The sequence below is a fragment of the Adiantum capillus-veneris genome, chromosome 21 (genome assembly GCF_014529385.1).
Source record: "Adiantum capillus-veneris isolate H3 chromosome 21, ASM1452938v2, whole genome shotgun sequence".
In the NCBI taxonomy this organism is placed as follows: Eukaryota; Viridiplantae; Streptophyta; class Polypodiopsida; order Polypodiales; family Pteridaceae; genus Adiantum; species Adiantum capillus-veneris.
In genome coordinates this window covers 92,330,180-92,469,901 of record NC_140951.1, presented here as the reverse complement: position 1 = coordinate 92,469,901, position 139,722 = coordinate 92,330,180, and the positions used below count along the sequence as shown (strand labels likewise).

At 41.3% G+C, this 139,722-nt stretch overlaps 3 protein-coding genes across 5 annotated transcripts; 1 reads left to right on the top strand and 2 right to left on the bottom strand.

Annotated features, from left to right (window-relative positions):
- The first annotated feature begins 34,117 nt into the window (after positions 1-34,117).
- Positions 34,118-37,583, top strand: LOC147431360 (serine/threonine-protein kinase AFC3-like). The gene is made up of 11 exons (XM_086493963.1): positions 34,118-34,345; positions 34,701-34,890; positions 35,000-35,180; positions 35,266-35,317; positions 35,436-35,550; positions 35,682-35,773; positions 35,887-36,034; positions 36,135-36,199; positions 36,315-36,412; positions 36,776-36,881; positions 36,965-37,583. Exons 1-11 carry the CDS (start codon positions 34,211-34,213, stop codon positions 37,100-37,102), a joined length of 1,320 nt encoding a protein of 439 aa, XP_086350089.1. The 5' UTR covers positions 34,118-34,210; the 3' UTR covers positions 37,103-37,583.
- Positions 37,584-50,730: 13,147 nt separating this feature from the next.
- Positions 50,731-95,397, bottom strand: LOC147431359 (uncharacterized). 3 transcript variants are annotated; one of them, XM_086493960.1, is made up of 2 exons: positions 94,853-95,397; positions 50,731-51,064 (listed from the first exon to the last, which is right to left on the bottom strand). In XM_086493960.1, the coding sequence occupies exons 1-2, from the start codon at positions 95,303-95,305 to the stop codon at positions 51,011-51,013; spliced, it is 507 nt and encodes a 168-aa protein (XP_086350086.1). In that variant the 5' UTR covers positions 95,306-95,397; the 3' UTR covers positions 50,731-51,010. The 3 variants fall into 3 exon arrangements, with proteins under 3 accessions (XP_086350086.1, XP_086350088.1, XP_086350087.1); XM_086493962.1 differs by having other exon boundaries at positions 50,731-51,078; positions 94,853-95,396; XM_086493961.1 differs by lacking the exon at positions 50,731-51,064 and adding an exon at positions 94,438-94,704 and having other exon boundaries at positions 94,853-95,396.
- A 24,114-nt stretch (positions 95,398-119,511) lies between these two features.
- LOC147431358 (uncharacterized) lies at positions 119,512-121,047 on the bottom strand. Its single transcript, XM_086494571.1, has 5 exons — positions 120,979-121,047; positions 120,749-120,836; positions 120,516-120,542; positions 120,321-120,400; positions 119,512-119,875 (listed from the first exon to the last, which is right to left on the bottom strand). Exons 1-5 carry the CDS (start codon positions 121,045-121,047, stop codon positions 119,771-119,773), a joined length of 369 nt encoding a protein of 122 aa, XP_086350697.1. The 3' UTR covers positions 119,512-119,770.
- Between the last annotated feature and the right edge of the window lie 18,675 nt (positions 121,048-139,722).

Here is a 139,722-nt window from a genome sequence, read left to right as displayed (position 1 = left end):
TCAAGAGGGACTGCGTTATGGCCTTTGGGTCAGTTGAGCCAATGGAAGCATGTATCCCTATCTGGGCAAGCACTTTACCACGAAAGCCAGTGCCAAACGCTTTGCATACAAGGGATCTACGCACTAGGAACACTTGATGTGCAGTTTGAGCAATGGTGCTCAAACACAAAAACTTGCTCAAAGCTTTTAACAACCAAGTCATAAAATGGGCTTGGGGAGTAAATTCATTATGGATAATGGCCACATCGCCAGGGGGGAGTTGTCTTAGGTAATGCGCAAGGGAAGCTTGAGGTCCAAAGCCCGTCTGCTTGCCACCCGTCCTTGCAGCAAAATCATCGACCTCCACGACATCCTGTCATAAACCGATGAAGGTTGAGAAAAAAGACAATGAAGGATAAAATAGTAACATAAAATTTAGGATATAGTTTACCTCCTGCTCCTTGTCATCCTCCTCCCTGTTGCCCTTTGGATCCAAGTCAATGCTCCCATGCACCACAGATACGACCTTTGGATCATCAGATGGGAGGTTGCATAATGGCATAGGCATCCTAGTAGCCTCAACCTTGGCTTGCATGGCTTGGAATTCTTCATCAGCCACGTGCAACTGCTCTGCTGCTAGGACCTCCGCACATACAAGTGCAATAGTGTCAGCAACAGAGTCCCCATTTGGCAAGAGCTTGCTTTCTAGAGCATCTGGCGTATTGTCTAAGGGACATTTGGTGTTGTTGCATAGCACGCTCAAGCATTCATCCATGCGCAGGCCAAATGCTTTCTCCAAATCATGTAGGAACACATACTCCTCCCTATCCACTAACATTGAGGAGAAGCGGCCGATTTCTACCTCTGGGATAGCCACATCCGTCAGTGGTAGTGGCACTGGAGTGTCACTAGGGCCAGCCGCAACTATGGATTTCTCAACCACTTCCTCAAGACCCCTAGGGTACTCGAGCCGGTGTGCCTTTCCTTCCGCTGCAGGGTTCATGGGGATAACCTGCTGCTCCTTGGTGTCGTTGATAAAGGACCCAACCTGAAGGTGTGGTAAGCGAAGCTCCTCCAAATCAGGTTCCTCGCTCACCAAGAAGATCAATGTTGCAAGCCGAGAAAGGTACTCCACCCCCAACTTGCGCTTCTTGAGCGCTGACACCCCTGGGGCTTGCTCGTCCAAGTAATGGCCTGCATCGGTTGCAATTTCTTGGAATCGTTGCACCCGCTTGGAGAATGGGTGATCACCTTTGTCTATATAGCGCAAAAGATCGCAAGGCACCCAGATCCCTACATGTGGGGGGATAGATACAGAATATTTTATGATGTGCTCCTCCATGAACGCAAAAATCTCGACAAATGCATCCATGTGAAGGGCAACTGTGGCATCAAGGTCAGGGAGACGAGTAAAAAAGGTGTGGAGGTCCAACTTCCCTTTGTATTTGGTGTCCTCGAGGAAGAGGATGAAGCGTGACAAAGGGGTGGATGTGGCTGCAGATGCAGAGGCTGTGGAAGCATCCATGTCTAGCTTGGGGTGTAGATAGGGAGTGGAGGAGCTCAAGAGTTGCAAAAGTGAAAATAGTGAATGAGTTAGGTGGCCCCCCTTTTATAATGGACCCTTTTTTTAAGACATTAAAAAAAAAATGCAGTTTCACCAAAAAATGATTTCTCATCCCAATGCAAAAAGTTATATTCAAAGGCATGATTTGCCGAAGCAAATCATGTTGATTACAGCGGGGATCAATTTGAAAATTGCAAGAGTTACAAAGTTATAAGATCGATAGCATAGTTCCATCCATCCCCCCGTCCTCCTCGACCTTCAATTTGTTTTCCATTCTCTTCCCAATCTGCGGACATTCATTACAATAAGCATCCAATGATCGACAAACCATGATGTATTGAAAATGTGGTGGAAGGATTCTCACCTTGTGACCTTGTAAACGAAATTGTGCTTGTTGAAGGGCCTCAAAACCCATAATAACCAAATGTTCTCGAACATTACTGAGAGTCCTATGCTTGTTCACTTGGACTGCCTCCAAAGCATCGTTGGGCATCTTCACTGCAATGTCAAAGCTTGCAATAGCGCCGTCTACACTCTGTAAGGGATTCCACGCTCCAAGCTTGCACATCCAACGATCATAGTGAAATCGTATGTACAAGGAGGTGCGGGATTTCAAATAGCGCATTCCAATACCTGAAGCTCCAACCTTACAACGGTACCGGTCCCCGTAGTACATGCCCTCCACAAAACCCCAGTCCTCTTCTAAAAGCCTTCCTAATTCCTCATAATGCGCATCTTTACATACAAGCATTGTGGTAGTCTCCACAAATCCAAACTCTTTAAAAATGTGCACAAAACAATGAATAGGCAAACACCAACTCAAGCCCACAGACCTAGAAGCTTTAGAGTATTTCAAAGAGTTTTGGACATCCATTACCATCTTTTGCTTGAAAGATGCTACCGACCACAAATCTAGCATCAGCCACTCCATACTTGATAAGGAAGTTACTTTGATGGGTTCAAGCGTTCCAAACACATTGTAAGTACATGTTTTGAGAAGGTGGATAACCCTTGCTTGGTGTGGCAATGGGAGGAGAAGGTGGATAACCTTTGCTTGGTGTGGCAATGGAAGGTGGTAGGGGAGGAGAGAGGAGCTTCCTTGCTGCAGCAATGGAGATGGTGTAGAGAGAGAGTGTGTTGGAGTAGAGGATGAGTGTGATGGTTGCAACTAAGGAGGGGTTGGAAAAGGGGTTCTAGAGAGAGAAAATCACTTTTTGCCTAAGAACTACTTTTGGGGGAGCTCTGGATAGCAAAAAAAGGATTTTCAAAAGTTTTTTAAAAATTTTGAATTTTAGGGTTTTTGGGTGCACGTATTGACTTTTGAGGTCAAAAAATGCTTTTTTGACCATAAAATAGTTTTAGGGGGGTTTTAAGAAGATGAAATTTGAGTTTTGAAAATTTTCAAATTTTTGGGATTTTTTCAAAACCGGATCAAACCCAAACCCCCCCACCCCACCCCACCTTCTCACTAGGTAAGAGCCCATTTAAAAAGTGTAAGATTACTTTGTCCCCCTACATTTTTGAGGGCATAGAGTGTGTCCACCACCCTCTTCTCATTGGCTGACTTCCAATTAACCTTAATCCCAAAGGGCCCCTAGAGGGTTCATATTTTTCCTAATAACATCACCAAGGTCACAAGGAACACAAAGAATGTATTGTAACAAAGTTTCTCTTGATGGGAGAATCTATAATACAAACGCCTTTTGGAGGGGGGGGCGGCTCCAAGTAAATCCGGTCCTCATCTATTGTCATGATCTCTAATACTCTCTCTCTTGCAAAAGTATTATTCATGCCAAGTTAATTAAGTACCATGTTTATGTTGCTACTATCAATTAAGTTTACCCTCCAAGTTCTCAAAGTAATCTCATAAAAATGCTCACTCTAATTCTCTTGATTCTGCTTTCTTAAAATTCATAGGTCATTTACATTACATTGGTATCAGAGCATTTGGTTTCTCTTTTCTTGCTTAAGAAGAGAAGTCCTTAAGTAACCTATTAATGGTTGATTTTGTTAATTATATTAGCATAAGTGGGACTGGGATCTATTATCGATTTTGTTGAGCCCACTATGTGAGATATGGTGCCTATCTCGGGAGATTTGGTCTTAATAATGGAGTCTTCTTAGACTTGCCTACGGCTTTACCATTATTGAACCATAAGAAGTCCAAAAGGAGCTATCCCTTGGCAACTTCGCTATGTTAGACCAACTCCACTACTCTCTATAATTAACCAATTTGAGCCGTGGGTGTAGATACTTAAGTGCTTATTTTCAAAGGCTAAGAGGAGTAGTAACTAAGGTTTTGAATTGCCAAAGTATACACTAAGTAAACACATAAGTTTAATTAACATGGCTGACAATAACCAAGAGAGTAGAATGAACATTGATAACTTTGATTTTTCACGTGAAGGTGCTAATGATGATGTCCCCCATGTTTGTTAATTATCTTGTTAATAGGTTGCAACAAGCTATGGGCAACCCCGCTTTGCAAGCCGAAGTTACTCAACAACTTCGTGCTTATGGGATTTCCTTTCCTCTCCAAGAGGAGAGAGAGCTTAGGAGGCCTCTTGATGAGACCCCCAAAAGAAGTCTCTCTCCCATACGAGAGGAAGAATCCAAAGATCAAGAAAGTAATGAATCCCTAAGTTCCTCCAAAGATGTTGCTCCATGAAGAAGGCGGACTAAACGATCGCCAACTTCTCCCAAGAGGAAACGGTTAACCCATAGTCCTTCTCCTCGTCACTCCAAAAGGGAAGAGAGGAAACAAAGGAAGAAAAGGGCAAGAAAGAGGTCACCCTCTTCTCCTTCTTCTTCACCTTCCTTCCCTACTGATGAAAGCTATGGCTATTCTCCTAGAGAATACAAGAGGGAAGGACATCGCAAATCTTACCCTGCATGGTGAAGGTCACAAAAGCTAAAGAAGTTCAAAGAGGGAGGAAAGAGTATCTCTTTTCTCACCTATGATGGCACCTTTGGTGCTACCGACAAAGTATTGGCCTTCATCCAACAATTTGATGCGGCCTTTGGAGACGAGGGCTTCACGGAGTCCTCCAAGCTACACCATGTAGCTATACACTTCCAAAAATCTACTCGTCAATGGTGGGCTAGCCTTCGTGGCAATGACGAGACCCCAAAGACATGGAAAACTCTACGAGTTTCCATCATGAAGCAATTCCTTGCAAGCCTTCGTGGCAATGGCAAGACCCCAAAGACATGGAATACTCTACGAGTTTCCATCATGAAGCAATTCCTTGCAAGCGATGCCAAGGGCAAAGGGCTCACCGAATGGCGAAGTTCGAAGCTGCTCTTCAACGAGTCTATCCACAAATATGTAGACAAGTTTTGGGATTTACATCTCAAAGGTACAGTCTTTCAAAGGATAGACTTCGTCAAATAAAAGCAACAATTTTGTGTGGTATTACCTAAAGAAATGGCCGAGTATGTCAACTCACAATGGCCTAGCACTATTGCTGAAGTCATTCGCCACACTATGGTTGCTTCAAGGATCAATTTCCAACAAGGGGCGATAAAAAATTTCAAGCCCATGGAAAACAAGGATCGAAATGAAGCTAAAGGGAGGAGCAACGCTCACAACTCTTCCCAAGGCAACACCAACACCAACAACAACAAGGCCAAGCAGAAAGGAGCTTACAAAGGTAAAAATAACCTCTCTCTCTCTCTCAAAGAATTAGAAGTTTTTTTTGTAAAGACTATAAATGCTTTAAGTGTGGGGAGCAAGGACCATTAAATTCTGGCGATAAGGGGAAAAAAAAGATGCGTTGCTATTATTGTAAAGCTAATGATCACTTGATCAAGCAGTGTCCTAAGTTGAAGGCCAAAGAGGCTAAGAAGAAAGAGGGTGGTTCCACTACAAATGCTGGTTCCACTACAAATGCAGCCATTGTTGAGTCTTCTGTGAAAAGAGACTGTGATACTGATGTTAATGCAGAATGGGATTTTAGTGCAGACTGCACTTACAATCCTATTGTTCATGATGCATGCATGTCAATTGCTACAGATTCACATGTGTGGTATTTCGACAGTGGTGCTACAAAGCACATTACCTCACATCGTGAATTGTTCATCTCTCTCGAGTTTGTCCCTCATGGGAATTCAGTCACTTGTGCCAACAATGCCTCTTATCAAGTTCAAGGAGTTGGAAAAAATGTGCTTATTGCTGCAAATGGCAGTTCTTTTATACTTGTTGATGCACTTTATGTACCTGGGATCAAGAAGAATCTTTTGTCTGTATCTCCACTTGCTAGACTTGGACTTGTAGTCAAATTTGTGGACGACAGATGTACCGTCCATGATCTTAGTTTTGGTGATAAAATTGTTGCATCTGGCCATTTCTGTCGTGGGCTGTATAAGCTCACTTTGTATGACAAGTGTGGACAAAATTTTGCAAATGCAGTTGCAGATTCAAGGGCTATTTTAGATGTAAAAATGTGGCATGTACTGGGCATCTAAATTTTTCCACTTTGCTGCGTTTGCAAAAATCTGATATGGTTGCTTCTTTGCCGCCTCTTGGAGCACCTGTCAGACATGTTTGTGAAGGCTATATTTTGGGTAAAATGCAGCGTTCTAAGTTTCCAAAGGATGGTTCAGTTAGGGCCACATGCAGGTTGCGGCCCTTGCATAGTGATGTTTGTGGGCCCATGCAAACTCTGTCCTTGGGCAATCACCTACTTCGTGACTTTCATTGATGATTACTCCAGGCATGCATGGGTATTTCCACTTAAAGCGAAGTCCGAAGTTTTTATGTGCTTTAACAATTTCTGGCTATGGCTGAAAATGTCTCAAAATGCACTATGGGCACCCTTCGTTCCAATCGAGGGGGGGGAGTATATGTCTCATGACTTTAATGCATTTCTGGCTAGTCGTGGATAAAACACCAATGTACAGTGCCTTATACACCTCAGCAAATGGTGTTGTTGAGAGGAAAAACAGGTCACTTACGGAAATGGCACGATGTATGGTCAAAAGTCAAGCTTTGCCGCATTCTTTTTGGCTTGAGGCCATCATGTGTGCCACTTATGTACTTAACAGGTGTCCTACGAAAGCTTTGCAGTCTATTACTCCATATAAAGCATGACATGATAGAAAGGCTTCTATTATGCACATACGTGTTTTTGGTTGTTTGGCATATGCTTTGGTGCCACAAACACGGCGCAAAAACTTGGATGATAAGGCTATCAAATGTATTTTTGTTGGTTATAGTGCTGAAAGCAAAGGTTACAGGTGTATCATCTGCAAACAAAGCGTATTTTGGTTTCACAGGATGTAGTGTTTGTGGAAGATTCAGTTCAGCACTTGCTGTCATGTACTAGAGACAATAATGTAAGCTCACATGACATTTATGACACTTTGTTGCCTCTTTTAGTGGTGGAAGTTCAAATGTAAATTCCAATGAGGCAAATGTACAGCCTATGGGGGTTTTTGAAAATGTTACAAATCAGCCTATTACTGATGCAGATGTACATGATGTACTTGATGAGGAAAGGGCTGAAAATGAGAAGGCTAGAGGTATGCCAAAATGGTTGGTGCATACATTGCGTGACAATAAATTGGATGCACCTTTCTCTAGTCGTACTCGTTCAGGCTCTGGCCATGCATCTTATGCATCAGATTGTTATGCTTTGGCTGTGTCTAGCTTACATAATGTTGAGGAACCTCTGTCTTTTGATGAAGCAGAGAATTCAGAAAATTGGATGGCTACCATGCAATCAGAATATGATGCACTTATAGAAAATGAAACATGGACTTTATGTAATTTGCCTCCAGGCAAAAAGGCCATTAGTACGAAGTGGGTTTACAAGTTGAAACGCAAGCCGGATGGAGAGATCAATCGCCATAAGGCTCGACTTGTTGTAAAGGGTTATGCACAACAAAAAGGCATAGATATGAAAAAACTTTTGCTCCCACTTGTCGTATGACTACCGTTCATTTTCTATGTGCATTGGCAGCTCATATTGGTTGGGATGTACATCAATCACACATTGTTACTGCTTTCTTGAATGATGACATATTTAAGGAAGCTTATGTAACACAGCCTCGCGATTTTGTCAAGAGAGGACAAGAGGACAAAGTGTGCAGACTTTGTATAGGTTGAAGCAATCTCCTCGTGCTTGGTATGAGAAAGTTGACACTCATTTGGTCAAACAAGGCTTTTATAACAGTCCAACAGAAAGCACATTGTATGTAAAGCGTGAGGGTGATGTACTTCTCATTATGGTTCTTTATATAGATGATTTGCTGATCACTGGACCAAATGAGAGACATATTGCTGAATTTAAGGTTGATTTGAATTCTGCTTTCAAGATGAAAGATTTGGGGATGTTGCATCATTACTTGGGCATACAGTTTAAGCAGTGTGATGGTGGTATTGCCTTGTGTTAGAAAAGTTACATAGAGACAGTGCTATGTAAGTTTGGACTTGAGGATTGCAAACCTTTTGCCACTTCCATGGAAACAGGTTTGAAATTGAATCTTCATTACACTGATGAACATGCTGATGTCACTGTTTACCAAACTGTTGTTGGATGCCTCATTTATGTATGCAACACGAGGCCGAATATTCAGTTTGCAGTCTCATAGAACAGATTTATGCATAGCCCAGGGTCTAAGCATTGGCAGGCTGTCAAGAGGATTTTCCGCTACCTTAGTGGCACTTTATATCTTGGCTTGTTTTATCCCAAGGGGAGATCATTGCCGCCATACTTACATGCTTTTTCGGACTCAGATTGTGCTGGTTGTTTTGACACGCGAGTGTCCACAAGTGATTTTTGTTTCATGCTTGGCAGTTCATGTATATCATGGTTGAGCAAGAAGCAACCTACTATGGCCACTTCGAGTTGTAAGGCTGAGTACAGGGCAGTCTTCACAGCTACGGTTGAGTGTGTATGGCTCAGACGCCTTATGGCTGATTTGGGTGTTGGATAGGACACTGCCAACACTATCTACATTGACAGTCAGAGCGCATTGGCAGTTGCGAGGAACTCTGTCTTTCATGCTCGCACAAAGCACATTGAGGTGCATTACCACTATGTCAAGGAGAGGCTCTCAGCAGGAGAGATCAGCTTGGCTTATGTGCCAACACAGGACAACCTTGCAGATCTTTTCACAAAGGCATTGTCTCGTGAGAAGTTCAAAGCTTTCTACAAAGCTTTGGGCTTACTCCCCTTTGTGGACAGGTCATGTCCTCAGGGCATGGCACTTCCCTTTACTCATGTGCCACCTCTCATTCACCGTATCACTCTCAGGGGGATTTGTTACCATATACATGTGGTAGTGATGTGTGTTCACACACTAGGACTGTTGGGGCATTTTTTCCCTCTTTAGGAGGTTTTTTCCCCCGTGCATTGTATATACGCCCATCACCCTAGGACTATCTATCTTTCCATTGCACACTAAGTAACATACTCTTAGTTGTGTGCCTTGAGCTTCCTTTGTCTTCTCCAAGCTGTGTGCGTTTCTCTCCAACCCTAATTCCAATAGTATCGGGCAATTCATCATCGACTCCACCATTGGGTATGCGAGACAAATGATCAGCCATGACGTCTTTTACCAGGTCTCACCACAACGGTAAACCCAAACTCAAGGAGAATTAACAACCATCTTGTAATTCTTCCCGTGGAACAAGGTTTATTTACTGGATACAACAAGGCTTGATGATCCACATAGAAAACAAACTTGTTGGCAAGAAGGTAGTAGCGAAATTTCTTCATTGCGTAAATCATTGCTAAACCTTCTCGCTCTATAGTGGTGTAGTTCTCTTGGCATCATTCAATTGACAACTTGCAAAGCTAATGGGGTAGTCCAATTTATGTTTTCTTGGCTGAGCTAAAACACACCTAATAGCAAAGTTTGATGCATCAATATGCACATGGAAAATTATATTTCAATCAGGCACTCGTAAATGGGAGCGTGTGTCAAGGTCTTTTTTAACGACTCATAAGCATGGTCACACTCCACGGTCCAGTGGAACTCAATAAGAAGCTTGTACAAAGGACAAGCTATCTCAACAAAGTTTAAAATAAACCGCTGGTAATAATCAACATGGCCCATGAATCTTTGAACTCCCTTATAGTTCGTAGGCGGTGGCATTTCAGCAATGGCTTTAATTTTGCTCTCATCTATGGAAATCCCATTTTTGGACACTATATGCCCTAAAATGATTCCATGTTTAACCCAAAATTGGCATTTGAAAGGGTTTAAGGAGATGCGATACAATCTGCACTTCTCAAACACTTTTCATAAACATGATAGATGTTCTTTCCAAGAGGAATAAGCACAAAGGTCATCTAAGAAAGCAGTGTTTATTAATCTTTGGAAGGTAGCAGGAGAATTGGTTAAGCCAAAAGCCATAACACGAAATGCGAACACTCCAAATTCGGTTATAAAAGTCGTTTTAGCTTGGTCCTCTAGTGCAATTGTGATTTGATTGTATCTAGAGTACCCATCTAAAAAGCTATAAGCTTTCTTTCTTGCAACTCTTTCAAGCACATGTTCTGAATATGGAAAGGGGTAATGGTCCCTCCTAGTGACGGCATTGACCTTCTTGAGATCCATGCACACTCTGAGTTTCCTATCTTTTTCGGCACAATAACTATTGGAGACACCCATTCTGAGTGCTCAATAGGGTATATGAATCCGCATTTCATAAGATTTTCAGTATCTTCTTGAACAATCTTTGCATACTTAGGATTCATTGGGTAAGGTCGTTGCTGAATTGGTTTAGCCATGCTATTCATGGGGATTGTGTGTTGCACGACGGAAGGAACACCTTTCATATAATGTCCAAGCAAATCCTTGAACTCCTTGAGAAGTTCTTTAAGTATATACTCCTCAGTCTCTGTCAGATCTTGGGCAATGAAAATAGGTTTGGACTCTTCTCCTGGGTCTGCTAACTCTATCTCCATAACTATCGTTGGACCGTCATAAACTCCATTGCTTCCATCAATAGGTTTTCTTTGAGCCTTTGTATACCCAACCTTACGTTCCTCTGTGGTGTAGGATTTGAAATGTTCAGGTGCAGGGTGTAAGTCTGTGGCGTCTTGTTGTTCTATGGATTGTGATCTCTTCCGCTTCCTTTTGTTGTTGAGCTAACTCTCGATTTTGTCATCTCCTTATGGTATGGCTCAACTTTGGCTTCTCTATAGCCTCTAGCTGTGCGATGTTAATGGGTTGTGGACTACACCACATAACTCTTTGAAGGTATTCACCCCAATTATCTACCAACTTCTCATGAGCATCACATGCCCCTATATAATTAATCCATTCCATGGTAGATTTCCTTTCATTTGTTCTAGCACGCACATTTGATCGATATCGTCGCCTCTTATATCTCTTACTCTTCTTGTCTAATTTTCGATTACGGCCGATCTCTAGTGAAGAGTCACTAGATGAATCGCTACTTGTGTCTTCTACTCTCCTGGATAGATTGTCATCTAGGGTACCAATGGGCCTTGAATGGTTTGTCCCCGCATTTGCACTAAGATTTAACTCAGATTCTTTGTCCTCTTAGTCAATTTCAATTGATGATTCTGAATTTGAATCCTGTAGGCTATAGTTGTGTGAAATGCTACTCGTTCCAATGCCAGTCAAACCTTTGTCTTGTAGGTCATCAGAAGATATATGCATTGCTTCTAGCATATTTAAGGGTACGAGTTGTGGCATTTCATCTCCCTTAGGTGTTACCCGAGTCGTCCCCCTATTTCCCCAAGTGTCTATGGTTGCTGCTAGGTGGACCCAATCCACATTGTCCGACTCAGTCATCCCGGGTAGTACATCCATATAAGGAGAATCTTCCCCAACATCAGTGTCCACTTTACATGTGTAAAAATACTGTAATGGGACCGAGTGAACTGTAATTTCAAATCTATGATCAATTATAAACCTATTTCCTAGAGGATGTGCTCGATCAGTTACAAGATCCACTCGAATGATAGAATCTTGGAACTGCAAGTAGGCATGGTTTTTAGACTAGTCATGCACCATTTTTGCTTCCTCATGAAAGGACGTCCTAAGATCATCTCCGATGGCATAGTGTGCTTGGAGAAATCCATAACAATGAAGGTATTTCTTTTTTGTGTCCAAAGACCTTGATCTTGAGATCTTCTAGCATCCCAATAGGTTTAACAATAGACCCATTGGCCATCTTCACTACTATGGTTGTGGTCCCAAGGTGAGGTCTTTCCATAGTTTCCCATCAATTTTTAGTCACAATGCTAACCCCAATGCTACCATCAAGGATTCCTTTCACAGTTAATTCCTTGGTAGTGATTGGTCTGGTCGCATTGGATTCATCGCCCTCAAAGTATTGTCCCAACTTGTTAACATGCATTTCTACAACAGAGTTCTCATTTAGGTTGGGTTGTGGATCTAAGTGTTCCTCCTCTATTGGAATCTCCCTAGCTCCTTCCATCTGTGCAAATTGTGGTAGCCCGACTCTCAGTTCTCCATTGAGGAAAGCTCAAAGAGCTAAGAATAGCTCGGGGTCTCCATATAGTTCGGGCATGAAGGTGCTTCTAACTTCTAAAGCCATGAAATCCATCAATTTGGCAATATTTAATGGCACCTTTTGGGCTTCAGTCCCTTGATGTGGGGAAGACGGGATCTCCATTTCTTCGATAGGGTAAGGTAGTCCCTCTGTAAACATTCTTTCCAACAAGAAGTGAGTACGTCCACTTTCCCATGAATTTAAGTCACTTTCTTCTAGGATGACACTAGGGATGGCCAGGGGTCTATGGACTTTGTGAGGTTTTTGTTGCGTAGGGAACATTGTGTCTGTAATTTGGATCTGCTTAGGTGCTCTCTCTAGATCCCTTTGGGTATCTTCTACCAAACTCCTTAATTGCTTGACTCGCTTGATCTCCTCTGTAGGGTTTGGGTAAGTTCCTTTCTTCTTGGGTCCTGGCCATTGTGGCTCATGACGATCTTCCTTGTTGGTTTCTTTCCTAGTGGTCGTTTTGGTCTCCATGGTTTCACCTAATCAGAATCCTCTTTAGCGTCGTTCATATATACGGGGTCATCACCAGTCCCTATGTTGGTCTTTGAACTGGGGTCTGACTTTGCTACTTTCTGCGATCTCTTCCTTCGTGTTTTGTTCTTCTTCTGAGATTGGGTAATTGATGCCGTGTCTCTTTCTTCAAGAATATAATTTTGTTTTTGGAGCATCGATCGTATGAGTACATTTACTAGTACCACAAGCGTACTTTGTGTTGGCTCTTCCGTAACCTCAATTAAATTCAATGGCGTTATCTTTGGCGCATTTGGATTATTAGGACATTGGGCAATCAAATGATCTCTGCCACATCGATTACACATGAGTATCGGCATTGTAGACGTACTCGCTTGATTGGTTTGCATTAGTGTAGCATTCTTTTGTATCTTAATAGGACAATCGGCTACACGATCTGGACCTCCATACTCATAGCATTGAACAGGTGGTCTCTTGGCAGTGTAGTTGATATTTTGGCCTCTTGCAGCAAGAGCAGCTACTTGATAGATAGGTTTGACTTATCCCCAATAGTCCTCCATGTAGTATTGTGGAATTTCTTCAAGCGCATCAATACCATAGGCAATATTAGGGTCTATATCTTCCTCACAGCCTTCCAAACAAGCAATAGATGACTCACAACCCACTTGATTCACAGAAGTGATTCTTGGATGTGGTGGTTGCGGTCCTAGCACTAGAGGTGGTAAGGGTGTTGTTTGAACAACATTTTGGGCCCTAGGGACCATGTGTTGTGATGTTTGTTCAAGAGGTGGGACAAGAATCAATGCTGGCACTCGAGGTGTGTCCATCCATGCTAAGGTTGGTCATTGGTCATCATGCGCTTAAATACTATGCAATCCTTAGCTTGATGACCATACCTCCCATAGGCATTGCAATTCCCATTGAATTTTACTCTAAAAGTAGGGCATTCATTGGTACTATGCAGACCATAGCATACTGAGCACCATTGTTGCTCCCTCCTTGGATACATATGATTGTTTTGTTGAGCATGATTATCTCTAAGACTCTCTTGAATGGCCTTGGTGAGATCTTCTAAAGTCATCTCAGATATCTTTGGCTCCTTGGCAATAGGCTTTAGGGTCCCTGGCTAATGCCCCGATGTTTTCAAGCTAGTAGATTTAGGCTCAACAGACACTTTTCTCCTTGAATCCTTAAATTATCCTCCAACTGGATCGCAAGTTGGTGGTGACTGCTTCCCAAGTTGTGATACCTCTAATGACTAGGCCATTGTAGATATCCTCATGTCGTAATCCCCTAATGAATCTATCTAGCAATTGATTATTATTGAAGCGCTCATTTGGATTATAACAAGAATTCAAATGCTTCAAGCGACTAATAAAGCCTCTCACCGACTCTCCTTCCTCTTGTTGGGCTTTCTGGAGCTGAGATGCTACACCCCAAAGTACTCCCTCTCGTATGTATTCTTCAAGAATAGTCTCCTAAGAGTAGGGTAAACCGTTTTTTCTTCCACCCTTAGGGTTCTATACCAAAATCCCCAGCCTTCCCACTTACGGTAGGCTTAAAGCATTACTCTTATGCAGGTCATTGTGTTCTCCTAGAGAATCGCATATTTGTTCAAACACTTCGATATGATTTCTCACATCCCCATTACACTCAGTGAGAGTTTGCCTCTTTTTTAAATAATATCCATAGTTTCCTTGTGAAATTTTCATTTAAATATGCCAAGAACTTCATCCAAGGTAAACTTAACTTTGCTATTCAAAGTACTTTTCTCCAATACCTGCTTTAAATGTGTGGTAGCTTCAATGTTAGATATTAATTTTTTGTGTGAGCTTGGCTATTTGTACTACCTTACTTCTAGGCTCTCTATCAGGCTGTTACGCATATTCTCACCAATAGATCGACCGATAGCTTGAGAAAATGTTGCCAAGTCACCTAAGTGAGCAGGCACCATGGGCGAAGGCGCTCCAGAGACTACATGTAAAGTAGGTATTGGCATTGGGCTTGGCGCATAGGAAGCCCTTGGGTTCCAAGTTTGGTGCGGTGTTGTGCCATGTGGCAGTCCAAAGTTCATGTGTGTGGTCCTAGGCATAGCAAGCGTCGGATGTGACATGCTAATGCTAGTCGGTATTGTCCCATTGAAATAAGAGCTTGGGTGTTGTGGTTGTGGAGCATAGGTTGTTGAAACAATGGGAGGGGTAGGAGCTACATGAGTACGAGAACCCATAGGTGTATACTATTGGTACACACTCGTAGGTAATGTTGCAGGCATTGAGCTACCATGTAGAGGTGGTTTACTAACAAATGAGGTCCATGGCGTGTTTCTTGGCATGCCCATCATATTGGGGTAGGCATGGTAGCCTGGTGTCATCAAGAGAAAGATGAGCTAGACTTGGAAAAGTAAAGCTATCACTTGTGGGCTCAGATTGCACTGAGACCCCTGGCAAAACCAACATATAGAGGATCAATTGGACTTACCGAGGGAGTCTCCATTTGCGATAAGGTTGGTTGTTTAACCTTCTTTGTATCCAAGAATCTCATGAAACCCGTTGAAGGCATGTGGATCCCCTTGTTTTGTCTCTCTAGCTCAATAACCCTATGGATGACCTCACAAAATCTTTGTTGTTGATCCTCTACACTAGTAGCACCCGTTCTGGATTGTAGGACATCTAACCAACCCACGTGATATGTGTGACCTGTGTATAGGTCAGTTAGAGTTTCCGTTCGTAGTTCGTACTCCCAGTTCTCATTTAGGAACGCTCCATCTAGGATTGAGGTGCTAGGAGTGTCCTTTGAAGTAGATACCATGTGGCTCTCTATGGGTTGACCCTTAGTGGTCGCGAATTCAAGAGCACTCGATTGCTCTCCTAGTAAGGTTATTAACATAGGGGCTTTTGCTTTTAACTCTCTTCATTGCACCGCCTTGCGTAAGCTCTCGATTTTCTTTTCCCTAGTCGCAATGATAAACCGCTCAACCTCTTGCACTTCGGCAAGGCTTCTACCATCAGGTAATATAACCTCGGAGGGGAATAGCTCTGAAGAGTCAGGTGGTGCAAGTGAATGGAGTATTCACGTGCACACTCTCTAGGTTGGTCATGAATGGTGAATTTACTTTCCCACCCCCTTCATTTACATCGTTAGCTCCATGTTCAGAGCGAGTGGCTCTATTAAAGGTTTCCTTCAAGCCGCTAAGCACGCTCAGTCCAGACCGAGGGTCCATGTCATGCATGTCTTGGCTTGAGCTATCAGGATTAGGCATCGGAGAGCTTGTAAAGCACAAGGGGATCCATATGGTTTTCCACCTTGTAAATGAAACCATCTCTAAATATATAATTAGATTTACCTTTCTTATTATTTATCTTTGAAAGCAATTAAGTTGGGTGACATCTATAACATGTGGGATACCCATGCATCACGTGCATATGGTGCCAATGCTAACTGAAAGTTGTGTTGTTTCCATGGATGCAGGTGAGGGTTACCTTCTCAACTATGGTTTTCAAAAGTTCCCTAACTTGGAGAGCGGACGTCTATATCTTTAGGCTCTTGATTCTCTTGTACTTGTGTATAAAGTCTGTTTTGTATTATGAATGGGAATTATACCACCTTTTCATTCACATAGTTTCTAGTGTCTTTTGTAATTTCTCCTCTCCATGCCAAAAGCCATTTTTCTACTTATGAATATAAGTGTGAACACTCGTTAAAACCACATGCTAGTGCTCTTATTTGCACGTCTCTTTCTAAGGTAATTACATAATATGGAGTGGCTTGATAGCTCTTGGCATTGCTTGCAACATCATTATTGGAACATTTCTTTGCAAGGCTCACACTGTAAGGTGTTGGTAACAATCTAAATAGTCCCTTTGCCTTGTGTCCTAGTGTGAAAATTTTGTACAAGGTTTTGTAAGCCTTGAATTTTTTTTTTTCACTGTCACATACCTCCATCATCTCCTGAGGAGACACAAAATCGTTCCAATTTCCCGTTCCACTGACACGCTCCTTTGACATTTGTGACCAATTCAATTGTATCCAAATCTTTAGATAAAGAGACTTCCAAGGAAAAGAAGAAGGATAGAAGCTGGTTCAAAAGAAGAAGTTCACAATCCTTCAAATGCCTGCTAAGTGATAAGCAAGGAAAGTGTTATGGGTGGGGGCGAAGTAGAGCACATTTAGGCAAAGTGTCTTAAGGAGGAGGAAAATCCAGGAAGACGACGCAATATGTGGGTCCTGAGTGGTACTACCTTAGGTTCCCGCTAAGGGCGTAGAGCCTAAGGTAGAGGAATAATGAGTGTCCGCGTAAACTGAGACGCTTTCGATGTGCTCATCCTCTAGCACACGACCAGAGTATAGGTGCATGTGACCTCAACACTCTAGAGGTGTTGGTGAGTGCCCGTGAAAGCCGCTCACCTAGTTTTTTAGGTGTTTACAACCCTTTTTTTTGGGTATTTTTGGTCCCTTTCTTTAACCAAGCCACGGAATATGGCATATGATAGCTCAAAACGAGCTCTTAGCTAGAGGGATGGGCCGTGCTTTACAACTCCAGATTCGGTTATGTACAGCCCTCAAAATCCTAAAACTGGTCTTTTCCTAGGTAGGAAGAGAGCTAAAATTAGTAAGTCCAAAGGGTGAGTGTGAAGGGGATGTGCAGGACTTGAGGAACTTGTCCCACATGCCCTCCCTTCACTTGAGATCCTAGTCTTTATATATAAGGTAGTGTGAGTAGTATATCATAAGACTGAGGATTGAGGCTTGGGCTTGGGGAAAGGTCCCAATCCCTTCCTTTTAGAATAATATTTTTAATTTTTAATTTTAGTCCCAAATATCCCGAGCATTTTTTTTAAAGATTTTTTTCTAAAAATACTTTTTCTGAGGATAATGTGGCCACGTGGACGCCGAGCTCCCACACACACACAGCAGCTCCTAGGAGCTCTGTCTAACCTCCTTGCAACTAATTAACAGCTAATTAACTGTCTAACTCAGAATTGTACACTCACACATGGTCAACTCTGCTGCTCATTGTCTACAGTCACTAACAGCTCTACTAACACCTGCACAATACAGATCTTGCAAAACTAACAAAAACCAATAAATGCAGCACTAACAGAGCTTACAATTACTAATAGAGCTTACAATCTGACGAAAACCTGCTAATCTGTCCTTTACAATCACTTAATAGTTCTCACAGAACTCAGCAACAAACAGAAAACAGATGGAAGAAAAGCTTCCAGAGGTAGCAATGAGTGCTCCTCAAGCTTAATGCAAGGCTTTCCCCGAAAACAGTGCCAAAAATGTACGCTTTGCCGTACGTGTCAAAGGTTGGGAACTTGCCTATGCACTGTGTGCGAGCCTCAAAAGGCTGCAAACATACAGCTAGAGAGTCCTAGCAAGCTCAAAGAACAATGGTGTGTCACTCACCTTTCAATGCTTCCATCGTGAAGGATCCTGTGCTGCAAAGAAGAAGGAGCTGTCGTTGATGTCGTGCTCTACCGCCTCGCTACCACAATGCTCTCTCTCTCTCTCTCTCTCTCTCTCTCTCTCTCTCTCTCTCTCTCTCTCTCTCTCTCTCTCTCTCTCTCTCTCTCTAGCACACACACACACACAGAGAAGGAGAAGGAGACAGAGATGGAGCAAGAGCACTTCTTAGCTTACACCTCAGTGAATGAGGATTTTTAGGTCAAATGGACCTTTTATAAGAGGGACCATTCACACATGGACACCCACAATGGCCGATCGTTGCAAAACTGTTGTAAAAATAAGATAAGGTGTGCCTCTCATCGATGATCACCTACACACCTATTGGACTGACAAGCCCGGTCCATGACTCTACCAAATAAATAATACGACGTCCGTCGTAGGTGATAGGGTGTCTGTGAGGGTTAACACATGTTGATCTCTAAAGGGGTGTCTCGATGCACTAAGATCACATACCTAAGCAATCTCGCCCAATTTGGAGCATTTATGATTGACACATCACGATGCAACACAAATGACTATAGATGTAGTCATAAGACATAAAATCCACCATGAATACTCCCCATGAGAACTAGAGTCCCACTTAATTGTTCTATGATGCTCAAAGTATGGTTGTTGAGATATTATTTTTAGCAAGTGCATGGTCATGGTTGTTGTATTCTTATTCTTTTCCAATAAGGGTGGCTAAGAGTGGCCATACACTACTCCCACTTGGTCCTTGATGTGAATCCATGCCATAGAGAGGGGCTGCAGGTAGGTTGTTAATGCTTACATATGGATGACCTTGCAAACATCATGGAGGCTATGCGTAAGAGAGTAGGAGCTATAGATGTAGCTAATGACAACAAGGCTAGCTCTAGCATTGACAGTTGGGATGATGCGACCCAGTAAAATACCAAGTATACTTTCATGTCTTCCATTCCACATGAATGATCCCCCTTGTCTCTTGAATTAGCAGTCCCTTTTTACCTTTTATGTTGTAATGTCTGTATGTTTTGTTATTCTAACACCATTGACTATGATAGAACAATCTTGTTTGTTCCATAGCCACATTTCTATCATGGGCGTATACTGTTTGATTACATCAATAATACAAATCTTACATTGTACTTTTTTGTCTCATATTCCCTGTGCAAGCCCAAAAGAGGGTGGCTACATAATTTTTGGAAATGGGCCCCTCATAACTTTATCGAATGGTTTTTTAAAATGTATGCTCATGATCAGTGGATAGTGTGAAGTGTCAACCAAGTGTTTCGAAAGCCATAAATTCCCCGTGGAAGCCCGCATGAGGGTGGCCATTTTTCTTATCCGACAAAAGTATCCTTGGTACAAAGGGGCCATGATCAATTTTTTTGTAGGAAAAGTATGATCATATGAGGTGAATGCGTATTAATATTTGCTTGTTTAAGTATGTAAAATGCCTTAAATTCACCATGGAAACCCACATGAGGATGGTCGTTTAGTTTTTGAAATCAAACCCTTGATACAAAATAGACTACTAAATTTTTTGAGTCGCGGGTCGAAAGAAATTGTGGTTTAAGTAAGTGTCCCTTACTGTGTGTGTAGATGGACAAAAGGTTATCTAGAAGAAGCAAAGATTGATATTGTTCCTTCAGCCACGTGTTTAGGAAGATAAATTAGTGTATGAACTTATTTTGTTCTAAAAAACAATGCTATATTATTATCAATCCTTTCTTTATTTTTTCAGGTTCTTGATCTCTAGTTGTGTCTATGGCATTGCGCAAGCCATACTGCATTCACATAGGAGAGATGGGGGAGGCAATTACGTTTGTTTTGTTTCTAGACAATCACAGCTATGTTTTGAACGGCTAAGTCCACCTAATTAAGATTGATGGAGTCCTTATAAGAGGCAATGAAAAACGCTCCATGTGATTCTTAAAGTGAGATGGATAGCTCTTGCATGTCTACCACATATGCATGTGAAGTGTTAAACTTAGAGAAATACTATTATTGGTACTTGAGTATTTTGTGGCATGTACAATGAATAGGTGTTTACTTGTTAAATTCACAGAGTGGCACAATTGCAATATTGAATGGATGTGCAAAGTGCAATGTATTGGGATAGGGGAGCATAGAGGAGGGTCGCCATTGCATGTGTATATAGACTAAAAACATACTCCATGTATAATGTTTCTCCACCATTGCTTGTGGATAATTGCCATGCACATATGGCGCTTAGCTCAAGAAAATATTGTATGGACATTGAAATTTAAAATTTCCCTCTTGTTAGATGTATGCTTTGAGGTTCATACATTGCCAGATCTTCAAGCTTAAAGTTGAGACTTTGTGAAACTTATGTATGTTTTTTAATGTCTATTGTATGTAAAATGTGTGATTTTTGGTTTAGTATTTTGTGCCATTAAAAAAGGCTATAGATTAAATGTCAAAAAGCTTGCCAAAAATGTTTTGATTGTAAAATCTCGAAATCAAAAGCTCGCTAAAAGAACACACTCTTAAGTACATAAGTAGGATACATGACAATTTCAAGACAAAATGAATGTGGTAAAGCTGGATTCTTGACCATACGTCATGTCATCTTCGTAAGCAATCCGTTTTTTCTTTCAACAACACCATTTTGTTGAGGTGTATATGGCATTGTACATTTGGTGTTTTATCCCACGACTAGCTAGAAATGCATTAAACTCATGAGACATATACTCCCCTTCTTTATTTGAACGGAGGGTTCCCATAATACATTTAGAGACATTTTCAGCCATAAGTAAAAATTGCTTGAAACACATGAACTCTTCACACTTAGCTTTAAGTGGATACACTCATGCATGTTCGGAGTAATCATCAATGAAAGTCATGAAGTATAGGTAATTACCCAATGATGGAGTTTGCATAGGCCCACAAACATCACTATGCACAAGTTGCAACCTGCATGTAATCCTTGTTGAACCATCCTTTGGAAACTTTGAATGCTGCATCTTACTCAAAATACAACCTTCACAAACATGCTTAGAAGGTGCTTCAAGAGGTGGCAAAGAAGCAACCGTATCATATATTTGCAAACACAATAAACTGGAAAATTTTAGATGCCCAAAACGTGCATACCAAAGTTTGGCATCTGAAACAACCTTTGAATCCACAACTCCATTTGAGAAATTTTGCCCACACTTGTCATACAAAGTGATCTTATATAGCCCACAAAACAAAATGCCAGATGCAACAATTTCATCATCAAAACTGAGATCTCAAACTATACATCTATCATCCACAAATTTGACAATAAGGCCAAGTCTTGCAAGTGCATATACATACAAAAGGTTCTTTTTAATCCCCGGTACATAGAGTGCATCAATAATTGTGAAACAACTGCCATTCACAACAAATAGCACAATCTTACTCCCTTGACCATATAAGAGGCATTGTTGGCACAAGTGATCATATTCCCGTGAGGGACAACATTGAGAGAGGCAAACAAATCACGATGTGAAGTAATATGCTTTGTAGCACCATTATCAAAGTACCAAACATGTGACTTTGCAATAAGTGACATTGAGGCATCATGGATAGAAGGATCATAAGTATACTCTGCATCTACATCACCATCACAATCTCCATTAACAAAAAATTCTACAAATATAGTTATACTGGTGGTAGATTGAGCCTCTTTCTTCTTGGCTTCTTTTTCCTTCAACTTAGGACATTGCTTTATCAAGTGATCATTAGCCTTGCAATAATGGCAATGCATCTTCTTCTTGCCTTTTTCACCAAAATTCCCTGACGAGGTGCTGCCAGTAGAAGCACTAGACACGTGTGATTTTCCACTTAGAGAAGAACCACGAGAAGTGGTTGCATTGCTATTACCACCTCTTCTTTGAGCAGCAACAAAAGCCTGTTCACCTGCATGTTGTTAGCCCTTTTCTTTCTTGAAAGTGATTCTTGTAACATCTATGTGCATAATTCATCAAACTTGATAGAAGGAGTGTTTCCTTGGGTCATAAGTCTCGAAGTACTAGCAAAAGTTTGGTAAGAGTTTGGCAAAGTATCGACAACAGTCTGCACAAGTGAACTCTAAAAAATAACTTCACCTGGAGAAATGAGCTACTCATTGATATCCTTGATACTAGCAATAAAAGTGTCCATGCCATCTTTCACTTGCATACTCTTTGACTCCAGGTCATTACATAGCAATGCAATTTTTTCCTCATTATGACTTGCATAAAGACCAGCCAGAGCATCCCAAGCCTATTTTGATGATTTTGTTAAGCAAATGTGAGAAGTAAATGCATGAGCATGGGCATCTCTAACATCCAAACAAGATTGCTCAGCTATAGGCCAAACAACTCCAGTAGCAATCACGCAGCAATATACCTGCTATAACCTGCACACTACAAGAGGTTCTTCATATTAGTGACGTTAGCAGTGCGACGCTTAAATGTGAAAATCCACAGCGTCGCTATGAACGTCACTATATTATTTTTTGCGTAGCGATGCTCATAGCGACGCCGACAGAGTAAAAAAATAAACCAAGAGCGCCAAAAAATCAGATCTCAGATCTGAGTTTCAACACTCTAGTGAAACAGGTATACTCGTGCCGCTCTCTCTCTCTCTCTCTCTCTCTCTCTCTCTCTCTCTCTCTCTCTCCCCCCCCACATACACACACACACACACACTAGGAGAGGAAGGAGAGCCAGGGATGCTCCTTCCCTCTCCTCCCTCTCATGTTCCCTTCCCCTCTTTCTCTCTCTCCCTCTCTCCCACAAACATGCACACACACACACATTGTGTATGAGAGAGAGAGAGAGAGAGAGAGAGAGAGAGAGAGAGAGAGAGAGAATGTACACACATGCATAAAGAGAAAACACATACACACATCACACATTGAGAGAGAGAGAGAGTGAGAGATAAAAATAGAGAAAAGGAGAGAAAATATGAAATGAATGTTATATTAAACGTCTTCAAAATTTCAAAATGATTTATGAGACCAATCGATAAACTCTTTGTGGATTCAATATATTGTCTGCGTTGTCTAAGAAAATAGTGCATTGGTCGATGAAGAGCTTCATCAATGTCTGTCTTTGTAAATAGACGTACTATGACATATATAGATAAAGAGAGAGGGAAAGAAAGATAAAGAGAGAGAGTTGACATAGGTTTAAGATTTAATTTTTAGATTTAAGTTAGAGTTTAGGTTTATATTTAATATTAGAGCTTTGGGGTTAGGTTTAGGATTTAACTCAAGATTTATTATCGAGCATCGCTATAGGCGTCTTTATATAAGGTTTTGCAGCGAAACTGTATACATCGCTATGAGCGTTGCTATTTAGAGATGCACATAGCAATGCCAATAGCGATGTTTTCATTGGACACTTTTAGCGACATCGAGGGTAAAAAAAACCCATTGTATTTTCGTCGCTCCAACGGTCACAAGTGCACATAACCTCTTATAGTGGCAACATCCTCAATAGAGCCTGCATCCATAGAAGGTGGATGTACGTCAATTCCCTACACAACATTCCAAACACCCTTTGAGACAAGAACATGTGTCATCATGTAAGCTCACATTGGGTAGCTATCGCCATCCAATTTTTCCTCATCATAGCAAACGCCCTTTGAGACAAGAACATGTGTCATCATGTAAGCTCACATTGGGTAGCTATCCCCATCCAATTTTTCCTCATCATAGCAAACATCTTGAAAAAATTCGTATTGTTGTCAATCATGGCGAGCAACTGCACCCGATGTGAAAACTGCTCCAAAAGAAGAAAAAGGAAGTAGGAATAACACGTGCTATGCAACACAACATGAATAATACTATAAGAGATCTGTTCTGCAAAAAATGGAACTGACAAAAAAAGAGCACAAAAGGATGAAATTGCCTACATAATGTTTCCTGTAGTGAAAATGGAGGCCGATGAGCTTGAATCAAAATTTTGAGCACACCAAGCTCTACAAGATGTCCTGAAGGATTACTCGACTTGCTAATACTCACCAAAGCTCACCCAATTAGGAGAAAGTGAGCAAGGGGGTACTGATGATGTTGTGACGACTATGCCCAAGAGGATGCAATCTGCTCTGATACCAATTGTTGGAACTAGGGTTGTGGGGATACATACACAACTTGGAGAAGATGAATAAGTTCAAGGCATGCGATAGAGAGTATATTGATTAGTTCTCAAATAGAAAGATAAGTTAGCCTTAAGGTGATGGGTGTATATACAATGCATGAGGGAAAAAACCTCCTAGTGAGGGAAAAAGTGTCCCGACGATCCTAAGTGTGTTCACACACATCACTACCACATATATGGTAATGCGATAGGTTATTGCATTACGAATACTAACAATATATCATTGTTATCTCCTAATTTACACCCCAAATTTCAAGAAAAGCCAATAAATTGAAAAAAAAATTATTTTATGATCTAATTAGTTAGACGCTTACTTTAGCTTGTTTATTTATCTTTTATATTATAAGACCTTACTATGTTATATATTTTGTAAAGGTTCTTGTGTGATGGTAAAAGGAACTGGATAACTATATAGCGACGGAAATCAAATTGACAATTCATGTTTTTTGAAGCACATTTTGTGGTGCCGATATGATTTTGCCTCATAAATTTGGTGTTACCAACAAAAAAATAGTGTTGGTATGTTTTATTAATAGTATTTAATTTCTTCATTCTAGTTCTTTCATAAATATTTATATATATATATATACATATATGCACTTTCTATTTACAATAAGTTGTTTTCATGTTGGCTTCCATGGATTTGGAACTTAGTGAAATAAATTAGTCTTTAAGCTCTCCATGTACATATGTATCCTTTGTTCGCATTAGAGTAATTTTAAGTAAATGCGAGATGTTGTTATATGAACAGTGCAGATTGATCACATATAAACGAAGCTTTTGGATAAGAATAGTGAGAATTTTCTTGGTTTTATAATATATATTTCAAAATTTTAAATCGTGTTTTTTCCATCCCTTTCCTCTCTCTCATACATTGAAACCACTTTCTCACACTTTTTGAGGTCATTAAAGAAAGCACTTGTCAGCTCTCCCCGCCTCTGCATGTAAGTTGGCAGTGGCATACATATCGTTCGTGCCCTCGAGCACACTCACTAGTTCATGTGCTCAATGTGCAAAGCCAACCTTTTCCAGTTGTGCGAGGAATGCGTCACATGACGTTACCATGGGTTCATTCGTGAGGAAGATGGCAAGAGAGATTAGAGCTAGAGTTTTATGAATGTGAAAAATGAAGTTTAAAGACCTAGAAAGTGATTTATATATCCGAAGTCACTTTAAAAACTTTTAAAGTGACCCTTAAAGGTAACTTAAAATTATAGATTTCAAACAAAACACGCGACAAGACATCAAGACTAAGGGCATTGGCATTCCCAATCAACCAAACTGAACATTTTGATCGAAAAATTGACAAAAAATAATATAAAACAACTTGAAAATAAAAAAATATGCTAAAAGATGAGATTCAAAACACCATATTTATAATGGGAGCAAAATTCGCATCAACTACAAGCTTTTACAAAAATACATTGCTGGAATGCAATGTACTCACAAAGAAAGCTCTTTTCTTTTCAAAACACCATATATATTAATGGGAGAAAAAGTCGCATCAATTACAAGATTTTACAGAATTACATCCTGGGAAGGCAATGTCCTCACAAAGAAAACTCTAAGCCAAACAACCTTATTATTGGCAATAAAGAGGCATTTCTTGGGAAATGTATATCTTAGATTGAGATACTCACAAACATGGATGAGGTGCCATTTGTTATTCACAAAGATGTCGTGCACCGCATCATCATGGAAACATTTTTTAAGGTCGACAACTTTTCTAGCAACAACATCAAAGTCGATTGCATGCCATTTTTCCATCGTTAGCTTCCACCTTCTATAGGAGAAGACCATTGATAGGCTTTGCTTTGCAATATGGTATCTGAACACCAATTTCTCCCCAATTACAAAGCACTCAATGTTATCTCTCTGGTGGTTGACCACCTTGGTCTCCCATCCAACTGCAAGGAACTCCGTTCATCGCACTATCCCCTTTGTAAATCCACATTGTTGGTATCCTGTGGACACTATGTAATTGAAAGATATACACAAACACATGAAGAGACATAAACCATGTTACCGTTGCTTTGTGGGACCCATAGTTGCGCATCCACCTTGATTCTCCTTTTGGTTGCTGCTATTAATGTGTTGTCTAGAGTAGGCCATTACAAACTCTGCAGTGAGTGAACGGAGATAAATTACCATACCCATTTCACCTAGGCGTGATGTAATGGAATTGGACTTGTAAGATAAAAAGTAGCGAAATTAAAATAACTACAGTGATAATTTTTAAGAGAATTCTTCAAGAGAATAAAGACAAGACTTGATGATAGATAGAAACATATTCATTATACTTAATTAGCTAGGCATGAACAATACTTTGCAAGAGAGAGAATTAGAGAAGTTGACATCAGTTAAGGACCAGATTTACTTGGAGCCGGTCCTCCCTCCAAAAGGCTTTTGTATTATAGATTCTCCCATAATGAGAGACTTGGTACAATACGAGCTTTGTGTTCCTTAAGACCTAATCGAAGCAATGAAGATGGAAACCTTCATGCATCAAAATTATGCCCTTAATCAACTTAATGAAATCATTAACTTATCCTTGGCCTCAGTCCCAAGACTTCAAACACCTTCAAAGGTGGAATAGCTAGCAGGGAATGAGGGTAGGGAAGAGGAAGAAAAGGTAACATACGAGAAAGAAGTACCTTCCTCACCATAGATTACTCTTGTAGCTTAGCTTAGCATAGTAATATAGATGGTAGAGAAGATGAGCATGCCATTGAAGCTTGGCTCTTGGTTGGATTTGCATTCCATAGCCAAGAGTTGTTGGTGTAGGCTCTCAACTTCTCAAGCTTGGAGAAGGAGATGGAGTTCTTTACTTCACACCATCAAAGTCTGTGTGTGTGTGAGAGAGAGAATGAGAATACGGATGTCCAAATCAGCCCCCCTCTCATGCTTGGTATCTCTCTCTCTCTCTCTCTCTCTCTCTCTCTCTCTCTCTCTCTCGCTCGTATTATTTAATTATATCATTTGTACAAGTGTCCTCTTTTCCCTCTTTGAGAGAAAGAGCTTAATTATTTATTTAAATGCATCTAAATTCTCATTGGACCCCTTTAAAGCTTATCCAATAGCATTCAAGCACATCATGAGGACAAAATGGGGAGGATCTTGACATGTGTTTTTTATGCTTCTTAAGAGATCATGTTTGAATTGAACACTTCAAGCACCTAGTCATTTGATCATGAAAATCTTTTATGCCTCTTGAGAGCTTATGTTTGAATTGAACACTTCAAGCACCTTAGTCATTCAAGCATGACAAGCACCTCAAGCTTGGGCAAGGTTCCTTAAGCACCTTAGTCAGCAAGCATGACAAGCACCTCAAGCTTGAGTAGGATTCCCACCTCAAGGTCAGTCCCAACTTGCTTAAGGTCCTAGGTCTAAGGACTTTTAACACTAGCCTTTGGAGGTCTTTAATGAAGTTAACCCTAAGGTCTTCTAAGCTCCATTATAAGCACACGTCTTTATTCTACCTCTTGTTCTTATTCATCTCCCCCATATTAAATGATCAGTCCAATATGAGAAAGTCTTTTTGGAATAGGTAGATATTAGATTTTATGAAACGTGACATAAGTATGGCTATAAAAGAAGATGTCTCGTGAGGCAAGCTCAGAGGATGGACAACCAACAGATAGTAATTTGCCAAGCTCCACATGATGGCTTCAAAGATTTCTTTGAAGGATTCTATTGGCTCCCACTCTACAAAATCAGATGGAAAAACATATGCAAGAATGAACAAGCAACAAATATCATATACACATTCAAGAAGCAACTTATGAGGTGAAAATTCAAAATAGATAATCCTAAAAACTTTATAGAGAAGTGAATCACAGTTTGCATGAAACCTTGGTGGAGTCAATGTTGTCCCTACCTTCAACATTGAAGCTATATACATATGATGCACCTTTGCTAACCGCTTGACATCTTGGGTTTGCTTAAACTCCATGATTCTTTTCTTCTAGTGGTGTACCCGAAAGGTATATGTCTCTTTGAGACCTTGTGTGCACCTCTTGAGCTTGGCTACATTGTCACCCACATCAATCGTATGTAGTCGATAGTCACTCAACAACCACTATCGTCTTGTACATTGCTGTGGCCAAAAATAGAGTCAATAACACTCCTAGGTTGTTGAGCATTTGTTGATCCATGGAAGAAAGTAGCACCACTTGCACCCAAAAAATTATGATTAGTCTATGCACAACCATGATCTCAATTGCATAAAGAGCAAGGTTAGAATGTATACAAAGATGGTCAATATCACCGTTATGCTCCTCTACATGAAGTTGGCTAAATGGGAAAGAAGGTGCAAAGATGCTATTGAGGAAAGTAAATCCACTCTATAGAGATAAATGGGGAAGGAGCAGGAAAGCTGTTGAGGAAAGTAAATCCATGCAATAGAGAAGATCTAGGAGTAGGATATGTTGTAGATCTTTAGCTTTAGGGAGATGAGTGTAGAGCAATGGAGAGCTTCAGTAGGTGGGAAGCTTGAGGAGAATGCAACAAGCTTGAGGAGGGAAAGGAGGTTCAAACCTTTGCTACAAGAGCTTTTCAAGAGGGAAAAGTGACATTGAAGAAAGAGATGCAATTTGCAAGGTGGAGTGAAGAGAAGTATCATAATAACTAATATCTAATTCTCCTAAATGATTTTCTCATGTTAAATTGACCATTTAATATGGGGAAGTGCCAGGGGAGAAATACCTAGAATATTGGTTAAGCTGGCAGACCGGCCACAGTAGGGATCCAAAGGAGGGAAAATAGGGATCCAAAGGGGGGGGGGGCATTTGCAAAAGAGCGATGTGCAACAATGGGATTTAAAGACCCTAAGGTTCAGCCCATTGAGACTTCCAAAATACTAAAGTTCCAAAATTCAAAGGTTGTGTCCAAAGGTCAAACACTAGGGACATTGAATGCTTTGTGTGTGTACCAAAAAAGTCTTCAAAATTCCTACAAAGGAGGGGGCGAGCCTTGCAGGAAGGGGATGAGAGAGAAACACACACACACACACACACACACACACACACACACACACACACTCACAAGCTTCCTTTACACAAAGGGAATGAGGGACACATGTCAGCTCCCTAGCCCAGATGCCCACAAGGTGCACTCAAATCCTATTGGATGGCCATGGAGGTGGACCACTGAGAATAAGGCTAGAGTGAATCTAGTTTAATTTATTTAAAAACACTTAATAAGAGAACCAATAACAATTAAGCTCTCTAGAAGACTATTGGACTGTCTCCCAAGGGGTCCAATGAGCATTCAGCAGACCAATGGCTTGCCTGATTCCTATTGGCCAGGAGACAAAGGGGTCCAATGAGAGTTTAGTTGCATTACTTAATTACCTAAAGCTCTCACAAAAGGGTAAAGGGGGATACATGTCAGAAGGCTATCACTTATGCTTCTTAAATCCTATTGGCTAAGCCTGGAGGGGTCCAATGAGGTGCCAGCATGAGTAAATTCCATGAGGGGTCGACCAAGAGAGAGAGGGGGCTGACTTTGGCAAGGCATTATCACACACACACACACACACACTCACACAATCTCATGTGTGAAGCAAGAAGACTCTCTCTCTCTCCTTCTCAAGCTTTAACGGAAAGCTTATCACCTACTCCAAGCTTGTGAGAAGGGAGGCCTATACCAATAACTCTTGGCTTTGTGATGCAAATCCAACCAAGAGCCAAGCTTCAGTGCATGCTCATCTCCTCTACCATGCTAATTACTAAGCTATGCTATGCTAATATGAGTGATTATGTGAGGAGATGTATTTCTTTCTCGTAAGACTAATCCTTCTTCCTCTCTATCTACTCTCATACCCTGCTAGCTCTCACCATCTTCGAAGGTGTGTGAGGTCTTGGGTCTGAGACCGTGAGGGGATTGATGTTGTGTTTTATAAGTGTTTTGCTTAGTGCTTGAAGCTTCCATCTTCATTGCACTAGCTAGTTATTGAAGGAACACAAAGAATTGTATTGTAAAATGTCTCTCTTGATGGGGGAAACCTATAATACAAAGCCTTTTGGAGGGGGGACCGACTCCATGTAAATCCGGTCCTCAATTGTTGTCAATAGCTTAATTTCTCTCTTTTTTGAAGTATTGCTCATGCCTATCTAACTAGGTGTTATGCTTTTTGTTGCTCTCTCCACCCAATCACTCTTGTTATGCTCATTATGAATCTATTCTAATGAAATGCTCACTATGTTCATGCTATTTTCTACTACACACAAGTTACTAGGCCATTAAATGTTATAAGAAGTTAGAGATGGTACAATAGAGAGGGAGGGAGGGAATGACTAGCATGTTTTTGGAGGGACCCTCTTTGAGGAGAGAGAAGAGAGAAACTGACAACCACTAGAGAGAGAAAGGATTGGTTTTTACCCAAAGTTTTAAAAAAATGTTTAAGTTTTTATTTTATAAGATATTTTCTCTTTATATTTTAAGAAAAGAGTATCTATGCCTACAAGTTTGACCACTCACTTTTAATCCTTACCATACCCACCATTTAAATTCACATGGCATCCACCCATTTGCCCATTCCATAATCTCATTTTTAATCCCATGGCAAATAAAGAGTCCCTCTTAAACCTCATTCCCTTCCTAACAATTGTACAACTTTTCAACAGTGGAGAAGGTTGGGGATAGAGTACAAGAAAGAGTGTTATTGTTGGACAATAGTGTTTTGAAAGGTCTTTGGTCTTTGTTGTTTTTGTGGTGATTTCATTTGTAGCTCTATTGTTTTCACTTGCAAATTGCTATGCTTTTCATACAAGTAATGCATGTGGTTGACTACAAATAAGGGTTGTTTAGGCCTCTATATCATGATTATATTTGGACTTACACTTAGTCTCTCTTTTTTGGACTGCCTTAAAGTTGCTTTCTTTTTTTTTTGGCTAAAAATTGAGTTTTGATCTATTTATTTTTAGAATTGAAAAAAATCAATGATTGGTTTATAGAGATACTGGGCAATTATAGAGACGAGAGGGAGTTCAGACAATGATAGTGTGATCTTTTTTTTGGGGTGATTTTATAGGTTGATGGAAAGTGTTAAATGATGGTCTTCTTAAAGACTTAGCATAATGGGTGCCTCCACAAATCCCAAGAGTTGCCTCTTTTCATTTTGAGAACGTCCTGCACCTACACCTGCATTAGGTGCATCATTGAGGTCATAGACTAAGGTTGTCATTTATAAAATGGCTACTTTTGCTAGTTCAAACTTCAGGCAAGGGATCTATCCTTTTTTAGAGCTTTAATCTTTAGAGCTTTCAAAGCTAGGTCTAGAGCTTAGGGATGTAGAGCTTTTAAAGCAAGGTCTCCAGCTTAGGCCCTAGAGTTTTTAGAGCTTAGAACTCTAGAGCTTTTAAAGTGGGGTTAAGGTCTCCAGCTTAGGCCCTAGAGTTTTTAGAGCTTAGAACTCTAGAGCTTTTAAAGTGGGGTTTACAGCTTAGGGATGTAGAGCTTTTTAAAGGGGGGTCTATTTCTCAAGGCTCTAGAGCTTAGAGATGTAGAGTTTTTAAAGTGGGGTCTAGAGCATAGGGCTCTAATGTTTAGGGATGTAGAGCTCGGATGTTAGGGATTCTTTTCTCATTCAATTTCCTGTGCTTATGGTTTTTTTTATAAAAAAACTTAGAGCTTTTAAAGTAGGGTTTGGATGTGGAGCTCTCTCTCTCTCTCTCAAATTATTTGAAAACTTATGGGTAGGCCTAGTGATTTTATCACTTGTTCAAATAATATAAATGAGAACAAGTGGTTTCAAGAATGATTATTAGGTGCACTTGGATGGATGAAGTAGATTCATAATTGTGGACTATGCTTTTAAGATATGTTAGTGGCACATCATGAATATCAACTTGAATGGTTATATCAGATACAAAGAAAAAATTATAAATAATATCAGGGAAAACACAAATAGACATATAAAACATGTCAGTTCACTTTTTCTATTACTATTCTTAGCTTCACTTTTTGCAATGATGAACTAGGGCACATCATGAATGTCAACTTGAGTAAGTTATATTGGATATAAAATAGAAATGATAAATAATATCATTAAAAAAAATGGACTTATAAAAAGTGTCAATTTTCTTGTATTATTTTATTACTCTTAGCTTCCCTTCTTGCAATGATGAACGAGCCTGCTAACAAAGATAAGAAATACACCATTGTTGTGGGGATAGTTGGAAAGGAAGTCTATGTTTATATCAAAGTCCATTAGAGATGAATTGGTGAATCCGGTAGCATCATCAACATTCTTTATAGCCTTTGTATTACTAGACCAATTTTAGAGAGAGAGAGAGAGAGAGAGAGAGAGAGAGAGAGAGACCTCAATTAGAAACACTTTTACTTTGAATTCATTAAACAAACAATAAAGACAAGAGAAAGCTGAATTCAAAGCAATAATGTGTCTGTGCGGAGAGAGAAACTGGTACTACTACTATCTGGCACTTGAAGGCGCAACAATGTGCACATCGACTATACAAATGCCAATATGGTGAGGCACTACTAAATATCATGACTAGCCTAGAGGGTGGTGGACCCTTTCTCAAAGTAAAGGTGCACATCTTCGTTGGGTACCGCTAGTCAAAATTGGAATTGATCTCTCGGACACTAAATCCCACGAGATTGAGGCATGACATCTATGAGACCGACCCCTCATGTTGATCTTAAGGGGACCGTAGGGCAAAAAAAGGTCAACACGGACAGTTAACTATTGCTACCTCCCACCAAAGTTGTGAGCCCATGACCTCCCCATTGGTAGCCTCACACCCAACTAGGGTTCATGATCCTCCAAGCCATATCACAGATCACATAGTAGACTCCCCCAGGAAAAGTGAACTCGACACATATTGTAAAGTTGAGCACGTGCCCACAAAATCGGATGCCCCTTGTGATCACTATTTGGCTCAAAAACGTCAATTTTACCGCTCTGTCTTCCATGGGATTTAGTGTGAGGCATGCATTTCTATCCTAGATGGCATTCACGGCCACACAAAACCACCACTATTTAGCCTTACAAGCACCATCAACATTCGCATACACCCTTCAACAACCTAGCTGACATGATGTGCATCCTTACCGTCTTCTAGCTTAGGGGTGGTTGCACTACCCTCCAGACAACTATGACTGGTAGTAGCTAGTAAAAGCAACAAATGAGATATCATCTACGAATTGTTATTCTACATTTAGAGGGCCCTCATTTTAAGCTTATTACTTAGAGCACTCCCCATCAACCAACAGATGAGGAGGACCTGCTAATTTTTGTGTGGCCCATGAAACAGACAATAGGAGCCCTATAAGAGGGCTCCTCCATAGACCCTCTAAAGGGCCTTTTACAGGGTTTTTGGCTCTCTTAAGTTTGAGGCACCCTCATCCTTAAATTTTGGTGGTAACCTATGGTGACTGCTACAATTTAGGTAGGGAGTACCTAAACCACCCCCCCACATTAACATATCACCCTCTAGGTGGGCTACAAGAGGTCAAAAAGTGCATCACTGCATAGTGACTTTCTAAAGCCCTTCTCTATCATTGTTCAAGCGTTTGAAAACCCATGAGCATTGAAGGGTGGTTATGGGGGGCTCCTTACTATTTTCAAAGGACCAATAAAATTGAAGGGCCTTCAAGTTTTGGGGGTCCTTTAGGGGGCCTACCCTCTCCCCCACGAAATTGACTCTAACCGCTAGGCTATCGCGTGTTCATTGAAAGAGGTGTGTGTGGTAAGTTTATAGATCATGGCGTCGCGGACAAGTTTACACCTAGTCCACACCGAGTTCACATTGAGTTCACACCAAATTTGATGTGGTGTGCAAACTCTCCCTAGTTCACACTGTGTTCATGTTAAGTTCACATCGAGTTCACACCAAATTTGATGTGATGCACATACCTCCCGAGTTCACTCTTAGTTCACACCTAGTTCAAATGGTGATCGGATGGCCCGTATTGCACCCGCCTCGTGACGCCTATTGTGGGCCATTGATTCCACCTCGCTAGGAGTGACGAGGGGCCTATGGGGGAGATTCTAGGTTGGAGGTTGAAGGGCAACTGCCCCTATGATAGGTCCGACCCAATAGGCTAGATCGACGTGAATAAGTTTGTGCTCCCTCGTCTTCATACCTCATCGTCGCCATGGCTACAGATCTCATCTCTGCATCTCACTCTTCCGCGACAGCCCCTGCCAGCAAGCGGCGTCGTCTCGGATGGGATGACCCGAGTCCGGCCGCGCACTCAGACGCTGCTTGCCTTCATTTCCATATCTCGACTGTAAGTCAGTGAAAGATCTGCATCATTGGATGTTTTCTCCGTAATTTCCTAATTGTGTCGATCCAAGGTCGAACCCTAACTTTCTGTCGTTGTTACAGCGGCTTAGAGAGATTAACTTGTTTGGATGGTCGTTTATCAATAGTTGTGATTTCGTCTGGAAGTGTACATATCTATCTGTGCATAAACTGTGATAAGATGTGGCCTTCTTTGCTTGAAGTTCTGTCACGAATGTTAATAAGGTTGTTTTCTGCATGTGATGTATGTTCTTGTGGGGTGACTTCCTCTTGTGCTAAGTTCGATTACCTCTTTTAGCTATTTCATTCTCTTCTGTATGGTTACATCTTGATCTTTTTAGGTTTTCCCTGCCCCTTCCTCGCCCCAGACCATCCAGACTTCCTGTGTTGGTGCCCTGCAAAATGTGACATGTAGTCAGAAGATGGCTGCTCACCAACTCGCATTTCGTCGTAAAGATTCACCTCCCTGGCTTGAAGATGATAAGGATGGCCACTACAGCTTCAACCTTGGAGATGACCTAACTTCTCGCTGTAATCAGAGTGGCTTCATTTCATTCTTACTGTATTGAGCACACCTAATCTTAGACTAGAGAGAAGGGAAACCTTTGTCTGCAAATCTTATGGATTCATACTGCTGCAGACAAGATTCTTCAGAAGATGGGTGAAGGCACCTTTGGGAAGGTCTTGGAATGTTGGGATAGGGATGCCAAAGAGTTAGTAGCCATTAAGGTTATTCGCAGTGCTGAGAAATATCGTGAAGCTGCTATGATTGAAGTGGATGTTTTGCGAATTCTTGGCAAGCACGACAGAAGTGGTTCACGGTCTGTTCCCTTTATCTGCTATCTTTTTAATTTCTTTGGCCTCTTGAAGCTTAATTAATTAATGGTATGCATTTTATGCCCTCAGAGGCTGTGTCCAGATCAGGAGATGGTTTGATTACAGGAACCATATATGTATTGTAAGTAGTTAAGAAATTTTGGGAGGAGGCTAATGAGATTGCCACTTTTTAGATTTTTTAAAAAGGTGGAGCTTAGTATTATTATTAGGCATTTCCAATGATCTTGCCATTATCACAGGTTTTTGAGAAGCTTGGACCAAGCTTGTTCGATTTTTTAAGGACAAATGATTATCGCCCATTTTCCGTGGAGCTTGTGCGAGATTTTGGTCGACAACTTCTGGAATCTGTGGCATGTGTGTAGACTTCAGCTTCTTGCTTTTTGTTTATTTATTTTTGAATAGTCATCTTAATAGGGAAACAAAAAATTGTGGGTCATCCCACAAGCATGTTCACATTTTGTGCGTGGGGTTTCTTGGTGCTGCAGACATGCATAGCTTGAGCTTAATTCACACAGATTTGAAACCCGAGAATGTCCTTCTTGTGTCTCCTGAGTACACAAAGGTTGTTGATCGGAAGGTAACATTTTCCAGAGCAGTCTGGAAGTTCATAGTTTCACACTTTGTGTTAAGTTAATGTGGGTGTGTGTGCTTTACCCTCTCTTATTCGGTTGGGCTCTTGGGTGCTTACAGAACACCACAAAGCATTCGCTCCTTATGAAGCGTGTTCCCAAATCAAGTAGAGTGAAGCTTATTGATTTTGGTAGCACTACAAATGACAGGGAATGTAGCTTTTCAGTTGTTTCAACGAGGCACTATCGAGCCCCTGAAGTTATTTTAGGTTAGTGGGGTATTTGTGTGGCATCGCAAATACAGCCTTCTTGGCAAACTCTATACGCAATCTCCTATGTATACACATAAAGCTAATGATTGTGTCCCAGGTTGTGGGTGGAGCTCTCCCTGTGATATTTGGAGCATGGGTTGTATTTTGGTTGAACTTTGCTCGGTACAACTCGCCTTTCCCTTTCAAAGAAAAACATGGCTCTACCCATTCATTGTGTGTCCTTGCAGACCACAAAATGCACTCATTGCAATCATTAACCTCAAAATTCATGTTGTAGGGTGAAGTTCTGTTTCAAACACATGAAAATCTAGAACATCTTGCCATGATGGAACGTGTTCTTGGGCTAATTCCGCCTCACTTAATCAAGAGGTCAACGTAAGTACATGAAAATAGTATGCAGCATTCATTGTCATCTGTTTGCTTAGGCCATTTGGTTGAGGAGAGAGGTCCCATGTGTGTTAGTCACTGATGAAATGTGGTATCTTTTTACCTCTTGGCGGAGGTGCTTTTTAGAGTGCAAAAAATAGCTGTTGATTTTAATGCTTAAATTGTTGTCTACCTCTTGTGCTGCTGAATTTAAGGAACTGTAGTTCTTCTACTCGATTAGATCCATACTGCAATTATTGTCTGTCCCATCTTTTGTCAATATTCAGCCAGCTTGCAGGTGTTCGTTTCGATTAACAGACTTTGTGTAAGTATTTCTGTTTGCTAACTTGTTTCTGAGAATGAAATGTGCAGGGGGAAGGCTCAGGATTACTTTAGACATGGCAAAAAGCTGATCTGGCCAGATCGATCGACATCAGGAGAGAGTATCCGAGCTGTGCACAGATTACCCCGGCTACGAGTAGGTCCTGCTACCCTGCCTTTTTGTGAAGATGTTTTTGATTGCATTTAACTCCAGTGAATACAATTGCAACTACTTTCCAGGATCTGGTGATGGAGCATACAGACAAGTATGCAAGTTCGTTGGTTGACCTTTTAGAGCACATGCTGAAGTATGACCCTTATGAGAGGCCAACAGCAATGAAGGCATTGGAGCATCCTTTCTTTCAGTCTTTGTCTTGAGGATAGTACGCAATGGCGATAAGACGCTCTCAGAGCAAGCTATATTCTCTGCGATTGGAATTTGGCTTTTATGAACAGGCATTTTTGGTTGTGCTTGCAAGCTGTGACTGTGCTTGCATCTTCCAAGGAGCCAAATGTCAAAGTCAACGTTACCTCCTAACGGGTTCTGGAAAGAGAGAGAACATGGTGGGGGTTTGGTTGTCGGCTTTGACAGAAAAGGGTCGAGCTTGGGCTGTCGGCTGGGGCGAAGGAGGTTGAGCTTGGGCTGTCGGCTGGGACAGAATGGGCGGAGTTTGTGCTGTCAGCTGTGTACATAGAGGCCTGTCATTGCTGTGGGTTGTAATATTTGGATATGATTGCTTGAACAAGATCGTTTGAGCTGAGCAGGCGGGGATACTGACTCTCCTTTTAAAAGATGAATCACATGTATATTAGAAGTATTTTCTTTGCAATTGATAAGGTTGACATGAATTGCAATTCAGGGATTTGTGCAATTCCTTTTTGTAGTAGTCATTGGTGTATAAATTTTTTTGGTGGTGTTGATGGGATGTGCTCAATCTATCAGAACGGTCTGTACCGGTCTAGTAGCAGCTGAGTAATAGGCTTGCCTTTCTTTCTTTACCTTTTCATGTAAGGGCAGTTTCTCACACAATCCAGGAGTGTCAGTTCTGATGCCATGTAATTTGTTTGTTTTCACTGTATTGGTGGGTAAAATGTATGAACCGGGCAGTGGTAAAGAGAGCTTTGCGTCAAACTGACGGTCACTAGCCCCTGGTGTAAGTAGGGTTATGGTTATTAAAAACAGGGGCCCTTGTTTCCCTTGGAAGTTTGTCGGAGGCTCTCCTAACACTCACAAACGAGATTGGAATAGCATCACTAAGCAGTTCTACTGGAGGGGTCGAAGTTCCATGGTCTTGATGAGGGGTGCTAAGCTCTGTTTCAGTTTGTGCTTTGGCATGGACTTAGTGTGATGCTTAGTGTAATGAAAGCCATTGCAACATGTCCTTGGCTTTCATCATCAGTGGAAGCCCTCGTGTACAAAGAATTGTGCACAATTGTAATTTTTGCATAGCTTTAACCAAACCGAACTTGGAATGTGAAAATTGTTGTATTTTACCTATTTTATAGCCCTCACAAGCATGCCTAGCAGGTGCTTCTAATGACAGTAGAAACCATATAAGACTACTATAGATTTTAAGTTGAGCCGGCCAGAACAAGCAACATCCGCTCTAAGATTAGAAACTGCGCATGCAGTGTCTTCCACATACATCGTATGTACATTTAGCTTATAAAGCCTATAAAATAATACATAAGTTGCATGCCATGATGATGTTCATAAAGACCAAGTCTTCCAATTGTAGATGCAATGAATTTCCTCGATCCTAAGCACATACAACATAGTTGCCAATGTGAAGCAATGTCATTTGTAGTAGTGAGAAAAATCTCTTTGTATCCTTTGCATGAGTAAGATGCATCCTTGGTATATGTGAAAATTCCATTTAGGGACAACCTCAGTACATATGAACAGTTCATGCTCATAAATAATGTGCTTTGTACCATCACTATCAAAATACTATACATAAGATTCCACTTCCACAAACATATGTATCATAAAGGCAATGAATAGTATATATCCGTTGAACAAAAGCTAAATGGAGAGGCATCAAAGATGGCCATGATAGGCTCTCTCTTCTTTGCCTCGTGGCCATCATACACTATTTGAGAGGGGAAGCCTCCATAAGGTCATATTAGGCAATCCCTAAAGTCATGCTTTCAAAAATATTGTCAAGATTTAGCCACACGGTCGAATGTTCGCCTCTTATGTGGAATTGCGGCTTGAGAAATTATCAATGTCTCCAATATTGTGTCTTTTTTTATAACATTGATACTAGTTGTTGGGCTTGTGGGAGGGAGAGAGAGAGAGAGAGAGAGAGAGAGAGAGGGGAAAGAAAGAGGGAGTTTCACACTTTTCAGTAGTCAATATACAAAAATGTACAATGCAATCCCTTTATAGCATAGCATAACTCATATACAAAAAGGAGGGGTATATATAGAAAAGGTTTTGACACCAATATCCGGCAGCTCTCATCTCTAGGTGTCTTTCAAAGTAGCCAAACACACACAAAACTGTTGCTTTAAAATAGTTCATTTATACCCTTTTAGGGTCTTCTTACCTTCTTTCTAACAAGTTACGCCTATATGGTTGAGACTAATCCCATGGCAAGTAAGCGAAAGTAAGGCAAATGAGCCTGTCTAAAGCAAAAGCAACATTGGAATTCTATGTAGCACATTAAAAAAATAGGCCAATAAGCACATGGAAGTTTGGAGGAGGCTTGATTTTGACGGACTCTTCGGAAGAGAGAGAGAGAGAGAGAGAGAGAGTGGAGATGGGGCTCCAACTTCTTGTGCCCTTCTCTTCGTGCTCCAAAGTTAGCACCTTTGAAACATATATGAGCTTTACAAAGATGTAGCGGCGTTTTCCCTAGTGTGATTGTCAATGCCGCAAAATTTTGTTATAAATGCCATACAGATTGCCTTTACCCAAAAATCAACAAAATCGTGCAGACTTTCCATGGCATTTCTAGCCTCTTAAACCTTGATTGCTCTATGTAGCTTTTGTGTGTCATGACAATGTAGCTCTGTTGCCACACACTCTCCAAATGCTTTGGGTCCATGGCATCACGACCTCAACCCTCTTGGATCTTCTCCATGACATTTCGTACAGCTACAAATTTATGTTACATGATTTTCTTCACCATTGGGGATGGGTCCTAAAACTTGTTTTGGCTCTGAGCACTAAAGCAAAGGACTTTTACCTTCATGGTCTACTATAGTATTTGCGTCCCATTCATTAGCCATTTGGTCTACAAGCCGAGCTCGGTATTCAACAAGACTCTACACACCTTTTTCAAGGCAATAATGGCCAAAACATCTCATAAAGATGATTGGTGGGTGTTTTGAAATTCTTGGTAAATACTTATGGTGGAGTAGGTTTCAAAAAGATACAAACTGCTCAACAAAACTTGGCTACACTTTTTCTTATTGGAATTTCTTTGGAAAGTGGAAATACATATGCAAAAGCAATGTTTGCTAAATTACTACGTTGTTAATGGGTGGGTCCAAATAGATTCATCATAAAAGAGTCTATTATTTATGGGTCGTACGTTGTTGTGAATAAGGTGGAGCAAAAAGCCAAGAAATATGACCGACGTAACTAATTTTTAATTGGTGAAAATGTCTTTGCTAAGGAATTAACTAATCAACCCAAGTTCAAACATTCAAATTTACTTCAACTTATTTGTTGCACACAAAAAACCATTAAGGACAAGTGTAGGTTGGTGAAGGAATGGATGCATATCAATCTAGGCAACATCAATAGACAAAAGATAGAAAAGCAAAATTCCTTTTTTTTTTCTTACATTTGTGGATATTATGCTCCAAAAATGGAGCATCTTTATGGCATGCACATCATCTAGGGGGATCTTAAGTCCTACAATATCATCTTGGCGACTGCTGCAACTAATGGGTCTTTAAGTGATTTCCGTTTGCACTTGCGGATAGGTGGCATGGATATGTCGAGCGAAAAACCAAAGCTCTACGCACACAACCTTGCATATGGGGATATTATATTAGAGGGCCCCTACGGTTTTTCATGTTAAGCTTGGGAATAAGTTGGAAGGGAAACCCACTACCAGTTTTACAAAGGAAACACGTGTTTATACATACTCTAAAATATTCCATTTGATGACAATGGCAAGTTTGGATAATTGCTTGCCAATATTTTCCATGGAGAGAGACTTAGGTTGCGCGCGAAGAGAGAGAGAGAGAGAGAGAGAGAGAGAGAGAGAGAGAGAGAGAGAGAGAGAGAGAGAGAGAGAGAGAGAGAGAGAGAGAGCGCTATCCTCCAAATCTTTACATAGACAGAAACTTTTGTTTAAATCACTCGCATGCTTACAATTGAAAGTGTCTTCTACTCACAAATATTGATCCTACACGAGCTGTCAAACTTATATACCTTCCCTTGGCTTTGTCATTGAACATCAGGCCCCCATACGCTATGGTGTTGTAGTCTTGGCAACCCCATGTGATGGTAGCCACAAATGCTACCTAGTTGCACATGTCTCAACAATCACATGAAGCTTTAATTTTACCTTGCCAATATCTTGTTCAAACGCGGTAAAAAGTGAGTCACTAGTATGTATATAATACCAGGATGTGCTTCACTTTTTTTTATCGTGTTTGGCCAAGATATTGAAAAGATGAATCACAACTCCAAAGCATAATCGGATAGCATGGTGTTGCTGCCATCACATATATTTCCAAGACAACAACATAGGATCAACACTTGTGAGTAGAACACCCTTTAAGTATCTAAGCATGCCCAAGATTTGAGTAGAAAGTCTGGCTCTTCTGGATATCGAGTCCGACATCTCTATGTTTATCTTGCAAGATACATTGAACGGATCTTTGCAACAAGCAATGCAAGTCTCTCCCTATTGAACAACCTTCCATGCACATATCCAACTTATTTACTATGTTTCAAAATAGACCATATAGAAATTATAAACATCTACATCCTCTGTAAATGTGGCAATGGATTGCACTTTAAAATTATTCTCAAGATCAACGTGCATGGCATAAAGATGCTCCATTCCTTTGGCAATTCGAAGCATGAAATCCAAAAATGTCAGCAACAAAAGAGAAGAATTCATGTCGCTTTTCTATCTTTTTTCTATTATGCTTCTCAAGTTGGTGCCCATCAATCCCATACCAAGCTACACTTATTCTTCAATGGTTTTTGCGCGTTGAAGATAAAGTAAATTGTCTTAACATGGCTTGAGTAGCTTCTTCCATGGACGGCATTTGCATCCACTCTGAAAACTCTTGACAAAGTTCTTTCCATTCCATTGCATGCTATGTATAACAACATGTGATCCATTCAAAATAAAACTTTTCCAAGAATCCATTTGGATCCACCTAGAAACAACTTGGAAATTTTACAAATGATGCTTTGGCACTTGCATTCTCATTTTCAACTTGCTTGTGCCACACGCATTTAATCTCACTTGCCAAGGCTTTCAAAATCTACCACATCATATATATGAGATGTATTGGTATATATTGAGTTGAAAGATGTACATAAAGTGTCAAATTCCTCAGCTTGCAGGCCCATCACCTATTGAATGACACACAAACGTCACATTAGGTCACATATGTGCAAATCCTTAGATTTATTCATCAAAGCAAAAGCAATAGCTTTCTAGACCCATCCTTGTCGGTAAAGGCAATCACACTCAAATTTATAGCCATGTAAAATGTGTGAGAGAGAGAGAGAGAGAGAGAGAGAGAGAGAGAGAGAGAGAGAGAGAGAGAGAGAGAGAAGCTCCAAGATGATGGGGCTGATATGTCTTTGGATCCAAGCATGTCAAGAGGATGAGCTACTAGAGCACGTAAGTGAAAGGAGGATGTTAGGTGGAAGGGGAGGATGAGAAACAATAATGGGAGTGTGGTGCAAGACAAAGATAATAGCGAGATAATAGGACTGGAGGAGGAGAGGATGAGACAACAATAATGAGAGTGTGGTGCAAGACAAAGATAATAGGACTAGAGAATAAATAATGGTTGGAGAAGGATATTGTTTGCCGAGCAAGAATGACACTATAGTAATTATGGAGGAGCAACTCGTTCTCAAAAACATGAGCTCCGCTAAAGTGCTAGAGCAATTGTGCTTCCTCTTTCACCACATGCACTAACATTGATTTGTTTGTCGACAAATCTCCCTAGATGCATGTGTCTCTTGCATTTGAACCCACACCACAAAATATGCCGTGCATGTTCCTTTATATAATGCCATGTCTTCAAATCCTATCAATTATTATAGAAGCATGGTATTAGGTTCAAGATTAGCCTTTTGCAGTGCTTTGATGCCAAGGTATGTTTCAATAGTCGATAGAACAAAGTGCATCATATGAGGGCACCAAGGTGTTCTCTCTCTCTCTCTCTCTCTCTCTCTCTCTCTCTCTCTCTCTCTCTCTCTCTCTCTCTCTAGCGCGAAGAGGATTCCTTTCTTTGCTGATACATCCACACGTGCTATAGGAGAAAAGTAAACTAATACTTTATTTCCTTCTTACCTTTTCTCCTACGGCGTGATAGATGTTTCTGTTAAATGACGTTTCATCTATGCGCGCCGTTCAAAAAAAGTATCTATACATTTGATAAGAAGAAAAAACAACAATTATGAAAACAAATCCTTTTTCTTGGGCTGAGCATGGCTTTGCAACCCTTTTTCCTCTTCTAGATTTGCAACCTCTTTGTCCATAGCTACAATCTCTCGTTCCAGATTTACAACCTCTCCTTCCGGATTCGCAACCTCTTTCTCCATAGCTCCAACGTCTCCTTCTAGATGAACAACCTCTTTCGCCATAACTACAATCTCCTTATACACCTGCAACCTCTTTCTCCATAGCCCCAAAATCTCCTTCCTTGAACATGGTTTCCTATCCCAATTTTGCTCTCTTCCCAAGATTGCAAGTCTCTTTCGATTTTTGTAACATCTTTCTTGATGTGCAATATCAACTTCCCTACTCTAGCTCCCTATCACTTTTTTGACATCTCTTTGAAAGAAAATAAAATTTGGTACCTTTTGCGACGATAAAGATGCTAAGGCTACTTTAGCATAGTGTCATGCACTCTTCTTATACATTTGCTAAAAAAACTTGCATAGATTATCATAGTTGAGAGTGCTTTTATCTTTGGGTGTTCAAAGCATGTTGAGAAATTTTTAATGAAGGATCTTTGTTGCCCCCCCCCCCCCCCCTCTCTCTCTCCTACCATATGTAGACTAACCAAAAAACCACCTACATAAGAAAACATATACGTGTGTTCAATCAAAATATTGCATAATATTGATCAAATCTTACGTCTTGTCTCACCAATATCCACATGGCAAGGTTTATGGTTAATATGAGGTTCTTAAGGGGGTCCATAGGTGTTGCAATATGTGGATGCACCGAACGATTGAATCTCAGGGGTGAATCAAGGGTAAACTAGGGATAATCATAAGTAAATTGTGCACCCCCAGTTCACTGGAAACTAAGATTATCATTTCTATTATCATAAGACACTTGATCAAAGGCAAAGACTTGCTTCCCAAGAGTCTATCTTGGCAAGTTGGACTAGAACCTTCTGTTAAAAGCCAAGTGACCACATCACATGCCAACAGCTCGGGAGAGTAATAGTTATAAGCCTATGCCAAAAAATAACAAGTATCCAAGCGTGTGAAACAACTCTGTAACATTAGCAAAATGATAGGTGACAAAAATAAGGGGTAATCCAAAAATGGTGTTACAAAAGGGAGAGTACCACCAAACGCGTTTCGCTCTTCTAAGCTCATCAATGATGGTGTTAGTGAATTGTGTTTGTATGAGAGGAGGAGGTAGGAGTTTATAAAGGGTGCTTGGAAAATTCTTTTTTAGGGTTAACCATTTCTTAGGGGACATCATTTTTTGGGAGGAGTGGTATTAAAGGCCAAGTACCAGGGTATAGGGAGAGGAGTTAAGGTGAGTTAGGTGTGGATGTAAGCTAAAAACAAGGTTCTAGACTACAATTTTTGGGAATGAGAGGTTGGGGTAGGATTGTGAATAAGGGGGGAGGGGAGGCAACTTTAGGTGAGGGAGAAGTGTCATCATGGAAATAAAGAAAAATGAGAGGTTAAAAGCAAGCTCAATAATGTTCTGGTAAAGGTGTAAAGAAGTGTCCAATGGATAATTCAAGAGGAGGGAGAAAAAGTTTCTCCAAATATTGAGCTCTAGATGGTATGATGCTAGAATTAAAAATGGGAGCATCTCAGTAAACTGAAATTTTAAAGAAAAGATTGTGTAGGATAGATTTACAAAAAAGAGGGGTTTGGGGGTGGCGTGGGAGGTTACAAAGAGAAAGCGTGTGGGGTAAAAAAGTTGAATCAAGGGGGGTGCAAACTATGCACCAAAAGGCTGTGGATGTTGGGCCCTAATAGTTCAATAAATAGTTGGTCTAGGGAGGTGGGAAAGGTAAGCATCGAGTTGGCAAGCTTTAGAAATGGGATTGCTAATACATTGAGAGGATAGTAATTTTTTAGTGGTAGGTGTGAAGGGGATTTTTGAACACGGTGGGTGGATTTTTGTTATTTTGTGCGAGGGTAGGAGAAGAGAGGTTCGATTGAGGTAAGAGACCTTGCCAAAAACTTTTAGGAGGAAGCTAGGTGGGTAGCCCTTAGCCCAAAGGCATAAGTAGAAGAGGTTGCGGAGATAGAGGTATCCCTTCAAGACCTATTCCCTAATAATATAACTTTTCAGCTCTGACATGATGAAGGCGACTTTCTGATGTGTTGGGTGCCTGGAGATCCAAGGGATATAGTTGTCGGCATTCAATGGTTTTTGAAAGCAATGGGAGTCCAAGAGGCTAGATGTAGTGAAGCGAGCAAATTCAATGTCAAGCATAATGGAACGAGTAGAGGAGATGGTTTAAGAGATTTTGATGTACTCTTGAAGAGATTCACCGTAAGAGTTTAAGAGAAGGGTAAGGGTTATGAGGGATCCCTTCCATAGTCCAATAGCATCATCCACATAACGCTTGAAGTAAAGAAAGTTAGGGTTAAGCAAGAGGGGGCAAGAGGCTTCCAAGTGGCAGAGGAAGAGACATTCATATACCATGACAAAGTTTGAGCTCATGGCAGTGCCTTTGGTTTGTTTCCATAATTTTCCTTTAAAGATACTGTAATGATGAGATAAGATAAGGGAGGCAAGGACGAGAACAAAATGGGACTTGTGTGGGTCAAAAAAGTTAGAGATGAAAGAGTTGAGAGCAATGAGGCCTTGATTAATTGGGATGCTAGGGTATAAGGCTTCTACGTCAAACGTGAAAAAGGAGGATGTTAGATGGAACGCAAAGTTTGTCCAAGTTTTGGATGAGGGTTAGGGAATTTTGAACGTGTTGCTTTTGGCCAAGGAGGATTGGGTAGAGTTCCAAATGGAGTCAAATAGAAGCTTTTTCAAAGAGGTAACCCTTATAGGAACATATAGGTCGTCGAGAGACGATGGATGGCTTATGGAGTTTAGGGATAAAGTAGGGTTTAAGGGGTTTATTAAGAGGGAAGAGGATAAAGTTCCGCTCACTAGAGGGAAGAGCTGAGCAACGAAGAGTGATAGAGGTAAGAAGGGAAGCTAAGAAGGCAAAAGGAAAGTTAAGGAAAGAGCGGTCATTGAGATGTGAGAGGACATCTTTCTCATACCAATCCAATGGTAGGATTACTACACCAAGGTTTTTGTCTGCAAGTTTTATGATTATTGAAGGGTCCAAGGAGAGGCTAGATAAAGCTTCAATGACAAAACTAGGTCACTTTGAGATGGGAAAATTGCAAGCACCAAGGACAAGGTTAAAGTGATGCTGATTAGTGGAAAAAATTTGGCTAAAAGAGGGATTTATTAGAGGTGGTTTCCAAAGGGGGTTGGGCTCCTTAAAAGGAGAGAGGGAGGATTTAAGGTCTTTAAAGAAGAACTTAAGGTTGAGAATTCTGGATAAGTTGTAATGTGAGTTGAGAAGTAAGAGAGGGAGGGGTTTAGAGGAAGAGGATGTATTTAAGCCTAGGGCCAAGCATCGTCTTTCGGGGGGGGGGGGGGGGGAAGAGAGAGAGAGAGAGAGAGAAAGGCGCCAAATTGTGAATCTTTAAGTTAGAGATATCGTGCTCCAAGGTTGAAACTTGACATTTTCCAAAGAGCAAGAGTTTGTAGCTTTATGGATTCGTGAGTGAGAACCGTGACTTTCTCCTTGTTCTTCCTTTGTGAGGTGGGGATTTGAGAGTGGCTTTTGAAATCCATAGGTCTTATCATTCCATGGCATGCAATGTAGAACAACATATGATCCATTCAAAATATAACCTTTTCAAGATGAATCCATTTGGATCCACCCATAAACAACTTGGAGATTTTAACAAATGATGCTTTGGCACTTACATTCTCATTTTCAACTCGCTTGCACCACACGCATTTAATCTCGCTTTCCAAGGCTTTCAAAATCTACCACATCATATATATGAGATGTATTGGTCTATATTGAGTTGAAAGACGTACATAAAGTGTCAAATTCCTCGGCTTGCAAGCCCATAGCCTATTGAATGACACACAAACGTCACATTAGGTCATATATGTACTCAAAGCAAAAGCAATAGCTTTTTAGACCCATCCTTGTTGGTAAAGGCAATCAAGATAAGATTGGAGTAGAAGAGGATGAGACAATAATAATGAGTGTGGTGTGCAAGACGAAGATGACAAGATTGGAGAATAAATAATGGTTGGAGAAGGAGATTGTTTGCCGAGCAAGAGGGACACTAAAGTAATTATGGAGGAGCAACTCGTTCTCAAAAACATGAGCTCCACTAAAGTGTTGCAATTGTGCTTCCTCTATATGCACTGACATTGACTTGTATGTTGACAATTCTCCCTAGATGCATCTGTCTCTTGCATTTGAACCCACACCACAAAATATGCCTTCCATGTTCCTTTATATAATGCCATGTCTCGAGATCCTCTCAATTATTATAGGAGCATGGTATTAGGTTCAAGAATTAGCCTCTTGAAGTGCTTTGATGCCAGGCATGTTTCAATAGTTGATAGAACAAAATGCAGCATATGAGGGCACCAAAGTGTTATCTCTCTCTCTCTCTCTAGCGCATCAAGAGGATTCCTTCTTTTTTGCTAACACATCCACACACGACGTAGGAGAAAAGTAAACTGTTACTTTCTTTCCTTCTTACCTTTTCTCCTAAAATGTGATAGATGCTTCTGTTAAATGTCGTTTCATCTATACACACCGTTGTCAAAAACACTAGCTATACATCTGATAAGAATAAAAAAACAACAACTATGAAAACAAATCCTTTTTCTTGAGCTAAGCATGGCTTTGTTACCCTTTTTCCTCTTCTAGATTTGCAACCACTTTGTCCATAGCTACAATCTCTCCTTCCTGATTTACAACCTCTCCTTCCGAATCCACAACCTCTTTCTCCATAGCTCCAACATCTCCTTCTAGATCAACAACCTCTTTCTACATAATTGCAATCTCCTTCTACATCTACAACCTCTTTTTCCATAACCCCAAAATCTCCTTCCTTGAACAAGGTTTCCTATCCCAATTTTGCTCTTCCCAAGATTGCAACTCTCTTTCGATTATTTGTAACATCTTTCTTGGTGTGCATTATCAACTTCCGTACTCTAGCTCCCTATCACTTTTGACATCTCTTTGCAAGAAAAAAATTTATAGTAGCTTTTGCAAAGATAAAAATGAGAAGGCTACTTTAGCATAGTGTCAATCTTCTTATACATTTGCTAAAAAAACTTGCATAGATTATCATAGTTGAGAGTTCTTTTATCTTTGGGTATTCAAAGCATGTTGAGAAATTTTTAAGGATCTTTACATAAATGATGTGAAATGTTCTAATGTCTTTACAACTCTCAATCTTTGTGCGAAAAGGCTTGTTCTATTCATGCTGCTTAGATAGTGGTCACACAATGCATAGTTATCAATTACTTTTTGAAATCACCATGCCTCATGCATGGTCACAAGCGCACTTCATATTTGTCTTACGTGCAACTATGCAAAGGCTTTCATAACTATGCCAATTTTTGGCAAAGTTGCAATAGTAAAATATTATTGATAACTATGCATTGGGTGACCACAACATTAGTTCTTAGGCCTCCACTTGATCCTTGCTTTACTAACAAACAATTATTCTAATTTATAAGATGCATACATTAATAATCAATAACATTAGAAGCACTACTTCAGACAAAACTGCACAATACTAGTTTATTGTAGTACCATTTTATTTAATGTTATGCATAAATATCAACAAGTGTCGAATGTAAATGTTGTAAATTCAAAAGAGCTATCAAAAGCATGTGGTGATGTCTCCTTTGAAAGCAAAAATAACACACATAATAAGATAAATACAGAGGAAATAGAATACAGTGATAAAAAGGTCTTGTGTACATAAAAGCAAGGTCCAGACAAAAGCAAATATCAAGATGGGAGAGGAAAATAAACAATTGAAAAATGTAATTCCTCCTTCATTGTGCATGTAACTAGGCCCTTTTTTTCCCACGTCTTCACCCCTTTATATCCAGTGTTGCTTTTTGACAAGCATTTTACCCGTTCCGGGGTATAATGCCCATTTTAAATGGATGAAAATGTGAGCTACCCTATGAAAATTACACTAAGATCCCAAAAAAATCATAAAATCAACCCTGCTCATATGTGCCTATGTTGCTAGAAAGGTATCCACAAGCATTGCTTAGCAGCAAGAACTACACGTCTTGTCTCACTGATCTTTACATGGCCAGGTCTCTAGTTGACACAAGGTGCTTAAGAGGAGATCCATGGTTGAAATGATTGAAATTGACCCTTGCTTCTCGTGCAAAAAGATGGCCTCAACAATCCTTCACTTTTACTACTCTCTAGAAACTTGCTCGACGCTTCTTGATTGTTTTGACCACGCATAGATGGCTGCCATCTAAACATTCTTCTTCGATGGGGCAACTTGAAATAGTCCCAAACTCTCAACTTGATCCTTGCCTTACAAACAACAACATCAAAAGCACTTCTTCCAAGAGAAGTGCACAATAGATATCACCAGATCACCCACAAGACAAGCAAAAATTCTCTTTAAAAAAAACAAAATCTCTTTAAGCTCTCTCTCTCTCTCAACAACGTGTCCGAAAATTGAAGGGTGTTGAATACCTCGTGAAGAGGTATTGAAGGGTGTTGAATACCTCGTGAAGAGGTTATCAAAAGCATGTGGTGATGTCTTCTTGGTCAAATTAGTGAAAGAAAATATGCCATTGAATGTTTTCAAGAGGTAGTCACTCTTTTAACTTCGCATCTCAAAGAGAAATATTGAAAGAAGGAACTTTTGCAATGTAAATTGATTAATCTGAAAAAGAAAACAAAATAATATATATGGATAGAGAATAAACATAATTAAGTGGATAAAACATAATATGTTAAAACATTACCGTCGTTCTATGTACATAGTAGCAAGATTAAAACAAAAGCTGATAGAGAAGGAAACAAACGTGCTTCGTTCTCGAGAAATTAATAGTAAGAACTACATGTCAGTTGTGGCTCAAAATTTGAGTGAGTGTGACTTAAGGCAGCGTTCAGACTGCCCCTGCGCGTAAGCTTTTCGGAGAGCTGAACCTACCAAAGGAGACGCCTTTCAGACTGCGCACGTCCTTGCTGCCCATGGTCCGGGCTGGCATGCTTACTGGTGCCCAAGTGAGTGCAGGAGTGTACACGCCCATGGCTGGAAGACGCCCTTCTCAACCAATGAGGTAGTGAGAGAACCTGACACCCTATGCTTTTTTGAACAAGTCTACCGCTCGTTTTGCTATGGTGTGTGAACCATGCACTGCACTTCGGCATCCTCTTCTTGAATACTGAGTGAAAAAGGTGCTTGATGCTCTTGAGTAGTCTGAATGCAGCCTAAGTGTGGGTCTCTGATGTTCTTAGAGCTCCTGCATGCTGGGCACTCACGTGGGTGTGGTGAGCGTATGTAAAACTGTAGTGTCAAAAAAATGGCGACTAGCATGTTGCGCTTGAAAAAAGCCCACGGCTGATTCCACATATAAACTTGGAATTGTACCGCTACATATATAATTAAGAGGCGAAAAGACCTCAAGGAATTTTGTAACTCAGTGTACCTCAAGGAGGGTTGTCCACCATTGAGAGAAGTATTTCTTGAGCCAGTATGGCACACTAACCACCATGCCAACTCTCATGAACCGGCTTTCGAGACAACGTATCAACCACCACATTCTTCTTTCCTGACTCTTTACGAGTCACATTTCAGTCCCAATCGGTCCAACCATCTTGTGGCTACCTGACCTTGACTCCTGTGGGTGAAGCTCTCGCCCATTGGTTGTTTCTCACCTGCCATGCAATGTCTGGGCATTTGTGATTTCGAAAAGAGGGTCCCAAAAATAAAATAAAATAAAAATCAAGGGAAAGAAACCAACAAATAAAGTTAGTGTTTGTCACATTGTCACAAACTGATGACGTGGCAGCTAGGGACAGAAGCTGATGACGTGGCGGATAGCAGTATGGATTTCCACAGATTGTGCTGACAAGCTGGCGTAGCAGGCTGCATGGATTCCACAGATTGTGCTGACAAGCTGGCGTAGCAAGCTGTACAGATTTCCGCGATCCACGCTGGTTGCTTTTTGGCCTAGTGCTTTTGAGTTTGCAGCTTTTCATGTACTTGCTTTTGAGTTTAAGGCCAAGGGGCATTAAATAAGAACCCAAGGCCCCTTTTCCCCTTAGTGAGCTGGCGAGCTTCTGAGCAGAGAGGGCCCGTGAGAGTTGTAACTTTGTTCAAGCATTAATATAAAAAGAAATACCGAAAGGGGCGCCAGATTTTGGGGCCAATACCTCTGTACACAGAACTACGTCAGGCCGTGTCGACTCTGTTTTAAAAGAGTGATGAAATTGTGAAGTATTTTAAATGATTCTCTCGTGTATTGTGCCCGATTTCCGACTTGGGGTGTTTAAGTCTGTAACAGTGGTATCAGAGCTCAACCGATTTCTCTTCTACTGAAAAATCCGATCCTTTTACCGCGACACACATGGATTCAAATGACGAATCCCTCTATAATCAAAGGAACCCCCCGACAATTCCGGATTGTGTGAACGTACGAAAAATTCAAATGGACAATCTGAACAAGAGTACAGGCCTCCACGGCCTACAAAGTATGAACAAATGGAGATGCAACGTCAACAGTAGGTTGATGCTTGTGCTAAGCAGATGCTCTAGTATTCAAAGGATCCCTAGTACGCGAAATTTTTGATCCACCACCGGATTCATGAGGTGCATTCCCCATGACGTAGAGCCATCGATTCGCCATTACAGTCTGCACTGAAGAAACCACCTACCCCGCGAATGTACATTGAAGATGAACTTGATGATGTGATTGAATGACAAGTCAACCAAATATTGAAGACCACGAAGCCTCCAAAGAGACCCAGCAAGGGAACAGATTACCTCGGTTATTTGGGTCGACAATCTTCTTTTGCAAATGCACGAAAAACCAAAAAGCATGTACGCTTCGAGGGTGTGTCCAGTTCATCCTCGTCCTCTTCTAACAGTTCCCACAGCTCTTCCTTTTCTGATTCTAGTGATGAGGACGGAGAGGGTAAGAAACGACAGAAGAACCAAAGACATGGAAAGAACAAGAAGAAGGTTGAGAAAGGCAGATCCCACCAAAGACCCCGGAAATTTTCTGATAGTTCTGAGGAGGACTCATCCTCTTCTGAGATCTCGGACTCTGATGACCATATGTTTTATTCAAAGAGGAAGCACTTTCATAGAGCCAATCAATACGACTATCTCGAAGATAAGAGCAAGAAGACCAAAGAATTCAAGGACGGTGAACAGACAATAAAATTTGATACCTTTTCAAGTTTTCGAGATACGCAGGAGGCCCTCATTTTTATTCAACAGTTTGACATAGCTTTTTCTGGAGGGCCCTACTCAGAGCACTCCAAGATTAGAAGGGCAACATCTTATTTGAAAGAAAATGCACGAACATGGTGGTCCACTCTTCTGTTATGAAAAGAAGCACCAACAAAGTGGTTAAAATTCAAGAGACCTTTTATTTCCACATAGCTCACTTAAGAGTACGAATGTGACGTGATTACCGCTTGGAATCATCTTCGGATGGCCAAGGCGCATACTTTGGATACTTATTGTGAGAGATTTTGGGATGTTTTTCTCCTTGCCTCATCTTTTTAAAAGATCAGTTTTAAGCAGCAAATTGAGCGATTTTATTGTGGACTTCCCAAAGAGATACAAAACTACTATTTATTACAGAAATCTAAGTCTATGCAACAACTGATGAGACATGCTAAGCAAGGGTTTTCTATGCATTCAGGTAACGACTTATCCAACATATCAATCTTTGATACTAAGGACCGAACAAGATTCGACAAATAATGAAAGAAGCAGAAGAAAGAAAGATACACGTCCCCGACTAACAAAGGAACAGAAAGAAGACGAGAAAGTGTTTTGACTATGGGGAACAAGGACATGTATTTGTGCGGTGCTCCAAAAAGGCACAAGAATGAGAACGACTAACCGACTGAAACAGAATTGGGCGAGGAGATACTCGCTTCAGCACAGATACTGATGTGTAGACATTATTTTTGGTTTATGACTTTATGAATGAAAATTTTTGAAATAGGAATTCCCGAAGATGACTCTAATTTATGTAATGAAATTAATGGGTTTTGGAAGCTCCTGCTATTTGTGTACAGGTAACAGGTGCAATCGAGAATGAGATGATGACAAATTTGCATATCAATGCAATTGGAGCAATGACGGCTCCAGAATAAACCCGATCACGATTCGAGATAGAATCATGAATTTTGAACGATAATGATGACTGATATGACGGTCAGCGTATCAAGAGTTCCCAAGGGATGAGATGGCTACATAGCGATAAGATGACTAGACTGAATGATTGAAACACTCTGTTCAATATGAACTCAGTGTGTGATTGATGAACTGGTGAGGTCCGGTGTGGATCTAAATGCGATTGGTAAATACGTTGCCATGAATCATGGTCCTAGATCTGGATGGGTTCTATGTGATATGATTTGAATGTGATGTGAATGTGCAGTGACTGTCGTCTTTGTGCAAGTACTAAATTTGTGTCGTCTAGTGCGTCAGTACGAGTCAATGTCTACTGACCTCGTTTATGGCTTAGTGCCTGATTTTGTAGGTGTAATCGAGGACAATTACAACTCTTTCATGAGGGGGGTATGTCACAAATTGATGAAGTGGCAGCTCGGGACAAAAGCTGCAAAAGCTGATGACATGGCGGACAACAATACAAATTTCCGCAGATTGCACTGACACGCTGACGTGGCAACAATACGAAACCTCCCTGTTTTTCGCTGACATGTCATGTGGCAGGTTGTACAGATTTCTACAATCCACGCTGGTTGCTTTTTGGCCCAGTGCTTTAGAGTTTGCAGCTTTTCATGTACTTGCTTTTGATTTTGAGGCCAAGGGCCTTTAAATAAGAACCCAAGGCCCCTCTTTCCCTCAGTTAGCGGGAGTTGTAACTTTGCTCAAGCATTAATATAAAACGAAATACCAAAAGAAGCGCCAGATTTTGGGGCCAATACCTCTAGGCACGAAACTACACCGGGCCGTGTCAACTCTATTTTAAAAGTGTGATGAAATTGTGAAGTATTTTTAGTGATTCTCTCGTGTGTCTTGCTCGGTTTAGGGTACCCAAGTCTGTAACACACAGTCTCGTGACAGTAAACACTATGAAGTCTACTCCAAGCAAGAAGTGTCTCCACCGAGTTAGAGCATGGATCATTGCTGCCAACTCTTTCTCGTAAATCTGTGCAACCATGTCTCGTCTAGAACATTTGGCTCTCATAAGCAATAATATGGCATCACAGTATACAAATTGTTTCTACGAATCTGGTAAGATCGAAACAAGAGCACTTCTCAATTTTTCCTTGAAAGTGCTGAACAATGCAAAGTTCCCAAGCAAATGGAAACCCCTTTCTGAGTTGGGAGATGCAATGGAGAAGCAATCCCCACAAATTTCTCAATGAATTGCCTACAGTAAGAGCATAGACCCAAAAAGCTTTAAATTTCATGTACATTCTTTAAATCTCGCCAATCTCGAATGGTTTCTATCTTGGCTAGGTCCATCTATACACCTTTTGTTGAGATGATGTGTCCCAAAAAGTGTATCTCTAGTAGGAAAAACTCGTTCTTTCTCTTGTTTACCACCAATCTATGCCGTCGTAGTGCCGCAAAACCTGCAAGAGGTGTCTATGATCTTCTTCACTCAAGAACACAAAGTTGTCATAAAAAAAAGTTGCCCACAAATGACCTATACTCTCTAAAATCTTGTCCATCATCCTATTGCACGTTGTAGGAGCATTTGTGAGACCAAAAGACATCACCAAATACTCGTACAATCCAGAGGACATTGAAACCAGTCCGTAGACATGCTAAAGGGTGGTAGTAAAGAGTGGTAGACTTTAGCTTTCACCCGATCTTTATACTGTTTAACTTTACGACACAAAGGAACTTCAAGAAGAAACGTAAAGAAACGTATGACTGGAATTCAACACTTCAAACAAACCACGGCTTGGCAGCTAGAGTACTCCCAAGTAGATAGTGACACCACAATGGCCCCAAAGGTTGGTACCTCTTTCGGTATTTCTTTATCCAATTAAGCTTTGAAGAAAATCTGCAAATTCTTACGAGTTGTCCCAATTTTTCTGGGCTGAAAATGACATTTTCTAGTCCAATTTCGATAGCATAACTACAGTAGGCGGCTTCACAGAAAAAATCCCATGACATAAGTGACTTTCTTGGCGCATTAGAGCACTTTCCCAAACCTGGCAAGAAATTACAGCACGCTGAATTCTCTGTTTTCTGCCCCGAAAATACACTAGAACACCTGTACAACGATCCCCTAGCTTCCCCGAAGCTCTTGGGGGTATTAGGGATCAAAAAGGGTCAAAACCGTAAACGTGCAAAAATACACAGCAGGCTGTAATTTACTGTTTTAGACTCCACTTCGCGTGCCGGTCGCATCCGTAGCAAGCCCTCAAGCTCCTGCACTTGTAGGGCTACTTGCCCTTTGATTTGGACGAGATTTCTCCCGTGAAATCTCTCCAAACAACCTGTACCTACGGGGGCTTAGCCGCTAGCTAATCCAGTACATGTGCAAAAGGCTCTTGCCTCGGCGATCGTGCATGAACCCACACAATTGTACATATAGATGAATAGCCCTTGAGGTGGGCATCACATTTCTGAGGCAAGCTTTCCATTAAAGTTGTGAAACCTACACCCACCACACACACACACACACTGTATAATCACAATGAGAGAGAAGGCAGTCCCCCAGCAGCCCCAAATTGATTTGGGCGGCCCCTCTTAGCCGATGAGTCTGGCAAATTTGATATGGTGCTTCCAAGTGTCCCATTTGCTCTTTTGAGTTAATTTCCTAGTACCGGAAATTAACTACCCACCAACTTATAAAGTGTTACGTATGGCCTAAATGACTTTGAGCTGAGCCTAGACATACTTTTACTCCTTGAATTTCAATGCCGACTAGCCCGATCAACTCGTGGCGACTTTGCCTTTATTGTTGCGGGTGAAACTCTCCACCGTCTGCCGTTTCACACTAGCCATACAACATTCGACCATTTGTGACTTCAAGGAGATCCCAAAAAATTAAATAAAATTTTTAATTAAAAATCAAGGAAAAGAAACCAACAACTAAGGTTAGTGGTTGTCACAGCCTTCTGACATACCCCCCGTCTTGAAATCGCAAACTTCCTCGATTGCATGCCAAATATACATGTCATAGATGATTTCGTGTGATTAGCACCCTTTTATTATGTAAGGTGCAACAGAAGTGAATGTTGAACTTTGCTCAAGATGAGTGCTCCGAACTGTGCTCAAGGTTCCTTTTACTTACGGAAGGGAGAGCCTTCCATTCCTTTAGTGAGAGTGTGCAATGGACACAAACAAAGTGGATAAACACTGTGAATGAAGGTGCTCAGACTGAGAGATAGAGAGAGAAGAATACGACACCAGAATGTTGTCAAACCCTCCTGCGAAGGCCCCACTCTCTATGGCGAGAGCAATCTACTTATGATTGCACAAATCTCTACAATGCTTGGACTTGTCGACGATGAGGACGACGACGAGACGGGCTGAAATCTGAGAATGCTAAGGGCTGAAATCTGCAAATCTTTATCTACTCAATTCTGACTCTATGTCGGCGACGATGTCGATGACGACGATGCAGGCTGAATCTATAAACTTTACGGGATCTGCTGCGGGAAGGCGAGATCTGCGAGGTTCGGGACTTCTTTTGTGGTAACTGACTGTTGAAAGCTGAAAACGCTGGTTCTAGGGCTGAATCTGTCGCGATGGAATTGCAAAATGCTGAATGTCCTGCTGCTCCAAAAATGCTAGGGCTGATCTGCTATCTGCGGGGGAAACTGCTAACGCTGGGGCTGATCTGAGGTCGTACTGTCGCAGGCTGCTGCAATGCAAAAACGCTGGCTGATTTGGGAGCAAAACGCTAGGTCAATGCTGATGCAGAAAACGCTAGGCCTGCTGTCTGTGGGGTCTTGCTGAGAAGGGGCCCGTTGAGCAAGTGCTCCAGCTGCCTCTTCTGCCAGAAAGTGCTAGCGCTAGGTTTCTATATATACAAACTTATGGAATTTTCCCTACCCAGTTTCCAACAAAACTCGCTTAAAATTAATAAGTGAAAAATGTCAAAAATAGGAAAAATAGGTCTATGCCCTATAAAAATGCTCCTGATGGGTTCTGATGGAAATCTGATGATCATGCTATGTGCAACCAGAGGATATGCATCTACTCTAAGTGTCTGGACATGCACAGTCTGCGACCAGACTCACAAAGGTGCCAAATCACTTCCTATTCTAGACTGACTTGACTGAACTGAACCCTTTTGTCATGCTGTAGCTTGTCCACGGACACATAAGGTTGGACGTGTCACGTGACATATTATCACAAGTATCCACAAGAAAGGTCATGAAATATAGATACAACTGACTTAATGAAACCTTCATACTTTTGTCATTTCCAGCTATCATAAAAGTGAGCATTGTACCTTTGACACTTGTTGAACAATGCACACTTCTATTGCACTAAATCCGTATGTACATATGATGTGCTAGCTTCATCATTACCCCTCTTTTGAACACGTTGAGTTGGGGTATACGTAGGTTGTAACCCAAAGGATTCAAGGTAAAGCTGCAATTCATTTGGTGACTCCAAAAGTTCATTCTCTTCCATCCTCTTTGCATCCATAGGTAGATAGTTCTTGAGCTTCACCAAATATCGTCTTGCAACTTGTCCTTTAACTTTTCTTTCCTTATGTGCCAGGTACCAAGATCTCATCAAGTTCCTCAAATTCTGGTTGATCTTCATCTGGCATTTCTTCTCGCACAACGCCCCCCATGGGTCTTCGAAGACGCACATGAAATGCGTTCTGAATCTTCCAAGTGTCAGGCAATTTCGCCTAAGGCAATTTCAACCTATAAGCAACATCACTGATCTTATTAAGTACTTGAAAAGGCCCATAGTAACGCATGTTGAGCTTAGGAAACAACCTTTCCTTGCCCTTCATCTTCTTTAACCTTGCCTTTTCAAACCACAAAAGAACCCAATGATTTTCTAATAGACCCCATCCATGTTCTCTACATATCAGTCTGCTTCAAAGATCTCGTCCTTTGTGTGCAAAGAGGGAGGAACCTTTTTGCCGCTCTCAACAATTTCAAAAGGTGCCTTGCCTGTTGACGAATGCACCGTATTGTTGTATGCATACTCAAGCATGGGTAAATACTGTTCCAACTTGCCTTTATTATCAGAGACATAGCATTTAAGCAGATCTAAGATAGTAAAATTAGCCTCTTTTGATTGTCCATCAATTTGTGGATGAAATGATAAGGAAAACTTGGGCATAGTGCCCATGTTTTCAAACAAGCCTCTCCAAAACAGGCTCTTCATACGAGGATCACAATCACTAACAATAGACTGTGGCATATCATGATGCTTAAACACATTGTACATGAACAATCCTACCATCTTAACAAATTTTGGGCATGTTTGTTGAATTTGCTAATGGTAAATATACCATCATTCGCCTGTCGACGTTCTTGGAAGATCAAAGATAAAATCCATAGCAATACTTTCTCATGGCTTATTTGGAATATACAGTGGTTGTAACAACCCTGGTGCCTTTTGCCTGTCAAACTTGACCTTTTGGCAAATCACACATGCTTGCACGAAGGCATCCACATCTCTCCTCAAAGTAGGCCAATAAAAGAATGTCTCAACCGCATTCACTGTCGCATCTATACCACAATGCCCTGCGTACGGTGGGACATTACTTTCTACCATAACTTTATGTCGCAATGGCCTAGTGACACATAGTCTGCCATGCATCATCATAAAACCATCCCTAAGGAGATAGTGCTCATGGCGTTGTCCATCTTGCAACTGTTACTAGGTTCTTGCAAAATCTTCATTAGTGGCATATTGTCCCTTCATATCATCAAGCTCATGATCATAAGGAATTGACACAACTGAAATTTGTAGCTTTCTTGATAAGGAATTGTAGCAAAACTTCGAAACACTCGAGATTCTGACCCCGAGAAACCCTAGGAACGAGGGTCTTGCCTCATGCCAACCCACCGGGTAAGCAACATCGTAGAATTCATCATCGAGAACATGTACGTCTACCTCAGATACAACCGGGCACAACCACAAAACAGCCCTCACTTCCTAATCTACTCCTGGAGCACCATCGACAAAAATCGGAACTCTTAACATTTTTTCTACTAACCACCGGTCGATGTTGCCGTAGTGCCTGAAAAATCTATAACAGATGGTGTATGTGCTCTGCCTCACTCCATGATGTCGTAAAAAAAGGTGCCCACAAATGACTCGTACTCTCAAAAAATCATGTCCATCATCCTATTGAGTGTTGCAGGAGCATTTGTGAGATCGAAAGGCATTCACCAAAAACTCATATAATCCAAAGGACATCCTAAACGCGGTCTTGTAATTTTCCTAGCCGTGCACTTGGTGCCTTCTCTCCAAATCCCAAATCAGCATTGGAGGGGCGACCTGACTTTCGTATAGGGATGCATATCATAAGTTTGTGCTCTTTCTTGAGATGATTCTCCATTCGCACCTCTTCAACTCCAAGCAATACCATTCAGAGCATTCATCGCTTGCACAACATTGCCGGGCAAGCCTCTCGTCGGGCAAGAAGACATCCACATATGGCAATGGCATGGGAGACATCACCTGCATGCTACTACACCCAATCCCCTTGCCATCTTCATTGCTTAAATCTAGCTGTTTTGCTGCTATTTTGACTTGATTTGGTTGCTTAAGCTCCACCTTGAAGTCACCCACCTCCTCATCTTGGACCAACTTTCCTTTCCCTTTTGCAACTACAATCTTTACTAGCTTTTCTAGAAGCTCTTTCACTTGGTTCATAAACTCCTCATTCTAGGCTCTGTTAACTCGGTAAGGTGGCCGGTTTGGTGGCATGTTGCCGAGACCAGTCTTGCCTTTGTCTTTCCTTTCTTTGCTCGCTCCTCCACCGCTTTGGAACTCTTTGGCTTGTCCTTTGCTTGACCGTTGGACGCTTCGTTGGGGCAGCATGCCCTTGTTCCCCACATCCGTAACATTTTTGAGTAGACTATCAAGTCATCAAAGAATGTACCAACAAACTGTTGGTGTGGACGGAAAATTCTGTCCATCATCCTATTGAACGTAGCAGGAGCATTTGTGAGACCAAAGGGCATCACTAAAAATTCGTAAAGGCCAAACGTTGTTCTAAAAGCAGTCTTGTGTACATCCTCTGATCTAATGCGGATCTGATGGTACCCACTCTTTAGATCTATCCTGCTAAACATAGCTGCTGCTCCTAATTTGTCCAGAATGTCATCAATTCTAGGTATAGGGAACCTATTCTTGATGGTATTCTTGTTCAGTGCACGGTAGTCGATGCACATACGCCATGAGCCATCCTTTTTCTGCACCAACAACACTGGAGAACAGAATGGAGATAAACTGGGCTGAATCAGCCCCTTTTCTAACAGCTCCTGTACTTGGCCCATTATCTCTTTCTGCTGAGCCCCACTAACCCTGTACGGAGGCTTATTTGGTGGGCTACTGCTTGGCACCAAATCTATCGCATGGTCCTCGGGTCTCTCTGGCGGTAATTGAGACGGTAATGAATCGGAAAAACAGTCACTATACTGTTGTAAAAACATTGACCTTTCTTTATCTACCACAAATAAATTTGATTCATCACAATCTGACACTTCACGTGCAAAAACCAAGTACGCAGAAAGATGCTTTTTCATTACAGAAATAATAGCAAAAGCTGATACAGTGGGAATAGACTCCCCTTTAAGCTTTACATCCAAAATGTGAGTCTTTCCCCTACTCTGTACAGTGATCTTTTTGTTGTAGGCATCCATGATTCCCTGTACACGAAATAACCAAGGAATGCCTAACAACACATCACATCCGTCCAGTGGCATGATGTAAAATTCTTCAGCATCTACATAGGACTGGATATGTAGACGCAACTTTCCAATGATGGGTGTCACAGCCTCTGTATGGCCAGGACATGCCAAACCTGTCTCTGCTGTATACCCCATCTCTTCAGGTCTGATTCCCAACTTCGAAGCCAATTCTGGGGAAATAAAGTTGGCTTTGGCCCCTGGGTCAGAGAAGATGAGCACTGTTTGATCCCTGACCTTTCCCCATGCTCTGCAAAGCTCACTTGCATCTGAATTTGGCTTGTCTCCCACCATATCTGGCACTAGACCAGCCATGGGCTTCTTTCCTTTCTTGTCTTCCTTGTCATCAGAATCACCTAGCCTTTTCTTTGTAGGACAATTGTAAGTAAGCAATGTGGCCAGGCTGCTCACATATAAAGCATTTGTTCTTTGTCCTCAGGACCTTCTTTTGCTCTTCTGACTTGCGAGGAAAACGTCTTTTCCATTTCTTTGCTGGTCCCTTTTCTGATTCAACCGTAGCTTTATCTTTCCCTACGTTGACTGACTCCTGAGTCCCTTTAGGAGCCTCATTGGGAACGTGCTTCTTGGCTGAATTTTTCTGGCCTGATCCTGCCTTGACGCCAGTGTAAAATTCACAATCTTCTCCCTTGAGCAAACCATTGCCAGTGTTTGCTACCTCGATGAGCTGCGTCAAAGTAGTGACTTTGGTCTTCGTGCAGTACTTTCTCAATCCTTTGGGTTACCTCGATGAGCTGCGTCAAAGTAGTGACTTTGGTCTTCGTGCAGTACTTTCTCAATCCTTTGGGTAGACCACAACAGTATTTTTCAATTTGTTCTGTCAATGGCACAAACCTATAGGAAGTTACTGGAAGTAGAGCTTTCCAAAAACTTCTGATTATAGTCATCCAGATTCTTGCAAGTGGCAGCATTAAGCTGGTGCAATTCTATCATGACATCTGCTTCAAAATCATCAAATAACCATGCTGCTGCAAAAATCTGCTTGAAGTAAATCCATGTGGATGGACCTTGTGTAACCGGCCTGTTCAATCCGAAAAGGGCGGTGTAGACTTTACTTTAAACCTTGATTTAGCTTTCACCCATTATTAGTCGTCTATTTTACCTGTACTTTGCAAAACCTGGCGAGAATCTGCAGCACGCTGGATTCTCCTGTTTTCAGCCCTGAAAATGCGCCAGATCGCCTGTACAGCGGTCCCCTTGCCTCCCCGAACCTCCCTGGGGTATTAGGGTCCGTTTAGGGCCAAAACCCTAAACCTGCAAAATACACAGCAGGCTGTAATTCACTGTTTCGGGCTCCGTTCCGCGTGCCGGTCGCATCCCTAGCAAGTCCTCGAGCTCCCGCACCTGTAGGGCTACTTGCCCTTTGAATCGGACGAGATTTCTGGCGTGAAACCTCTCCGAATTCACCTGTACCTGCGGGGGATTAGCCGCTAGCTAATCCAGTACCTGTGCAAGAGGCTCTTGCCTCGGCAATCGCGCATGAACCCACACAACTGTACATTGGTCAAATGAAGAGCCCACTAGAGGGGCATAACATACTGCCAAAGGGGAGAGAGAGGGCAGTGCGTAGCGTGCAGGGCATCACTCCTGGCACCGCACTGTGCATAAGAGGGAAAGCAAGCACTCCATAGCTCTTAACCTGTGACAAAATCTGAAAATGAGGCTCTCTCCTCTTCTAAATTCAGCGCCACTTTCTTGTTGCATAAGGCAAGTGCACCAGAAGGTGCCACTTGGCACTTTTACAAGCATTTTCCCGTTTCGGGGTTGCCGCCTAAAATATCCCAACCGGTTGCCCAATTGACTTCACGGCAGAGTAAGAATGTTTCCCTTAGTCATTCCGGAGGTAATGACGCCAACACATTTTCAGGTCCCAAAATAGCAGTTCCCTAAATTTTAGGAGATGCTGCCATTGTATCTTTCTAGGTCATCCGACCCTCTTTGTACACTGTGGCCACATCCAAAACTGAAATGTAGCCTCTGTAGCAAAGGATTCCACTTTGGCTAGTCAATGACCCCACTTGGCTAACCATAGTCCTTGTCCAACCTTAGTGCTCTCTTGCCCTCAGGCCTGGACTCCCTCTGGACAGTTCCACACTAGCTATGCAATGCAGGGCATTAGATTTCCCGAGGGGTGTTTCCAAAAGTGAAAGTAAATAGATAATAAGAAAGAAATCAACAAAAAGGATAGATACTAGTCACACGCTGGTGACATACCCCCCTCCTGAAATCTCAAACGTCCTCGTTTGCATCTATGTCGTACATGCTTACTGTCAACACTGATGTATTCAACACCTGTCGACACATATACGACACATACATGCTCATTGTCAACCCTGGTGTATTCAACACCTCGTCGACTCATGTATTGCCTGCGTGTGAACCCTGTCCCAATGACATAGTGGTAGCTTCGCACTCTGCCATTGCTTTGAGTCACTAACTTTCCAATGACAAAATGGTAGCTGCACATTTTGCCACTGTCTTATAGTACACGTTGGATCCCGTAACACTTTCGAGCATACCCAAACCGACAGTTTAAGAATGCAGTTACACATGTACTCTTCAATAGAAGCAATCACTGTATCCTTGACAAACTGACAAGAAATACTCACTTCTATAGCACTAACCAAACTTTTGGACATTCCATAAGAGCAATTGCCAAACTGACAATCTGTACAGCTCTAACATTCATGTAACAGGTATTTCATTTGAGCTCACTTTAAATACCATGTACATCATTTTGTTTCAGAAGCCATTGTCACACTGACAATCCATTTAGCTTTGAAACTCAAGGGGTCAAGGTAGGTTGCAAATCGAAGGCTTCCAGGTAAAGTGATAACACAGTTGTGACTCTGCAAGTTCACCTTCTTCCATCCACTTAGCATCACATTGGTGGATAGTTTCTGAACTTTACCAAGTAACGCCTGGCAACCTTGCCTTTCACTTTTCCTTTCTTTGTGTGCCAAAATCTTTTCAGGACCAAGATCTCGTCAAGTTCCTCGACTTCCGGCTGATCTTCAGCTGGTATATCTTCTGGCACATCACCCACATAGGGTCTGAGAAGACTCACATGAAACGCATTGTGAATCTTCCAACTGTCAGGCAATTTCAGCCTATATGTGCCAAAATCTGTTCAGGGACCAAGATCTCGGTCAAGTTCCTTTCCCTCGACTTCCGCTTGATCTTCAGCTGGTATATCTTCTGGCACATCACCCACAATTAGGGTCTGAGAAGACTCACAAGAAACGCATTGTGAATCTTCCCACTGTCAGGCAATTTCAGCCTAATGCAACATCACTGATTATGTCGCACAACTTGAAAAGGCCCATAGTAACGCATGCTGAGCTTTGGAAACAGTCTTTCCCTTGCCCTTCATCTTCTTTAACCTTGCCTTTCAAACCGTAGAAGCACCCAATCACCAAGTGAATATACCACTTCACGACGGTGACGATCAGCTGCTTTCTTTTGCTTTGCCTGAGTCCTTTCTAAGGCCACTTTGACCTTCTTGTACATTTCATCCATGTCTTGAACATACTTATCTGCTTCAAATATCTTGTCCTTTGTATGCAGTATGGGAGGAACTTTCTTGCCACCTCAACTATCTCAAAAGGTGCCTTGCCAGTTGATGAATGCACTGTATTATTGTATGCATACTCCCACCAATGGCAAATACTGCTCCCACTTTCCTTTATGCTCTGACACATAGCACTTCAGCAGATCTAGGACAGTAGAATTTGCCTCTTCTGACTGCCCATATGCTGTTTGAGGATGAAATGACGAAGAGAATTTGAGCGTGGTACCCATATTCTCAAACAAGCCTTTCTAGAAACAACTAGTCATGCGTGGATCACGGTCGCTAATAATCGACTGTGGCATGCCATGATACTTGAAAATATTGCTCATAAACAAGCGTGCCATCTGATCTGGCTTTATCTTCTTCCTGACAGGAATAAAATGAGCCTGTTTGCTGAATCTGCAAATAATGGTCCAAATACCATCCATTTCCTGTCTGCGTTCTCGGAAGATCAAAGATAAAATCCATAGCAATACTTTCCCATGGTTTATCTGGAATAGGTAGTGGTTGCAATAACCCTGGTGCCTTTTGCCTGTCAAACTTGACCTTTTGGCATATTTAGGCATTCTCGCCACAAAGGCATCCACATCCCTTCTCAATGTAGGCCAGTAGAAGAATGTCTCAACCGCTTTAACTGTAGCATCGATACCACGATGCCCTGCATACGGTGGGACATGACTCTCTTCCATAACTTTGCGTCGCAATGGCTTTGTGACACACAATCTGCCATGCATCATCATGAACCCGTCTTTAAGAAGATAGTGTTCATGACGTTGTCCATCCATTAGCTGCTCGAAGACCCTTGCAAAATCTTCATCATTTGCATACTGTTCTCTCATATCATCAAGTTCATGATGATAAGGAATCGACACAGCTGAAATTTGTGGCTTCCTTGACAAGGCATCAGCCACAACATTCTTCTTGCCTTCCACATGCACAATCTGAAAATGGAACATGGACAAGATATTTGCCCATCGCATATGCTTCTCAGATAACTTTGTCTGTGTCAAGAAGTATCGCAAGGTCTGATGGTCCGTTTGGACAACAAAGTCTGCACCTAGCAGGTAGTGTTTCCAACTTAAGAGCGCATGAATCACAGCCAGTAACTCTTTCTCATAGGCCTGCATGGTCATCTCTGGCCCTTGCAAAAATTCTGCTCTCATAGGCTACTACCCTGCCATCTTGCATTAGCACAGCACCAATGCTACTACCGCAGGCATCACATTGGACCACAAATGACTTCCTAAGATCTGGCAACACAATGACTGGATCTGAAGTCATCTTTTCCTTTAAAGAGATTAAAAGCTGAAATCTCTTTTGTGTCCATCTAAAGGTGACTGCCTTCTTTTGAAGAGCATGTAAAGGTGAAGCAATCTCAGCGAAATTTCGGATAAACCTTCTGTAATAGGAGCATAGTCCCAAGAAGCTTCGGACATCATGCACCGTCTTCAAATTTGGCCATGACTTGATCGCTTCAACTTTTGCAGGATCCATTCTGACACCGTCCTTTGAGACAATGTGTCCCAGAAAGTGAATCTCTTCCAGAAAAAACTCACTTTTCTTTGCATTGATGAGCAACCTATGACTGCGTAGCTCTTTGAACACAATGGCCAAGTGATGCCTATGCTCCTCTTCATTCTTTGAGTAGACTATCATGTCATCAAAGAACGTACCAACAAACTGCTGGTGTGGACGGAAAATTCTGTCCATCATCCTATTAAACGTAGCAGGAGCATTTGTGAGACCAAAGGGCATCACTAAAAATTCGTAAAGGCCAAACGTTGTTCTAAAAGCAGTCTTGTGCACATCCTCTGATCTAATGCGGATCTGATGATACCCACTCTTTAGATCTATCCTGCTAAACATAGCTGCTCCTTCTAATTTGTCCATAATATCATCAATTCTAGGTATAGGGAACCTATTCTTGATGGTATTCTTGTTCAGTGCACGGTAGTCGATGCACATACGCCATGACCATCCTTTTTTCTGCACCAACAACACTGGAGAACAGAATGGAGATGAACTGGGCTGAATCAGCCCCTTTTCTAACAACTCCTGTACTTGGCCCATTATCTCTTTCTGCTGAGCCGCACTAACCCTGTACGGAGGCTTATTTGGTGGGCTACTGCCTGGCACCAAATCTATCGCATGGTCCTCGGGTCTCTCTGGCGGTAATTGAGACGGTAATGAATCGGAAAAACAATCACTATACTGTTGTAAAAACATTGACCTTTCTTTATCTAGCACAGATAAATTTGATTCATCACAATCTGACACTTCACGTGCAAAAACCAAGTACGCAGAAAGATGCTTTTTCATTACAGAAGTAATAGCAGAAGCTGATACAGTAGGAATAGACTCCCCTTTAAGCTTTACATCCAGAATGTGAGTCTTTCCCCTGCTCTGTACAGTGATCTTTTTGTTGTAGGCATCCATGATTCCCTGTACACGAAACAACCAAGGAATACCTAACAACACATCACATCCGTCCAGTGGCATGATGTAAAATTCTTCAGCATCTACATAGGACTGGATATGTAGACGCAACTTTCCAATGATGGGTGTCACAGCCTCTGTATGGCCAGGACATGCCAAACCTGCCTCTGCTGTATACCCCATCTCTTCAGGTCTGATTCCCAACTTTGAAGCCAATTCTGGGGAAATAAAGTTGGCTTTGGCACCTGGATCAAAGAAGATAAGCACTGTTTGATCCCTAACCTTTCCCCATGCTCTGCAAAGCTCACTTGCATCTGAATTTGGCTTGTCGCCCACCATATCTGGCACTAGACCAGCCATGGGCTTCTTTCCTTTCTTGTCTTCCTTGTCTTCAGAATCAGCTGGCCTTTTCTTTGTAGGACAGTTGTAAGCAATGTGGCCAGGCTGCTCACATATAAAGCATTTGTTCTCTGTCCTCAGGACCTTCTTTTGCTCTTCTGACTTGCGAGGAAAACGTCTTTTCCATTTCTTTGCGGGTCCTTTTTCTGATTCAGCCGTAGCTTTGTCTTTCCCTGCGTTGGCCGACTCCTGAGTCCCTTTAGGAGCCTCATTGGGAACGTGCTTCTTGGCTGAATTTTTCTTGCCTGATCCTGCCTTGACGCCAGTGTTAAATTCACAATCTTCTCCCTTGAGCAAACCATTGCCAGTGTTTGCTACCTCGATGAGCTGCGTCAAAGTAGTGACTTTTGTCTTCGTACAGTACTTTCTCAATCCTTTAGGTAGGCCACAACAGTATTTTTCTATTTGTTCTGTCAATGGCACAAACCTATAGGAAGTTACTGGAAGTAGAGCTTTCCAAAACTTCCGATTGTAATCATCCAGATTTCTGCAAGTGGCAGCATTAAGCTGGTGCCATTCTGTCATGACATCTGCTTCGAAATCATCAGATAACCAAGCTGCTGCAAAAATCTGCTTGAAGTAAATCCATGTGGACGGAGCTTGCCCTTGAAGCAATAAAGTTGTCCACCATTGTCCCGCATTCCCTGTCAAGAAAGTGGCTGCCTTGCGGACCTTTGAAGCCTCTGTAAAGTTTCCCCCTGCATAGGCCTTGTCAAACTGCTGGAGGAATGAAAGAGCCTTCTTCCTGTCATCAAACCCTGTAAAGGTCGTGAATGACACTCCTTTGCCACCTTCTTTGTACGGAGTTGGTCTCTCCAACGGCGTTAAATTGTCATATGGAAGTGACTGAAACATGGGAACACTAATAGGGTTCATCTGTGTTCCTTGGCCGCTATTAACTTGACCTGGAAATGCCATATTTGGCTGCTGATTTGTAATTCCAGCCATACCAAAATTTGCTTGTGGCATCCCAAATTGTCCTTGAGTGCTTTGAAACCCTGGTTGCATACCCATGACACTGTACATGGGGTTAGGCATCATCGTTTGAGCACCCCCGAACACTGTTCCTGGCGTATAAAACTGATTTCCAGGTGCATGACCAGCCATGCTTTGGAATACGGATCCACCTCCAAAATAGCCAGGGTGTACTGAAGGTGGTGGGAAGACCTGTTGCATAGCCTGTAGGTTGCTTCCCTGCCCATTAGAACCAGCTATAGGCTGCTGAAAGGTGGCGGGCTGAATTGGTACAGCTTGAAAAACTGGCATCTCAGCCACCTGTTCTTGCACCTTAGGCACAGGTTGTGGAGACTGCATGTTCTCCGTCAAGTGTACAGGTGTTTCCATTGACTGTGCGGTATGAATCACCTGTGCTCGAGCCTTAACAGGCTTTTGAATATGATCCAGTGACCCAACTTGCTGAGACGGAACAGGAGGTTGCAGAAAGGCTAAAAACCTTGGGTTCTGCATTACTTGTGTGAACATAGCCACAGCAGTAGCCAACTGGGTCCTGAATATATCATCATCAGTCTGTGGTGGTCTTGAGGACTCACCCACTTCATGGGTCTGTTGACCCTGTGAAGAGGAAACCTCTTCAGTCACATCATCTGGTCTGTCAGCCATAATTACAATTCCCTGTGTCTGGTCTATGATCCCCTGTGTCTTCAAGCCCAAAACTGACCAAGGCTCACTTCTATGGGAAAAAGTGATTTAATCCCGTCGATGGAACCATGTAACCGGCCTGTTCAATCCGAAAAGGGCGGTAGACTTTACTTTAAACCTTGATTTAGCTTTCACCCATTATTAGTCGTCTATTTTACCTGTACTTTCAAGACACAACAAAGGGGAGAGGGATACAGGCTGCTAGATTGCACCTGTATGAGTGGACAGACACCAGATTGGCCCCTAACTTAGGCGCCCCTTTCGGTATTTCTTTATTGTTCAAAAGAGGGAATAAACGCTGTGGTTCCTACAAGCTGCCCCGCACAAACTCGGCTGAATTTCCACTGTTCCAGCCTGATTTCGGTAGCATAACTGTACTAGAACCCTTCACGGTCAGTATTCCCACGCATTGACCGACTTTCCCGACGCATACGGGCACTTTGCAAAACCTGGCGAGAATCTGCAGCACGCTGGATTCTCTGTTTTCAGCCCTGAAAATGCGCCAGATCGCCTGTACAGCGGTCCCCTTGCATCCCCGAACCTCCTGGGGGTATTAGGGTCCGTTTAGGGCCAAAACCCTAAACCTGCAAAAATACACAGCAGGCTGTAATTCACTGTTTCGGGCTCCGTTCCGCGTGCCGGTCGCATCCCTAGCAAGTCCTCGAGCTCCCGCACCTGTAGGGCTACTTGCCCTTTGAATCGGACGAGATTTCTGGCGTGAAACCTCTCCGAATTCACCTGTACCTGCGGGGGGATTAGCCGCTAGCTAATCCAGTACCTGTGCAAGAGGCTCTTGCCTCGGCAATCGCGCATGAACCCACACAACTGTACATTGGTCAAATGAAGAGCCCACTAGAGGGGCATAACATACTGCCAAAGGGGAGAGAGAGGGCAGTGCGTAGCGTGCAGGGCATCACTCCTGGCACCGCACTGTGCATAAGAGGGAAAGCAAGCACTCCATAGCTCTTAACCTGTGACAAAATCTGAAAATGAGGCTCTCTCCTCTTCAAATTCAGCGCCACTTCTTGTTGCATAAGGCAAGTGCACCAGAAGGTGCCACTTGGCACTTTTACAAGCATTTTCCCGTTTCGGGGTTGCCGCCTAAAAATATCCCAACCGGTTGCCCAATTGACTTCACGGCAGAGTAAGAAAATGTTCCCTTAGTCATTCCGGAGGTAATGACGCCAACACATTTTCAGGTCCCAAAATAGCAGTTCCCTAAATTTTAGGAGATGCTGCCATTGTATCTTTCTAGGTCATCCGACCCTCTTTGTACACTGTGGCCACATCCAAAACTGAAATGTAGCCTCTGTAGCAAAGGATTCCACTTTGGCTAGTCAATGACCCCACTTGGCTAACCATAGTCCTTGTCCAACCTTAGTGCTCTCTTGCCCTCAGGCCTGGACTCCCTCTGGACAGTTCCACACTAGCTATGCAATGCAGGGCAGTTAGATTTCCCGAGGGGTGTTTCCAAAAAGTGAAAGTAAATAGATAATAAGAAAGAAATCAACAAAAAGGATAGATACTAGTCACACGCTGGTGACACCTTGCCCTTGAAGCAATAAAGTCGTCCACCATTGTCCCGCATTCCCTGTCAAGAAAGTGGCTGCCTTGCGAACCTTTGAAGCCTCTGTAAAGTTTCCCCCTGCATAGGCCTTGTCAAACTGCTGGAGGAATGAGAGAGCCTTCTTCCTGTCATCAAACCCTGTAAAGGTCGTGAAAGTCACACCTTTGCCACCTTCTTTGTATGGAGTTGGCCTCTCCAGTGGCGTTAAGTTGTCATATGGAACTGACTGAAACATGGGAACACTGTTAGGGTTCATTTGTGTTCCCTGACCGCAATTAAGTTGACCTGGAAATGCCATATTTGGCTGCTGATTTGTAATTCCAGCCATACCAAAATTTGCCTGTGGCATCCCAAATTGGCCCTAAGTGCTCTGAAACCCTGGTAGCATGCCCGTGACACCATACATGGGGTTAGGCATCATCGTTTGAGCACCCCCGAACACTGTTCCTGGCGTGTAAAACTGATTTCCAGGTGCATGACCAGCCATGCTCTGGAATACCGATCCACCTCCAAAATAGCCAGGGTGTACTGAAGGTGGTGGAAAGACCTGTTGCATAGCCTGTAGGTTGCTTCCCTGCCCATTAGAACCAGCTATAGGCTGCTGAAAAGTGGCGGGCTGAACTGGTACAGCTTGAAAAACTGGCATCTCAGCCACCTGTTCTTTCACCTTAGGCACAGGTTGTGGAGACTGCATATTCTCCGTTAAATGTACAGGTGTTTCCATTGACTATGCAGTATGAATCACCTGTGCTCGAGCCTTAACAAGCTTTTGAATATGATCCAGTGACCCAACTTGCTGAGACGGAATAGGAGGTTGCAGAAAGGCTAAAAACCTCGGATTCTGCATTACTTGTGTGAACATAGCCACAGCAGTAGCCAACTGGGTCCTGAATATATCATCATTCGTCTGTGGTGGTCTTGAGGACTCACCCACTTCATGTGTCTGTTGACCCTGTGAAGAGGAAACCTCTTCAGTCACATCATCTGGTCTGTCAGCCATAATTGCAATTCCCTGTGTCTGGTCTATGATCCCCTGTGTCTTCAAGCCCAACCTGACCAAGGCTCACTTCTATGGGAAAAAGTGATTTAATCCCGTCGATGGAACCATGAAACCGGCCTGTTCAATCCAAAAAGGGCGGTACACTTTACTTCAAACCTTGATTTAGCTTTCACCCATTATTAGTCGTCTATTCTACCTGTGCTATAATGACACAAGAGAGGGGAATGGGATACAGATGCTAGAATGCACCTGTATGAGAAGACCGACACCAGATTGGCCCTAACTTAGGCGCCCCTTTCGGTATTTCTTTATTGTTTAAAAGAGGGAATAAACGCTGTGGTTCTTTCCAAGCTGCCCCGCACAATCCTTGGCTGAGTTTTGACTGTTCTGGCCTGATTTCGGCAACATAACTATACTAGAACCCTTCACAGTCACTATTCCTACGCATTGAATGACTTCCCCGACGCATACGGGCACTTTGCAAAACCTGGCGAGAATCTGCAGCACGCTGAATTCTCTGTTTTCAGCCCCGAAAATGCGCCAGATCACCTGTACAACAGTCCCCTCGCATCCCCGAACCTCCTGGGGGTATTAGGGACCGTTTAGGGCCAAAACCCTAAACCTGCAAAAATACACAGCAGGCTGTAATTTACTGTTTCGGGCTCCGTTTCGCGTGCCGGTCACATCCGTAGCAAGTCCTCGAGCTCCCGCACCTGTAGGGCTACATGCCCTTTGAATCGGACGAGATTTCTGCCGTGAAACCTCTCCGAATTCACCTGTACCTGCGGGGGATTAGCCGCTAGCTAATCCAGTACCTGTGCAAGAGGCTCTTGCCTCGGCAATCGCACATGAACCCACACAATTGTACATTGGTCAAATGAAAAGCCCACTAGAGGGGCATAACATACTGCCATAGGGGAGAGAGAGGGCAGTGCGTAGCGTGCAGGGCATCACTCCTGGCACCACACTGTGCATAAGAGGGAAAGCAAGCACTCCATAGCTCTTAACCTGTGACAACTTCTGCAAAACAGCCCCTCCTCCCTTCAAATTCAGCGCCAACTCTTGTTGCATGAGGAAAGTGCACCAGAAGGTGCCACTTGGCACATTTACAAGCATTTTCCCGTTTCGGGGTTGCCGCCTAAAAATCTCCCAACCGGTAGCCCAGTTGACTTCACGGCAGAGTAAGAAAATGTTCTCCTTGTCATTCCGGAGGTAATGACGCCAACACATTCCCAAAATAGCAGTTCCCTAAATTTTAGGAGATGCTGCCATTGTATCTTTCTAGGTCATCCGACCCTCTTTGTACATTGTGGCCACATCCAGAACTGAAATGTAGCCTCTGTAGCGAAGGATTCGCTTTGGCTAGTCAATGACCCCACTTTGGCTAACCATAGTCCTTGTCCAACCTTAGTGCTCTCTTGCCCTCATGCCTGGACTCCCTCTAGACAGTTCCACACTAGCTATGCAATGCAGGGCAGTTAGATTTCCCGAGGGGTGTTTCCAAAAAGTGAAAGTAAATAGATAATAAGAAAGAAATCAACAAAATGGATAGATAGTTGTCACACGCTGGTGACATTAATCCTTGGATTCCTCAAGCACAGGCCGTAGTCGTCGCTTATTCCTTCCCTCCTAAAGAGAGTGTTCATTCACTTGTGCAAAAAGCACTACCATATCTTCCCTTACCGTGTAGGGGTGTTGGTTCATAAGGTACTCAAGCTTAATGAAAGCTTTTCTTTGTTGGAAAGCTCAGAATGGTTCCTTCATAATTTCCTACCCGCAGTAGCAGGTAATCTATTCGAGAATTACCGGATACCAGATTAATAGTCGACCTTCCGGCTAGTCAAGCAAACCAATTCATCTCAGAAAACAATGTTTCAATTTGATCTTGCTCTCATAAACACTCAAGAGTGAGTAGTCCCGGTTAGACATAACCATACCTCGTGCAAAAGAGCAAACAAGCACAATGCACTTTATGATTTCCGCAAAGATGTAACTTTGATTGAAAACCTGCCCTCTCACTTAAAGTTCAAGGGTCTTCTATTCAAGAACCCAGGAGTTAGATAGAATTCCCTTACTCCAAACTTTCTGTGTTCAATGATTCCCGTCCCACTACGGGGATTGGATTCTATGTACACTAAGGTGTCCACTTTCAGCTTTTATTGCTGACTCTACCATCTGCTGCAAAGTATTTTGCAGATGCGTCTACAAAATTCGGGCAAAAGTCCTTTGTTGAATTTCTTCATCTTTCCTTCCTCGAAGAGGATCGAGAGTGGAGCTACCTTGGCAAGAGTGAACCACTACTTGCTTTGACTCACTCGTGTTCCTATTGGGCAAACCCATCCCAATCTTCTTGGATGCCTTCCTCAAAGTGCAGAGGAAAAAAAAATTTGTCGAAAAAATCAGCCTTGAATTGAATCCAAGTCTTGTTGTAAGTTCCTTGCAGAGCTTTGGTATACCACCAAGTACTTGCAATCCCCTTGAGGTGTTTAATCACATGCCTCATCTTCAACTCTTTTTCAGAAATTGCCGTTTGCAAAGGCAACTTCAAACTTGTCGAATCAAAGCGGTAGCTTTCGGGGCATCTTCCCTTCCGTCAAAAGTATCAAACTTGACTGGAAGTGTTCCTAGGTCTAGAGACCCTTCTTCATATCCTTCCCGGAATGACGAGATTTCATGGCTATAGTTCTGCCTTGACGTTCATGGATATTTTCTGGATTCTGAAGAATCTCGAGCATTCCGCTCCTTGGATTCTCTAGGTTCTTGAGCATCATGCTCTTGTCGCCTTTTCAAAGAATCCCAAGCCTTGTGTCGACTTCTTGCAGAGAGAAAAAAAAATTCCAACTCTGCGAGCTTTTCCTTGCAAGACTTAGGGTTCCGCCTGCTTACTTCTCTCTTGGCTTATCATGGCTTCTTTCCGTATTTTCCCAAAGTCGTCCTCCTTTACAGAGAAAGAGAGGAGACCATGCTCTGATACCACTGTCACAACGGGAGCGCATAACACTATAAAATACATTCGGATAAATAGATTTTATCACTTATTACTAAAGCCAAAGGATATAGAGAGAAATAGATAGAGTGAGAAGATCGACACAGTACTCGGGACCAAAAGATGGGTTGGTCCCCCCGCCCCCGTAATAGTATCTTTATTACTGAGGAGAAGTCTATACAAGCACTTGAACCGAATGTATTACCACATTGGTTCTAGAATAAGACTTGATGGTTCCTGGAAGCCTTAGCTTCCGATTCCTAGGGCAAAACCCTATTCCAAGGAACTTCCGTTTCTTATTCCAAATCCTTGAGAACCAAGGTTCTCGCCTCTGGATCTCACCTTCCAAACTCAGGGCATGACATCTGTCACCAGCGTGTGACTGCTATCTATCCTTTTTGTTGATTTCTTTCTTATTATCTATTTACTTTCACTTTTTGGAAACACCCCTCGGGAAATCTAACTGCCCTGCATTGCATAGCTAGTGTGGAACTGTCCAGAGAGAGAGCACTAAGGTTGGACAAGGACTATGGTTAGCCAAGTGGATCATTGACTAGCCAAAGTGGAATCCTTTGCTACTAAGGTTGGACAAGGACTATGGTTAGCCAAGTGGGGTCATTGACTAGCCAAAGTGGAATCCTTTACTACAAAGGCTACATTTCAGTTCTGGATGTGGCCGCAGTGTACAAAGAGGGTCGGATGACCTAGAAAGATACAATGGCACCATCTCCTAAAATTTAGGGAACTGCTATTTTGGGACCTAAAAATGTGTTGACGTCATTACCTCCGGAATGACAAGGGGAACATTTTCTTACTTTGCCGTGAAGTCAACTCGGCAACCGGTTGGGATATTTTTAGACGGCAACCCCGAAACGGGAAAATGCTTATAAATGTGCCAAGTGGCACCTTCTGGTGCACTTGCCTCATGCAACAAGAAGTGGCGCTGAATTTAGGAGGGGGAGAGCCTCATTTTCAGATTTGTCACAGGTTAAGAGCTATGGAGTCCTTGCTTTCCCCCCTATGTACAGTGCGGTGCCAGAAGTGATGCCCTGCACGCTACGCACTGCCCTCTCTCTCCCCTTTGGCAGTATGTTATGCCCATCTAGTGGGCTCTTCATTTGACCAATGTACGGTTGTGTGGGTTCATGCGCGATTGCCGAGGCAAGAGCCTCTTGCACAAGTACTGGATTAGCTAGCGGCTAATCCCCCCGCAGGTACAGGTGAATTCGGAGAGGTTTCACGCCAGAAATCTCGTCCCATTCAAAGGGCAAGTAGCCCTACATGTGCGGGAGCTCGAGGACTTGCTAAGGATGCGACCGGCACGCTAAACGGAGCCCGAAACAGTAAATTACAGCCTGCTGTGTATTTTTGCAGGTTTAGGGTTTTGGCCCTAAACGGACCCTAATACCCCAGGAGGTTCGGGGACGCAAGGGGACCGCTGTACAGGTGATCTGGCGCATTTTCAGGGCTGAAAACAGAGAATTCAGCGTGCTGCAGATTCTCGCCAGGTTTTGCAAAGCGCCCATATGCGTCGGGAAGGTCGGCCAATACGTGGGAATACTGACTGTGAAGGGTTCTAGTACAGTTATGCTGCCGAAATCAAGCTGGAACAGTGGAAATTCAGCCGAGTTTGTGCGGGGCAGCTTGGAAAGAACCACAGCGTATATTCCCTCTTTTGAACAATAAAGAAATACCGAAAGGGGCGCCTAAGTTAGGGGCCAATCTGGTGTATGTCTTCTCATACAGGTGCATTCTAGCATCTGTATCCCATTCCCCTCTCTTGTGTCTTGAAAGTACAGGTAAAATAGACGACTAATAATGGGTGAAAGCTAAATCAAGGTTTAAAGTAAAGTCTACCGCCCTTTTTGGATTGAACAGGCCGGTTTCATGGTTCCATCGATGGGATTAAATCACTTTTTCCCATAGAAGTGAGCCTTGGTCAGTTTTGGGCTTGAAGACATAGGGGATCATAGACCAGACACAGGGAATTGAAATTATGGCTGACAGACCAGATGATGTGACTGAAGAGGTTTCCTCTTCACAGGGTCAACAGACACATGAAGTGGGTGAGTCGTCAAGACCACCACAGATAGATGATGAGATATTCAGGACCCAGTTAGCTACTGCTGTGGCTATGTTCCGAGGTTTTTAGCCTTTCTGCAACCTTCTGTTCCGTCTCAGCAAGTTGGGTCGAGCACAGGTGATTCATACCGCACAGTCAATGGAAACACCTGTACACTTGACGGAGAACATGCAGTCTCCACAACCTATGCTTAAGGTGCAAGAACAAGTGGCTGAGATGCCAGTCTTTCAAGCTGTACCAGTTCAACCCGCCACCTTTCAGCAGCCTATAGCTGGTTCTAATGGGCAGGGAAGCAACCTACAGGCTATGCAACAGGTCTTCCCACCACCTTCAATACACCCTTGCTATTTTGGAGGTGGATCGGTATTCCAGAGCATGGCAGGTCATGCACCTGGAAATCAGTTTTACACGCCAGGAACAGTGTTCGGGGGTGCTCAAACGATGATGCCTAACCCCATGTACAGTGTCATGGGTATCCAACCAGGGTTTCAGAACACTCAGGGCCAATTTGGGATGCCACAGGCAAATTTTGGTATGGCTGGAATTACAAATCAGCAGCCAAATATGGCATTTCCAGGTCAAGTTAATAGCGGCCAAGGAACACAGATGAACCCTAATAGTGTTCCCATGTTTCAATCACTTCCATATAACCATTTAACGCCGCTGGAGAGGCCAACTCCGTACAAAGAAGGTGGCAAAGGTGTGTCATTCACGACCTTTACAGGGTTTGATGACAGGAAGAAGGCTCTTTCATTCCTCCAACAGTTTGACAAGGCCTATGCAGGGGGGAACTTTACAGAGGCTTCAAAGGTCCGCAAGGCAGCCACTTTCTTGACAGGGAATGCGGGACAATGGTGGACAACTTTATTGCTTCAAGGGCAAGCTCCGTCCACATGGATTTACTTTAAGCAGATTTTTGCAGCAGCATGGTTATCTGATGATTTCGAAGCAGATGTCATGAGAGAATGGCACCAACTAAATGCTGCTACTTGCAGAAATCTGGATGATTACAATCGGAAGTTTTGGAAAGCTCTACTTCCAATAACTTCCTATAGGTTTGTGCCATTGACAGAACAGATTGAAAAATACTGTTGTGGCCTACCCAAAGGATTGAGAAAATACTGCACGAAGACAAAAGTCACTACTTTGACGCAGCTCATCGAGGTAGCAAACACTGGCAATGGTTTGCTCAAGGGAGAAGATTGTGAATTTAACACTGGCGTCAAGGCAGGATCAGGCAAGAAAAATTCAGCCAAGAAGCATGTTCCCAATGAGGCTCCTAAAGGGACTCAGGAGTCAGTCAACGCAGGGAAAGATAAAACTACGGCTGAATCAGAAAAATGACCAGCGAAGAAATGCAAAAGACGTTTTCCTCGCAAGTCAGAAGAGCAAAAGAAGGTCCTGAGGACAGAGAACAAATGCTTTATATGTGAGCAGCCTGGCCACATTGCTTACAATTGTCCTACAAAGAAAAGGCCAGCTGATTCTGATGACAAGGAAGACAAGAAAGGAAAGAAGCCCATGGCTGGTCTAGTGCCAGATATGGTGGGCGACAAGCCAAATTCAGATGCAAGTGAGCTTTGCAGAGCATGGGGAAAGGTCAGGGATCAAACAGTGCTTATCTTCTTTGATCCAGGTGCCAATGCCAACTTTATTTCCCCAGAATTGGCTTCGAAGTTGGGAATCAGACCTGAAGAGATGGGGTATACAGCAGAGGCAGGTTTGGCATGTCCTAGCCATACAGAGGCTGTGACACCCATCATTGGAAAGTTGCGTCTACATATCCAGTCCTATGTAGATGCTGAAGAATTTTACATCATGCCACTGGACGGATGTGATGTGTTGCTAGGTATTCCTTGGTTGTTTCGTGTACAGGGAATCATGGATGCCTACAACAAAAAGATCACTGTACAGAGCAGGGGAAAGACTCACATTCTGGATGTAAAGCTTAAAGGGGAGTCTATTCCTACTGTATCAGCTTCTGCTATTACTTCTGTAATGAAAAAGCATCTTTCTGCATACTTGGTTTTTGCACGTGAAGTGTCAGATTGTGATGAATCAAATTTATCTGAGCTAGATAAAGAAAGGTCAATGTTTTTACAACAGTACAGTGACTGTTTTTCCGATTCATTACCGTCTCAATTACCGCCAGAGAGACCCGAGGACCATGCAATAGATTTGGTGCAAGGCAATAGCCCACCAAATAAGCCTCCGTGCAGGGTAAGTGCGGCTCAGCAGAAAGAGATAATGGGCCAAGTACAGGAGTTGTTAGAAAAGGGGCTGATTCAGCCCAGTTCATCTCCATCCTGTTCTCCAGTGTTGTTGGTGCAGAAAAAGGATGGCTCATGGCGTATGTGCATCGACTACCGTGCACTGAACAAGAATACCATCAAGAATAGGTTCCCTATACCTAGAATTGATGATATTATGGACAAATTAGAAGGAGCAGCTATGTTTAGCAGGATAGATCTAAAGAGTGGGTACCATCAGATCCGCATTAGATCAGAGAGGATGTGCACAAGACTGCTTTTAGAACAACGTTTGGCCTTTACGAATTTTTAGTGATGCCCTTTGGCCTCACAAATGCTCCTGCTACGTTCAATAGGATGATGGACAGAATTTTCCGTCCACACCAGCAGTTTGTTGGTACATTCTTTGATGACATGATAGTCTACTCAAAGAATGAAGAGGAGCATAGGCATCACTTGGCCATTGTGTTCGAAGAGCTACGTAGTCATAGGTTGCTCATCAATGCAAAGAAAAGTGAATTTTTTCTGGAAGAGATTCATTTTCTGGGACACATTGTCTCGAAGGATGGTGTCAGAATGGATCCTGCAAAAGTTGAAGCGATCAAGTCATGGCCAGATTTGAAGACGGTGCACGATGTCCGAAGTTTCTTAGGACTATGCTCCTACTACAGAAGGTTTATCCGAAATTTCGCTGAGATTGCTTCACCTTTACATGCTCTTCAAAAGAAGGCAGTCACCTTTAGATGGACACAAAAAGAGATTTCAGCTTTTAATCTCTTAAAGGAAAAGATGACTTCAGATCCAGTCATTGTGTTGCCAGATCTTAGGAAGTCATTTGTGGTCCAGTGCAACGCCTGCAGTAGTAGCATTGGTGCAGTGCTAATGCAAGATGGCAGGGTAGTAGCCTATGAGAGCAGAATTTTGCAAGGGCCAGAGATGACATGCAGGTCTATGAGAAAGAGTTACTGGCGGTGATTCATGCGCTCTTAAGTTGGAAGCACTACCTGCTAGGTGCAGATTTCGTTGTCCAAACGGACCATCAGACCTTGCGATACTTCTTGACACAGACAAAGTTATCTGAGAAGCATATGCGATGGGCAAATATCTTGTCCATGTTCCATTTTCAGATTGTGCATGTGGAAGGCAAGAAGAACGTTGTGGCTGATGCCTTGTCAAGGAAGCCACAAATTTCAGCTGTGTCGATTCCTTATCATCATGAACTTGATGATATGAGAGAACAGTATGCAAATGATGAAGATTTTGCAAGGGTCTTCGAGCAGCTAATGGATGGACAACGTCATGAACACTATCTTCTTAAAGACGGGTTCATGATGATGCATGGCAGATTGTGTGTCACAAAGCCATTGCGACGCAAAGTTATGGAAGAGAGTCATGTCCCACCGTATGCAGGGCATCGTGGTATCGATGCTACAGTTAAAGCGGTTGAGACATTCTTCTACTGGCCTACATTGAGAAGAGATGTGGATGCCTTTGTGCGAGAATGCCTAATATGCCAAAAGGTCAAGTTTGACAGGCAAAAGGCACTAGGGTTATTGCAACCACTACCTATTCCAGATAAACCATGGGAAAGTATTGCTATGGATTTTATCTTCGATCTTCCGAGAACGCACACAGGAAATGATGGTATTTGGACCATTATTTTCAGATTCAGCAAACAGGCTCATTTTATTCCTGTTAGGAAGAAGATAAAGCCAGATCAGATGGCACGCTTGTTTATGAGCAATATTTTCAAGTATCATGGCATGCCACAGTCGATTGTTAGCGACCGTGATCCACGCATGACAAGTTTGTTCTGGAGAGGTTTGTTTGAGAATATGGGCACCACGCTCAAATTCTCTTCGTCATTTCATCCTCAAACAGATGGGCAGTCAAAAGAGGCAAATTCTACTGTCCTAGATCTGCTGAAGTGTTATGTATCAGAGCATGAAGGAAAGTGGGAGCAGTATTTGCCATTGGTGGAGTATGCATACAATAATACAGTGCATTCATCAACTGGCAAGGCACCCTTTGAGATAGTTGAAGGTGGCAAGAAAGTTCCTCCCATACTGCATACAAAGGACAAGATATTTGAAGCAGATAAGTATGTGCAGGACATGGATGAAATGTAGAAGAAGGTCAAAGTGGCCTTAGAAAGGACTCAGGCAAAGCAAAAGAAAGCAGCTGATCGTCACCGTCGTGAAGTGGTATATTCACTTGGCGATTGGGTGCTTTTACGCTTTGAAAAGGCAAGGTTAAAGAAGATGAAGGGCAAGGAAAGACTGTTTCCAAAGCTCAGCATGCGTTACTATGGGCCTTTTCAAGTGTGCGACATAATCAGCGATGTTGCATATAGGCTGAAATTGCCTGACAGTTGGAAGATTCACAATGCGTTTCATGTGAGTCTTCTCAGACCCTATGTGGGTGATGTGCCAGAAGATATGCCAGCTGAAGATCAGCCGGAAGTCGAGGAACTTGACGAGATCTTGGTCCCTGAACAGATTTTGGCACACAAAGAAAGGAAAGTGAAGGCGTTACTTGGTAAAGTTCAGAAACTATCCACCAATGGATGCTAAGTGGATGGAAGAAGGTGAACTTGCAGAGTCACCAACTGTGTTATCACTTTACCTCGAAGCCTTCGATTTGCAACCTACCTTGACCCCTTGAGTTTCAAAGCTACATGGATTGTCAGTGTGACAATGGCTTCTGAAACAAATGTACATGGTATTTAAAGTGAGCTCAAATCAAATACCTGTTACATGAATGTTAGAGCTGTACAGATCGTCAGTTTGGCAATTGCTCTTATGGAATGTCCAAAAGTTTGGTTAGTGCTATAGAAGTGAGTATTTCTTGTCAGTTTGTCAAGGATACAGTGATTGCTTCTATTGAAGAGTACATGTGTAACTGCATTCTTAAACTGTCGCTTTGGGTATGCTCGAAAGTGTTACGGGATCCAACGTGTACTATAAGACAGTGGCAAAATGTGCAGCTACCATTTTGTCATTGGAAAGTTAGTGACTCAAAGCAATGGCAGAGTGCGCAGCTACCACTATGTCATTGGGACAGGGTTCACACGCAGGCAATACATGAGTCGACGAGGTGTTGAATACACCAGGGTTGACAATGAGCATGTATGTGTCGTATATGTGTCGACAAGTGTTGAATACATCAGTGTTGACAGTAAGCATGTACGACATAGATGCAAACGAGGACGTTTGAGATTTCAAGAGGGGGGTATGTCACCAGCGTGTGACTACTATCTATCCTTTCTGTTGATTTCTTTCTTATTATCTATTTACTTTCACTTTTTGGAAACACCCCTCGGGAAATCTAACTGCCTTGCATTGCATAGCTAGTGTGGAACTGTCCAGAGGGAGTCCAGGCTTGAGGGCAAGAGAGCACTAAGGTTGGACAAGGACTATGGTTAGCCAAGTGGGGTCATTGACTAGCCAAAGTGGAATCCTTTGCTACTAAGGTTGGACAAGGACTATGGTTAGCCAAGTGGGGTCATTGACTAGCCAAAGTGGAATCCTTTGCTACAAAGGCTACATTTCAGTTCTGGATGTGGCCGCAGTGTACAAAGAGGGTCGGATGACCTAGAAAGATACAATGGCACCATCTCCTAAAATTTAGGGAACTGCTATTTTGGGACCTGAAAATGTGTTGACGTCATTACCTCCGGAATGACAAGGGGAACATTTTCTTACTTTGCCGTGAAGTCAACTCGGCAACCGGTTGGGATATTTTTAGACGGCAACCCCGAAACGGGAAAATGCTTATAAATGTGCCAAGTGGCACCTTCTGGTGCACTTGCCTCATGCAACAAGAAGTGGCGCTGAATTTAGGAGGGGGAGAGCCTCATTTTCAGATTTGTCACAGATTAAGAGCTATGGAGTGCTTGCTTTCCCCCCTATGTACATTGCGGTGCCAGAAGTGATGCCCTGCACGCTACGCACTGCCCTCTCTCTCCCCTTTGGCAGTATGTTATGCCCATCTAGTGGGCTCTTCATTTGACCAATGTACAGTTGTGTGGGTTCATGCGCGATTGCCGAGGCAAGAGCCTCTTGCACAGGTACTGGATTAGCTAGCGGCTAATCCCCCCGCAGGTACAGGTGAATTCGGAGAGGTTTCACGCCAGAAATCCCGTCCCATTCAAAGGGCAAGTAGCCCTACAGGTGCGGGAGCTCGAGGACTTGCTAAGGATGCGACCGGCACGCGAAACGGAGCCCGAAACAGTAAATTACAGCCTGCTGTGTATTTTTGCAGATTTAGGGTTTTGGCCCTAAACGGACCCTAATACCCCCAGGAGGTTCGGGGACGCAAGGGGACCGCTGTACAGGTGATCTGGCGCATTTTCAGGGCTGAAAACAGAGAATTCAGCGTGCTGCAGATTCTCGCCAGGTTTTGCAAAGCGCCCGTATGCGTCGGGAAGGTCGGCCAATGCGTGGGAATAGTGACTGTGAAGGGTTCTAGTACAGTTATGCTGCCGAAATCAAGTTGGAACAATGGAAATTCAGCCGAGTTTGTGCGGGGCAGCTTGGAAAGAACCACAGCGTATATTCCCTCTTTTGAACAATAAAGAAATACCGAAAGGGGCGCCTAAGTTAGGGGCCAATCTGGTGTATGTCTTCTCATACAGGTGCATTCTAGCATCTGTATCCCATTCCCCTCTCTTGTGTCTCGAAAGTACAGGTAAAATAGACGACTAATAATGGGTGAAAGCTAAATCAAGGTTTAAAGTAAAGTCTACCGCCCTTTTTGGATTGAACAGGCCGGTTTCAACATCCCTGCAACTCTTTTCTAACTCTGTTTCCAGAGTCCTCTTCCTACAGATTAACTCCGCTTTCCTGGACACGAAGTCCTTCCCTTGGGAATTTCAACTTCTGGATTACATCTCGAGAGTCTACCTCTCTTCGATCCGTGGATCTGCTTCCCAAACTTGGGTACGAAACCCTGGGGCTGATCTGGCTCTAGTTCCTCAGAGCGCTTTTCTCGTGCAGAGGCTCATGCCTTCCTCTGCTCCTACTCCCTCACGAAGAGGAAGTACACCTGCAATCAAATACTCAAAGATCATAACATGAAAATCGTTACCTTCAAAGTCTCGACGCTTGAAACGCAACTCGGTTCTCGAAAAAGAAATTCCCCAGAAGAGATCTCTACATAGAAAATCCTCTCTTCCAATCCTACACACAAAAGAGGTGTGTTCTTGGGTTCCTTCTCGTAAATCAGCCCCGTCTATGATGTTTATGGGCTGAAAACAGAGAAAAACAGCAACTTGTCGCGATGGAAACATGCTTCATAGGCACTTCTTCGCGAGGGAACTCGCGCACTGGGTCTTGGCGACATTTGGTACACTTGGGGCAGCCATGGGCATCACTGGCAACGTCTTCTTGGCGACATCTGGTACACTTGGGGCAGCCATGGGCATCACTGGCAACGTCTTCTTTACAGCTGAAATTTGCAGCAGCATCTCCTCCTTGCAAAGATTGGTCCTCCCCTCTGAGTGAGGGCATGTGATGCTTTTATAGCTCCTAGCCACGCGCGCGAATAGCTGCTCGCATAGAGATCGCGGCCGTTCTTTTTTTTTTTTTTTTTTTCATTTTTTTTTCTGTTCTGCTAGAAAAAGAGAGAGAGAAAACGCTGGCTTATCTGTTGCCTTATTTATTAGATGGCTGCCCACTTATTAAGTGGATTGCCGGCGTATTTTAAAAATAGTCTGAACCTGCCCAAAAACTCAATAAAACCTTGCAAGTTAAAAACAATGCTTTCACAGCACTTTCCAGGTGTCCCTGGATGCAATCACATGCACAGTTGCAATGCAGACATAGCCTTCCTCGCGGGAAAGCATCTGCTTTTCCGAAAAGCAATCCCGCTTTCTCAGAAAGCATCTGTTTTTCCTCAAAGTTTCCTCTGAACCCATCTTCATTCAAGTGCTTGCTTTTCCTTGTGCACAATTCTAACACAGTTCGGAATTTCCTCCTGACTATGGATATTCCCTTTCCGATGCACCCGTCACCCACCTTGTGACGCATCAAGAATACCCATCACCTAGTCCTTTCCTACCGAACTTACGGTACAATCTCCTTCACGATGCTCTATGTCACCCATCCTATGACCCATCAGAGATGTCCGTTCCCGGATGGTCGGATACTTCTTCCCGATGCTCCCTGTCACCCATCCGATGTGACGCATCAGAAGTACCCGTTCATAGTGGCCTTACAGATATTCCCTTTCACAGTGCTCCCGTCATTACTCTGAATGACGCACTAGGAATATTCTGTACTCGGATGTCTCCAGTGAGAAAAACCCTCTCACTTAAAATTCCAATAATTCATTTAAAATTAATTTTCCTTGGTGTTCCAAGCGAGAAAACCCTCTCACTTATAAATCCAATAATTCATTTAGAATTATTTTTCTGTCAGATAAAGCCAATTTGGCAACAGCACGCCATCGAACCGGCCACCTTACCGTGTGAGCCGAGTACAGAATGAAAAGATTATGAACCCAGTGAAAGACCTCTTGCAAAAGGGTCTTGTTCAGCATAGTACTTCACCGTATTGCTCTCCACTGTTGTTGGATTTGAAGAAAGACGGATCTTGGAGAATGTGTATCGATTATAGAGCTCTCAACAAAATCACCATCAAGAACAGATTTCCGATTCCTAGGATCAATGATATACTCGACAGGTTACATGGATCCTTGTGCTTCAGCAGGATTGACCTGAAGAGTGGATATCATCAGATCCGAATCGCACCGGAAGACGTCTACAAGACAGCCTTTCGGACGACTTTTGGGTTATTTGAATTTTTGGTGATGCCTTTTGGATTAACCAATGCTCCTGCGACATTTAACCGGATGATGGACAGGATTTTTCGAGAGTACAGGCTATTTGTTAGCACTTTCTTTGATGATATCATTGTTTTCTCCAAGAATGAGACAGAACACAGAGATCATCTGCTTCAGAGATACACTTTTTGGGACACTTTGTCTCAGCAACAGGAGTGCAAGTGGATTCGGCCAAGATAGAGACTATACGTGATTGGCCCGATTGGAAGAATGTCCATGAAGTTGGAAGCTTCTTAGGACTGTGTTCGTACTACAAGCGGTTCATATGAAATTTTGCAGAGGGTGCTTCCCCTTTGCATATCTTGACACAAAAAGGACTCCCTTTCTCGTGGGGATCCACAGAAGTGACTGCCTTTCAGACATTGAAAGAGAAATTGACTACGGGACCAGTTTTGACTTTGCCGGACTTGCAAAAGTCATTTGAAGTATATTGTGATGCTTGTGGTCGTAGTCTGGGTGCGGTCTTGATGCAAGAAGGCCATGTCATTGCTTACGAGAGCCGATTGTTCTCTAGGCCGGAGATGACAGCACAGATATATGAGAAGGAGCTTTTGATAGTGATACATGCTCTTACTCAGTGGCGGCACTACCTACTCGGATCGGATTTTACTGTCTTTACAGACCATCAGAGTTTGCGCTACTTCTTGCCACAGAAGCAGCTTTCGGAAAAGCAGATGCGGTGGGCGAACATCTTGTCACAGTTTCACTTCCAGATTGTCCATGACCAGGGACAGAAGAATGTGGTGGCAGATGCTTTGTCTCGGAAGCCGTTGGATCTGGCTATTTCCGTGATACATCATAGGAGCTTCGAGGATGTGTCGATCAGTATGCCAAAGATACAGATTTTGTTTATATTTTCACACGGATACGGGATGGGGAGACAATAGCTGGATACTCCCTTCGGGAAGGCTACTTGATGAGAAAGACGGTTGTGCCTTACACAGCCGTTAAAGAAAAAGGTTATGACTGAATGCCACGGTCCACCTTTTACGGGTCACCGCGGCATTGCTACCACCATGAAGGGGTAGAGAGATACTTCTTTTGGTCGAGACTCAAAAAGGATGTGGAAGAGTTTGTGCGCAGTATGCCAGAAGGTCAAGTTTGATAGGCATAAGGCACAGGAATTGTTACAGCCTTCACCCATACCCACCCGCCCCTGGAAAAGTATTGAAATGGATTTCATTTTTGATCTCCCAAGAACACAGAATGATCACGATGATTTTCCAATTACATGGCACGTCTGAGACGATTGTCTCCGACAGAGACCCCAGATTTATGAGTTTGTTTTGGAAGACAATTTGGGAGAACATTGGCACGCAATTGCAGTTCTCGTCATCGTTCCACTTGCAGACTGACGGGCAATTTGAGATTGCCAATTCAGTGATTTGAGATTTATTGAAGTCTTGTATCTCGGATCAGAAGACTCAATGGGAAAAGAACTTACCTTTGGTGGAATTTGCCTACAATAACACGATACACTCTTCGACGGGGAAGACGCCATGTGAGATTGTTGAAAGTGTTGTGAAGGTTTCATCCTTCCGGAGCACGAAAGATTAGATATTTGAAGCGGATGAATATTCGCGAGGTTTGGAAACGGCTTTTGCCAAGGTTCGCGAGACTTTGCAGGAGTCTCAAGAACGACAGAAAAAGGCAGCGGATCGCCATCGTCACGACTTGAAATTGAAGGAGGATGATTGGGTGCTCTTATGTTTTGAGAAGGCACGCCTACGAAAGAAAAAGGGAAGAAAAAGGGAAAGGAGAGGCTTTTTCCAAAGCTTAGTATGCGATACTACGGACCTTTCCAGATCACTGACAAGATAAATGATGTCTCCTTCCGATTGAAACTGCCAGATACTTGGAGGCATTGCATGTGAGTCTCTTGAAACCTGTTAAGGGTGATGTGCCTGATGATGGGGAGCCTGATGAGCAACCCGCAATAGAAGAAAATGAGGAGATCCTTGTTCCTGAACGGATTTTTCACATAAGAAAGGTAAAGTCCGAAGGCGGTTCTTGGTTAAGTTCAAGAACTTTCCTGCATTTGATGCGAAGTGGATGGAGGAGGAGGACCTAACGAATACTCCTCGGATTGTAAAACTTTACCTCGATGTTTTGGTTTAGCATAGTTTACTCCAAACGGAACCCAGAAATTCAGCTTGGCCGAAGATCTGGTGCAGTGGGATGCACAAGAGGAGAGTTACTCTGCTCCTTTGTCAACAGATGCCTCGATTTTGATACTAAAGTCACTGATGTCTCTTTGAGCTTCAGGGATACTGATATCTGACAGTATTCTGCTGGATGACTTTATGAAATAAAATTCCTGATAATGATACTGATTTGTTCTTGACTTCTTTTGATGCAGGTACTGATAGCCGAAATGACTGCAGCATTTTGGTCTGATTGATCTCGAATAGACATGGTTGCAATAGGGGTTAGTCAATCGGACATTGATGAGGTCCCGATTGGACCTAGATGTGATTGCTAGCTACATTGCCGATAAATCATGGTCTAAGATCCGAATGAATGTTGAATGTCATGTGATGTCGTGTGATGTGACTGTCGATTTTGTACATGTGCTAGATGTGTGTTCCTAGTACGTAGGTACTAACAGTCAGTGTCTGCTAAGACGGTTTATGGCTTTTGTCGGTTTTGCAGGCGTAATCGCGGTCGATTACAATGCTTTCAAGAGGGGGGTATGTCACAAAGTGATGATGTGGCGGACAACAAAAACTCTAATTTCTGCCAGAGACCCTAAAATTCCTACAAACCCTAATTTCTACCAAAAACCCTAATTTCCGAAAATCAACGAGGCTTTTTTTTTTTTTAAATGATGAGCGACACGAATCTTGTTTTTTCTCTACGCAATGAGAAAGAGAGAGAGAATGCTTGTGCTTTCAAGTTTTGACTCTTTGTGAGAGAGAGAGAGAGAGCAGTTGCTTTTGATTTGAAGCTTTTGGAGCTCTTCTTTTGGGCATCCCTTGTAACCTTTAAATTAGTGGTGAGGGCCTCACTTCTTAGAGCATCTGGACGCAAAGTTTGAGAGTGAATCCCGACCCACTTTCTTGTACTTTGAACTGATACATATAAAAAGAAATACTGAAAGGGACGCCAATCTTTGAGGCCAATATCTCTAGGCACGGAACTCCGTCGGGCCATTGCAAATCTATTGTGATCTGTGAATTGTTTTGAAGTGGTTATTTGGTGCTGTCGCGGTTGATTCTTGACTTGGAGTGTCCAAGTTTGTTACAGTGTTAGAGAAGGCTTTTCACTTACCCGAGCTCTACTCTTTCCTGCGGGCGCACCCCTTGGCAGCCTTGTGCTCACACCAAGGTTGCTTTTTCACATCTCACGTCGATTGGCCGACCGCTAAGTGCACGGTCCGCTCTCAAAGAGTGAAAAGAGGCACAAGGGGAGGCCGGACAAGCCCTTCTTTCTTGGGTTACCTGTCACTTCTCAAAAACACGAATAGGAATCGACATGCCCAAGTGGACTTGGGTTACATGTGACCGCAACAAGCAAAAAAAAAATCTTATGGTTCTTTCCTTGAGTGATACAGAACACTGCCAAAGCTTTGATACCAATGTAAGGTGCAGCAGAAGTGAATGTTGAACTTTGCTCAAGATGAGTGTTCCGAACTGTGCTTAGGGGTTCCTTTTACTTACAGAAGGGAGAGCCTTCCATTCCTTTAATGTGTGAGTGCAAATGATCACAAACAAAGTGAATGACACTGTGAATGAAGGTGCTGAGACTGAGAGAGAGATAGAGAGAAGAATACGACACCAGACTGTTGTCAAACCCTCCTCCAAGGGCCCCTCTCTCAATGGCGAGAGAAGTCTATGCCATTGATGGCACAAATCTAGTACAAAGGTGCCAATGCAAGTTCCTGATGCTATGATCCAATGATGATCTAAGTCGGAGACGACGGCGACGAAGAGGGCGACAACGACACTGATGACTGTTGGCTGAAAACGCCGACTTGAATGGCTGAAAATGCTGCTCTATCTGGGCTGAAAACGCTAATGCATCTAGGCTGAAAACGCGGGATTCATCCTGCTGAAAAACGTTGGTTCAACTTACTGAAAACGCTAATGCAAATTTCTGGAAACGCTAGTATAAATGCTGAAACAGCTGATGTAGATAGCAGACACTGGCGCTGAGTGTTGGAAGTTCTGGCGCTAGGGCTGATGATGATGCTTGATGAAAACGTTGGTCTTGCTGAGGTTCTTGCTGAGGAGAAACACTAGAGGGCCTGCTGCAAAGTCTGCCTGCGCTCTCTTGGTTTCTTATGCTTCTACTAAGTGACTGCCAGGTTTCTTTTATATTAACTTAGCAAATTTGCCCTACCCACTTTCCCAACAAAGTCACTTATTAACAATAAGTGAAAAATGGCTAAAATAGGGAAAATGTGCTCTGTGCACTCTAAAATGCTCATGATGACTACTAACTGTAATGCTAATGATCATGTTGTGTGCAACCAAAGGATATGCAACTATTCTAAGTGCCTGGACATGCACGGCCTGCGCACAGGCTCAAAAAGGTGCCAGAACACTTCCTAAGCTGACCTAAACCCTGGACCCGGAGTAGCTTGTCCACATGCACATAGGGTTAGATGTGCACGTGACAACAAACTCACTTGAAGGGTCGAAAGGCCAGGTGGGTTGAGATTCTTCAGGAGTATGACGCAGAGCTCCAGTATCCTAAAGGACGATACCATGTGGTGGTTGTCACAAACTGCTGACATGTCAAGCCACTGAAGAACAGAGCCGATTTGCAGATGCCGGCCGAGGACCTAAACCCTAAGAGAAGCAACAGAAGTAGCAGAAGAAGATCCAACCAACTTAAGATTTCCATCCGATGGGGCCTAGAGTAAAGCAGCGCACGCACATACAAACAACGTAGAAGCTGATGACAAGGCATCCTATACGGAAATTCCGAATTTTACGCAAGCTGTTGACATGGCAAATTGTACGGATTTCCACGTTTTACGCTGGCTGCTGACGTGGCAGATCTATACGGATTCCTACTTTTGCACTGACAGCTTTTAAACACCTGCTTTTGGGCCAGTTGCTTTTGAGTCAAAGAGATTTTCATGTAACTGCTTGTTATGGCCAAGGGCCTTTAAATATGAGCCAAGGGCTCATTCTCTGGCATGCTTCGGTACGAAGGTACAAAGGGTGGAGTACCGGCATTGTACTCAATTCAAGTAATATAAAGAAATACCGAAAGGGGCGCCAAAGTTTGGGGCCAATGCTCTCACCACTCCCCGTGTCGTCTCTCTCTTTCAGTTCAGTTGTTATTGAAGTGCTTAAAGTTGTTCAGTCTGTTCTTTTTCGTTGGCACGTGGTGCCCATCCTATGACAAGCTAACGCTCTTAGTCGTATACCTAAGATCAACTCTCTTCTGTTCACGGAAATTCGAAGTGAGTTTTTGGATTTCTGAAGGGAAAATATGAGCATGAGGACACATACTCCAAAGTGTGGAGCCATGTACAAATGAGGGATCCTTCTCACTCCAATGCTAGTAGTGTATCGTTAACCCCCACACCCAATTCTCATATGTCGAGTGAAGAATTGTAAAGATGGAAGAATTTTTCCATCAATAATGGGTACCTACTCTACAAGGGGAGAGTTTGTGTACAGACGTACGCGGACATTCGGTGCCAAATTCTTTATGAATGTCACGATAGTCCAAGTGCAGGGCACAACGTCAATTTTACTGGCCAAGTTTACACGACTCTATTCAAGACTATGTCTTGCATTGCCAGAAATGTCAAGTTAACAAAGCAGAGCGCCAGAAGGGAGGAGGTCTCTTACATCCAATGGAGATTCCTCATAATAAATGGAAAAGTATCTCTATGGATTTCATTATGGGTTTTACCAACCATTGTACGAGGTCATGACTCGGTATGGGTGGTTATAGACCGGTTGACTAAACTATGCAAGTTTATTTCAACCAAGTCAACAATTTAGACTCCACAATTAGCTAAGTTATTTATGGACAATCTGTACAAGTTGTACGGATTGCCAAGTAACATTCTAAGTGATCGTGATCCAAAGTTTAACACTCATTTTTAGAGGGTTTTGTTTAAATGATTGGGTAGACAACTCAACCTAAGTATATTAGATCATCCTAAAACGGATGGTCAGATTGAACGAGTCAACCAAGTGCTAGAGGATATGCTACGAGCATACCTTACCAAGAAACAATCAGACTGGGAAGAGTATCTACCTCTTCTGAATTTGCTTACAGTAGTGCTAAGCATGTAACGACTGGCTTTAGTCCTTTCATGCTAATGTACGATTTTCCACCTAGATCACCAATTACGATGAGGTTGGCAACAAAAAAACTCCAACAAGTCAAGGATTTCATCCAAGACCATATGGACATGTTGAAACTCGCTCATCAAAATGTCTGACAAGTACACGATCCGTATAAGAAGTACGCTGATGAGAAACGTCAACAAGCTGCCTTCACGAAAGGGGAAGAGGTATTTTTGTGTGCCAGAGCATTCAGAAAGTCTCAAGACTTGGCCAACACCTAAATTATCTCCGAGATATTGTGGGCCTTCCAAAATACTCAAGCAAGTTGGTGATCGAGCCTACAAACTCTCACTACCGCCACATTCTCGTATTCATCCGATAGTTCATACAAGTCATTTATGTAAGCGCTTCAATGGGGACGACAACATCATTGATCAACAGATTCTGGTTGATTTCGTTGAACCTCCTACCTAACCGCATGAACCTAAACGAATCTTAGACTATCATGATTTACGCACGCGTCATCATGTAGGTCGACAAGCATTAGTCAAGTGGAAAAATCGACCTGAAGAAGGTGCCACTTGGAAAAACATTAGTGTTCTGCATGAGTTGTATATTATATCAATGCAAAGAAAAGTGACTTCTTTCTCATGGAGATTCATTACCTAGGCCATATAGTCTCTCACAATAAAGATTCAAGATGTTCAAGACTACTCCGGTACATGATGTATGGGACGATATTCGTACTATTTGAGAATCATCCAAGGCTTTGCTAATGTAGTAGGACCACTCCATGACCAAAGATCCCTTTCAAGTGGAGAACGAGACAAAAGGCTTCCTTTAACACGCTTAATTACCTCTTGAGCCAGATCCTATTTGAATAGTACCACACTTGAGAAAACCCTTTGAAATACACTGTGATGCTTCAGAGATTGCATAGGAGCAATGCTTAACCAAGAAGCCCATGTGGTGGCTTTTAAGAGCAGAAGGCTTAAGATGCAAAGTTGCATGCCTTAATCTACGAGAAGGAACCTATGGTTGTGATCACGCCTTGTCTATCTATCTTCTAGAAGCTGATTTTGTGATTAGGGCAGATCACCAAAGTCATATTTTCTTATAACACAATAGAAATTGTCCTAGAGAGTTGAAACCGCTAACTTCTTGTCCATGTTTGATTTCCAGCTTCTCCATACAACTAGAAGTAAAAACGTGGGTGCAAATGCATTGTCTATTCATCCCAGGGTAAATGCAATTATTTTGTATATCACCAAGATCTGGAATCGCTTGCTGATAGACTTGGGAGAAAAAGCTTGCCGCCTCAAACAAGTCCCTGCATACATCACTAAAGCTTCAACTAGCAAAAGAGAGCTTGACGTCGTGATCAGAAGTCAATGACAAGCTCAAGCTTAGAAACATAGAATCAAAAGACTCATTTTGGTAGGAATCAAAACAAGACACTCAATAAAAGTGTGTGCTTAGCCAATTTGATAGTCAGCCAAACTAGAGATTTAGAAAATGAAAAGTTTGGCTGATGCAAAACAAGATCAAAGATCTTATTTGGCTGAGCTCAAGTCATAGAACACTTGTTTGTAGCACTATAAGTTTGTAAAAAATACTCAAACTTTTTAGAGTTTCAAGACCTGCCCCTTTTTAATCAAATGTTTAAATTAAAAAACTCGCGTATTTACATCAGCCTCTTTTAGTATAATGTATAACGTGTTTATTCCACTTCCTGTTTTCGACGTATCGCCCCAATTTAATAACAGCATGAAGCTTTGCAACTGTTTAGAGTGGTAGTGAAAATCTCGCATAGCTCAGTAACATGTGAGCAAAATGAACAATTAAAGCTCAAGTTTGACATCTTCCTTCTACAAATAGGCGGTCATTACACCAAAATTACCATGAGTAAACATGCCATTATGTATTCAAAGTTGATAAAAACTTGCTTCAATTTATAATACCAAAAGTTTGGATACACCATACAAACCATTGATGGAACCCTAAAAAATTTGTTTGATTAAGATTAAGAAGGTATGACAGATCATCACAACAAAAAAAAAGCTAAACGAATGGAGGCAAATTAGATATTGAGCACCAAATATACAGGTAAAAAGACATCAGCAAATGGCTATAAAATTCAAGATTTTAAAAAAATGTACAGAAGTTATTAATAACATGTACAATTTCCCCTAACTGTATAAAATAACTACCGACGCACAGACTGCGTTTCGGATCAAAAAGGACACTCTCATGCATATAGAAGGCCACATCACATCTCCATACATCCACCTTATCCTTCATCCTGTTATCAATGCCACTCTCACTTCTCATAATTTACAATGTGTTAGTCATGTCAGGTTTTCATTTTGTACCATTGTGCATGTCTTCAGAACGAACATCATCATGATATGTGGTCATAAAAGAAGGATTAGAATCCCGCAAGTTTGCACAAATCAATTCAGAGACTGAACCATCAACGGGTGTGACACACCCCAGACAAACATCTTTAGAGGAGGTGTTTTGGCTGGTTACCTGCTGCCAGGAATGCCAGGGAAGTAAGGACGGTGCAGGATCCGACTTGGGCACAGTGAGAACAAGGAGACCATCTCCATTACATGCAGCAGTGGAAGCTTCGGGAATGGAACAAGGAGGCAAGCGGCATCGCCAGAGCGGAACGTCAAGCTCTTCAAGGTGAGCGGTGCCGAGCTGGGCACCAGCAACAGACACCTGGGTAACGCCAGGGACAATGTGGATGATCTGTGCGCGGATGCAGTCAGGAGCGGGTAAGGGAGGTGGTAGTGTCACTTTGAAGTACAAAGCGTGGGGGTCCTCCTGTACTTGAACGACGGAGTCCGCAACCACAGGAAGCTCTAGCATGCGGGAGAAGATGTGAGGCATGCGACGAAGCCTCTTCAGCACTCCTGCTTGTCGCAAAGCAGCCCCGATGTCATAGCGTACTGAAATTCTGGTGCTCTTCTCCACCATCTTCACTAAGTACGGACACAGAAGGAGAAGGAAAGGGCAACCTCCGTTCGGCACCTGTGAACGGCAATGTGCTAATTAACGCCGGGATGGAAAAGAGGCTAATAGAGATATGTTCTAGTGTATGTGCCCACGATTTAAATAAAATAGAGAAGGTAAAAGGTAATAGTGGCGACCATGGAGGCGAGCAAGAGTGTAGAAGACTTAGCTGGCGCGAAATGCGGGCAAGATCACAAGGGCAGATCAGGCAGCAAGAGCAAGGCGGCCAAGAAGAGTGAGGGAGCAGATGACGGGCCCAAAAGGCCACGTTCAATCATCTTTTTCATATTTAAGGTGTCCAATGCAGAGCACCCAAGCCTCCTTGGTGAAGTGGTGTAGCTGATGTGCGTTATTTGAGATGACGTGATCAGTTCAATCGCGGCTTCTCAGTGTCTAGTCTGCAACTTTTGCAGACCAGATGGGACCTTGGAAAATCTTGGGAGATTCATTATAATAAAATAAAGATCAAGCCAATATGAAGCAGTACGTCTCCACCACAGTAAAAAAAATAAAAAGCAAAACAAAAGATTCTCTGTAGAGATGTTCTCTCCTTTTGTCGATTGGAGCTAGGGAGGCAGGCCACACAGGGAGCTAACTCTCTCTCTCTCTATGTTTCTATTACGGTTGGGCTAGGTAGCCGACTCTGTGTGTGTGTGTGTGTGTGTGTGTGTGTGTGTGTGTGTGTGTGTGTGCGCGCACGCGCACAAGAGATGACTAGGGTAAAGAGGGGAAGGCGATAGAGTATGTCAGCTCTAGTATGTTTGCACCACAGCAAATAAAAAAAGGAAAAATCATAGATTCCCTTGAGATGCTCTCTCTCTCTCTCTCTCTCTCTCTCTCTCTCTCTCTCTCTCTCTCTCTCTCTCTCTCTCTCTCTCTCTCTCTCTCTCTTTGTGTGTGTGTGTGTGGTGCATGCACAAGAGATGATGAGGATAAAGAGGGGAAGGCGATAGAGTATGTCATCTCACAACTATAATGTAGTGATAAAGTCTCTCTCTCTCTCTCTCTCTCTCTCTCTCTCTCTCTCTCTCTCTCTCTCTCTCTCTCTCTCTCTCTCTCTCTCTCTCTCTCTCTCTCTCTCTCTCTCTCTCTCTAGTTCACAAGAGAGCTGCAAAAATCGATGCGCTCTCGGAGCCACAAATGGTAGCAGGGACGGTCGGATCTCGTGCGTGTGTGTGTGTGTGTGTGTGTGTGTGTGTGTGTGTGTGTGTGTGTTAGAAGGGGCAAAGGAAATCAAAGCAAATGCCTCAAGAAATTGCTAGCGCAGAGAGAGAAAGGGGTTGATTTAAATGAGAGGAGGAATGAAGGGCAATGGATTGTAGAGCACTTGGGCTCTTCTCTGTGCAGAGAGATGAGTGGAGGGGGGATGATGGGATCCTTGGCTCCCATGTCTTCCTCCCTCCTTGATTTGTCTACAAGAGACTGCCAGTGCATAAAAGCTCTGGCTCTCGTTGTTGCAGTCTTACAGGCGTTAGCAATGTCTGTCTCTTCATCGTTGCATGAGTAGCCATGGTTTTTTGGGTGTCATCTGCTAATAGATGGGTTTTTTAAGTAGTAAAGTGAGTATGCAATAGGATTGAGTGTGTGTGCTATAATTGAATACATGTATGTATATTTGTATGTTTTTTGGCCAAGAAGGCCATAGGGGGAGTGGTAGAGAAAACCTGTTTTCACCTCTCACCATCCAATGATCACCAACACATTAACTTTGATTGGTGACATTTCAAGTCATTTCCATCTTACTATACTCATTTGAACATTTTCGTTATGAAAATGAGTGTGTCTCTCTCTCTCTCTCTCTCTCTCTCTCTCTCTCCCTCTCTCTCTCTCTCTCTCTCTCTCTCCATTAGAGTGTGCGAGAAAAATCATATTTTCAGACATACAAAATTCCTTTTCTTGAATTTTCCAAGAGGAATTTTTAAAAAGTAGATTTATTTTTTGGGTTTTTACACTATTTTTCTCTATTTTGGGATGGAATTTCTCATGTTCCCCTTGCTCTCAACCGGTATTTTTGAAATTCAAAACGGCATGATATTAATATGAGACATATTTTTCCCAAACACAGACCATTAACATGTCAAATGTGTTCTAATAATCACTCAATTTATTACAGCAAAAACGATTGCCTTCTTGAGGCCATCGTGAAGTCTTCGCCTTGCTTTTGTGTTTGTTAGTGTTGGATTGGAATTTTGCTTTTATAGTTTATTTATGTATTGTATGTATATATATTACATATGCACATATGTGTATACACATACATATGTAATATATATACACTTATGAATAACCCTATGCAATATTTGAATGTGTGAAATAGAGTTTGAAGGAGCATCCAAAAAAATGCTTATATATATCTTATTAGAGTGTAAAACATAAGGAAAGGGAAGAGGAACGGAGTTTGGAAAAAGGAATGAAAAGGAAACAAGTGAAAGAATCACGGTGGCTTTCTAAAATAATTAGAACGTGATAAAATCATTAGGTTGAGTTTAAGTAGAATCAGTGTTCAAGAAAGGATTGCCTCAGCTTAACCTTGAGCCGTTTGAAAATGGAGACTACCTGGTTGCAAACCATAGTAAAGGGAAGAAAAATTGGTGAAATATGTGAGAAAATAGTTCAAAATCTTGCAAATTTTAAAGTTTATGCTAGTATTTCCGGTTCACTTTTTTGTGGGAATGAAACTCAGTCAACGACCACTTAATAAAAGAGACTTTTTTGAATATTGACTAGAATTAAGTTATAGAATGCAAGAAAACTCAAGCCGCGTGAGGCTGTGAAATGAAATGTGAAATTAAAAAAACTCATTAATATATATGTGTGTGTGTGTGTGTATTCATAGAATTTACTAGAATTATGCAAGTGAAGTTTCACTTTAACATTCTAAAACAATAGAATGCAAAAAAAGTCAAGACATGTCCCGATATGAAATGAAAGTGAAATAAACATTTAAAGTAAGTCTCCATCATGCACTGTAAACAATGAAGGTCTCCCTAACCCAACACAACACTAAGGTTTCTTTTAGAAAGCAAAAAGAAGTGACATGAAAGTATTTAGAAAGAAAAAGTAAGTATTTGGATAGAAGAGTGGTCATACCAAAAGCAGAATAAAATAGGTACATTAGAGAGAAGATGTTGTGGATTTATAATAAAACATATATTAATGATGAAGAGGATTGGTTCAGACTGAGAATTTTTTGAGATGTTCCCTAAATGCCGTCTTTATAAAAAAATGATCGCTCATGAGGTGATTAGAGAAATTGGAGTGAGCTTTTGGGAGAGAGCTTCTCTCTCTCTCTCTCTCTCTCTCTCTCTCTCTCTCTCTCTCTCTCTCTCTCCCTCCAACCATGAAGTGGGTGCTACCACTTGTGCTTCTCTCCCTCTCTTCCTCCCCCCCTCCTCTCTCTCTCTCTCTCTCTCTCTCTCTCTCTATAAGCACAAGTGGGCGCTACCACTTGTGCTTGGGGAGAGAGAGAGAGAGAGAGAGAGAGGATGAGATATCTTTACAAGAGATAAGGGGGGGGGAGAGGAAGACAAAAAAACACACACACAGAGAAAGAGAGAGAGAGAGAGAGAGGGAGGGAGAGAAGAGTGGAGAGATAGGAGGGAGGGAGAGAGAGAGAGAGTCTATATATAGATAATAGAGAGAGAGAGAAGGGGGAGAGCAAGGGAGATAGATATTGGGGAGAGAGATAGAGAGATTGGGGGGGGGGGGGGGGGGGGGGGGGGGGGGGGGAGAGAGAGAGAGAGAGAGAGAGAGAGAGAGAAAATCTCTCTCCCAAAAGCTTAATCGCTTCATGAGCGAGATTTTTTTATAAAAGATGACATCTAGGGAATATCCCATAATATCTCTCTCCGGAGCTCGCTCGAAAGGCTTGCTCGAAACCTCAACTCAATGATGAAGTATTGAAGTAGCCAGCATATAGGGAGAGTATTTTAACACATATAGAATTTAGAAGCAGACCAAGATATCAACAATGTACGAGAGGACATTTTATTGAAAGAATAATACATCTCAAAGTGGGAATGAAAGAAACAAAAGATGTTGTCTTGAAAAAATATTAATTCAAATGAGGCATAACAATAGGGATAAAAGGAATTTATATATTTCCAATATGTTTTAAGAACGTGCATTTCTTGTAGTGCAGTGAATGAGCTTGCAAAACATTGCATCCAATACATCTTGTGTTGTTGTATGTACCGATGAATGTCTTTGCGTACATGCAAAGTTCTACAAACAAAGAGTTTTTTAACAAAAAAAAATCATCAAATGGCTGGTAGTGCAAAAAATCACTACACATCTTGGAAGGCAGATTTGATTGTGTTCTGTCTTTCTTCTTTTGTAGTTGTTTTGTGACACCTATATACTTGTGTCGGTTATGTCGACATGAGATAGAGATAGTGTATCTGTATCCACTGTCTATGGCTCCTTGGATTGTTGTGTGCGAGTAGCAATACGTGGCTCTTATTGTTCTATTCTACATAATAAGCATGAGGGTATTGTGAGACAAAATGCATAATTGATGAATGATGGTGTACACATTTCATAGAGTTGATGAACATTGAGTAATTCAATATAACCTATAGGGTGATTGTTAATGTTGATGTAGGCGTATGGATCAAAATCTTTGAAACATATTTTGGAAAGATGTTTATCACGGTGCCCTATGAGATTTTTTTCTGTGATGAATGGCACCTGTTGGTTGCACTCTTTTTTTAAGTTGGCCAGGAAATATGCTAGTGCATGATACTCTACTTGGTTAGATAAGTAAGGTAGTGATCAAAACATAAATTAACAACTATATTGATGCATGTATAGAACTGACCTATTGCTCTTTTGATGCCTATTCTTTTGTCCTTTGTGTATTTTTCTACTACAAACTTGTCTATAAATGATCACATTTTCGTAAAGTTTGAGAACCCCTTAAAGTAAGTGGTTGGGCACAAACCTGCAAGGTTACGCAACATCTCCTTGGATACTCTCATTGCCAAAGCTTGGGATGTTTCCTTGAGGCAATGTTCTAGTTGAAAAGGTCAAGAAGCCTTTGCAAAGGAATTCAATTATCATTAAGAGGTACATTGGCATGCATGGAAGGCACATCATGTGGCATGTTTTATGGACTAGTATATGAGTTGCTCTTTTTTAGTATGTACGTTGCCATGCATTGTCACATGATTAGATTCTTCAAAAAATCAATGTTAGAAGAGTATGAAAAGAGTACAATATATGCTACAATAGAGGCAAATCGATTTTAAAAAAAGTGAGTGGAAAGAGAGAACCACAATACATATACAAAAAAAAAGACTTTCAAAAGATAAATTAATTACACAATAATTGTTGCACAACTGTATCAAAACATATTACTATTATTGTGAAACAAATTCTTGAATGAATTAAAGGAATTATATAAACATACATTTGAAATGTTTCTAATGAATTTTGAGATAAATTTTGAGTGAAATAGGATGGAATATATCAGGGATTGGCAGGGCAAGCATTCTAAGATTTTGACAATCTGTGATGCTTGCAACATCACATACGCAAGACCTTGTGCAAAGGCATCTGTCATGGTCGATGTGGATTTATGATACCATGGTCTATGCTACTAAATTCCTTTTGTGCTTGGTTCAACAGAGCCTCATTTTTTTCCGAGTGCGATGAGGACAATGATGTAGTTAACTTGAACTTTTGTTGTCTTTGATATCCATTGACAACAATTGTTGCACCATTCCTTGCATTGATTTAGGATTATGTTTTCCGTGATCATGCAACGCGTGCCAATTGTGATTGAGTCTAGATTGTTGAGCTTAGGGTCTATGAGCCAAGCATTTATCTTCACTTTAATTGTACAATTTATTCAAGACAAGGGTGTTGTATTGTTGGACGTGTAATCTAGAAGCATAAATTACAATAGTGGAATTGTTGATGTAATCATGTACATCCACTTCATCTATAATACATGCGCCCAAGGTACAATCAATCTTAGGTACTTTTGAAGTTAAGTAACTCAAGGTCTGTGGCATGTCTAACAAAGCATGCTATACTTTAGAAAGTTTTGTGTAGCCAAATGGACAGAGTTTGTGATATGGCACATGTAACAAAGTTCTTGTGTATGATTACATATTGGGGATGGTTGGGCAAGGTCACCAAGCAAGATGACACATTTTTCATTGAAAGGATCTTTCCATGTGTCACCTATTACATTAACAATCTATCTTTTGATAAGATCAAAATTCGTTCATGTGAGCATGTGTAGCTCATCAATGATCATCACATCTACCTCTTTTACGTCCATATATCTCTCATCAGTCTCGTGAATGGAGAGGGGATAATACCAAATTGTGGCTGGTATCTTGAAGTGGCAATGGATTGTAGATGCTATGCTGCCAAGCCTTGTTACTGTTGTTCCATTCAATGCAGCAAGTATAACAATCTTGTGTTGTTTAACATATTCATATAGCAAATACCTAATTAAATGTGTTTTCCTACTTCTTGGCATCCTTGTAACAATGCGCAAATTATTCAAGTGGTAGTCAGCATTCCATTATGAGTTTCAAGTTGGTGGCATCGACAAACTCCTTTAGTATAGTAAATGACTTCAGGCGGCGGCGTTCCGTGGTCGAGTCACTATCTGTTGAGGGTGTCATTATATTGTTTGATCTTTGTAATGCAGTCTTGATAAGCTTTTTATGATGTTTGTTGCCATTGGTGTAGTTGTTTATAAAGGGTGTACATTATGTGCTCGATGATGAGCATTTTTGTACAATGTGGTTTTTGTCGTACTTGAAGAATATCAAGTTTTCAAGGACGGCTGGTGTAACACAATATAAATTGATAGAGTGTACTAAAAAATTGATTTGAACAAAACTGTTGTTTAAGTTTCATTGATGATGAATCTATGTAGAAAACAACCTCACTTTTAGTTATAACCAAGATTTGCAAGAAATTCAAATTAGCTTATGTTGCGGAAATTGGATTTGTTAGAAGTGTAGCAACTATCACTTGTAGTTTAATCTTGTCGAGTTCTTCTAGACCTAATTTCATGGGCACTTCTGCATATATGTTTATTGTCCCAATTGTTTGAGTCTTGGTTGTGAATTAAAGCAAAAAAATATGATATTGATGAGTTTGTGACACATTGGATATTCCTATGAGCCCCCCAAAGGAGGAGAATGGTTGCATGTTATAGCATAACATTTTGATCTTTACAACATGGTCGGTAGTATCTAATTCAAGGAATGAAGGTTTAGAATTGGATGAGGTTTTGGTTGGATAACAAATGGAAATACATACTTGCACGAGCCAATGTTGTGGTGTGTGTGACATGCATCATGACATGTGCATTTGTGTCTTGAGGATAAGTTCATGAAGTGTCTTTGTATGTGTATTGTTTGCAATTGCGCCAAGCATGCGAGCATAAAACTTTGCCCTTGTTTGGTCGATGTTGTTTTCATACACCCACAGGACAATTGTTGGGGATAAAGACCATTAGGCCAATACCATCACAGACTAACCACTCACTAACCTTAATATCATTCTGTCTTATTGATAATATAGAAATATAAGGAGCTCACACATAGTGTGAGAAGGACCTCCACCCCACTATGTGCATTCTCTCTCTCTCTCTCTCTCTCTCTCTCTCTCTCTCTCTCTCTCTCTCTCTCTCTGCACAAGCACCACATTCACGCATCCCTAAATCAGAGGAGAAAAAGGCTGAAATGGCCAAGGTTCCTTATGCATCTTGTTGGTACCTCAATGTATACCATGATTGCTACACTTCCAAAAATTGCATTTGCAATGGGAATAGTTAGCCAACACATGCCTAACCTTGGTAAGATGCATTGGGAGGCAGTGAAAGGAGTGATGAGATATTTGAGCGGTACAAAGGAAAAATGCTTATGCTTTGGAAACAAGGAGGCATGTGTAAAAGGATACACAAATATCGACTATGCAGGGGATATGGACAATAGAAGGTCCACTAGTGGCTATGTTTTCACATTTATTGGGAGTGCAATATCATGGAGATCTTGTTTGCAAGATTGCATGAGACAGATTATATGGCTAGCTCTGAAGCTTGCAAAGAAGCTATTCGGCTTGCTCACCTAGTCAGAGATTTGGGCCGAGATTAATGTTAAGATTTTGATGTTGCATCGTGACAATGAAAGTGCTATTCAACTAGCACAAAATCCTGTGGTTCATTAAAAAACAAAGCACATTGAGCTCAAATATCATTGCATTTGGGATGCCTAAGGACACGTGCATCTAGCTTGTCAAGGTGCGCACACATTAAAAACCCTACTGACCTTCTCACAAAGGGTTTACCTCCTAAGCATTTTTCATACTAGCATGACTTGATGAGCATTGGGTACATCTATCATACTCTACTTACCCTTTTCTCTGCTTATTGGTACATTGGCCTTTAAGTGGGAGGTTTTTGGGGATAAAGGCCATTAAGCCAATACCATCATAGACTAACCACTCACTAAACCTAATCTCATTCTTTCTTATTGATAATATAGAACAATAAGGAGCTCACACATAGTGTGAGAAGCAGCTCCCCCCACTCTATGTGCTCTCTCTCTCTCTCTCTCTCTCTCTCTCTCTCTCTCTCTCTCTCTCTCTCTCTCTCTCTCTCTCTCTCTCTCAGTGCACACGCATCACATTTGCACATCCATTCAATGACATGGGCATGGATAAATCCCTTATTTTGGATCTCATACCACATAAGGTGGTGAAAAACATAACTTAGATTTTTTTTTCAATGCAAGATGTGGCAATTCATGAATTTCCTCAATCAATTGTGGAAGAAAAATGCGCCTTTAATTATGCAATATTTCCAAGAAAATTTGGAGTTGAATATTCAAGATATATTCTTGATCGTGTGAACATCACTCCATTTGGTGGCAACGACTTTGTTTGCCATAAATGTGACAAGTATGTTTGGTAAACATCATGCATCAACTATGCTGATGAAGTCCTTCAAAGAACATCTATGCCATGATAGAATGCCAACAATTGCTGCTAGAAGATTGAAACGAAGTGTATTTCGGATGGCTTCCTCCTTGTTTGTATTCCTGTGTGCTCTAGTATACTTGTTAATATCTCATTGCAGAAGGATTGTTTTTGTGTTGTTCGTGATTGAAATTGTCTACCTTAACTGGTACATTAGTAGGAGATATGGTTTGTGTAATGCATACAAAGAGAGTAGGGTGTAGATCCTCTTTTTGATGTAGTCACTGAATCAAATGTGTCAATCGTAATGACCGTGTTCAAATGGAAATAAAAAAGAAAAAATAGCTGACTCTATTGTGATGTCTTTGAAGGCTAAGTTTTAGCTTGGCAAGCCATTTTACATGAAGAATGCAGGACGGTTGAGAAGCATATCTTCATTGGTCAAAGCTATATGGAGCTAAACTTGTGTGTATTGAATGTGGTATATGGGTGTCACCTTGATGGTAGAGTCAGTGTCTACAAAATTGAGAAATTCTTCTTATTCTCCACTTGATAGTCAAAGGGTCATGGTCCTGCACGATGTCGAATCATTTCATCTAGAACGTCTTAGAGAGTACACACGACCCTATTATTTAGTGCGGTCTTTTGGCCACGTAATTGTATCCACAATATAGGATTTTTTAGGGTACTGAAAGCAAGCACAACTAAAATGATTAAGGTAGGACGTTCGTGAGTTGTAAAGTAGCACTAGTCGACTAAGATATCAATGGATTATCTAGCAGTGACTTCTTAATAATCCTTGTGCTATAGCATGCGTAGTTTTTGCCACATTGATACAAATGTTGATAATGTCGAGCAATTGTGTATGTAGCTATCATGTAGAGAGAAATCATATGTAGTCAGCGGCATGGATGACAATGTATCTTGCATAGAAGTTATATTTTTTGCAAGAAGTGCAAAGCGTCCATGAATATTTGGCTTGTGTATGTTCCAAGGTGCCAAGCAATAACACTAAAGTGAGAACAAAAGAAGTGTTTATTTCATTTCTCTAGTGATTTTGTTTATCTTCATATGTGAAATCTGCTATCACACAAGATAAATAGGTTTCTAGATTTTAGGCAAGAATGTCACACTATGTGGTCCAATCTTTATACAGTGTAGCAATTTCAAACCATGATCTAGCATATGGATGATGAGCTAGTTTCAATCTGGTTGTAGCTCATCCCTAGCTTTTTCGCACTTGAACCATACTCTCATACACCTTGAGATCCTCATATTAAGACCTAGCATATGAAAAACCAAAACATATGTAGATTGGCATCAAGCATCTAACAATAAAGTAAACATGTATACATTATATTTCCTATTGCAATATATAAACTGCATTGCCGAATCGTAAGAAAAGAAGAGCGTGCATATCTATTACACACATATGATGATTGACATCGAGTATCTACTGCTGAGAAAAACACATAGCTAAACTAATAAACTCTAAAATTACAAAAAGCATTTATGAACTCTAAAAATTGAAGTGCACTATTGACCTTATAATACATTGAAGTACACTATTGACCTAATAGTATATTGAAGTGCACTATTGACATAATATAATACATTGATGAACTCTAAAAATTGAAGTGCATTATTGACCTAAAATCTAAAAATACAGAAAGCATGGATGAACTCAAAAAATTGAAGTGCACTATTGATAAACTCTAAAAATACAGAAAGCATTGGCCTAATAATCCTTTACGAGTATCGCCTGAGTGTGCAAGGTAGAGGACGTTGTTTGTGATAATGTAAGTTCAAGGGTTCCCAAGCCTCATCCTATCTTATTATAGAAATAGCAAGAGCCACGTACATAAATATCATAATTGTCTATGAGGGTTGCCTGAGTGTGCAAGGTAGAGGACGTTGTTTGTTTAAATGTAAGTTCAAGGGTTGCCAAGTTTCACTCTATTTTATTGTAGAGCCTAGCAAGAACCACGTACATAAATGTCATACCATGAGATGGAGTCGGTACGAGTAGTTCATGGAGGCTACAAGAGGTTGTCAATCTCTTGGAAAACACATTCAATCCCTATCTACTCAATGTAAGTCAGCAAGCAAATCTTGGTGATTCACTAATCAAAGAGTTCCAAACAGAGTCTAGAAAAAAGTGTCTAGGGTCTCAAATCCCAATTCCATTTACTTGCAAAAAAACATCAAAAGCTAGAGGATAGATTTGACCTAGTCCATTTTGGCTTAGAATGCACTTAATGGCTTAGAATGCACTTAATAGCTTAGCAATGTTGTTCTAATCCTTGTCATATACTTAAAATGCAGATGGATGTTTAAATCTTGAGTTATGAAGCTGATTAGGAAGAGGGATAGCAACAACAAACTCATGAAATCATTGCAAGAAACTTACAAAAAGTTGCGTTGAACTTTCACCTGTGAACGCGTAGAAGTAGACGACACTTCAAAGAGACAATCCATGAGGGCGATATGTGAATGAGAAGGAAGAGGGAGAGTACACAACACTCAAAAAAAAAAGCATGATTCATTATCCAAAACTAAACATGTTTTTACAAAAATTGGCTTTTATACCTTAGTCAAAGGTTTAAAAAAATGTCAAACGAGCTCAAATTTGGGGTAGAAAAGGAGTGGAGGTCCCATAAGGGTAATGTTTACCGACAAGATATAAGCTCATAGCCCCGACTGCCAACTTTACAATTCCCTAAAAATAACTAAAAGACAAACTTTGGACATGATGGGTTTTTTAATCAAAATTGAAATGAAGTTACAATTTATGAACTAAAAAAAGCTACTTTGTTAGCATGTTGTTAACATTCCCCCCTCCTAAAGTGGGTCATCCGTGACACTTCTATCGTATAGCGAGGTAATGCTTTGGCTTGCGTGCTTTATGTTGCTTTTCTAGTGCTTCAAGAGCTTCATAATATTTGATCTACAACTTCTTGTCGCCTTGAGTGTGAGGAACTGGAGGTAAATTGGGCTTTTGAGTTCCATGATAGAGTAGTTGACAAATCTAGCATGAATGTTTTCTATTATAGGACCAAAGATCTTAGTCATGAAAGTGAAAAACTTTGTGTAGAAAGACTCTTCAAAATTCTACATATAATAGGAAGGTAAGAATGTGACTCGTGCTTAGATTTTGTAAAGAACTTCATCAGTATGCTAATTTGACAAGTCATAGCACATTCCTTGATTGCCCTTGAGAAAGGATGTCCATGGGGCATCTGCCTACTCAACTTGATGGAAAGTTTGAATGCAAGTCCATATCATCTCTGCTATCTTGATGAACATGAATCAAGCCAGATTTGGTATCCTTTTGAAGACTTCAATAGCATCTGTCGGTGTCTTTAGCATGTAGTCTTCACTAGCCTTACCTTTTGGTGGAGAGAGCTTGAGGTAGTTAAGCCAAGTAGGATGTTCTTGAGAATTAATTGATGGCTTTTCCCATAGCAAAGAAAAATGGAAGTCTAATCTACGAGATTCAAAGTCTACAAAACCGTGTCACAACACCACATCTATCTCAACTGCTTGACACAAGATCTATCCTCATCAAACAGGCATGCAAGGAACCAGGCAATATTGGGTACAAAGGGCCCAACTTCACTTAAATCCTAGGCAGATCTAGGTGCCTAAGAACCAATTCAAAAACAAACCAAGTACTGAAAATCTCAAGAATGCCTACAAGTAGCCCAATTTGGACTTTGAGTTGTTCTCCCACTTGCTCTATAGGTTTTAAGCACAGGTTCCATGTACTTTTGGTAGTTGAGACTTGCATCAATGTGACAAATGCAGAGCACAATGTGGTTACACTATTGGAGAAGATTTTATGCATTGCTGCACTTGATCACTCGACGAGTGCTCGTGACCACTTTTGAGAGTGTTTTCTCCTTGCAGGGAACTCCTTTCGTTCTAGGTTTGGTGCGCTTTTCTTCGGCATTGGTTTATACACATTCCCTTGTACATGCTATAGAGCCATGTGATAGTTGTGAGTCCACGATGATGACTTATGTAAGATAGTGGTCTCATTTGTGTCGACACTTGAGATGTTGGCATTGTGGTCATAGAGGGCACATTATACATCGTTGCTTTAGATGCATAAGACAACAATGCAGATGTATGCATGACGGAGAGATGGTTTTGTCTACATAGGATAGAGAGGCTGCTTATGCTAGTGTCAGTGGTGTCACATTCATCTGTAGTGTTTCTCTTGCTTTTATGTCTGATAGAGATGCTACTTGCTCTAGATGGCTATTAGATGAGTATGCAGCATTCCACGTCACATCATGTCATGAGTGGTTTAACCTTTTGCTAGTGGGAGCCTTAGTCATGTGCATCTGGTTGATGGATCAACATATGACATAGAGGGTGCAGGATATGCACGCTTGTTATTACCCACAATGGTGTATCTTACATGCTACAACATGTGCATTATGTTCCTGAGATTGCACATACTTTGATCTCGGTGAGACAACTGAGAGAGAGTGAATGTCAGGTATTGCTTAGAGAGAAGTTCTTCTATGCATTGCGGTTCTCTAGTCATTGTGTGAGAGTAGCAAGGATAGCTTGGTCTATCTTGTGCATGTATCTGAGGTGCGAGATGGCATAGTCACGATTACATTATAGTCATGTCAGTAAGAGAATAGACACATATCTTTCGCGGATGATCTTGAAAGTGTTGTGCACAACATGTCTGTTGATGCAGAGTTAGAGCGGCCATGCTCTAGCAAGACACAATGGATTGATCCTCTTAGGATAGAGATGCATCCTACCATGGAGATGAACAATATGGAGCTGATTGACATGCTGATATGGTGATGTCAGGATATGTGGATACTATCCCTATGGACTATGAGGGAGTGACAACTACCCTAGAGTTAGGATTGATGCTTCCATGGTTGAGATACCTACTATGGATAGATTGGCAGAAGTCACTTCACATGGCATTGATGTGATTAGCACGGATATGCTAGAAGAGATTACGCGTTTGTCATCAGCCTTTGGGACTCTCATGTACGACCTCTTAGTCTTGAGACTCGATTTAGCAACTACACTCGGAGCATTTACAGTTGGGATTTTCAGATTGACGCTAGCATGATGCATCATGGAGTAGTGCAAGTCATTACAAGATACCTACAAGATATGCATATTGATTCTAGCGGAGATATACACTTTTGCACATTGCTAGAGCCTATATGGCAGCATGCATCAACTTTGAGAGAGCCAGTGTATATAGGTTGAGATGAGATTCCTCCCTATACCTATTGTACATACTATTAGGTCCTATAGTAGTGCCACTTATCATCACATTTTCCTTTAAGTGGGAGATTTTTTGCAGTATTTGCATAATTAGGCAATCCACAAATCAGAGACAAATTAGCACCATCCTATTCATAAAAGCATGGTTGGTATGGTATGGTTTTGCACAGCTTGAGTGTCAAAGAAAGCAAAACACTAAAAAATAGTCCTTAATATCTTCAGCACTATCGATTAAGTGTTCTAGGTTCTAGTCATGGTGTACTAGCATGGGCATATACAAATGTGGAGAAGACATAGAAGTACTAGAGTCCCATATGGTGAACTACTAGGCCTTATAAATCCCTTATCTAAAAATATTAAACTTGGATGTGTATATACTTTTGTGCATAAAGATCTATTCTATAAGATGCTCTAAAAAGTGGTTCACCACTAGGAAGGAAATCTATTCTAAGGTCTTCAAGATGTGAAGGGAGTACTTTAGGAGGCAAATCATAATTTTGTAAAAAATCTTTAAATTGAGAGATAAATGCCTTTTGTGAATTATCACATGGAATTTGTGATTGATTAGAAACTTCAATGAAAATCACAAGGCATCTCTTCATTTGTTTTTTGATAGAATTTTTTAGCTTGTGTGTGAGAGAGAAGTGGAAAATGTTGGTGCTTGAGTATTGCTTGAATGAAAAAATTATTATTATTATGTGTGAGAGTGAGAGTGAGAGAACGGGTTTTGTAATTTATGATGTTGGTGTTTGAGCATTCATGAATGAAAAATTTATTATTATTATGTGTGAAGAGATAGAGGTAGGAGATGGTTATTATCATAGTCGGGATCATATCCCTCTCCATTGTCTCATTGTCTATTGAAGCCTTGTTGGTTATTGTTGCGGTTATCACCATTGGATTGGCCATTGCCTTTACCTCTATTGGTTGGACATATATAAGCATAATGGCCAAATTGAAGCCACTTAAAACACTTCACCTATTTCAAGCCATTGGAAACTTGATTAGGACATTGAGTTTGTTGAGGGTTGTGTGAGGAGTGTGAGCCTGCATGCATGCATGTAGGGAAGGGGGAGAGGACGAGTGCACAATGCCTGGTGGAGCTCTGCATGAGGATTTGAATACCTCACTACTCTTTATTGATATATATTACCAGTGAATAGAGATAAGGTTAGTATAATCAATAAGATGGGTGTCCGTCCACTTGGTCTAAATCCTAACAATCTCCCACTTGAAAGTGCGTGCGTGTGGGGAAGGCGGAGAAGACGAGTGCACAACACTTGGTGGAGCTATGCGTGAGGATTGGAATACCTCACTACTGCCTATTGGTCTATATTTCTAATGAATAGAGATAAGGTTAGTATGGTCAATAATATGGGTGCCTAGCTAGTTGCTCGTAACCCTAACAATCTCCTACTTGAAGGCCAACGTGGCCCAAGTGGCTACATGTGTAAGTATGTACATCTATATGACCATGAAGCAATCATATGGCCCCACCCTACACCCATCATCTCCATGCAATGTGCAAACTGCTCTGAGGGTAGGCTCTTCATGAGAGCACCTACAAGGTTGTCAGCTATATGAACCTTGACTAGCCCACTGTGCTCGCTAGCCAATATGTCACATATTACATGATAACAAACTTCTGTGTGTTTTGACTTGCAGGAAAACATGGGGTTCTTTGCTAATGCAATCCACTCTAACTACCACAATGCAACACTGGAGTCTAAGTACTGCCAAGATCTCCCACTAGGCAAGCTAACCACACAACTGCCTTGCTAGCATCACAAATTGCAACATACTTTTTCTCTATGGTGGAAGAGGACATACAGTTCTGGAGACATGATCTCCATGATGCAGCTACTTCAACAAATAGAAAAACATAGCCAGGTGTGGATCTTCTAGTGTCCACACAACCCGCACAATCAACATCCATGTAACCTACAATGGATGCATCACCATTCCCAAAGCATAAGCACTTGTCTATCTACCATACCTTTCAGATATCTCAAGATGTGTTTCACCACTTCCTAGTGCTTTCTGCCAAGATTTGCTATAAATTTGCTAAGCACTCTTAGTGCAAAAGCAATGTCCGGGTCTTGTGGCTACCATGGCATACTCAAAACTGCTAACAACTAAAGAATATGGCACCTTGGCCATTTTTGCTTTCTCAATATTAGACTTGGGAGCATCATTCTTGCTAAATTTTTCATGCTTGCATTGGGGTGCTCAATGTAGCCTTCCTCCCCTTGCATATTGAAATGTTGCAAGACCTTGTGGATATATGTTTCTTGAGACAAAATCTAGTATTTCACATTTTCTATCTCTCTTGATACACATACCAAGAAAGTGACTTGCATCTCCCAAATCTTAGCAAATTGCATGCTAAGTGACTTCTTCAAGATGGAGATCTCGTCTTTAGACTTCCCAAAAATGAGCATATCATCAACATAAAATATCAAGATGATAAGTGAACCATCGTTTAAATTTTGGGTATACAAGCAGTGATCTTCCTCATTCCTTTTATACTCTTGGGACTGCATGTACTTGTCAAACTTCATGTACCACTACCTTGAGCCTTGTTTTAGGCCATAAAATGCCTTACACAATCTACACACCATTTTTGCCCTTGTAGGCTTCTCAAGTTTGACTTAAAAACCCTTTGCCTATTTCATGTAGACATCCTCATCAAGATCCCCATAAAGAAATGTTGTTTTCACATTTATTTGGACAAGTTCCATGTCCTTAGTGGCTACTAATCCAAGCACAAGGTACAATGTAGTCATCTTTTCCACTGGAGAAAATAACTCATCACAATCCACACATTTCTTTTTCTTGAAATTCTTAGCAACCAATCTAGCCTTGTACTTAGGCTTGGGCTCCTGTGCGGTGTACTTCTTCTTGTACATCCATTTGCAAGGCAAGGCTTGTTTGCCTTTGGAAATTCTATTAGTACCCAAATTTCATTAGCCACAATCGAGTCGTACTCAAATTGCATTGCTTTCTCCCACTTCATGCTATCTTCCATCTCAATAGCCTCTTGGTAGTAGGTAGGCTTTTCATAGCTAGTGACCAACAAATAGCCTAACCCTGATTGAAAATACTCAGGCTGGTAGATTGAGCTATTTACATAACTAGACTTGAGGCTACGTCTTCGAATCTCACTTTGCGATACTCAATCTCTTTCATAGGCTATCTGTGCATCTTTGATTCATTAAAGATCACTTGTGATCTATGAATAATTCTTTGAGATTTTGGGTGCCAGAGACGATAACCCATCTCTCCATCTGAATCATAGCCACTGAAGATGCATTTGTGTGACTTGGGGTCAAGCTTCTTTCTAATCTCTTTAAGCATATGTGAGAATGTCTCACACCCAAGCACACATAATCTATTATAATTAGACTTCTTGCTTGTCCACATCTCGTACAAAGTTTTGTCAATGTTGTACTAGGCGAGTTATTGATTATATGCACCACTATCATAATAGCCTCTCCCAAAAACTCTTGAGGTAAATTTCTTATAGATAGCTGCATGGAAGTGATCCTTTCTTGAATAGTCATATTCATGCACTCAACAACTCCATTTTGAGTAGGTGTGTATGGCATAGTAAACTATATCCTAATGCCTTGTTTGCTACAAAATTCCTTAAACTCAATGGTGGAGACATACTCTTTCCCATTGTCAATGTGCAAAGCCTTCAAAAATTTTTACCTGACTAGGTCTTGACCATAGCTAGGAACTTTTGGAAGATACTAAAAACTTCTTCTTTCCTCTTCAAGAGGTAGACCCATACCTTTTGAGTAGAGTCATCAATGACAATGATGAAATGTAATCCTCCCCCCAAGGATTTATGTGGCATGGACCCACATAGATTGCTATGAACCAAATATAGTGGATTTTCTCACTTCGTATCTAATGGCGATGAGGTAAGCCTAGTCTATTTCTCTAATATGCAATGCTCACATAAACTAAAATTAGAATAATTTAACACAAGGATATTTCCAAAACATTGTAACTGCTTCATTCCCTTTTGACTCATATGACCAAGCCGGCTATACCACAACTCAATAGAAGGTAGCTTAACTACATAGATAGAATTCTCTTTCATAGAAGAGACATACAAGGAATATAATGAGCTATACTTTTGGCCTTTGAGCAGAACAAAGTTACCTGTTTTGATAATCTAGGAACCATTTCCAAACACTATAATGTATCCAAGATTATCAAGATGTCCTGTTAAAACCAAGCTCTTAGTTAGATTTGGAACATATCTAACACCCCGTAGCATGAACTCAGTACCATTGTGCATACATAGCTTCACATCTCCAATGCCACACATCTCAAGCTGATGAGAATCACCCAGCTTAATTGAACCATGTGTAGAATCATAACTAGAGAACCAGTCATTATGAGGATTAATATGAAAATTGGCACCCGAGCCAATAATCCAATCCTATGTATATCATTTGTCAAGACCTAATCACACCTCTAGACTCATATCATAAGTGAAGACTAGTACATTTGACGAGTGTGGCATGTCAAGAACAACATCAACATGTGGAGATTCAATTGCATTGAGCTCCTCTATCTTCACACCACTCTTACCAGGTGCATGACTTACGACAATGGATTTACCCGTCTCTCTTTGCAACAAATGACAATCTATTTTCATGTGTCCTTTCTTGTGACAATGGTAGCATTCAATGCTCCTCATTTCACGTACATGACTCTTGGTACGTGCATTTTTGTGAACTTGAGAACGACCTTTTTGCCTTTGATGGTTTTTTAGATTACCTTCACGTGCCATATATGGATCACCATGCCCACTAGTGTCAAGATATTGACATCGAAACTCTTTTGTGAGCAAAGTGCTAGTAGCATCACTGGAAACAAGTTTTCCCTTAGTGCTAGCAAAGTGCTAGTAACATCACTAAAAACAAGTCTTCCCTAAGGGGCTGAGTTACTAATGGTAGTGTTAAATGTATCCCATGATGCAAGCAAAGAACATAGCAAGAAAATGGTTTTCATTTCATCATCAAAATTAAGCCCCTTTGATGTCAACTGAGTAAACACAGTATTAAACTTGTTTAGGTGTGAACTAACACCGCTACGTGAGCAAGGAGAAGCAGCAGGAAGAAGAAGAGTGTGTGTGCCATCCACACACACACACACACACACACACACACACACAAGTGCTCTCAGATTCGACTCTCTCTCTCTCTCTCTCTCTCTCTCACTCACACACACACACACACACACACACACACACACACACACGTATCTCCGACAAGGAAGAAGAAGCGAGAAAGGGAGAGAAGTTAGAGGTGTTCAATTTTTGGCATCAAGGAAAGCGGTAGAGATAGCAAGTGTGTGTGTATGTGCGTGCGCGTGTGTGTGTGTATGTGCTCTCCATTTCAGCTCTTCGGCATTTTTGGCATCGACATTCACGGCATCGCATATCCATTTTTTCGGTGCTCTAGGCATCAGCATGAGCATCGACATCTTTGACAAAGAATTTTTTGGCACACAAAGAAATGCTCCTTGATGCATGCTTATTGTGGTTCAGAGATTGATTTTTTCTGAGTTTCAACATAGCCGTGCCGGCTCACATATTTAGGTGGAGATAAGTTCATAGGTGTTTACTCAGTGCAACATTTACATTCTTCTCTGTAGTTTTTAGAGAGTTTGTTACAACCGAACCCATTTTGGGACATGTATGGCATCTGTGGCTACATGCTTGGCCTAGTTGGCTATTGGTGATAAATTTTTGGTTTACTGGGAGCTTTATGCATTATTTTATGCATGATTAGCACTTGTGGTGCTATTGTGCTCTGTTGAAAGTGGTTCTCACTCCCCCCGCAAGGAGAGATCACTACGACTGCTTGCACTCTTTTGGTGCCTGTTTGTGCATAGATCCTTCTACACTAGCAAAGACTAGCATTCTAGGTACATGAACTTGTGGATACTACCACTATATGACGATGTGAAGCCATTTTTTTGCTTGTTTTTTTGGTAGCTACCCGACTATTTTTGAGACTCAAACCGGAAGAGCCCTTTCTGAGACTGTGACTAGTCATTGAGTCTGCATAACCTTTTGTGAGGGTCATTGTGTGAGGTTTTTTGAAACCGAGCATTAGGGGCTAGGTTACCCAATGTGAGGTAAATTAGGATTTTAGAGATCCCCTTTCATGGGCTCACCATAGGTTCGGGTATAGGTGCTTTTGATGCCAAGTTGTCGATAGATTATTCGAAGAGTATGTGCCAATCTATGCCCAATGATTACTCTTTGTTGGTTTATGCGCTATTTTTGGTGTAGTTTTGCTTGATATGACCTTCCAATAGAGGAGACTCTGACAAATTTCTCTTACGAGTCCTCCATACACGTTCTTGGCACACTTGATTGTTCACACAATGATTTTGTTGCATAATGTTTTGAGGTTTGCTCCTGTTACAAGGCAAACTCTGTTGAAATTATCCCAACTTTTTTTCCATAAGTTTTTTGGTCACATTCTCTTGAACTATGACTACTAGTAGTGCTTCGGACAAGGATGAGTACTACATCAAGAAGTTTGATGGTACAAACATTGCAATCTGAAAGTAGCATATGCAGGATGTGTTGATCAATAAGGCCTTGATAGCACCATTGCATGAGAGAAAATAGATGCATACACTAATGATTAATGGGAAGATTTGAATAAGTGTGCTATGGAAACCATTCGCTTGCACCTTGGTGAATCCATTTACTTCACAATAATGGATAAGGCTAATGTCGAAGATTCATGGGATGCTTTATGTGCAAGATGGGTTGGGAAAAGTGCCTTGAACATGGTTTTTCTAATGAAGAAACTTATGCGCATGAACATGAAAGAAGGCAACCATGTTAGCTCTCATTTGAATGAGTTCAACAATGTCTTTTTGTAACTTACCAAAGGCCTTAACTTTGATGATGAGATGAATACCATCTTCTTGCTATGTTTGCTGTCATCATCATGAGATATGTTCAATATTGCCATTAATAACTCCACCTCCAAGGGCAAGATTGTTCTCAATGATGTTACTATCACGGCTCTCATTGAGGAGATTCAATGTCAGTCTCTTGATGTGAGTGGGCATGGTGATGCATATATGGGTAGTGGAAAGACACGACAGCGTGGTCATAATTGCGATCATTCTCAGGATCACAAGAACAATTGTAGCAAGAGTTGTGGAAGAGACATGAAGAACGTTGAATGTTATTACTGTTATAAAAAGGGACACATGAAGAAGGATCTCCGTGCATTACATTGTGAAAAAGACAAAGAAAACGTGAATTTTGACATACCTAAGAGCACCGTGAAGATAGAAGAACTTAATGGTGTTGAGTCTCCAGCTGTTGAGACTGTTCTTGATGTGTTGATCTTCACTTGATATTTGACTCTCGATGCATTGTTAGCTCTTGACAAGTGTTATGCTCATAATTGGATAGTGGGCTCAAGTGCTAGCTTTCATGTGACTCCTCATAAGGAGTGGTTCTTCACATATACTGCTACACATGGTACAATGTAGCCCAATAATTCTTATGAGCTTGATATATGCGGTATTGGGGCCATAAAACTTTGTATGTGTAATGGCACCGATTTTATGCTGTAAAATATCAGACAAGCACCCAAATTGACAAAGAGTCTGATGTTTGTTGGGAAATTAGACGATTTGGGTTAAACTACTATTTTTGCACATGGTTCTTGGCTATTCAAGAAAGGAAACATGGACATGCTTAAAGGCTAGAAGTCTAGCTCATTGTATTTACTCTATATCTCTTCAGTGAAAGAGAATTCTATTTGTGTAGCTGAGTTGCCATCTATATTGTTATGGCATAGTTGCTAGGACATATGAGTGAGAAAGGAATGAAGGTATTGCAACATTCAGGTTATATCCTCGTGTTAGATTATTTTGATTTTTCTTTATGTGAGCACTACGTTTATGAAAAATAGACTAGGTTAACCTCAACGCCTTTAGACGAAGAGTTAGGAATCCCTCTAGATCTTACTCATAGCGACTTATGTGGACCTATGCCTATTAAGTCTCTAGGGGAGGCACTATACTTCATAACATTCATAGATGACTCTACTAGGAAGGTGTGGGTTTATCTCTTGAAGTAGAAGAGCAAATTCTTCAGTATCTTTCAGAAGTTCTTGGATATAGTAGAAAACCAGTCATGTAGAAAGCTTAAAGCTTTGCAAACTAACAATGGAGGTGAGTATATCTCCTCTAATTTCGAGGACTTCTATAATAAATGAGGTATTAGAAGACAATTTACCACTCCTTACACACCCACTCATAATGGTGTGGCTGAAAGGATGAATAGGACTATCTAAGAATGGGTCACTCCTATGCTATCTACGACCACTTTACCTCAGGAGTTTTGAGGGGAAGCTGTCATGACAGCTTTTTACTTGATAAACTGATCACTTAGTACAATATTGAAGTATAAGATTTTGCAGGAGATGTGGATGGGCAAACAACCTAGTTACGATAGTTTATGTGTATTTGGGTGTGAGGCATTCTCACATGTTGCCTCACTACTAGTTACGTAGAATGCTGGGCGTGCTTGTGATGCACCTTCCATTAGTACACAAACAAATATTTCTTCAAAGAGCGCAATATTTTTTTCTAAAAAATCTAGCCTAAGTATAAGGCTAGATTGGTTGCTAAAGGATTCAAGAAAAAAAAAGGCGTAGATTTTGATGAGATTATTTCCCAGTGGTCAAGATGACTACACTGCTTCTTGCTAGCCATTGAGGACATGGAATTGGTTCAAATGGATGTGAAGACAACGTTTTTCCTTGGGGGGTTCACTGTGTATAAACTACCATATCACGTGCGTTCAAGACATGTTTGTAAAACCCCTTATCTGTGAATTTTGTTAAGAATATAATGTACCCTTTTATTTTAGAATCTGTAAGTTTTTTTCAAATTTGAAAATATAATACCCTTTTGTATATATATTTCTGTAAGTTTCAAGAGCTTTAAATACCCTTTTGTTGAACTCACGTGATACGTTACATTTTTATTAGGTGACCTACCCGCGGTTTTTTCACAAGGATCTTGAAGAAGATGTCTACATTATACAGCTAAAAGGTTTTGACATAAAGCTTGAGAAGCCAACAAGGGAAAAACTGGTGTGTAGACTCAAGAAAGCTTTGTATGGACTAAAGCAAGGCTCAAGGTAGTGGTACATCGAGTTTGATAAGTACATTCAATCCCAAGGTTATGTACAGAGAGAAGAAGATCACTACTTGTATACAAGGAGGTTGAATGATGGTTCCCTGATCATTCTAATCTCATACGTGGATGATCTGCTTATAGTCGAGAAGTCAAAAGATGAGATTTCACTCCTCAGAGATGCCTTAAGCAAGTAGTTTGCTATGAAAGATTTGGGCAATACACATCACTTTCTTGGTATGTGTATCAAGAGAGATCGTAAGTGTAGAATACTTGAAGTATCACAAGAAGAGTATATTCACAAGGTCCTGCAACATTTTAACATGAAAGGGGGGAAAGCATTGAGTACCCCAATGGTTGAGTTTGGATAGTCTAGTTGTCTCTTTGATGCATAAAGGTCATGCCCAAGCGACATACAAGGTGGCCTATTTAAATTTATACATTTATTGTTCAATTAAATCTACATCAACATGAAACTTGAAATATAAACATCTTCCATGCACTACGAGTTTGATCCTGTCTGTGGAATTAAAATTGTAGTTGCCAACACTTTGCTTTTGCTGCTCGATCATCTGAACTTCACTTTTATGGTTCCCTCCTTGCTACTTCATTTGGTTATATGAAGAGCCATTAATAAAAGTATATATAGGTACTAATGACTAGATACAATCATCTTATTGAAGTTTGCAGCATGTTTTAGAGAAATATCCTATTTTTGTGGGATATGTAGTGAGACTACATACTAAATGGTAGCAAAATATCTTCCATTCAGTCAATGTTGAAATTCCAAAAACAAAGCTAAAGTATGCAGTTGATTCATTGCATGTAGTAGGTTACAATGCACAACAAAGCTTGGACGGATTAGCCCATCGATACAAATTATTCTGTTGTATTGTATTCTAATCACTTTCTTTTAGTGTTTGAATGAATACATTGAAGACCGATCTGATGTTGCTAAAGAAGTATTGTGATGCCTCAATCCATATCATGTTTAAGCCGTGAATTGACTTATCCCCTTTTGGGTGTTTTAGATCGATTTGCTTGAGAGACTGGGTAATCACTAGCAAGCTCCCTCTCAATGAGCTTCCTCTCATGTGTCGATGCCACATTCAACTACACCATCAACACAAAAGAAAATCAATGCAAAGAGATTGATCAGTGGAAGTTTAGAAATTACTAGGAATGTTTTGAAAATGGTGTATTTGGATAGCATTGCATAAACAAAACAATTGGATTGAGAGGAGGTTGCTTGATGTATGGAATCCAATGTGTGTTGGAAATGCCTTTTTTTGGTTGCTCTTACAAGTCTTGAGAGTTGGGTGTTGTAAATTCCTTGGTGTATCTATGGTGTTCCTTCTCATCTTGAGAGAGAGAGAGAGAGAGAGAGAGAGAGAACGGTCCTCAAAGATCTATCCAACGAGTTTTGAACTCTAAGAACTATAACTCAACGATAACTGGGTGATAGAAAGGCTATTCCAATTACACAACAGACACGAGGATAACATTTAAGGTCGTAGGCGAAGATCAGAGAGAGAGAGAGAGAGAGAGAGAGAGAGACCTGGGCGATAATGAAGTTGGGGCGGCGTTGAGGGTGCTCTCCAAATGAGCCATGGGATGCATACTCAGAGGGAAACAATGCTGCACAACAACATCACCACATCTACTTCAAAATGATGATGAAATACTACATTAAAAGGGAAGCTGGCCGCCGCCAGAGAGAGAGAGAGAGAGAGAGAGAGAGAGAGAGAGAGACCTGGGTCGAGAAGAATGCGTGCATGGGCTGCGCCATGAGTTGCCAAGATGAGCGTCACTAGCAGCAGCAGCACTGTCCGAGTCATTGTTTGTGTGTGCGCGCGAGTGTGTGTGTGGGGAGAGAGACAGAGAGAGGTACTGCGGATCTTGATAAAGAAGCTGGCCATGGAAAAGGAGGAATGGCATTATAAGAGCCATGGAAGGGAGCGGCTGGTCAACCAACGTGAGACGCACCAGCCAGCACGATCTTGTAGATCTTTGGGCCTCCGCCTTGTGGCACCTCCCATGCTTCTGCTCTCTTCCCATTGTAACCATCTGTAATCTGTAATTTGTAATAATTAAACCACATCTCTCCCTCTATTTATTATAATATGTATGTAATTAGCACATATTTTGTGGACGCACCGCCTCTATTTATAGAAATCTAAACACATTTGTGGATGCACGAGAGATCTCTCCACTACCTGCTCTTTGATGGAACTAAGGTCAACGCACTCCAACTCCTCCTCCTCTTGGAAGCCGTTGTAGACCATTGGATTAAGCTTTTTGTGAGCACTTGTTTACCAATGAATTTAGCTTGTCTAATGGGGCCACATGGCAAAGTCAATGTTTTTTCCTACTCTAGATGGATTGTTTAAGAAAGACATTACTACCAGTTAGTGGTGCTACACCTCGATCTAAATGAAAGGCTATTGATCAATAGAGTCTCAACAGTTCTGTACAATTGTCCAATGCATGTCACAAGGATGGAACTCGATTGGAAAGCTGGGCATTGGCCCAATGACAAAATGTACTTTTGAAAACATTGGAAACTTATAACAAGTTGACATTTATTAAAGCAAATTGGTTCCCTCCGCTCATCAAATTATGGAGAGTGGATTGGTTTGAAGAGAAGTGGCTAAAGTGTGTAAACACTATATGGGAGATAAAATGGCCAAGATCATTGAAAATTTTCACTTGGAAAGTGTTGTGGGCCTACATTATGGAAATTTTGGACTTTCAAATGGGCACTATAAGGACTGACTTTCTCCCTCTTGTTCAAAACGGGCACACAATAAAATTTTTACATATGAAATCAAAACTTGTCGAACCTTTTGGATTTAGAATGTACTCATCGAGATCTATCTATTGATATATAGCATGCCATCAAATTTCCTATATTTTAAAAGATTCTATTTTTTCATGTAGCAACTCCATATTATAAATGGAATCTCTTTCCACATTTCAACTTTAGTGGGGAAGCCATAACTCTACAAATCAACTCCAAATTTGTAGAAGTTTGGGGATTTAGAACCTACTTTCTGAATCTTTCCAATGATATGTTGGTTGATAGGGTTTTGACAAAGCGCTTATGTACTTCACCGGGTTGTCCACTTTGGACAAGAGAGGCAAAGTCAAACCTCCTTATAGAGCCCCTTTTAGAGTCCAATTTCTCCCTAATGTGATCCCAACAGAGAATAAGATTCTTGCTAGAGAGATTGGCACTGTTACTTGCTATGGGTGCAAGGCAACTTCAGAGGATCCCTTGCATCTGTTTAAAGATTGCCCTTCCTTAAAGGGTCTTGCTAGTCAAATCTGCAAATGGGTGGAAGGGACATGGAAGATACTCTTCTTTAGGAACGGCTTAGCTCTGGAAGGGAGAAGATTTTAGAACCAAGTAAATATGGTATGCACACCAATCAATGATCACCAGATACTACTATCTAAAGCAGATCTAGAAAGCCCAAAACCTTCAAGCCTTTGAGAGAAAATTTGTGGTAGCTCAGTTCAATGATAGCTCAGGTCATCTACGCCAGCCAAAGAATGGAAACATGCATTAAGTTGCATTGGTAGCTCGGATGGTGCCCGCTGGGGGAAAGAGACTATTTAGGTCAAGCACAAGTGCATGCTGCTCTTCTTTTCAAGATATTTGAGCACCCACATAGGTTCCCGAAGAGGAATCCAATAACCCTCAATCACAACACCTGAGGGTTGCACATAGATTAAGTAATTCTTGACGGCCTTGAGACGAGCAATATATTGATCCAAACTCAAATGCTCTCTTTAAATCTCTTCATAGCTTGCTTTCTCAATGCTCTCTTTCTCTATCTATACTCTTTAACAACAACAACCAGCTAAATGTTTGCACTTGCACAATAGAGACCTGTTTGAAAACAAACTAAAGGCACATGATCAATTGTAGTAATAAACTTCACCACATTGTTTAAAGCTTAGATTACAATACTATCATTTATGTGTCAAACACAAGACAAAATTTTGCAAACCGTTGATATTTTTTCATTAGGGTAAGTTCAGTACATGGGGGTGATAAGTCATAATCTAGCATCTAAACTACCATATGTAGGGCCAACAAAAAACAAGGGTCCCATAAGGGGGACAAGGCCTTGTTCATGAAGTGCGCGTGCAAGAGCGTGTGTGTGTGTGTGCAACGGAGAAGAGAGGAGAAGAGGAGACCTTGTGTTTGTAGGGACTAAAACTCACTATCTACATGTGAGACCCCTTATTCTATTATGTACATAATGAATAAGTATAGTGGGTGGGCACCTGGCCTAACCGGCCAAATGGGGCTTTACCCCAACAACCTCCCACGTAAAGGCCAATGTGGCCGTGAGACAGAAAAGAAAACCGTACAAAACCTGTACAAGGCCATCACAAGTATGACCTCAATCAACACCCACTGGCTCCCTAAATCTGTGCGCATCCAGCTCTAATCGTAGAGAAAGTATAGAGCGATCGACACCATACTCCTCACCAAAGCTGTACACATCCTGTAGGTATCTCACATACGCTGCAAAGTGCCCCTATGCTCAAGGCCAACGTCAGTCACTGCACAACTAACTACTCCCACTGCAAATGCACCTACTGCAAATGCAATCTCGGGTCTTGAGATCAGTATCTCGTACACGAGACTCCCAAATGCTGATACAATCCTAGCAATATCTGCCAATCTGACCATCTTAGTCAAATCTGGCTCAGAACTCCACTCATGGAAATCACCCTGACACCCGAACTCCAATCCCTGAATCCATCCTCTTGTCCATCACATGCCACATGCGCACCAAGAGCATATGTCTGTCTGGAACCCTGTCTCACACACATCAACCTCTGGCCTAAGCATATCCATGAATGACTGAATCACGACTGAATCCTCAGCACTCAAGCCATCCATATCTGTCATCATATCCACGAATCACATGCTCTGCTGCGCAACTGTCTGCACAACTGGCTCAACATGCTCACAAACCGGAGCATCATGCAACCTATCTGCAAAGGAGACATGCCTCGTCTTGGCTACGTACTCACGAAGACTGTGCCCTCTCGTACGTGACGTACTCGCATCGCATGAATCGTGCCAACACTAGCACCTCTCGCCATGACTAGTTGTCCACGATGCAATCTGAAACTGTGCTCATCCAGCACTACTTGGCATCCGTTGTCTCATAACTGACTCACAGAGATCAAGCTTTGCGTCAAACCTGGCACATGGCATACATCTCGCAACACGTATGATGCACCACTTGGAAACAATAGTCTGACATCTCTTGCACCAACTATGTCATGCACTAAATCATAAGCTAGACATACATGTCCAAGCATACCACTAGCATATGTGCTAAACCACTCACGACTCGGCGTGACATGAAATCTAGCACTCACATCTAGTATCCAATGCGAAGGTAATGTGTCGTCAAAAACCGACATAAGAAAGTCCAGAGTAAATATGGAAGCAAAGTCAACATCTCCGTTATATGTAGCCACATACACTACATCTGCTGCCACATCATCCAAAGTGATAGCATCCCTCTTGTGTTGTCTCCCGCGTTGTCTCATTCGTCGAAAACAATGCCTATGTACATGCTTTTGTATGACCACAATGCCAACACACAACATCTCTATGTCTGAGAGATCGTCCTTTGACTGTAGGCATCTCTCTAGACTCATTTGTGCCAAAAGCATTGCACAATCTTTGCCATAACTCTCTAGTTGTACATGCATCCAAACCAATGTGATAGACAGACTCACCAAGGTGTAACATGATCGTTGAACGTGCAAGCTCATTCAAGTCCTCCCACTCATCGTCAGTCGTAGACTCTGGCCTAGCATCCATGCCCTATAGTGGCAACACTTGGCCCAACTGAGTCAATGCATCATGCATACGTGCTTTTCATGCTCAAAGTTTGAACCATCAAACTTTTTATGGAACAACACAAACCCTAACAATGATGTACATGCCAAATCCATGGCGATAACTTGTGACAAGACCAAGCAAAATTCGATCCACTAACAATAGCCAAAGCCTGGCTAACTCATACATCAAGTACTGTCAAAATACAACATAAGCTGGCATAAGTTGTCTAAGAGAAGTATCACCAAACATGGCGATCAATGTAACGAACAAGTGATCAAAACCACTCAAATGATGCCAAAAAACCCAAGAACACTATGTGGTAATCAATGAAACTATCATCAACAATCTCCCTCCTGAAGAGATTACCAGATGTATGTCAAATGACATAATCCGGTGAGTAAACACTCTCACAATGCGGTGCCAAAACACAATGGCAAAGCAACCACTGAGTGCCAAATGCAATCTAAACACGATTGCAAACCATGCGCATAAACAAATAAACTCGCAAGAAAAATCCGACAGAGTTTCTGCAGTATTTGTCTATATAACCATAATAACCATACATGCCATAAACATGCTCAAAACCATGAGAAAATCCGCACTCAAGCATACATGAGCTGCCCCAAAGTCTCAACTCCCTAAACTTGGAAAACAATCATGTAATCCGAAACACAGAGTGCATCAGCCACACTCTACAAGCGAGGCATATACTAGCATAAACTTGGATGCAAACCAACCAAAATATGACACAAATTGATGCTCAAAACAACTGAAAATCAGCCCACATATGCCATTGCAAGGCAAAGAATATCACCGCCAAAAAGTGCACATCATGTGCATCCACATGGCAATGTAAACGAGTATCAAGCATGTACCAAATGTGTAGCAAATGAGCATCCAAATCAGCTGAAAATTCAGCTCACAATCATGCTCAAAATGCTTGCAAAACTCTTTGCAAACCGGTGCACCACACTCTTGAAATCTGCTTAATTACACAAGTCAATGCACATAACTTGTGATGAATCCGACTCTCGAATCTTGAGAGTCCACAACAATGCATATATATATCCACAAAGTGTTCTCAATGTATGTGCATAAATTTGTTGAAAATCTCCACACTCTCGTCACTGAGAGAAAAACATCAATGCACAAAATAAGAGAATGACAAAGCTCAATCCGAGCTCTTCGAATGGAGCAAATCACCACAATAGGCATACATAATCTTCAACTTTTCGAATACCTTGCAACCGGTCAGCCCATATCTCCCAAACCGTTCAGAATTTGCATAAACTTTCTTTTGCAAAGTTGTAGACCATGCGAAAACGGTTGGGAACCTAGGAATGGACCTGAAATGTGCTGTTTTTTCAGGTCAAAACAGATATGTAAAAATATGCAGATGTGTACCCTAGACGTGTAGGCAGTTTGAGTGACGTATCTCAAAATTGGTAAAGATTTTAAGAAAACTTTCTTCTGCAAAGTTGAAGAGGACAAAACATCGCTCAGGATTGGCATGAAACGGCTTGAATGAAGACATTTTGGTAGGCCTAAACACATTTGCAAAAATGTGCTGCAGTTTTTGCTGCTTCTTTGTCTGCTTCCCCACTGAGCTCCAATGGTGCTCCCAATCCTTGAGCTCTGATACCAGTTGAAGTGCACGTGCAAGAGCGTATGTGTGTGTGTGCAGCAATGGAGAAGAGAGGAGAAGAGGAGACCTTGTGTTTGCAAGGGCTAAAATGCACTCTCTACATGTGAGCCCCCTTATTCTATTATGTACATAATGAATACGTATAGTGGGTGGGCAGCTGGCCTAACTGGCCACATGGGGCTTTACCCCAACAGTTCAATTCAACTTTTTGAATGCACGAGAGAGGGTGACTTTTCTTGCACCTATAGTTGTATGCCTTTGCAACGTAATCGCAATTGGGGGCCATAGCTGCTCCAGGGCCTTTTATATTCTACTTGAGATTTTTGACATGTGACTCTAGGGAGTTGTTATTGCCGACATGCATCTTCTCATGCCCAGTAGACCCCATTCTAAACTATGCTTGCATCCTTCCTCATTTGTTCAAAATCACACGCGACAGACCCCGTCTCAGATACTTTTGCATCCTCCTTGATTTGGGAGGTTTCCACTATACCTTCCACTTGCTCGACCTTCTTATCGGTATCACTTGTAGGTGGCTGGTGGGCCGACCATCTTATGGCACAACATCCACTATAGCTCCTTTGTTTAAATCGACCTCAATGCCACCATATTTTGGTAGGTGGTCCCTCGATAGGTGTTCCCCCTCGTCATCACAATCTTGAGCAGTTTTCTCCACCACAATATTCTCTACACCATCCTTTATAAAAAATGTCTCATATCCTTCTTTTGTCGACTCCACTTCAACTGTCTATTTTGATGTACCTAGCAGCAAACAACATAGGAGAGAGTCTTTAGCATACATGCTTAGAGTAAGTACCATAAACATAGGGAGAGTCTTGTTAGCATACATGTGCTTATTATCTATCATAGCAGATATTCTTGTTAGCATATAGAAATGCTAGTCAACAAATAGAGACATATATATAGATATGCAAGTAAGCATAACTCGCATATAGAGACATATATATAGATATGTGAGTAAGAATTCAACAATGAAAGTCAGCATATGGATATGCTACAAAGAATATGTGATATCCTAACCATCCATTTGGGATATGCTAGTTAGCATATGGATATGCTACAAAGATATGTGACATCTTAACCATCCATTTGGGATATGCTAGTTAGCATATGGAACATGCTAGGTAACATTTGGTTCCTTGTATGCTTTTACTTACTTCAACATTTATGCATGATAGCCACCATCTACAATACCATCTATCCTTACAATTAAGTCTTTTCACCAGTAGTCTAGGTGTGCTAGCTAGATGGGCAGGTATGCTAAACAACATATCAAATTGCATTACCTGGTATGCTAACTAGCATACCATGTATTCTAGCTAGCATATCAGGTTATATTTCAAAGTATGCTAAAGCATACTTGGAAGCTTAGCAAGTGTTCTGACGAGAAACCCATATATACCAACTAGCATACTAGGTAAGCATTCCTAGCTTATCTAAGTATTATAACTAGCACACTAGGTGATCATTAGGTATGCTAATAGAATTTTAGGTATACTAACTAGCATATCATGTTTGCTTATTTTCATATTAGGTATGCTAGTTATGCATACTAGGTGTGCTGACTAGTATACTCGATTTTAACTCCTTAGAATAGTGCTAACATGCTTTATGTGCTAGTAAGCATACATAGTGCTTCCTCTAAAAAAATCAATTACATTTGTGGTTCAACATTTTCATCGTTTACATAAGATTCTCAATTATAATATACCTCTTCATATCTCCTGAGTTCCTAAGACTTAGTCTCTACCTACAAGGTACATGTTTTACATGCAATTGTAGCCTCGATTTCAACCTCACTGGAGATAAATTCTATGGATAGATTCTCGAGCATACCATGTAATCATGTATATAACTTCAAAAAGATGGTGTGGGTGGTATTTATCCCTAGACTGATATATACTACCACATCAACATTTGTAGCTAGCCCATAGTGGAAGCTACCATAGCAGTAGTAGATCAATTATAGTAGCATTGGTAGCTACCATAAGAGAAGTATCTAGTGTCATAGTGATGGATTCTAGAGTGGTAGCACCTAGCACCATAGTTCCACCTACCATAATTATGTTAGCACCATGACATTTATCTTCCTTCTTAAAAACACATGACAACTAGTTGACACAAAGGCTACCTCCTAGCCAGCTACCACCTAGGCAACCACTACCTAGCAAGCTACCACATAAATCACCAGTGATAAATCTACCACAAAGGTACCATTGAGAAATATAGGTTTTTATTACCTTAACCCATGGTTGCACATTGGTAGGTACCACAAAGGTTGTGATGGCTCATACTAATCCATGTTATCATAATAATGGGTAACACTGCCAATTGGTAGTAGCCACCCATGTGGCCACCACATAAACGCTCATAGCTACCTATTATTCCTAGCACAAGTGTACCTCTTGCAACCTTAAGTGGCACCATCATGCTTGTACCATATCCACAACAACTTCCATATTGGTGACTACAAACATGTAAGTGCAAAGATGAAAATAACAATACAGAATTTCAAACACATTGTAGCTTAAAACATAGCACTATTCATGTATAAGAAAATAGGTAATATAAACAAAAAAAATTCTTACCAATCTTCATGCATGCAGCATCACTATCCGCAAACATCAAATCCTTGATGTTCTCAAAGATGACCTAGCTACATCCTGGAGCCATGCAAATGCCCTCTTTTCTAGCAACATGTGCAAAATAGTAGATATGGTATGCATGCTTACAAGGAAGCATAAGCATTCCCAATGCCTCATTATTGTATATGAGCACTCCACATGCAATGCACGTATTATATATGGTCCCATATGTATCTACATCACCTGATAGAGCCTTAGTGCCACTTGCAGCAAAGCTGGATTGCTTTGTCATGGGGAACCAATAGGTATAGGTAACACTACATCTAGGTTTTATGCATGGATCACAATCCATGCAAATTAAAATAAAGTTGACCAAAGCTATTTTAATGCATTCTTAATATCTAGTTTGACTCATGATTAAGTTCACAAGACATTTGGACCCATCAGCCCTTGATTTCAGCCTGTTTCCTATTCAAGTTCCCTTTTGGCAAAGTTGATCATAAGTAAAATCTGGTGTTTTTTGACGAGATTACTTAGGTTTCCTTAAAGCTTTTTGATGACCCTTTCTTGCCTCATGCGATTGATTGAATGTCCAAAAGTGGAATGTGATCATCTATAAAAAATTCATTAAGTAGGCCCAGACAGAGGTATGTAGACCCTTGGTTTGGAACTAGAAGTATTGGTTCATGATGCCCTTTGGAATTTTAGAGCCTTAAGAGCTCATGATAAATATTATGGTGCTTTTTTTTTAAGTTAGACCAGGTTTAGACCCATTACATTTGATTGTATCCCATACCATCAAAGAGGACATGTCCTATTGTGATGAATGATGGGTTTGTAGGTGTTTAGACCATCTCCAAGATCTATATGCCCATATTGATAAAAAGAATGTGAACTTTTTTCCCATGTGCCAAACTACCATAGTTATGTATTTAAAATTCTAGAAATTATGACTCCCAAGGTTTTATAGCTTAGCCACTACCTAATGAAGCTATGGTATCAATGTAGAATCAAAAGGTGGATTTGCATGGATCACAATCCATGCAGATCTAGTCTGTGTAGAGGCTAATTATACCACCTTGTAAATGCAAGTAGAGGGATGTCTTCTGTGAAATTTTCAAAGAAAATGAACACCCCTATCATGTGTAACATGCATGTGTTACCGGTGGTCCAATGTGACATTATTTTGATTCATGTATAAAATCATAGCTTTCTTACTTGTCTTTGGCAACCTACATTGACCCATGGGAGTGTCTCAATGATACTTGTAAGCATAAATGGTTTCCCATAGTGTGCATAGTAATAATCTCATCCGCTGGTCAAAATCTCTCTCTCTCTCTCTCTCTCTCTCTCTCTCTCTCTCTCTCTCTCTCTCTCTCTCTCTCTCTCTCTCTCTCTCTCCCCCCCCCCCCTCTCTCTCTCTCTCTCTCAAGTATGAAATACCCTTGTTGGCATATCATGCTTCGAGGTGATTTTTACTCGTTTGAACCCTCTATCCCCCGTGACATGCTTATCTATTTCTCAAGTTAAGCAAATCAAGATTTTTACACCACTTGCCCCACTTAGACCAACTTGATCATTTGTTATCTCGACTCCGTTGACCAAATTTTGAAGGTTTTCAGTCGAATTGGAAAATTGGCATCAAAGTTACAATCTTAGTAGCCCATTTTGATATCATCTCAAAAAAGGAAAGGTAAGCATCTAGAATATTAACTTTCACCCCATTCGGTGCTTCACTTGATACAATTTTGAATAAGTGGTATGCTCATATATGTGTCAAGCCTTTCTTGACCTCCGTTCTGAAGTCAAATTCCAAAAGAATAAAAAACCATCTGACAATATGTCCAATGCTACATGGTTTTTTTTACCAAGCAAAGTAAAGCCCGATGTTCCACAATGAAGGTAATTTTTTTAACTAGGAGATAATTCCAGGATTTCTTACTGCATATATCATTCATAGTTTCTCTCAATAGTGGTGTAATTTTTCTCCACCATGCTTAATTGTCTACTTGCATAGTTGATAGAAAAACCCAATAGCAAAGTTAGAAGCACCCACATGCACATAAAGAGCTAGCGTCTAAGACTACACATCTTTTATATTTTGAAAAGATTCTTTGCAATCACTTGTCTAGTTAAACTCGATTATTAAACCATGCAATGGCTTGGCTACCACCACATACAGATAAATGAAGTGTCAATAGTATCCCAAATGGCCCATGAAAGCTTACCCTTCACAAATTGTAGTGGGTTGTGTATATACAACAATAGCCTTCATTTTCTCAAAATCTGTGGAAATGCCATTTTTGGAAACTATATGTCTCAAAATCTTTCCTTGTGTAACCATGAAAACACATTTCTTAGGGTTTAAGATTTTATGTATCTACTCTTCTCAAAAACCTCACATAGATTATCAAAATGGTTTCTTTGAAAAGATGAATGATCACATATTTTATCTATATATACTTCCCATAATATCCTCAAATACTCTTTAAAAGCATGACTCATAAATCTTTGGAAAGTAGCAGGTGCATTTTTTGGTCTGAATGACATGACATGGTAGGCAAGTATGTCCCACTCGGTAGCAAAATTTGTCTTATGTTGGCTCTAGGTGAGTAGACAATTTTTTTATAACTTAAAATTTTATCTAAGAAGCCATAAGCTTTTTTTCCCTCCACCCTTTCCAACACGTGTTCTCTGATAAGAAGAGGATCTAGTTGTTCTTGATGGTTGTAGCATATACCTCTTTGAGATTGACACATACACTTAATTTTCCACTCTTCTTGGGCACAACCAGTATAAGTGAAACTCAATTTATATTTTCTACCTCATAAATAAACTCTTCTACCCTTCAACTTCTTTATCTCTTCGTTGATTTTTCTTACAAAGGTTTCATTATCATTGTATGACCTTTGACAACTATGCTTAACGTCATCCCTCACAAATTGTGTGCTAGAAAATATCTATATTTGCTCCTTTAAGGTATTTATAGGACCAAGAAAATACATCTTTGTACTCCTTTAGAGTTTTCATCAAAATATCTTCCTCCTCGAGAGAAAAGTTAGAAGCTATGCAGGCCAGTTTAGATTCCCCTTTGAGGTTGGTTAAGTCAATATTTTTGTGTCCTCTAGTCCATAAAAATATTTCATTAGTGCTTGTAACTCTCTCAGTGTTAAACACTGATGATCTTGTATGCATCGTATCTCTTTGTTTCTCTTCATCACTCTCCATTTTAGTACTTTGTAATTCCCTAAGCGTTCTCTTAAGCTCTTGATATTTAGTTTTACATTTCATTTTGGTGAATTTTGGCTCTTGTTAAGATGTTTTACTTTTATGTTTTTGATCTTCTCATGATTGGTTTTCTTGGGTCTAGTTTCCTTGACCTATGCAAAAAACAACTCGCTATTTTTGTCCTTTATGCATATCTTTTGCATTCACCATCTTTTGCACATCAACATAAGTTTCTTTTTTTGTTTCATTTATAGTATGTGCCAGTATTATCCTTGTCTTTTCAGACTTAGGTTTGGGAATTCAAAAAAGATCTCTTCTCCATATGTAGCATGCATTCATGCTTGATTATGTGGCAGACTTGATTGTGTGAGAGAATTCTTTTTTAACTCATTTATAGCATCATAGTATGCTTCCAAAGTCTTTTCTGTGTTAAATCGTAGAAGAAAATTTCATTTTGTATATGCAATACAAAAATCTCCTCGTTTATGTGTTGTTCTAGAATATCATTTTTCATCTGGTCGTCTTTCTAGCTATTTATAGACAACATTTTTATAGGGATAATTTCATAACCTTCATTATCATAGAATTTGGTAGGAGCCTAGTAAGAGTCAATTTTTAAGGCTATGGGCTTCAACCTATGCTTGTGTGTACTACTAGGATGCATAGGTGGCATGAAAAGACACCTAAGGTGTGTAAGTACCCATGCAGCTATTACTAGAGGGTGTGCATTCACCTAGACTTAGTTAAGAGGTCCCTAAAGTAGACTAAAAATTCATCCACAAGTTCTCAAGTGGATTGTGATAATTTTGAGCTTCCATATGATGTAATGTACAATGCTAGATGAAATGCCTACACTATCTCTATATGATGAGCCTCTCTGTACTCACTTTCATTCAATCTACTGACCAAGCTTGTGTCTACACTCTACTCTATTCTTTAGTGTGTGCTTAAGTGTTGTTTATTATGCCAATTCCATAAATGGTTCTCTAATTTAGCCTCCCTAAACTCTAAATTAATTTGTTGACTTACACTTTCATGGTTGTCAAAATAGGAGTCCATTCAAAGGGTTCACCGAGGTGTAAATATCTTTGTGCTTTTTCACATTTAAAACCTATCTTCTTGCTCTCCCAAATATGATGACAAAGCTCTCAATTTTGACTTTTGAGTTTTTGATTTGTTGTGAACCTCAACCCCTATATAGATTGCATTTCTAGATCCACAAGAGGATGATCTAAACATAGGTGTTTGAAAGGATCCAATCCTAGGGATTGACTACTATCATTTACATCTCTCATTAGTTCCCACAAATGTTTTTACCAGTCTCCCTCAATAGCTGGAATTCCTTCCATTTTGCCTTTTGTGTCTCTACAAGCTCCAGAGTTGATTCTATGATTTAGTTTTCACCTATCCATTGGCTTTTGCATTGGCCTTTTTTGTCTATGACTTTGTTTCCAAAATTTTAGCAACTTTTTTGTTGTATTTCTAAAAGTTCTTATGTGATGGTGATAAATCTTTGTAACGTTTTCAAGTTTTGTATCGAGATAAAGTTTTAACTTATATTCCAAGTTCTGACCACCCTATAAGCCTGGTTGAAAGGCTTCCAAGGAGATCTTTATAGGTTCATAATTTTTTTAATGCTAGAACTAATCCCCCTTGAGTCCACTTGGGATTGCGTTAGTTTATCCAAAATTGCTTTCTTTTTTATCTCAAATTGTTTTTGTAGTTCTTTCTTTTTGTTGTTGTTCTTTACATTTATTTTTCTATAGTGTTAGTGCCTTTTTGCTCTCCAATAGTTTTTTGAGGACTTTTCTCCTACGTCAAACTCTCCAGCACCATTTAGTTGTTGGAGCTTAGAACAAACAACACCACCTTAGTGTTGTATACAAATCCTCCACCAATTTTCTAATGAATTTTGAGTTTATTTCAATAGTCAAATCGAAGTTTGTCTTTGCACTTTGCATTGCAATTTTCAATTTTTTGCACTATTTTCAAGTTTTGCAGGCCCGTCGATCTTATCATGGGCCCATTGAGCTATTTGGGGGTCACCAGGTCACCCCAATAGGTGACCTATGTGAATGGTGAACTTTATGAACTTGGATATTTTGTGAAGACTAGGTGTGATTACCAAAAAATACCCCATGATCGTGTGAATATGAAATGCTTGACCTTAACAAAGAAGAACTTGTTCTATTGCATCATCAAAATAGAGCTTCCCAATCCATGCATCCACTCTTGACTAAGGACCACGTTTGCCCTATCCATAGTCATGACCCGGAATTCCAAGTTTATGTTGGGGCCTTGCACTTTAGCTGGAATGGTTTGTAGCTGGGTTTCCTAGATTTTAACATCTTTCATGTTGAACATAGCTACTTTCTATCAGTGAGAACTTGGAGACTACGATAACTTGCATTTAAGCAAATTGTAGGGTTCTCATCTTGTACCCTTTAATAGTAGCATGTATGCTAACTCATGGGGTCCAAAAGCTGACTGCCACATAGAGACAATCAAGCAACATTCATAAATCTCCTCAGTGTGTGATACTTTCACATTGGCATTTTTAGAGGAATATTCAAGAGGAATGCATCATGTGCACTGCCTTTTCTTTGAGTGCCCCTATTGAATTTCTTTTACCTGAAATAGTTTTTCTTGGCTTATTCCCTGATGAGCAATTGATGACAAAGATTTTCCCGCTTAGTTCTCTCTAAAGAAAGCTTAGTTCTCTCAAATTCTTTAGAAGGTGCAGAAAGAAGTTTGGGTTGCTCAACATGTTCACTAGCTATAGAAGAGAATTTCTCTTATAGCCAACATTATAACCAACAAGAAATGATGCTTGTGAGTTATCAACAATGATAGGATGCATAGTACGTTGTGGCTTGTGCAATGTCTTTGTATACCCTTTTTTTTTCCTCCAATTGCATCATAGATAAACACATGAACAATTGCGTCTTTGAGCACCTTGGGATCTTGCATTTTAACTTCTTCTTCTTACACCTAACATCCAAGCCTCTAAGTACATGTGGTTTAAAAGACATCCACACACTTGCAAGCCTTGCCTTGAACTGTGAGATGCATTTGTAGTGCCTTGGATACATTTGGAGTATGATGTAAATGATGAATATCTCCCCAATTGTTCAGAAATGTGTACATCGTATCTTTGTTGTGGTCTTGCTCCTCACTAAATAAAAATAGGAGGCTCCACAATTTTGGGTATGAAGTCACCTTCTTTGGGTCAAGAGACTTCAATAGATAAGCCTCATGGAAGGAGCATGCCCATTTGGTGGCTTGCCTAGGAGAGCTTCCCGTGGGAATTTTCGCCTACGCTACAACCCTCCTGATGTAGCTTGTTTATGCATAAGATTGACTATTAAATTAGCGAGGCATGGTATATTTACATTTAGTGCCTAAAAGTGTGCATCAAGTACATATATGAATGCTTGAAATGCTGTAGAAGTCTTGATCTCAACCAAGTCAAATCTCCTCTTTGTCATTAGCGCCCATATCGATTGGTCTCATCAGGATTGGGTGAGCCATATTCAAAGTCAAAACAATGGGTTGGTGGAAACTTAAAAGCCATGGTGTACAATGTAGTACTAAAAAGCACAGATCACCTCAAAAAAATTCTCATTGAACAATTTCAAAAGACGCCAAGCGAGTGTCAAAGAGAGCACCACTAGCCAATTGCCAATATTTGTTGTAGAACCATCTTTAAAGTTTGGATTTGATTAACATGCTATACATGCATAGAAATCGCAACCAATTTGAAGAATTTATGGATCTAAAAGAAACATCAATTGACATCACTTGCACGTGACATTGGAAACTTGAATTTGCAAATTTGAATAAGCCATTGCTTGAGAATATCAGTGCATGCAAGATCATGTAGCTTGCTTCACAATAATCAAAACACAGCAATCCATTAAATTTTGAGAAGAATTCTGCTTCAACTTTAAAAGACAAAATTCAAAACCCATTCAACCAAGTTGTGTATTCCTTCATCTGTCAAAATCCAACATTCGCTACTTGCGAAGACTTTAGACTCCTCAAATTGAAGCTTCTGAAGCTGAATTTGAAACATATCCAAGAGAATGGAAAGTGTTCCTGGTACAATCTAAAAATTAGCATAATATTGAATTGATTTGGAAAAAAAATCAAGGTCAATTATTTTAGTCTATCAAAATAGAATGAGTGAGAATTATGAGTTAATTGGCTACTTATTGGCAATCTTAAGTGGGTGGGTGAAGCCTTGCTCCGCTGCCTTGTTGTGGTATTGAAGGACGTGAGGGGAGGGGGGATATTTCCCCTCCATGGGTGCTCCTTGTAGGTCAACAATTCCTTTTGAAGCTCATTATTGCGCTTCAACTCCTAACTTTTGGTGCCAAGCGTTAGCTTTACATTGGATTTGACCACCCAATTTTACTTATTGTTAGGTGCTTGCATAAATTAACAAAGGAGATTCTACTTTATTGTAATTAAAAACAAATTATTGGATTAAATGTAGGGGACACAGTAGATGGCAAAAGCTCCTTCTAATGATCCATATAATAGATGTGCTATAGATATGGCCCCTTTGCATGGCATCTTGTGGCTCTTAGCTAGTGGGACCCTATCCCCTTATGGCGCAAGTTCTAACATATTCCCTCTTGGTTCTAGATCCCTCTCCTTCTTAGAGGTGTAGTGCCCTACAAAATAATAGAAAGAACAAATAGAGAGAGAGAGAGAGAGAGAGAGAGAGAGAGAGAGAGAGAGAGAGAGAGAGAGAGAGAGAGAGAGAGAGAGAGAGAGAGAGAGAGAGAGAGAGAGAGAGAGAGAGAGAGAGAGAGAGAGAGAGAGAGAGAGATTAAAGAGAGAGAGAACAAACATGCATACCTCCACAATAGGAGTTACACATGCATGCAAGTGAGGTAGATTGGAGAGGAGAAGAGAGATATGAGCACTAGGTGAAATCTCCTCGTATGCAGAAGTGACCTTGTTCCTTATATATGTATTATTTTATAGATGAAAGGCCATCTCAAAGTAGATACAATCCACTTTGGATAAAAATAGAAATTAGCTATATATGCTATTTATAATAGACATATAATTTCTCTAATGTTAACTCATCCATGCTATCTACATAGGTATTTGAAACGATTGCCAACGCATCCTGCACCAAGCCACTCACCAATTAGCTACACAAAAACACCATTCCATGTGATCACAATAGACATATTAATCCTCATTATATCATCAATAAAATAATTTCCAATTAAAAAATATATTATTATTCAATATCCAACTTCATTCATACCATGGGATTAAAATACAATTACCCTCAATTGTTACCAAAAGCAAACTAGCAGTAGTGGTGGCGAGCCACTCACATATTGTTCTTGTGAAGTGATGTTTCCTAAACCAATGGATCTACACCAATGGGCATGTTGCCTAAATAGTAGTGGCGACGAGCCACTACATAATAGTCTTGTGAAGTGGTGTTTGTTAGGTAAAGGTGGTGTGCCTCACCATTCTTTGCCCGTGTCTGCCGGCCAGTGCCCACCGGCCACCCACATTTATCTCCTTATTCTTTATACATACAAAGAATAAGGAGCTCTCACTCACACTCTCACATGGTGCTTACACAGTGAGATTTGGGAGCTCCACCCACATCCTGTGTCGTGCTCTCTCTCTCTCTCTCTCTCTCTCTCTCTCTCTCTCTCTCTCTCTCTCTCTCTCTCTCTCTCTCTCCCTCTCCCCTTTGCACTCTCCATGCGCGCACCGCATCCACGCACTCACAATTGGTATCAGAGTGAGCGGTTTCATTCCCGAAATCATTTCCACGTGCGATGCACTTTCAAGACTGCAAACAGGGTTCTGACTTCGGCATCAGCAAATTCAGCTTTCCGAGAGCGTTTCCATCAAGGTGTCCCGCCGTTATACCTCCCCTTTTGGAGTCATTCGTGCCATCAGAAACCTCATTCAAGCTATGGTTCAGGAGCAGCATTTTTCAATCCTCTTTTGGCAGTTTGTGCTGCATTTTCGGGCTGAAAACAGAGGTTTTTGGCACATCTCCCATACTCGGACTCGGATACATGTGATCCAGGAGTCTATCTTGGGGTTTTGGCACATTTCGGACTCGCTGGTCACATCAAAATTTTGAAATTCTAAGTGCTGAATTTTTTGCAGCAACAGTTGTTTATTGTGTGTCGAGGATTCCACACATGGTTTGCTCTCGGATGTGAGAGTGGTATTGGCTACAAGTTTGCTCACAGGTGGGAAGATACGATGTATGCCTCATGTGGTTTGATGCTCAAGGAGAGTCATGTGATTACAGTTTGAGCTCGGCAATGTATGCCTTGAGCATGTTTTTTGGCAGTCTCACAAGTAGAGCAGGTATTTGTGTACTAGATATGCAGGTGTTTGTAATGATGTATGCAATGTGGAGATTGGTGCATGCATTTGGAGTGTGGTTTGATGCGCTTTGGTTTCTCATGGTTTTAAGCGTGCAGTCACTTTGGTTACTGGTTTTGTAGCTATTTTGCTGACGAAACTCTGGCAAAATTTTTCCAGCAGTTTTATGCGCATCGTTGGTGCGATCGAGATTGTGTTGCATCATGAGCGTGTTTTGGTCTGCATTTTTTTGTCTTGAGCTGTGAGTGCTTGGCCATTTGGAGCTACCAGTTTTGACTCCCAGCTACAAGTTGAGTCTAGTATTCCCATAGGTGTTGCCATTTGCAATTGAGGACATCTTCTGCAGTGTTTTGGCTTACATACCGGTTTTTGTGTCTTGAGCTTTTGCTTTGTGTATGCTTTTGTGGGATAGTGGCTGGAGTTTACTTGCCATAGTTTGTGATCGAGCTTGGCTCTCACATTGATAGGTTTTGTCATTTTGGACACAGTTTGGTGTTCTTGTACCCACTCTCCCAGGAGTGAGGATTTGCATATGCTTGTGTGGTTACAGACTTTGCTAGTCACAGGTTTCACAGGTTTTTGCAGATTTTTGCAAGCATTTCTCTTGCGGGACACGTTTTGAGCTAGTTTGCTCTCTACTTACATATATGGTTATGCGCTTTACGCTCGATTAAGCAGTTTGTCCCAGTTTATGCTTGTAGAGTTTGCAGATTGTGGAGTTGTTTTATGTATATGTGAGCATCGATTTTGATGCGATTGATCATGCTTTTGAGCATTGTGTAGTGTTCGAGTTACCTCCCACTTTGTTGCCAATTTGTCATGGTTTATGGTTGAGATTGTACTTGAGGTTTTGCTCAATTTATAGGGGAGATTCTGTCAGATTTTCCTTAAATTTCTCGCCATACTTTGGTTCTTAGCCATTCACTTATGGTTGTAGATATGTGTGACACTGAGAGACGACGGTCTCGTTCTTGCCGATACTTGCATTGTTGGCATTGTGGTCACACCGGGCACATTAGACGCCGTTGTTTCAGATGTATGAGACAACAACGAAAATGTATGCGTGATGCAGATATGACTTTGACACAGGTTAGAGAGGCAGTCCCAGTGGCAGTCTATGCCAGTGACTGTGATGTCACGCTTGCCTCCAGTGTACCTCTCGTAGATTTGTCTATGGTTTGCACACTTTCTTACAATGGTTATTAGATAGCAATGT

Coding starts and splice junctions, on each gene's coding strand:
- LOC147431359 (XM_086493960.1), bottom strand. CDS start 95,305: ATGGTGGAGAAGAGCACCAGAATTTCAGTACGCTATGACATCGGGGCT. Junction 51,065..94,852: donor CCTGGCATTCCTGGCAGCAG/GTAACCAGCCAA, acceptor ATTGCATGGCAG/GTGAGAAACAACCAATGGGC.
- LOC147431358 (XM_086494571.1), bottom strand. CDS start 121,047: ATGGTCTACAACGGCTTCCAAGAGGAGGAGGAGTTGGAGTGCGTTGAC. Junction 120,837..120,978: donor TTAGTTCCATCAAAGAGCAG/GTAGTGGAGAGA, acceptor TACAAATTACAG/ATTACAGATGGTTACAATGG. Junction 120,543..120,748: donor CTACAAGATCGTGCTGGCTG/GTGCGTCTCACG, acceptor CTCATGGCGCAG/CCCATGCACGCATTCTTCTC.
- LOC147431360 (XM_086493963.1), top strand. CDS start 34,211: ATGGCTACAGATCTCATCTCTGCATCTCACTCTTCCGCGACAGCCCCT. Junction 35,181..35,265: donor CACGACAGAAGTGGTTCACG/GTCTGTTCCCTT, acceptor TTATGCCCTCAG/AGGCTGTGTCCAGATCAGGA. Junction 35,551..35,681: donor ACTTCTGGAATCTGTGGCAT/GTGTGTAGACTT, acceptor TTGGTGCTGCAG/ACATGCATAGCTTGAGCTTA.